The sequence below is a fragment of the Lepisma saccharinum genome, chromosome 22 (genome assembly GCF_977018435.1).
Source record: "Lepisma saccharinum chromosome 22, izLepSacc3.1, whole genome shotgun sequence".
Classification (NCBI taxonomy): Eukaryota; Metazoa; Arthropoda; class Insecta; order Zygentoma; family Lepismatidae; genus Lepisma; species Lepisma saccharinum.
In genome coordinates, this window is record NC_139250.1 from 32,823,666 (window position 1) to 32,967,844 (window position 144,179).

A 144,179-nucleotide genomic window follows, 5' to 3' on the forward strand; every position below is an offset into this window, starting at 1 on the left:
TGAAACTCGAGAGAAGCATGTTGTCCATGAGAAAAATATGAACTCACATGGACTGACCTCAAACTGTATACGCTCGACTTTTCGATTTCCGCCTGGATAAAGTAAAGATCTAAAAGCTAGAGCAGTGGTTCTCGACCTTTGCAAGACTGTGGTCCGGTAAATTATTTTTTAAAAAGTCAATGACCAGATTCCAAGACTTTTCCTCATAAATATCTTTCCAGCATTAAAAATTATATACATGAATTAACATGTACACTCACCTCACTTGGAACTCCTGCAGTTTGTTTCTGTATACAGCATATTTGCAGAAGATGCAATTTAACCAACAAGTGTATCAAAATATGCTGTATAAAACACACCTTGTTACTAACTTCGTTGCCCGTACCCTTGAAATTAAATATTGATAAATTCTGGCATAATCATAAAAAGTAATAGTTCGGGCTTCTTGACAAAAATAAAAATATGGATGGTGTAGTTTGTTTGAGTCGGTGTTTTAAGTTCACTTTATGCACAGTAAAGCTAATCGGGACTGGACCCACAGTTTAAATTGGGATCGGAACCACTATGAGCCTCCACTGGGTATCAAACCCGGGACCCCTTGATAGGATGGCGTAGTGGTAACGTCATCGTACTGTAATCAAAGAGTCCTGGGTTTGATAACTGGTTGAGACACACAGTAATGTGAATCCCACTTTAAATTGTAGGTCCAGTGTTGATTAGTCTATTTGTTGAAAAACAAAAACGCAAATATAAATTAGGATTAGGTTTATTTCTCAACCACTTTAAACAGAACCTCTCGCTGCCCAGTAAATTGATACCATGGCCTTGAACCAGGCCATGGTTTGGTGGAAAAGCATTGTACACCAAACAGCAAAAGAAACAGTAGACAAATTATCCATCACCATTTTCATTCGCTCTGTATTACACAATGTGATGATAATGAATTGAAATAAAGATGACATTAAGCAGAGAGTAATACCTGCTTCGAACCAACATAATTTCACGCCTTAAAACAACACAGTATGTAGAATAAAAAAGTACTGAAAATAACGGACAATTTGCCTACCATTATTTTTGCCGTTGACTGTCCAAGTGTACCCCCATCACGTTGACTCATGAGATTGATTTGCCTCCAAGCGCTAGCTGTTTCAAACAAAAGCAGTCATGTTCTAAATGGCCCAAAGATGACCTCTTTACATGATGTTGAAGGCAACTGACAATTGCACCAACAAACTTGACAAAGCCAAAAGAACTTTGTGTTTAAATCTTGAAACATTGTACCTACTTATCCTTTATTATATAAACAAATTAAGGACTGTGGCGGTCTAGTCACAAGGGTGTTTGACTGACACATGGGAGACCAAGATTCAATTCCTGGGGTGGGTAATCTTAGGTTGGAATTTTTCAGGCCTTGTCCCTGTATAAAATGGCTCCGGGGTTTACTCATCCTCAAATCAATTAGTAACTTGGGGCAACCCTGGGGGGTAAAGGCAGCTGGAGCATGGTACTGATCACATCACCTCCTAACTGCCCCATCACCTAAATGTGCCTTTGTGGCAGGGTGCTATATGCACGGGAAACTTTACCTTATTAACAAATTACAGGTTAAAAAATGTTCTAATGCTGCCGGTTGGGCTCTCTTCTAGTTTATACAAATACAGCTTGTTGGGGTGAAGCACCACTGTGGGTGGAAACTAATACAGTAGTCAAAATTACTGATTTGACAAAAAAAAAAAGTGACAAATTTTATTTACAGCATATAAATAAATCATCATCCTAAATGTAAAAGAGGTATTTCATTTGTTAAAAATTATTCTCTGCACTTCTTCAGCATCCATGGTTGTCATGTTATCATCTTTGCTTTCTTCATGTTGAATCCAACCACATCTTGTTCCTCATCAGCCTTCTTCACTTAGCATTGTTGAAGCAATAGACCTCTTCTCATTGTCATCTCAGCTTCTCCAGTTTTGCTTCCATACATTGTATACTTTTCCTTTCATTGTCTACCTTCATCAGTGGTACACCCTGTACTGCATTTTGCAGACTAAGGAGGCTCTGGCATCTGTGTTTTGTCCTTGTGAGCTGTGTGCCCATTTACAGCTTCAGCTTTTAACCGAAGTCGGTGTTTTAATATTTTAGTTAACAACATTACAGTTAATTTAGGTACGGTAAGGGGCTGGACCCCATATAACACGATGGGTGCAAAAGTGCCCTCAAGTGTTGACGCACCCAAAAATTCAAATTCTACCTTCATCAGCCTTTTCCCTTGTATTCAATTCTTCCTTAAGCTGTTCTCACCAGTTGTAAGAGCACCTGTGTGATATTAACAAGGTATACCTTGATTTCTTACACATGATAGAAAATGTGTCCTTCAGGCAGTAATAATAGAACAGTTCGGGCAATGAAGAAATGATACAAAATATGTCTTTCCTTTAGTCTAAATGCCCCGCAACCATGACTTTGCGGACTAAGGTGTCCTATCTTGAGCTCTGGCTACGGGACGTATGCAGGATCGAGTCTCCTGGGGGAAGCGTAACAACCTTTCTCCTGAGATTTCGGCATGTGTATGGGACCGGTGGCCACCCATTATTGTGAGAAAATTGGGGAGCTACAAATGAATACCGTCAATCATGAAAACCTACGACCACTGGGGAAAGGGGGGTGGGTTGTTGTTGTTGTTGTGCTGATCATGCGGGAGTGAGGCCGTAAGTTGGTAGTTGGCCAGTGCCCTCAATGGGTCGATCGATCGATTTGGTGTTTTAAGTCCACTTTATGCACAGCAAGGCTAATCGAGACTGGACCTACAGTTTAAAGTGGGATCCGAACCACTATGTGCCTCCACCGGCCCTCAATGGGCTGTTGCACCACAGGTTATTATATTTAGTCAAATTGAAAAAAAAAACAAAAAAAAAAACACTGGGATGATGTAATGGAATAGGAAACAAAAAAAATCTGACTATACTGACCATTTTTTAAAAATACTGACTCTGCCCTCTTAATAATTTAAAAGTAATGATGTATATCTCACCTTAAGAGACACGAGTATCTGTTGAACAAACAAAATGTACACCAAAACAGTTCCGAGTTTTAAAAACTTTCAACTGCAAATTATATCAATATCTTTTTGTATGTCTCTGTGAGAGAGGAAAAGAGAGCGCATACAGGTAAACTCAACCCTGTTTATGTGTGTTATAACACACTGTGTAGGCAGGGCAGCACATTCCGTGTTTGTTACATTACTTGTTGCAGAAGTAGATATCTTCAACTGTGTATGCAAAATGGTTGACAATGAACAAATTCTGTAATTGTGTGTTCTTTACGTCTTGTATTTTAAGGCTCGGTGGACCTATGGCATGCAAATGGGCGAGAATTATTTCAAATTTTCCTCTATTCGAAAAACCTCTTGGATATTTCAAAATATGAAAAATTACATACGCTTAGAATTCCTTCTAGAGCATTGACGTAAATTTTTGTGTAGTTTGCTTTCAACTGTTGTCTAGATATTATCAATAGTTTCGTGATTATGTAAATCTATTAAACTATTGATAATATCTAGGCAACAGTGAAAGAAAACTACATGAAAATTCACTTCAATGCTCTAGAAGGAATTCTAAGCGTATGTAATTTTTCAGATTTTGAAATATCCAAGAGGTTTTTCGAATGGAGAGGAAAATTTGAAAAAAATTCGTCCATTCGAATGTCAAAGGTCAAGCCAAGCTTTAATACTGTCCTGTATAAATTTTACCTCTCTTATATTTTTGAGTTCTTACATGCTATCTTTGAATGTATGGAAAGTACATGTAGAATGAAATCGGAAGAGTTCTTGCAGCTAAATTCCATTCTTCATGGGCGAGCAGTCCAGGCCAGTGGAATCTACAAAATTTTTGCACATTTCATTTCATTACTGCATTTCCTTAAGGTTCAGCTGGATCTTGGCTGATACCAGGGAAGCCATTTCTTCTCCTTTAAAAAAAAACACAATATTTCAAATTCCGAAAATTACTTTTAGAGTAGTGGTTCTCAACCTTAGTGACTCCGCAGACCGGTAAATTCGTTTCTTAAAAGTCGATGTCCCAATCCCAACAATTTTACTCATAAATATCTTTCTATTTTTTAAAAACTTTAGATATATGTTAATTAATATGTACCGTTGAAATTTAATTTTAATAAATAAATTATGGCAAAATCGCACATCATTAGTTCAATGTGTCAAGACTTGTTACCAAATTATAAAATTTAGTTTAAATTAGTTGATAATTACTGACTCTAATGAAATCAGTTTCCTTTGATAAATATCATTAAATTCATTTGGTAAGTGTAGATTTTCTTTGATATGTTCCATTTCAGACACTGAAAAATTCAAATTAATCAGAATATTTCCACTTCAATATATTTGTTAATGAAAATCGTTGCGCAAACTGAATAGACCGCAGTGCCCATCCGTCAACGTTTCCATTTGGAGGCAGGAAGCAAAGCACCTCCGATTAGATAGTTTCATCGCTCACACCTCCACTGTCGCAAAAGCATTTCCTGTTATCGCAGTTGAACTTGAAACCAGAATGAAAGGCCATCTTTGCAGGGGGTTGCCAGGTAAGGTTGCAAGTAGCTTCACCCTTCTGGACCTAACTCAAGAATGGCTCCATTGTTGGAATTCAAGTTTGGAGGCTGCGCAGGTGACAGTCCCCTCTCAGTAGTTTTTATTTCTCACAGCACTGGCGAGAAAGAATTTCCTCGTAGCATCGGTGAACCCCAAACAAAAGACCATCTTTCTAGACTGATCACGGCCCAACTGGTGGCTGACGTAGCTCCATCGTCTTCAGGGGTGTGGCTCAATGAGTATCAACAACCTCAGTTGTGAAGTAAAGCTGTAGGAGCAACATCACTCTCCCGTTACATTGGCAAGCGTATGTCAGTTGTTTTTATTATCTTGTTTGTAGTGTTTGGGTGTTTTTGTACTACTTGTCCATGATTTGTGTACAATTTTTATCCATGTAACGGCACTGAACTCCTCCCCCCCCCCTTTTTACAATACATTTGGCAACATGTTGTGCATCCAGCATTCATTTGTTTTGTCCAGCCAGAAACTGATAGACTCGAAAATGCGAGCAGAATAGATGGTTGCCAGCTCAGGCTGCAAGTCACAAACGTCAGTAGAACCTCTCATGGGTCAGTACCAGGCTGCTGTTGAGAAACACTGTTTTACATCATACACATGAATCTTTGTGGGGTTAGCGTTTGCTAATGTTTAGATATCTGCAATAGTTTAACATGTTTACGTAACTATCAGGGGCGGCGCCAGAAATTTTCGACCGGGTGGGCAGAAGGTGTATATTAATAGATTTGGGTGGGCAGTTATAAATGTAAGGCCATATACGTGTATGTGTGTGTGTATATATATACACATAAGACATATATGTACGACATACATGCATATGTATACCCTTCTCTCTTACATTCCCGATTTCCCTTCACTTCTTTTGCCTTTGATTTTCATCTTTTCTGTTTTACTCACTAATGCCTTCTTATATCTTTCTTTCTCAGCTTGTTACCTCTTTCTCCATTTCAGTTTCTCTCGTTCCATTCCCCAAATGTTTCTCTTAACTGCCATGCACACACACATGTATGTGTGCGTGTGTTTGGTGTCTTCCCTCTTTTTCTAATCTATTCTCGCATCTTGTTCCACTACTTTGTCTCCTTCAAGGAAGTGTTTGTGCGTGCGCAGCCATACATTCTAATCACATTCTTTCCTTCACGTCAATGTAGTGAAATAAATTTGAATTGATTGCATCTCATTTTGTCCTTCAAGTGCAAAAATACAAAGCACATACCTACTACACTTTATATATTAGGACCGCGACAGTGATAGAAATTGTGATGGTAGACAATGGTGAAGGATTAAATTACTTTTTCGTAATTTAAAAGCATGTTCCTGATCATATTACTTTCATCATATGAGTTTTTTGACTGAAACTTGGCTTACAAAGTTATTGCAACTGACAAATGTATCTGAATGCAGTAACGGCTATCGGGTGCCAAAACTTGGGGGAAAGGACAGTTTACTTTTTTTGGTAGAAAAGTCTTAGCATTAAGAGGCCAGTGCGGGTACAAAAAGTGACAAAATGTGGTGGGAGGGGGGGAACTCCCCCCACGCTCCTCCTAATCGCTGCCACTGAATATTTGGGTTAAAATTAATGTCTTATTGGGAATGTACACACATACATGGAAAAACCAATTCTTTGTTCATTATGCTTAAAGTATCCCCAGGCTTATGAAAGGCTATCTTGACAAAATATTGCCCAAAAGTAATAATCAAGTAACAATGAAAAATCTGTCAGCTAAGTTGTTATTCGTTTTCTGAAGTAAGTATTCGTTACTCATGCAGGAGAAGTGACACACGTATGGTTAGATGAACACTTGCACTTAGGTAACAAATAGTTTGCATTTGGTAGAATGTGATTTTGGACACAAGGAATTCATCGAAATTGATCACTATACCCGGTAATTCATCTCTTTTTCACAGATGACTTGGGTTGTATGGCGTGAACTTTTTGAAAGCGCTCAAATGTAAACCTCTATCCTGCGCAGTATACCCTGGAAACTTTAATCCTACAGGCGAACGAGTCTCTGGCGCCTGGAACTACAGTTAAAATAATAATTTGGGGGGGTTGTATTTTCAATGTCTGTGTGTATTTGTCCCCCCCCCCTTTCGTCACTTTCATCTAATCAACATTGAACCTCATTGTCGCCATTATAGCAGAAAAGTGATTTCACATAGAACAAATCAGTCGAATCAGCAACAACTTACTCTTTCAAAAGTGGAGTTTCATTAGTTCATACCACTCCGAAAGTTGAGGTGGTGCTTTCAATTTCACAGTGTTTCATTGTCGGTTCAAGACAGTTAACTCCGTGAACAATAACGTTGTTTTCCGAAAGTCTCAAATATTTATCTCTGGCAATACACCCTCTTAAACGAACGCATCTTTTATGGTGATAATATAACGCGTTCCCTGTGAGTTCTTTCTGTATTTTTTTTTCTCAAATGGCATAACGTTGTCGCCTTATAATGGAGAGGTTCTGGTTTCTACTGCCCCCTCCCCTGGTGGAAGCATTTGCATATTGCACACTGGTTCGGACTACACATTAAACTGTAGGTTTAGTCCCGATTAGCCTATCGGAGCATATTATTCGACTTAAAAACAAACAAACAAAATTTTCTAATGGATACTTCGTGACATACCTTTTCTTCTTTACTTCATCTGCATCTACAGATTCTGTTGACCTTTTCGGCTAAACCTCTGATGCTTCTAAAGTTTAAACCATTCTCAAAACAAAGCTTTCCTTCCAACCGCTTCTTCTAATTCTACATAAGTTAATCACATAAAAATCGCATGATTACGTAACTGATAGGCAAAATTTATGTCTGGAACCAGGATTTCTAAATAGAATTAGCCACCCATTATCAATTCAATAATTCTGTTGCTTTTTCCAAACCCACGTAACTGTTACATCAAAATTAATATAACTCTGTATTGTAGTGGTTATTGTGACTGCTTCTTATTAGTATTTATTAGTAGAACGAATACAAAGTTGTTATTTTGTATACCATGTAGATATTTGAAAATGACAGGCTAATGTAAAATATAAATATAAAAACTGTAATGAAATAAAGAAACACTTCTGGAATTTCAATGTAAACCCAGTGGCGGCGATCAGGGGCAGTTGCCCAACACTTTTCGCCACTTTTGCCCCCGCTCTCTGCTAAGCTTTATCTACAAAGGGAAATATACTGTCTTTACCCTCCTGGTTTTGGAACCCATTCGCCGCTACTGTGTAGACCTAATTAAAAAGTCGAAATAATTTATTGTGTTGCTAGAGGAAGCAACGCTGAGGTTTTTATTTGTTTATTTAAATATTATTTTAATCATACGCAGGCCGGGATTTCTATATGTGAAGACCCGGAGCTTACATCACCAAGACCCCCCCCCCATCCCTTCCACACTTTCAGTTATAACTTTTCGCCAAGCTACATGAGGTGGTTAGTTATACGTATTTCTACATATTTTTCATCGCATCCGAAGTACCTAATTTTTTCTGTATGTGGTACTTTTCAAAGCAGTTTTTCCCCCAGTGAAGGCCCGGAGCTGCAGTTCTCAAGTTCACCCTAAACCCCGATCTCATTTTGACCATACCCTGCATAATTTTGCCTCCTAAGCCCACTAGCTTCTTCTAATCATAGAAGTATTCAATTGGTCCCAGTTGTCTTGTTTCAAGATCTCTAGTAATTCATTTTGCTTTCTAATGACAAAGTTAAATCAGCTTTTTATGGGATGATGATATGTGAACATTTCTAGTATAGATAATATTCATTAGTAAAATATACATGTAATGAACACCAGAATACACTTATTTATTGGAACATTCACATATCTCTAAGTATATGTACTTAGTGAATTTGTTAGGGTGGGCAATCGGGTGGGCACAGAAATTTTTGGGTGGGCGCTTGCCCACCCGTGCCCACCCCTGTCGCCATCCCTGGTAGCTATGGTATTATTTTCCTGTAGTTTATGGTTATTACAAGCATAAGAAAACAGTTTTTAGTTTTGACATTTCAGGTGAACACACGCTCCCTGCATCAGACATTTATTTTCATTTTGACTAAAGATACAGTTATAACAATGGTTAGCAATTTTTTAAACAAAAAGAATCCGTTATATAAAGGATGTTGTCAATGTTACATTGTTGTAATATAGCAACTTAACTGTGAAAAGATGCAGTATGTTTTATTTTTATTTCAGATAAAAAAATTTGAACACATTTTTTTTTTATTTAAAATTATGAATCCCAAATATCATCAGGTAATTCAAATTCATCATTGTTTTCACAAAGTCTCTTGATCTTTTCTGTTACATTAAATTTTAAAGACGATGGCTTACTCCATTTGTGAAAAAGAAAACTCCATATTGGATCTATGTTACCATTTTCATTATTTAATTTATTCCAGTGTTCTTCTGCAATGAAGGAAGCTTCCCAGACCTTCAACTCTATGTTTCCCGTCAATCTTTTTAAAACCCTTCTCTTTTTAATCAAATGCTTCTCTTCGATGATGTGAGCGGACAAACCTGTTCTTGGGTTTAGATTTATAATGTCCAAATCGTGTTCGTGCCATCTTATTACCATTTTCCTTGCTGTTTGTCCTACATAATCCTTTGAACATGAACAACTTATATTATATATTCCTGTGGTTTCGACATCTGGTAGAGTTTCTCATTTTGAATTCATTAAATGTACATTCCAAACTTCTTGCTGATCTAAAAACAATTTTGAAATTAAAACTTCTAAAAATATTTGCAATTTTATGTGAGAATTCCTTGTGGAATGGAATGCACACAAATTTCTTTTAAACAGATTTTTCATCTTTGTCTGTATTTCTCTTTTCCTTTAGTTTTCTTGCGACTTGTTTTTTGATTTGAAAAACTGTTTTCTTATGCTTGTAATAACCGTAAACTACAGGAAAATAATTCTACAATGCAAGCAATGCATACATACCAGAAAAAGTAGCTATGCTAGTCGACGAAAAGTACTGTCAAGTTGAGGACTTGTACTTAAGCTGTAAATGGAAATTCTCAGCTGCCAAATTACATGTTGTGACTTTTAGACTATTTTCGTTACACGTAGCATGAAATACTATAACTTTTTTAGGACATAGTAACTACCAAAAGGTAAAGGTAAAGTGTTCCCCTGTGCATACCACCACGCAATGAAGGCGTATAGGGGGTATGGGGGTAACGCCCCACACTTTCTTGATCCGGTCGTGAGTGGGGGTGATGTGATCAGCATCACGCCCCTGACCGCCTTTACCCCCCAGGGTTTCCCCCAGGTACCCATGTTATTCGACGCTGGGTGGGCGCCGGGGCCGCTTCCACCGTTAGAAAAGTTCCCGGATTTGAACCGGCCGGGGATCGAACCCGGGACCTTGAGCATGGTAGTCAGACGCGTTACCGACGAGCCACCGAACTACCATTCTTCATATTTCTCTTAGACAAACCTCTGGGAAACACAAGTTAACAGGAAGTGATAATCGATGTTCAATGAATAAAAAAGATGAAAGAAAGGTATTAATAAATAATCTTAAACCTTAAATTCACTACATACTATTACAATTTAAAATTCAAAAGATAAAAAGTTCTTTCAAGCCTGCCTATTGTAGAAAGAATTTCATCAAAGACCCAAGAGAGATGATCTTATTAGGCACTGACAAGGGAAACTATAATTTAGAATACAGTCCTACATGATGTTATTTACATACACATGTACTAGGATATGTTTTCACTGGTATCACCAGCACTTCAAAACAAGATAAACAACCATGAACAAATAAAAATAATGTGTTCTATAAAAGCCATATGCTTTATATTTCACGCATTAATAATTACTACAAACTTACTGCTGTACATTGGTCACATATAATCATACATACCAAACTGGTATGATTACCAATGTTATGAATCTTTATGATATTTACACCAACATGTTCATACAAAAATTCATCTTAATGGTGCTATGTTATGTTCGAGACATCCCCCCAATGAAACGTTTCTTGAAAGAAATGGATGAGAAAAAGATTCTTCCGAAGCAATCAAAATTTGCTAGTCTTGAAATAGAATGCTGTCAAATCAACAAATCAAAATCAAGGACAGCAATGAACAATAAATTCCTTTTCATTCGATTGGTTCCTGTTTCCTCCTGGAAATAGTTAAAAAATACAATTCAAATTTATATATGCAATTACAACGAAAGACTCTGGTCTATTTACAATTTAGGGTCAGTTATATATATATATATATATTCACGTATTTACAGAAAATGTAATAACAGCATCAAAATACACATACCTTCACCAGTTCTATCATCACACACTTTCACAACTTGTAATTAAAGATTTGACTCACACTTTTTTTTGTTGATAAAAACACAATAAATTCCTTGCATTCAACCTGGACAGTTTATTTTTTTTTAATAAGTGAAAAGTATCTCCACTACAATGTACATTTATTAATAGCACGACATGCCACCACAAAATCATTTTCCAAATCTCTCTATATGAACAGTTGATCAAAAAAGTCATCTTTCACTGGACACTGATCACTAAGTACAAAAGCAGAAAGCACATGGTGAAGAATTACCCACAATACCTTGCACTTCCTTCCTTCATTAAGGCAAAAGTTCATTTATTGAAGATGACTCTCATGAAATTACAACATTCACTGAGTTACTACGGCCGCAGATGACTCACCATCACTGCCATATCTCGGGGGGAAAGTTGTTCACCTCTTTTTGATCTTGGAATGTCGCTCCGCTGCTACTGTACGAGACTCGTATTCGCATCCTGAGGGGGGTCTGCAACAAATAAAACATTTTATACTTTGTGTTTAGTCACAGGGTGGGACACGAGGACTACATTTTTGATATTAAAGTAACTATTCTACTGACAGTTAAGCAGCATTTTTTTTAGTTTCTGTGCAATGAAATATGAAACTTAACACTATTGATTAAACGTAACTACCCCTAAAAATACTTTTACGGATTTGTAGCTGTAAGTGAATAATTTTGGGTCACGGGTGGGACAGACGAAACACTGCCTCTTCACTTCATAAGAAATTTATTTAAATTTCTGTGAATTGTCAAATGATGAAAAACAAATTATTTATGACGAAGAGAGAAGGTAATTGACAGTTGAATATTCTACTGGAGTTGAGGGGGAAATGTAATAAATTGTTTTTTGGGGTCATGGGTGGGACACAGTAGAAAATTAGGGATGGGCCGATATCTAAATTATCAGATATTTATAGATATATCGAATCGGTAATTTTACCAATATGCCTATATCGGCTGATACCGATAGAGTACCAATTAATCGGTCCCATTCCTATAGAAAACACAAGTGAATCAAAAAGTTAAAAGAAAAGAATAATATGTAAAACACCTTCTACTTTCTAAATCAGTGGTTTCCAACTTCAAAAGGTCTGAGGGCCAAAATTATATCCAGCATTTGATTGGCAGGCCGCATTTTTTGGGGGGGGGGGGGAGGGGGATTAAAAATTACAAATATTGTAAGTTGAAAATGTAGTACTTTCGCATGACCTAAATTTCTTAAATGAGGCAATAAAAACAATGGATTCACAAATCAAAATTGTATAATTACAATTTATTTCACAAAAACGCAATACTTATGGTTGAATTGAAAGAAATGAAAAACACACCATACAATAAGAATCCTTCATAGTAAGTGTTCAATGTAAAAATTGAGGCCGATCTGCTTCTTTTATCAAAGTTGGAATATTCACTTCAATTTCTGTATTTGAAAGTCTCAGAAGGTGAAGCAGTGAAGAATCTGCCAGTCGGCTTCTGTAGCTGTTCTTGAACTTCATTGAAGAAAAAAAACACTTCCACACGTGTATGTGCTACCGAACATCGATGCCATTATTTGCCCAAAACTACAAAGATTTGGAAAGCGTTCCTTTGAAAGGTATTTGGAAAACTCTGGCCCCTTTTCTTGCCTAGTTTGAAGGAACACATCGCCTTGCAAATCACACAATTCAAGTTGAAGAGAAGCTTCTTGTTCTTCGATGTTAACTCCAAGAGGATTGCTAAATAGCTGGATGCTGCTCATTTCGATATTTGCACAAACTTTAACAATCAGACACAGTACAATCCTAGTTGGAACACTGGAATTCTCTTGGTACTTCGTGCATAGTAAAACAGATATTTAGTGCGCCGCTCTGCAGTTTGTTTCTAAAGACATAGTGAAGCCAGAAGCAGGCGAGTTCATTCTGCATAGCAAAGGGGTGGAATGCATGGTGTGAAGAGAAAGTTACGTCACTTTAGATTCTTCTGATGATTATTGACTGCAAAATCAAATCTACCTTTCTTCACAGAGATTCCGTTCCTTCAGTATAATAGAACGTATTTTAATAAAAATACGTAAAATTAATGTATTTTACAAACCGGCTTTGCGGGCCGCAAAAAAAGGTGAGCCGCCAGTTGGAAACCCCTGTTCTAAATTATGCATAATACTTGCATTATCCAAAAGACAATTTTAGATTGTTAACTCACAATAAAGCTACAGCATTGCATTTAATTTTAAAAATTGAGGTTCAGGAGCATTTCCACACGGAATCCACCATTTTCTTTCTTTTCTGTTTTGAGATGTTCACAAATTTACATAGGGTGTCTCCTGAACTTTGACCAAACATTCAATTATCGTGAGTGAGAAGGATTTGCATGGTATTCATGTGGTGTGGTAGGGCAGTAATGAGATTATTTGTGCAACGTATATATCTGACTACACTGTGGACATACCTCAATCAGTTGCCATTGTAACTCCAAACTCCCATGCATTACAATATTAAATACTTGGAATAAGATGTAGTATACAACATGATGAGGAAGTGCGTATTACTCACTATTGAATACAAAATAAATATGTAAAATAGTATTAAAACTTTTCAAACTTACGTGAGTGAGTATATGTTAATCCGGACGACGTTTCGGAGGTAATACTTCCTCCTTCTTCAGGTCTAACTAGAAATCTAGACACCGGACATGGTGTCACGTGAAATAGTGTAAAATAGGAATATGGATGAAGGAATCGGTAAAAAACACTTAAAAAATCCTGGATAAGGCGAGTGGGTTTAAAGAATGGGTATACAACCTTGGAGATGGATAGGATTGCAAGTAATGCGAGGAGAATTGTAGGGAAGGAACTGGTTAATATTGCCGATAGTGACGCCAAAAAGGAGGAACAGGATAGGGGGACATGCTTTGTCAGGATTCCCTACCATAAAGGAATTTCTGAAAGAATAGAAAAAACAATGAAAGGATAGGGTGTGAAATGTGGAATGAAAGCCACCCGTAGCATTGAAAAATGTTTTACGGAATATAAGAAACGTGGAAGGGGGAACAAAGAAGATCCTGAAGAACAGAAAGGTGTCTACAAAATTGTATGCGAATGTGGGAGGGAATATGTACGACAAACGGGAAGGAGCATGCAAATCTGATGGGGTGAGCATGATAAAGATATCACAGAAGGGGTTCCGAAAACCGGCCTCGAGGAACACATTATTGACAGCAAGCATAAAATTATAAAAAGGGAAGTTATTAGAAAAAGTAGTAATAAATTGGACCGGAACATATATGAAGCAGCATATATATGCACAGGAAGTAGCAATAAGCTCAATAGGGATGACAGTAACTTGGAAGAGGGGTGGATACATTTCCTTAGAAAATGGGATAATGTCTGTAAAAATTATGCTAAGTTGGGTTTTCATGTCACCGCGTGAAGTTTTGAGAGTTGTAGGGGAAAAACGCGAATTCTCATTGGATTGGTGACGTTGTGGTTGAGGGGAATCAGTCCCGTGGGGGAGGAGGTAATCTCCAACTCTGTGCATGTAAATCATTACCCACATGCTTCACTTTACTGTTGGATGGGAGTTCCTCGGCTGCCATGCGGGCACCTGGTTTTTAGTCTTGAATATAAGTATTCTTTAGAATGTTTCACCTGGATAGGGATTTTTACGATTTTAATAACCAGGATTTTTAAGTGTTTTTTTACCGATTCTTTTAACCATATTCCTATTTTACACTATTTCACGTGACACCATGTCCGGTGTAGAATTCTAGTTAGACCTGAAGAAGGAGGAAGTATTTACCTCCGAAACGTCATCCGGATTAACATATACTCACTCACGTAAGTTTGAAAAGTTTTTTACATATTTATTTTGTATTAACTCTTTCGCTGCGGAATTCTCTGGCACACAATATCCCTTGGCTGCGTAATTAAATTTGAAAAAATATTTTTTTTATAAACAAATAGTTTTCACAATTACATTGCGTTATATATGAGAGAGAACTTACAAAATTCATTCCTTGCACTGGAAAACCATTCTGTAGTCCCTGGTGGTATGATATTTTGAAAAATTTTGAAATTTTGAAAAAATAATTTTAGAAAGAATAATTTTAAAAAATTACATTGCAAAATATGTTATAGAGAAATTACAAAAGTCATTCCTTGCACTGGCAAACCATTCTGTAGTCCCTGATGGTATGGTATTTCTCAAAACACGGGATGACGCAGAGTGGTGGAGCGGCGTAAAAATTCGTAAGTAGTATCAAGATACTGGATGGGGAAAACTTCAGTTTGTTCTGCTGTGTGTTCAAATACTGAGCGGGGGAAATATTTGATAAAACAAGAAAATGGTGTGCTAAATACTGTACTGTCACCAAGTAACTTAGCACTTGCCTGTGTCGAACTTCCCGCACCTAGATCAATGCTGGTTTGCACTCTGCTCCATGATGTTATAACCGATGTGCCAATTACAATTTCCATCTCCCCCAAGATCTCAATTTTCTGCTCTCTGAGAAGAGACGGCTGTTATGTCTCAAGGAACCAGCGTTCTTTCCCATGAAGCCCCGCATATATCACCGCCCCTACTCCGAGGTGAAGGAACCAGTGTGCCTCGCAATAAACTCCCATATCTGTCCCGTCCAAATTCATCCGAATTCAGCTGATGTCAACATAAATTCAAGCCGAGAAGGAGCTAATCACCTGGAACTTCAGGCATTTAAAATTTAAAACCCCCAAGAAGACTTTCTCCTTCGTTTTAAACAAGGACCCTCTGTTCTCGTGAGAGTTTGCAGGTGGCCAGGCTCAGAATCGAGACAATTGCTCTACACATGGTGGTCTCCACGAGATGCATAACTTCCACGATCACCGCCAGCCCATCTGGCTCAGTGACAGCTCAGTGACAAGAGTGATTAGTACAGAATCTTTAACTCCAACCCTTCCAGAACATTTCTCTTCGTATCTCTTCGCTTCAGTGGGATTTTGGCAGCCAAGGAAGGCATAACTTTTAACGAAGTGTCCCAGTTGCGAGCAATAAAAATTGAGTTGTTAGCGATAAAAATTAATTAGAACAAAGATACTTTTCTTTCTCGAGATCAGCTCTCAAACAAGGTGCTATTGTGTTTTTGTGTTAGACGATTATCGCCCCTCGTGTGTACAGATTCTCGCCCTTACATGCAGAAGTGACCACGTGTGGGCGGAGTTAAAAGTTCAATGGCCAATACAGAAGAGGAACAATTCTTCCGGGCAGGAGGAACTCTAAGGAAAAAGAGGAAGTAAGGACTTAACAGACACAGTTGGAATAGACAGTTCGATAGACACACTTCGATTTAGCAGTTCGATATTCACAGCTTAGAGACAGTTTTTGGAACATTCATTCACAATTAAAACTTTCAGATAGAGACTTTCATTTCAGCACCTTTGTAGGTCAGAGAGAAACTGTTTTCTCTTCTCTGGATTAAGTTTAGACTCCTAGCTTTGTGATTTCAAACTTCTTTAACTTAACTGGTTAGGCAATGGTGCTTGAAATACAGCGTTTATGTAAAACATCGACCATCAGCGGTCTGCGCTGCTAACTTGTTTTGACCCGGTGCATCGCAGGTCAGTGAGAGTGTGTTGTTTTTAATGGTGCTTCAGTAGGCGAGAGAAGTTGTAAGTATTTCTACAGTGATGTATTAAACTTTATGTCGTAACATATTTCAGTGTCCAGTGTTATGATTTCTAATTTTTGATTTCTGATTCCTACTTATGTAAAGCAACATTTGGCTAGTAAATGAAGACCGATGTAAAAGGAATTTCATCGTCCTTTTCCATCGGCCGAATTTTGGACCGTTCACATGATGAATAATAATACCGTGTCTAATTCTAATGGTACATTTTAATTTCTCATTACATGAACGAACATACATGCTTAATGATTAACGTAACATAGGTTTGAACCCCTAAATGCCCACCTATTATTTTTAATCTTTGTTATAATGTTACAGACGGCGGTACAAATTCTTCGTCAGACACTTCACAATCACTGTCACCACTTGAAGTCTCACAAAAACTGTCACTATTATCGTCACAATTTAATTCACCTTCTGATTCAACAGTTGAGTAACATCATTATCAGACAAGTGTTGACGACTTGACGAAGCCATGTTGTTTACATTCGAACATGCATTTGAAACTGACATATCAGAGCACTCAACGCTCGTATTCTAAATGGAGGCGTAATTAGCGACATCATACAGATATAAACAAAACTACAAGTTCAAATAGTTCCAAATAGTATCAACAGATGTCTGAAGGCTACTAAAAGTGACGTACTGCGGAAATGCGACACCCGCAGCGAGTGGAAGTATGAACTCGCAATAATGCGACTTCCGCGGAGCAAGGCACCTGGCGTGCTGTGCATAAATGCAACGACCGCAGCGAAAGAGTTAAGATGTAGTATATAAGTCAGGGGTTGAAATGGACTGAAGTGGCATTCCGGTTCATGAAAATCTGAAACCTTTCCTTTCCGTCTCGGCAGACAGGGCAATGACCATCCCGGTTCATTAAATTTTTTTGACATTTTACTAGATTTTCCTTTTCAGTGTGACCTAAATTGTCAATACTACATATCAGATATAGCATTCTACATGAATGCTTTGTTTCCGTGAGCAAGCTTAGCAGAGTATAATGGCCTTATCTTTTTTGTGCCTTGTGGTTTTAGTTTTAATTTTATTATTATTATTATTGTTCGTGTCTTGTGGGTTCAATTGTTCCGACAGATTAACTCAACAGTCAAGTTTGAAGTCAGTCAAACAATAAATCCAATCCCGGATCATACACAAAATAACAATATGGAAATATCTTTCACTTGCATTTGCACAAGAGTACTGAGGATATGTACATTTAATTTTTTAAAAAAATTCCTAGCTGGGTGAGATTTCCATTGCTTAAATTTTAAAAAGGGAAGAAAATTCCAAAAGAATCGTTTCAAATTTATTTGATACTCTTTTATGCATATGTAAACTACTATAATTATTTTTAATTGTAATACAGCGCATAACACCTTATCTCATCCCTCTGGTAACCAGAGAATAACAAAGAAGAAAAAAAAGACAAAACATCTCCATTTCAAGCCCTGGTATAAGTTATGGTACATTCAAGGTGATCATATTTTAATTTCTGTAGAATGTGCAACATTAAGGTGTGTACAATTAAGTGTAATACAGTGGAATCTCAATTTTACATTTTCCTATGTTATATATACACATTAAATCCTCATGATCCTAACATAAAAAAAAATTATAATATTCTGCATTTTAATTTTTTACACCTTGGTCTCCTGAAAAACTTAAAAGGTTTTACTGGAATTGTGTATGTTGATTACCATGCATGTAATTGTACTTTCTGTAATAGGATAAATTTTTCTCTGTACAAGGCAAAAAATAAATTACTTAGTGTCAGTCTACAATGATTGATATCAGTGTGTGTGTGCATGTACTACTGATGTGCAACGGAAATGAAGGAAAGGAATCGTGAACAACCTTGTGCGATCAAATTTTGAATAAAGGTTGGTGAAAACACATTCTAAATGTGCCACAAATTGACACACAAGCTCCAGGGAAGTGTGGAAACAGATTACACTCTCAAAGACATAGGATGGCAAAAACAGAAGCAAATATCGAAAAGTGAGAACTTTCATACTTTCAGTACAGTACAAATGATCAGTAATAAATTGAATTTCAAACAGTTTTACATTTCATGAGATTTTGACTGAGGATGTATGCAAAAAATGTACGCAAAGATGATTTAAAAGACCTCACCATGGAGCAAAAGGAGAACAGAATGAACTTGTACCTGGATCCTTTAATTGCATCCAAAATGACAAAAAACAAAATAAGTAAATAAATGTGATAACAAGTGAAGTGTCAAGGATTTTTCAGTATGGCCCAAAATTAATTGCCAAACTGAGTAGGGTGACCATTAGGGTGATGACTTTTTCATTTTTTTTCTCAAAAATTATTTCCTGTAGCACAAATGGATGAACTTTTGCCTATTAATGACTAAAATGAGGTATATTCCATTGAAATATTGAAAAAGGTCACGCACAAACTATTTTTAAATTTTATGTATGCCATTTTACCATTTCATAAAATTGTATTAACAATATTTATATATAATATAATTCAGCAAACGGAGGTGTGCAATAATTTATTCACCAGAGAATTGAATGGAATATTCCAGAAAATCATAGAACGCCGTGCGCCATCCGGCCGGACTGAGACGTCACGGTGACATAATTACTCGGGAAGCTTCTGTACAGTACTAAAATTTTCTTCAGCTGTTTCGCAGTGTGGTATAAACTGCTATATAAGCAAGGTGTTCAAAGCGGGTAGTTGAGTTTTAATTAGATTAATTTGGTGTCAACATTATTATTGCCTTATTATAACTATTGCACAATGCGCAATTGCGCATTATCCAGAGTATATTATAAAGAAATCCTTGTATTATTTGGTGAGCTACATTGAATTATCTCGCTAATTATAATTGAGCATCTAATATATTATTAGTGTCTGTCTTTTTTTTATTTTCTATAATTCTTTTTTGTTTGTTTTTAAATAAAATATATGGAAACTCAACAACAGTTTCTTTAATTTGTTACGTATTTAATATTTACGTTAGGGCCTTTTCTACATAAGTTGCTGAGTAGAGACAACATGTCGTTCAAGAAGAGCTCTTCTAACATGGAGAAGAACAAGGAAACCTGGACAAAGAACTTAGTCCAGTTTCAAGCGCCATCAAGAAGAGGCAACGTGGCAATTTATGAAGCACCCTTGAGTGAACAGAGTCGCATGCCCCTGAAAAGCCACGTCATTGGACGCTTCAAATTTCTTGAATCCACTGCCAAAGAACGGAGAGAGAGGATCCGTCTAATTGCTGTGTAGCTTAAAGCCCTATGGAGCAAAACATTAAACTTCCCGCATGTGTCTGATCAAGTCATTTGTGCAAAACTAGCAAACCTTCTGAAAGACTATGAGCGATGCAGAAAGAAACAAAACTTTGATTCATTGAATGAACTGTTTGACGTGACCAAGGTGAAAGGCGAATGGATGTGCAAAGAGGAGGAGAACCTCTACAAACTGCAAATTGAGAGCAAGGGCCGGGTTGGTTATTCCAGTTGCAAACGTGCTAGTGCAAAGACCATCCACCCATCCAAGCAAAAGAAGGCAATGGAAGCGACTGTGTCAACCCTTACCAGCTCAGCGCCACCTGATTGTCCCGACAGTTACACAGCAGAGACAGTCCTTGGGAGGATGAAAATGAAGCATCAACGAGCACAAGGAAGCATAACCCAACAGACGTTGCAAGACGCCTTGTTACAAGCTCAAAGCTGTCGTCCAACGGAGCAGCAAAGGTGTGCCGTCAGCTTTCTGGTGAGGGCATTGAAATCCCAACCCCCATGTCAGTCAGTAATTCACAAGGCTATCTACACGAGAGCTGCTCAGATGAAGAAGCACTTGGTGAGTACGCTTCATCTGGAGAAGTGGAGCATACACTTTGACGGCAAACACTTTTGATGGCTTTGAATATCAGGCCGTGGTCTTCAAGAATAAAGCAAAGGAAATTAAGTTGTCTGTACTGAAATTGAAAGATGGGAAAGCTCAAACAATCGCAGAAGGACTCCAGGATGTGTTAGAGGAGTTCAACCTGTGGTGATCAACTGCAGCAAATGTTCGAAGAGAAAGGTCACCCCAAACCCAAGTTCATCAGTTGCCAGCACCATGTGCTGGATCGCGTTCTTCGCGTTGTCATGGACGATGAGCTCCATGGTTCGACTAAATCACCAAACATAGAATACTGCTTTGTGCAGGATTTGATGAGCAATTATGATAAATTGAAAGCAGCCTTCAGCAACGGTAAAACTGAGATTAAGGAAACAGGCGGCTAGAGAGACGACATGAAGTTTCTCTACCACCTCACTCGTGTCTTCCGTCACTTCACTTACAGGAATGAGATCCCCTTCGTGAAGTTTCAACAGATCCCAAACATCAGCAATGCACGATGGAACTCTCGTGCCATTCTAGCCCTTCTTGCGTTTATTCTGATGCCTGAAACCCGGAACAGGCTGCGTAAAATTTGTTCATTCATTTCCTACTCATGGACTGACCATTCGTTCAGCAGTCAATTGTTCCACGCTGAAGATTTTGATGAACTATCTGCAGTTCTGAATGACTACCCAACAGGTCTCAAATGCTTGAAAACCCACTGGAAAACAGATGAATATCCAATCAACATTGCCCGAAGCAATCAGTGCTGTGAGCATGCGATCAAAGTTATGCTAGATTTGCACGACTCCTGCCGCAACAAGGACAACCTCCCACTGAGATTCATCCAGTCCTATGACATTATCGTGAATAATTGACTTCCTTGTGTGTTTGATGACCCTATAATATATGTGACTAAAGCTTGTGTTCGATTTTATATCTGCTTACAGTGACTTCAAAAAATGGGCAAAAATACTCATAAATAAAATTTTTAAAATCATTTTGTGCGTGAGGTTTTTTTATCTAATCACCTTGAAAGTAAGATTTTATCTAATATTTAATGAAAGCTCATCAAATTATGGTACAGGGAAATGAGGTTGTAAAAAAGTCATCACCCTAGTGACCATATGTCTAGTTTCAGAATCGTGTCCCGGTCATCCTGTCGATATTATTAAAGCTACTATTTGTCCCGTTTTATAAAAGTCTAGGAGTTAGCTTGAAAACCAAGTATAAATTTGAGACATTTCAAGCTAAAAATAAAAGTTGTATTGTTTTGTGTGTTCTGTTATTTTTGGAGCAGTGAATAAGCATGACCAAGAAGCGTACATGCAGTTTCAATATGGACTTGCAACAAGGATGTCAATCCTGCATATTGACACAAACTTCAAAGACAAATCTCACATTGTATCTTATCAGATATGTGGGGTTAATTTTTCGGAGAGTTTTATGAATGGCTAATGAAGTATATGGCTGTTCTCATTCACTGCTCCTCTCGGACATTCCCCAACTTCAACATAGCACAAACATCAAATGCTGTTCAGAAGGGACCAGTTACACAGTGATAATAATAGTCCCTATTGACAATGAGAGATCATATTTCGTTTTATTGTATGTATCATTTATGAGATCCATACTTTAATAAATAATAATACGTTAATGATAACAATAATTTGATAATTAGGCCTAACTATGGGTAAACTGGCCTCCGTGGGATGTCCCAGTTTGGGGATAAAATATTATGGTTACCCTAAAACTGAGGAAACAACATTCAAAAAGTTATCATGGACTCAATGAATGACATCCAACACATTTAAACACACTTTTTGATGCAATGTTTTGGGTGAACATACACTCCCTTCATCAGACATTTATTTTAAGTTTGAATAATGTTAGTTATTAATCAATAAATGCTTATAAGAACTGTAAACTACAAGAGAAATAAAAATAACTCTTATTTCTACCTTATGATACTTTACCTTGTTCGAATTTACAATCTTCACTATTTGGGTGATTTTATCAGCAGGCTGAATGACAGTTCCCGACGGAGACATCATTTGCAACTGGAATGTCTACAAAGAAAAAAGAAACGCACATAAAAAACCTTATGTAAAGTTATTGTCATTGCAAACCCTTCTGCTTGGCATTCTCCTTGCCTGATTATTATTTTGACAATTTTTATGGTCAGGTTATGATGGAAACTAGTTTCTTATTTTGCATTCCTTTTCAACCACTTCAATGGCCAGGAAGATAATCCTCGGATGAAAACAAAAGGACAAATGCAAAGGAACATGTGACTGTTCTCTATTACAGCACTTGTTCATTTTTCTTTCTTATATTCATTTTTAAGTTGATGCTCAATAACGTTTGTTTACTATCTATGTTAAATTGCATAACGTTTGTGCACTTTGCAACATTGACGTCGCCATAGTAACAGAAATAAGTTGTCAGGGTGGCTACAAACAAGCAGAAATGAAATTCCCTGACTTTTCCAGGTTTTCCAGGACAAAATTTACATTTTCCCCTGACAATTACAACCTAAATTAAATCGATGTTTTTGCAAATGGAAATAATAAACTCATACAGATCCACGTATGGTTCTGTTAAGTACCAATATTATCTTCTATGAAATTGACTTAATTTCTCTATTCTCTACGATTTGAATTCAAACTTCAAAATAGTGAATTTGTAAAATTATTACAATTCACAAGCTAGGGAAGGATTACGGAATTTTGTCATACGCAGTAAGTTTAAAATAAAATACTTGATTATTTTTAAAGTTACGACTAAATGAGATATGAGTGAAGAGTGACTGATTAAGAAATACAATTTGTAATTTATCAATCTCCTTATACATTCTCGGTATTATATGTTGATATTTCCACTGAGGTTTGGAACTCTCTGCTTGCAAGAACCATGAGTGCGGACTCATTTTTCAATGCATAAAGCTACTTCTCTCTTCTCTGTAAAGCAAACAACCTAACTCTTGCATATAAGTAAAACAATTGAATCGAACAAAATAAAGTGTCATAGTTCCTTACATTATCAATGGGATTTCTGCTTCAGTACAGTATATCCAAATGAAGTACTGTGAAACTGACAACATGCAGTTATACCATTAATGCTGACAAAAATGGTATGTAAATATTAGAAATTTAACGCAAGGAATTTATAGAATTGCATTGTATAGGTACCTGATTTAGCTAACCACACATTAAAACAGGAACACTCTAATAATAAAAGCTTCTGAAAGTTCATATACGAGGGGCATCCTGAAAAAAGCTCCAATGGTATGCAGCACTAGTGGTCGGAGAGCGACACACACACATGCAGGCAGGAAGAAGTGCCATGTAGCTGTAATCTGGTACAGTTGCAATGCAGCCGTTTTAGGACAGTTCTAGTTTAAAGATTGCAGCTCTCACACAGTCTCCCACCGACTGCGATGTAGCCTACATTGCACGCTCAGAATTTGGCACAGAGCCACCAGCAATCGTGTGAGGTGTGCAGACCGGACGTCGCGAGTGATAGTATGATCAGACGATGGTGCAGACAATTCACGGATGGCCAATCGAATGTGCACAAACCCATACAGCTGAGTACACACGGGCCCTTTGCATCACTTCAGGTGAGAGATCTTGGACTACTCCCTGTACAGCCCTGGCCTTGAATGTACCGACTTTCATATCTTTAACTGAAGAGGTTTCTGGCAGGGCAAGGATTTGACCGCTACACTGCGGTAGAGATACTTCCAGTCTTTGCTGTCAGACACATATACCATGGGCATACAAAATTTAGTGCCATGCTACGACAAATGCCAGAACAACGGTGGTGATTATGCCAAACATTAGGTTAGGACTCTCTATTACTAATGCAACAAATTACATCTGATATTCTTGTTTTATTTATGCCTAATCAGTAGGGACCTCGATATTTTGTTATTTTTTTTCAAATTGGTGTATTTTCTTATTTTTTATTTTTTACTATACTGTGTCATTTTCCCCAAAATTCACAATTTCATTTTAGCGCATTTTCTGGCAAATATCTGAAATTATACCTTCATGGTGTTTTTAAACTACTGTTTCAAATTGTAAGTCACATGGCTTACGCCTCTTCGTGAGAGTTTGATATCTTGAAAGTTATTTTGGGAAAGTTATTTTCCATAACAATTTTTTAATTTTAAGGTAAGGATTTTAGATAATGGAATTTTCCTCGTATATACTGAAGGGTGCATAATGACCATAAGTGGCGACGCACCCAAAAAATTTAAATCAATCAATCTCACGTGACAGATACTGATATATTATGGCACCAAAAATTGGCATTATCTTTTACTTTTTTATCCTTACTCAGATATGACAATCTCTCACGAGTTTAAACAGACAGGACAGAGAGTGGCGTTAATTTCATTGCAATACTAGTGTTGCAGTAAATTTGAGGTTGGGAGCATGCACTTGCCAATTTTTATAACGTTCACCAATGCAATTTATGTTTCACTTTTTCGTGATAGTATTGAATATATATCCCGTTTGGTTGGATTCTTCTTGATATCTAAGAATAGTGCAATTTCATTGTAAACGTATGTTAACTTGTGCGAAACAAGTAATACATCAGGATGATGAAAGAAAACCTTTGTGAGCACTGCACATTAAATAAGGTGAAGTGAGCCAGAAGAGTAATAAATTACCAGCAGAATATTTGCAGTCTAAAGCTCTTCTTGTTTATGCATTCGATTTTTGTTGGATGTTGCAGTCCATGCAATTTCTGTCGCATGTTGTAGTGAGATACTTTGTCGGGTGGCGATATTCGACAAAAATCGTATGCATCAATGGAACCTATTTGTTTCCATGTTCCTTCAGTTTGTCCAACAAAATGCCTTACTATGACGTCTGACAACTATCGGACGGCGCAATCCGCTTTTATCCCCTCCATCTGTTGACAAGTCCCCTTACTACTCCCATATGGATAAGAAAAAATGATAATTCAATGCATTTTCCACTTAATATTTAGAGGCTTAACCTTTACTCCCCCCTGATGATACCATATGGTATTATCAGAGTACGGTCGTACTGGCCCGATGATACCATATAGTATCATGGAGCTGATTACAAAATGAATGTGCTTTTCGGACCTTTATACTCTTATGTTTGGGTGGAAACTCTGACACAGATCTGGAGCAAGCCTGGGAAATTCATATTGATGACCAACCTCCCCCCCTCTCAGCAATCTATGGCACATTTCCGAACAGAGTTTCACATTTTCGTTCATTATTCAACTTGTATGGCACCCACGAACATGAAACATGTTTCAATCTCTTTGGAAACGTCCATTCCTTGAAGAGAATACTAAGGTTTGAGCCTTCTCCCCAAAATAGTGGGAGAAGAGGGGGCAAACTCCAGATTTTTATGTTGTTTCCTTTCATTGAAATTTGGTGGTCGCTCCCCCAAACCCCCCTTCCTCGGTTCGGCTTTCTGAATTGTACACGTATGCATGCTCTGATGTTCTAGCTGCAAAACAAAAATTATCCGAAGTAGATTGCTCCCATAGTGCCAGAGTTATAACTATTTTCCTCCAAAAATGCAAATTAACTATTTTTCGTTAAAAAAAATCACATTTTGGCTTATTATTCAACTTGTATGGCACCCAAAAACATGAAACATTTTTCATTCTCTTTGGAAACGTCCATTCTTTGAAGGAAATACTAAGGTTTGCAAATTCTCCACAAAGTAGCAGGAGAAGAGGGGGCAAACTCCAGATTTTTGTTTTTTCTTTCATTGAAATTCGGGGGTGCACCCCCAAGCCCCTCTTCCTCGCTCCGGCGTTCTGAACTGTACACGGTTGCATGCTCTGATGTTCTAGCTGCAAAACGAAACTTATCCGAAGTAGATTGCTTCATAGTGCCCGAGTTATAACAATTTACCTCCAAAAATGCAAATCACAGATTTTTCGTAAAAAAAATCACATTTTGGCTTATTATTCAACTTGTATGGCACACAAGAACATGAAACATGTTTCATTCTCTTGAGAAATGTCCATTCTTTAAAAAGAATACTAAAGTTTGCGCCTTCTCCCAAAATAGTGGCAGAAGAGGGGACAAACTCCAGATTTTTATGTTCCTTTCCATTGAAATTCATGGGTCGCGCCCCCAAAAACCCTCTTCCTCGGTTCGGCGTTCTGAATTGTACACGGTTGCATGCTCTGATGCTCTAGCTGCAAAAGAAAACTTATCCGAAGTAGATTGCTCCCATAGTGCCAGAGTTTTAACAATTTTCTGAGCAATATGCAAATTACCTATTTTTCGTAAAAAACAGGACAGAGTTTGACATTTTGGCTTATTATTCAACTTGTATGGCACACAAGAACATGAAACATATTTCATTCTCTTGAGAAATGTCCATTCTTTGAAAAGAATACTAAAGTTCGCGCCTTCTCCCCAACATAGCGGGAGAAGAGGGGGCAAACTCCAGAGTTTTATGTTTTTTCCATTGAAATTCGGGGGACTTGTCCCCAAGCCCCCCCTTCCTCGGTCCGGTGTTCTAAATTGTACACGGTTGCATGCGCTGATATTTTAGCTGCAAAACAAAAGTTATCCGAAGTAAATTGCTTCCATAGTGCTCGAGTTATAACAATATTCTTCCCAAGAGTGTTTGAATTTAAAATTCCCGCTGAGAAGCCCGGGCGAGAGAAATCTCTCCCTCTCTCCTCCTCCTGCCATACTGGTTTCTGGTGGCGTGGTTGTGTTGCGCATAAAAGGGGCCTAAAAGTTGAGGCCGAAACTTACGAACGAGATTTCCTGTTCCCGTGCAGAGTTCCATAAAGATATCTTTAAATAAATAAATAATAAAAAAAGAAAAATTCAATGAAGACGAAATTCCCTGACATTTCCCTGACTTTTTTTGACACCTCAAATTCCCTGACTTTTCCCGGTTTTCCAGGTTTTCCAGGTCTGTCGCCACCCTGGTTGTGGAAGATTGTAATAAAGTTTCTCTCAAAACAAGATTTGCTACGTTTTCTTTTCTTAAAATATCCACGTACAGTAACTTTAAATGTAGGTACTGTGTATCATTAGCCCAATGAAGTTTAGCTTCAACTTTGCAAACCTGAAAATTATTCTCGAGTCATAACAGTACATGCACGTAACAGTAATCATGGATGTTACAGCACAAACACTCATGGTCATGAGACTGAGAGCCAACCAATACTCCAAATGTAACAGAAGTCACTTAGTGCCATGACCTAGCTGTACAGTGCGTATGATGTAATAGCCTGCAGAAATCTTTGACGAGAGCCTTCACAAGCTTGTTTCACAGTACTGCAAGTATTTTTAACAACAACCCCAACTTACATAAACTCGCAGTTACGTAATAAATCTCGAAAATTACAACTACTAGTGCGTATGAACATGTTTGCGGCTTTGACATCCATTGCAGTATGCAACTACATAGTGCAATGGATGTTAGTTTGGTGTGTATATTCTCTCATATATTTGTCATACTTTTATAGTTCATATCTGAGTAAATACTGTTGCATGATGTTTCATTTATAAAATAATACTGTGTAAATAATGTACATACATATAATAATAATAATAATAATAAATATTGCAGTTTCTTACGAAGTTACACTTAAGCAAAATATACAAATTCGACTTAAGTAAAGGTTTACAGAATGCATTACTTGTGTAACACGGGCAGTTACTGTAGTTGCATATGGAGCAAGGGTTATGACCGTAACAAATTTGTAAAGATGTGTGTGCCTTTTACTTTCTTTAAGTCTAAGGGAATATACTTTCTGAACAGCTTGATGCACAAACTGACATACAGCCACCTTTTGGGACATTTGATGGGGAATTCTGCATGAGTTTGTTAAAAATTGTACGTACGTTGGGCATTATAACAACACTAATAACTAGGAAACGCCTTTAAAGGTGAAGCATCTTTCCAAAAATATAGCTGTTTCATACCGATCGTTTGAGATATGTATTTTAGGACATGAAATCAAGTAAAACGAACACACTTTGTTGCAGATTTTCAGGACATTAGCACATTTATCCACTCTTTTATGCTTCTGCACCTTCCTTTTCTTTCATGTTTTATTAAAAAATTACACACAAGAATAAATGATTTTCATTGTCTTCAGTAGCTACATAAAATCCTATAGTCTCATTTTGTAGAGTAGAACGAGGGCTATAAAATGGTATAATGCGATGCCCCAATAGTTCTAAAGATAATGTTCATTCAGTTCCACCAGGCTTCCAGACACTATACAGGCTGCATTCTAGCAGCAAAATAACCAAATTAAGGTACTGTATTTCTTACGGAAAATTAAAATGTTCACTACTCATTGTTATCCGATTCCTGTGAATTACACAGTCATATTACGGAGGACGTTGCAAGATTTGAAATTTCCTAAAACTCCCTTAGCCTGTATTAAGGTTAGTAGTGGCAGGGGAAATAAAAGACCTACAACAGAAGTAGTTTGTTTGACACAGGCTCCATGAAACAAAATATCTGACACAGTACAGTATCATACAAAAAATCTGTTTTTAGTGCACTCTTAATTTACTGTACTGTGCTTAAGGCACACTGTTTCAATGAACATATATGTTTTTATAAGCACTGTACCATACCTATGATGCTAGCAATGATAATTTTACATGAACATTTCATTTTTTAGGTCCACGAAAACTGAAGTTGCAGTTTCACCATAAACAAAATGTGTAATCTATTCGGGCCTGAACTAGTGATTTAAGTACACTATAGCTGAATGTTGACTACACCCTATGTTCACTGTTCATCCATACGAACCCATGTACAATTCGAAATTCCATTTGACACTACACTAACATGATTTCCCTCTTCTCTTGTTCCTCCTATTTGTTGAAAAAAACTGTCCTCGGTCCTTTAGACATCTCCAAAAATTATAATGCAAGAAAGAACTTAACAATAACCTGTAAGCTCTAAAAAGTACCTAAAATTCACAATAAAAATAATGTTTTCTGTTTCTATCTACGGTTAAACACACTACAGGGTGTACATAAAGTCCCGGTGCCATTACAAAAAAAAAATACTACGACATGCTTGAACAGTACCTCCTTCCTCAGTTGGAGAAATACCAGCCAACAATAATTTTTCAACAAGATTGGTACAAGGATGTTCGAGGTCTCTTGATAGCCTGGCAGGTGGATAAGCCTTCCCTGGCCACGACGCTCTCCTGATATCACACCCTTGGATTGTGTCTATCGCACTCCTGTTCCAGATGTTGCTACTCTTTGAAGAAGAATAACGGAGAGTACCTTACTGTTACTAGTGATGCTGGGGCGTGTATGGGCAGAAGTGTACTACTGCCTTGATGTTCTGAGAGCAACAGGAGGGGCGTACATTGAGGTGTATGGCATATAAACGTGGACAGTTGTAGCTCATTTTGCAATCAACAGCATTGTCCTATTGCATGTAGTTTCCGAGTTATGGTTTTTTTGCAATGGTACCAAGACTTTATGAACACACTGTATATAATTTAGCTTCATCTTCAGGCCATCATCTTGCACAACTTCTAAATCTCCTTATGACAATTACTATAAAAATTATCATTCTCTCTTTTACCATCAATTTTGCGAAACAGTGAATACAATCCAAGAATCACACTAATTAAATGCAAAGTACTTACTTTAGGCACAGCAGCTTGAAACAAAAACTCAGTCATTGGCACAACAGTTTCATTTAAAGCTGTCACTGTAATCATTACAGTGTTAGGGTTATCCAGAGGCCGGTCAAAGGAGAAGCTAATTCTCAGTCCATTCTTTTCATATGCAGTTAGATTTGGTAGATCTGTGATTAAAGAAATGAAAAAGAAACTGTATGTACATACTCAAAATGTTAATATATAATAATGTGCAGTCATGTCGAATTATTACAAATAATAAAATGAGATTGCATTTAAAATTTTTTTTTTCCTTAATAGTAGGGATGGGACCAATTTAATAAGTTCTCTATCGGTATCGGCATATTGGTGTATTGGTTTATCGGTACAATTACTGATTATTTTACCGATCCGATCTATCGATTATTATCTGATAATTTAGTGCAAAATTCTGCCATTTTCTTGTAATTTTTATGGATAATTTCCATGCTCTACTTTCTAAAAAAGTAAATGTCTAAATACGCAAATTCTTTTTCACTGCAGTCACCTTGAAACACACATTTATTACGGAGGTCAATGAACCTTTCAGGTTCTTCAAGGATCATTTCTAATTTTATATCGGATCGGTAGAATATCAGTTATCGGTAAATTTTATATTGTTACTTTATCGGTATCGGATAAAATTTCATATTGGCCCATGCCTACTTAGTACTGACATTTTATTGCACTTTCCTGGGATTTTCTGAAACCAGAAAAAAATCAGGGTGTACACATACACAAAGTAATACATTGCTAGTTAATACGAACTAAAAATAATAATCTATACACTTTTGCTTAGTCTAGGGGTTCCCAAACTTTTTCGTTTCATGGTGCCCTTAGTGTATCACTAACACTTGTAATGCTCAATTAGTGTGGTTAGGTTGATTGCCTTAAGTTAAAAAACAAACACATATTTGGATTGATACGATTATCCGGCATCCCTGTAAGCCAGCCATGGTGCTTCAGAGTGCCACGGTGTATACTTTGGGAACCACTGGCTTAGTCCAACTTTATTTAAGCTATTTTACATCATTTTTCTACATCTTGGGTTGATTCGCGGTGATCAGGATGAATAATTAACATATCACTTGAATGATGGGAAAAATACAACAAAACTATCCATGCTTTGGCCAGGATTCAAACCTGGGACTTCTAGGATGTTACACTTACAACTTTCCCTACAGGCAAGCAGTTTTTGCTTCGTGTAATCTGCAATGACAACTCCAATCTAGAAAATGAGTACCAGACCAGAAAGTGACCAGAGTTCTGAGTGGATGATAATGCCTTTCTACACACAACCACGATAAATACTACGGATACCAATAAAGTACCGATATAAAATTTACCGATACCGATATTAAATTCCAAATGGTCCTTGAAGAACCTGAATGGATCATTGACCTCGTTAATAGATGTGGGTTACCAAGTGACTGCAATGCAGAAGAAGCAGCATATTTAGACATTTACTTTTAACAAAAGTAGGGAATGGAGGCCGTATATATATCCATAAAAATTATAACAAAATGGCAGAATATTGCATTAAATTAGAAGGTATTGATAGACATATTAGATCGGTAAAATAATCTGTAATCTTACCTATAAAACAATATGTCTATATTGCCCGATACTGATTAATCTGACCCATCCTTACCACATAGTCCTCTGCCAGGAACAGCCTGACAAGCAGCTTTTTATTGAGTTCACACACAGTCAGTATGTATGTCACGTTGAATCACTGCTATTTTTTGGCTTTTGAGACTGAATTCAGCTACTTTTTATTTTCAGTAGATCCCCACTCTCCTCACCAAAATTTTGGGGTTTACAACAGGATTTGAACCTGGGACCCTCTGCACCAAAGGCAAGACTATACATGAGCCCACTCGCACCAAGACTACAATTCAGAAACTGGCACGGAGCCTTCTTTCCCATCCTTCATATAGTCTGGAGCTTGCTCTAAACAAACCATGCTGAAGGAGTTCAAAAAGTGATATGACTTGTTCAGAAATGGGTATGTACTACTGCCAAAGGATTGGAATCTTCATACTTCCAGATGAATGGTACAGGTGCGCTGCCAAACCAGGGGATTATTTTGAGCAGTAAGAATGTCAATTTTGGTGGGTGCATCACAATTTTTAATATTGTACTTCCAAATCATAATTAATATTTGTACAAACCTTATATTAGTCAACAGAAAATTATTTATTATCCCTACAGAAGCAGAAACTTCTCATCAGTGGGTGTATACATGATTAAATCATGGATCTGATTATACAACTTCCACTATGGCCGTGAATAGTGTGTAAAGTCTTACATCCTTCATGTGTCTTGTTGGCATGATGCACTACATTTTGTTACACCAAAGACTCCTTTATCCAAATTTGATGGGATGAAATCCATTTTGGATGAAGGAAATTTAAGATAATCCAGAACAGAACAATCGCATCCATTGCATGTACCGTCATGACAGGAGCATGACAACTCTGTAATACAGTTATGGCCACCAGAGAAGATCATTTGGCCAACACACAGTAGCCACTAAAACTGGTAATATTAAAGTTATAATGTAGTTTACTATTGTACAGATATAACAATTTTTAAACATCTCCAATACTGATGTGCCATACTGAATACTGTTATTCATAGAATTACAGTGCATATATTACGTGTACAACATTGTACAATTGCTTGTGTATATTATACTTCGTTAAAGTGAGCCATGGCAGCTCAGTCATCAGGGCATCTGACTACCATGCGAGAGACCCAAGTTCAATCCCTTGCGGGGGAGCCTGTTCAAGCGGTTTCAGTGCCAACCCAGCATCGTATAAAGTGGGTACCTGGAGGAAACTCTGAGGGGTAAAGACAGCCAGGAGCATGGTGCTGATCACATCACCCCCAACTTCGGCCGTGATCAAGCAAGTGTGGGGCCCTAAATCCAAATCCCCTTCATGCATGGTCCAAAGCACAGGGGAGCACATTACTTTTTTTTTACTTTTATACTTAGTTTAAAGTGATTTGGTGTATTTTTAAAATTTGCTACAAATCAGAAAAACTGTATTTAGAGATAAAAAAGTTTGTGTAGTAAATTTTAAGTGAAAAAAAATATATACTTACTGTTTTCTACCAACTGATTATCAAGTAAACCATCCATAAAATCTGAGGTTTGATTAGAAGTGAATATGTTGTTGTTTTGGACCTGTACGGGATATTGACTTGTAGTGTTTAAATCTGTACCACCTGAAAAAAATACATAGTATTAATATATTGATCATTAAGTTCATAGAGGTATGCACATTTAGATTTTAACGGAAACATGAAATGTGAAATAACATGCTGTAATGTTAATTTAATTTTTAACATTTCTGAAAAGTGTGAGGTGCATTTTCCTATCTTGTTTTGTCATGAAATGATGCGAAATAAACTCTCAAACATGAAATTTAGAGTAATTTATCAACATGACACCTTCTGTCTGGATTATCCTGTAAGTTATGCAATTCACGGAAAATTGTAAATTCTGCTGTAAATATTTGAGAAGTAAAAATGGATGGTTTTATACATGAAAAACTGAATATTTACTGCTTTTGAACCCAAAATTGACTCTGTTCTTGTACCGCAATTTTGCTTTTTATTTACCAAAAATATGTGCCTCTATTAACCTTTTGCCACCCAAGGCCTTTTTCACAAATAAGCCTCTATTGCCCGAGCCGATTTTGAGTAAAATGCAGAGTTTCAATTAAATGAGTGTAGATCGGAGGCTAATTGCCCTAGAGAGATGAGTGATATACCGTTGTATGCGGAATGAACCAGAGATTCAGACTATATGAAATTTTTGAAAATTTGGCGTATATGTGGTGGAAGGGAGGGGGCTAACTCTCAAAATTTCGGAAAAAAAAATTTGGTTCCCCCACCCTCCCCCCAAGAAAAAAGTACATGACAGTGTCGACATGCACATGGAAATGATCGCTGACATGTAAGGAACACAAAAATATTTGCATTATCATCATATGACCAATGTAACTTGAGTTGTACACCCAAAAGGAATGGTCGGCACGCCACTGATTCAAGCTTCAAAATGCAGCGGTACCTTGAAATGACTATAGCTCAGAAACTAAATGCCCTAGAGATATGAAAGATATACCGTTGTACGCAGAATGAATCACAGATTTAGACGATATATAATTTATGCACATTCGGCGTATATATGGAGGGGGAAAGGGGGGAAATCCCCTGAAAATACTTTTTTTTTTTAAAAAATGGGGTTTTGCCCTCCCCACCCCCTGCAAAAAAGGATATGAAAAGTTCAAAATGCACATAGAAATTATCGGTGGCATGTAAGAAACAGAAAAATATTTGCATCATTGTCGTATGACCAATGTAACTTGAGTTGTACCCCCAAAAGGAATGGTCGGCACGCCACTGATTCAAGCTTCAAAATGCAGCGGTACCTTGAAATGACTATAGCTCAGAAACTAAATGCCCTAGAGATATGAAAGATATACCGTTGTAAGCAGAATGAATCACAGATTCAGACGATATATAATTTATGCACATTCGGCGTACATATGGAGGGGGAAAGGGGGAAATCCCCTCAAAAATTCTTTTCTTAAAAAATGGTGTTTCCCCCACCCCGAAAAAATGTCAAAATGCACAAAATGCAAAATTTAGGCAAATTTGGTGTATATATGGAGGGGGAAGGGAGAAAACCCCCAAAAATTATTTTAATAAATTGTCACTTCACCCAAAAAATGTCTTCGCACTTGGGCACAAAACGACACCTACGCACAACATTCACGGACGAAAAGCTAGAACGTAGTGACAAATGAGCGCCAATTCTTGCAGCTGCTTGAAATTCTATATTTAGACAATGCTGGGTAACCCCTGTTGCCACTTGTGCTAAAAAAAAACAAAGGTTTCCTTCAGCGTGCTTCGAAATTCCATTATCACAACGCAGATTCAACAACCAGTCTTCCTCCCCCCCCCTGCTTGCGCCCTCATGGAAAACTTTCATTTTGACATCGGATACTGATAAACAAGCTTCCTTCGAATGCACTTAGCAGGAGGGAGTGAAAAGCATTGCTTTAGAACAACAAAGCCGGTCTTTCTTTGTCGGCAAAAAATTGACCTTGAAAAGAGACGCAAAAGAGAAGTCTCTTTTCCCGCCTTTCCCCCTCCATTTTCATGAAGACAAAAAAAATGCAAAAAACCATTTCTGTTAAATACATGTGTTAGGAACAATATAAAAAAATAAAATCGAAATTCTAACCAAAATTAGAAAAGTTATAACGTAAAAACTACGACCTTGACACAGCATCTCGATCGAGACGCTTGGTCCCCTGAGGGTTACTTTTGGGTATCTCGTTCGAGATACTTGGGCAGCAAAAGGTTAATTCATAACTAAATTGACTGTGGGTTTCCATAAATTAATGACTGCTTTGTTTTCCATTACACAAGATGCTGTGTTTGAGAGATTTCATGCCAAAGTGATAAAGAGCCATAAGTCTAGACAGAGAGAACCAATCAATGACAAGGTTTCACATCATAGCAGCACAACAGGCCATACACAAGCATGTACCAGACTGGTGATGTGATAGAAAGTACATCTTATCAACACAAACAGGAATATTATTCTTAGTTGCGAGTCACATATTTTCAAGTCTTAACACATTAACCCTTCGTGGATTGTGTGAAAAAAGTTAAGTCGATGGTTGAGCATGGTCTGAGAGACTGGGATTTAAAAATATGCCAAGTTAATGGTCTGAAATGGCAAATCTTCAATTATTATGATTAGATCTTTTCTTTCAACAATTGAAAGTCTATAAAACTATAAAAATTGAAATTCTATAAAATTATAAAAAGGTACTCTTCGTTAACCGGGCATGGACCGGCATATCAGATTTTCAGTAAAAACTAGGTACGTCTATAGTCAAGCATGGACTCAACAAGGGGCTTCAACGAACGCTACCTAGTGGCTCGAAAATTTTACTTACACAGAAAACAAAATCGTGGAGTAAAAGAGGAAGTTAGAGACTCAGCTAGACAGAGGGAGGGTGTTGACAAAACAATTATTGATAAATAACAGCATTAAAATCACACACCCAGAACGAGAGACTGTGAGCGACAAACGCAGGGTTAAACATGCCTTTTTAGGGTAACGTATATCCAAACCCCATTAAAAATCTTAAGTAATTCCTCACCGCCATTCCAGACCAGCAGTGAGTAATTTACTCTTATATTGTTGTGACCACTTCAGTTGCAAAATTTAAATAAATGCAGTTATGTGTAACATAAGTACTCACCTAACAAATCCAGAAGATCTTGATTGTTACTAGTGACTGGCTTACTTTGATTTATTGATTGACTTATGGGACTTTCGCTCACATCGGATCCTCCTAGGAGAACAAGTAGTGCATTCTGTGGGAAGAAGGAAAGAAGATATGAACAAGGAATTCCAGTCATGTACTTACCACACAATAGTGCAGCGGAACCGATACGGATACCACTGCCAATATTCTTAGTGTTACTGATACCTGAAAACTGTAACAATTCAAAGAAGTTCAGAATATGAATTTTCATTTGGAACTAAATCATTATTCGGTGTGCGTTTATTTCAATATACAAGGTGCATTCAATAAATAACCAGAAAAGTAGTATAAAAAAATCTAAAATACGACCGTGATTGTTATATGTTCGTTTGTTATTTTGTGAAGGCATCTGTAAGCTATTCATAGCTGGAGCTGGCACGCCTTCCTTGAGCACCGGACACTAGGAAACAGTTTCACAAACTGGCGACACCCTTACAGGAGTGCTCCAAGCTTAAGCAGCTAAGTGTCGTGAGATTTTTGTTGAGTGAAGGTGTGAAACCGATAGAAATTCATCCCCACATGACAATTCAGTACTGTGACAACTGTATGAGTTGATCACAGGTGTTCGAGTGGGCTGAGAAATTCAAGCAGTGTTGAAGATTCTCCACGTCCAGGTCGCTCTGCACTGCGTGCCGAACAGAATACCGGAAAGGTCACGTTAACTTTGTTTTGGGACCATTGAACATTACATGCCCAGAGGTTATGATGTAAACAGTGCCACCTTTTGCGCGAAAAACTGAAACCAGCCATTCTGCAGACGATGGGGGTCTGGTGTCCACTGGTGTGCTTTTGCTCCATGACAATGCGAGACCACACACTGCCAATGTCACATTGTCTACCATTGAGGACCTAAAGTTTGAGTGCTTACCCCACCCTCCATATTCGCCTGATCTCACACCTTTCAATTTCCATACCTCTGGCCCACTGAAAGATGCACTAAGTGGACAGAGGTTCCAGAATGACGAAGAAGTCCGGTCGGCAGTGCATGAGTGGTTACGCATGCATCCAAAAGAATTTTTTCCTGTGGAATCAGTGGTCTTATCAAGCACTGGAGTAGGTGCATTGAACTAGGGTGCACTATGTTGAAACATAGCACTGTAGTCTTTTGGTGCTTGTAACATATTTCCGTTTACAGCATATTTCCAGTTATATATTGAATGAGCCTTGTAATTGGAATGGACAATGCTACTGAAAAAACAAATCCCCATTGTAGAAGACAGTATGATGTTCCACATACTTCAAGTGAAAATGGTTTATCAAGTCTATTATAAGCTACATAAGATCGTTTAAAAAATATGATGAGTAAGCATTTACAGAACACCATGTATTCCTTATGGAGATGCAAATTCAAGTTATGGCTCATCAAGTGGAAATTTTGACTATTTACATCACAAACTAAATCATCAACTTGTCCTCTTTCCATTCAAGGGTCTTTCTACAACATTGGCCAAGAGAGCAAGTAAAATAACACTCCCATGAGCGCAATTTCAAGTTTCTAACCCTCGTACAACCATCTAGTGTACACACTTCTTCTCCAGCTTGCGCACAGAAAGCTTGCTGAGCGAGGGGCACTTTAGGGTCTTTCTAGAAATACTGGACACTAAAACTGTTTCTCGTGGCCTTAAAATATTCACAACTGCACATGAGATAATCACAAAATTTATTTCCTCACAAAATGGTGTTAAAAATAATGAAACCGAATATTTACATTCATCGAAAGTGTAGTGTGACATTTTTGCAGACAGCAAGATGCTTGGAGAATGGAACAGTATCGACCGGTGTCTGTTAATTAAATTTATACATTGGTATCTGTATAGGCTAAGCCCTATTATATACAGCGTGTGCTTGGAGGTTGCAAATATTAAAAATGTTTGTAGACATGGATTTCGTTAGGGAAGACATAACACATATACAGCAGTCAACAGGAAGAACTATTGAACAAAAATGGGTTGAGAAAAGTATACAGGGTGATTGGTAATTCGACCTATTCCTGGAAAGGGGTAATACTAAAGCACATTTGCAACAAATCTGATCCTATGCACCGGGGGTCGGAAATCAATGGGTTTCGAATTATTGCAGTTTGTAGTCTTTCGTGACAATTCCGACTTGCGACCAAAAAACTACTAATTGTGAAAAAACTACTACATCCTGGGCACTTAATTGACACGTTGCTAACAGCTGACGAACGAGTGACTACTGGGAAAAAAATTCATGCCCAAAATTCCCATACCCATAGAAAGAAACAGTCACTGGAGTACACATCAAGAAGAAATTTGGAAATTATTGTTTAAATCGAAGAGGATTACTAAAAAAAAAAATGGTAACACAACGTAAAAATTACGGAAAAAACTTGAATAAAAAGCACAGAGCTAGTAGCGGATTTTAGTTTCTTTTCATTTCCGTGAGTCTTCGGGAATCTGCAGGAATATTTGGGGATACAACCCAGGTGCACTCTCTCCCTTCGGACGTCTCGTTGTTAAGTAAACGCTCACAACAGCTTGTAATGACCTGGACATTACATTGTAATTCTTTCTTATTTAGTTAAAATATTGTAAATACGGAGAAACTAGTACTCACTTTTATCCGCGAAGCTGTTTTTTCTTCTTTTTCGATTAATTTCAGTGGCCACTGCCACCATCCTCGTTGGAACTTGCTGTGCAGTTTCTCCGTATTTATATACTACCGCGTCTCTCTTTTCCCAATCATGAAAAAATATTGTATTTGTGCATTTTCAATTTGGCAAAGACTTATGATGTCACAGACAACTAGTGTCAGACAGAAAATAAACTAACCTTGATGTGCCAGGACCTGGCAACATTTAAGAAACTGATAGATTTATCAACAAGCTAGAAATACCATAGCAACTAGGAAAGATAGTGGAAAAGATGTCTTGAAAATTTGCAATATGTGATTTAAAGTTTAATAAATTGATGTTTAGTGCGTGTTTCCAAGAATAAACCTGGTATAAAGGTGAAACAGTAAGTTTTGTTTTCCACGCCTTGTAATTGATAAGAGTCTTGTGACGACATGCGGAGTGAAGGGTAAATTCCTGAACTTAGTGAAAGGTACGTAACAAGCTTCCGTGTCAAATGGCTGCTTTCGAAAATGCAGAATACGGGGATATCGTGTGTTGTTACGGGTTTTGTGATGGTGACGCTGCTGCAGCACGAAGAGACTACCACAGGCATTTCCCTAACCGTCATTTACCTGACGTGAGCGTGTTTGGTACGACATATCGGCATATTCGAGAAATGAGATTGGTTCAACGATGCCAAGGTGATGCTGGCAGAGCCCGAGTTCATGATCCTGTCAAAGAGGAGGAAATCGTGCAGTGTTTTCGAGCAGGCGGCACTGCTTCAACAATAACTGTGCCGAGGCGACTTGGCTTGACTCGATGGAAAGTCTGGTTCACTGTGCATACAGCACAACTGTATCCATACCATTACATGACATTGAAAGCTATTGAGGAGGGAGATCCTGTCAGAAGGATGGATTTTTGTCGATTTTTACTACATACCGACTGAAGACCCCCATCATCTGACAAGAATTCTGTGGACGGACGAATCCAAATTTGACCGCGATGGTATTACGAATTTTCATAATGTGCAATTTTGGGCCCCTAAGGGTCATAACCCAAGAAAATCTAAAGAAAAGGCTCGCGAGAGAAAATTCTCACTAAAAGTGTGGATGGGAATCATCCACAATCATGTGATCGGGCCATTCTATCTGCCACAAAACCTCAACGGCATTACCTACAAAAACTTCCTAAGGGAAGGATTGATGACGCTGCTGGAGGATGTGCCGCTCGCCACATGAAGGGGTATGATTTACCAACATGATGGCTGCTCAGCCCACTATTTCCGGGTGTGCGACAGTGGCTGGATGACAATTATCCCATACGATGGATTGGTCGAGGTGGCCCGACACCCTGGCCGGCGAGGAGTCTGGATTTCACGCCATGCAACTTTTACATTTGGTTAGTCTACAGTACACCAGTGAATTCCCAAGAAGAGTCGAGAGAGAGAATTGTGGCAGCCGCCCAATACATAAGAGACAGAGTGTCAACGCGAGTGACTGTGTCTGAAGTATGCCGCAGGCTGCCTGCTTGGATACGTAACCGGGGGAGGCAATTTGAACAGGATTTGTAGTTTTTGTAACAGTTTTTTCTGACAACCTGGAATCATGAGAATGGTAAATAACATTATTACTTCACTCATTTTCGTTCCTGTATTTCTCACAACCGACAACTTCTTTTCACTTTACAAAGAGGTCTCAGAACGTGCCTTCTCCGCTTTTTATTCCAATTTTTTCCCCAAGCCGTGTGCCAGTTGACAACATTTGCATCTTTTTGGAGAGCGTATGAAACGAGCAAGTTTTTTCCATAATTTTTACGCTAAGTGTGTTACCATTTTTTTGAGTAATCCTCTTCGATTTAAACAATAATTTCCAAATTTCTTCATGACGTGTGCTCCAATGAGTGTTTCTTTCTGTGGGTATGGGAATTTTGGGCATTAATTTTTTTCCCAGTAGTCACTCATACATCAGCTGTTAGCAAAGTGTCAATTAAGTGCCCAGGGTGTAGTAGTTTTTTCACAATTAGTAGATTTTTGGTCGCGAGTTGGAATATGTCCCGAAAATCTACAAACTGCAGTAACTCGAAACCCATTGATTTCCGATCCAAGGTGCAATGGGGCAAATTTGTTGCATATGTGCTCTAGCATTACCCCTTTCCAGGAATAGGTCGAATTACCAATCACACTGTATATTTAAGGGATGCCTAAGTGAATGTTGTTACATCGAAAAACAAATTAGGAAACATAATAATCATTAGATAGAACATGGCTGAGCACAGTGTGGTGTTCACCACATCACCTCCACCAATGTTACCTATTCAAATCCTTACATGTCCCAATAGCATGGTGAAATGCATAGGGCAGAGTTTTATCTCTTATGCTTTCACCATGAGCATTAATGTTCATGTAGTTTTAAAAAATATATACAACTGGCTACTTAAACATGTCAACTTACAGAATCACTTTCATCCACTGAATTAACAATCTTAGTATTGTCTAGTGCAGGACTGTCTTCGATATCGTTGACCAGGTCCAATTCATTCAGTTCTCCATTCTCGATGGAATCTCCTCCGCTGCTGCGGGGCTCCATTGATGGCATTCGCTCCAACAAAGCCGATCGGAGATGGTCGTACTTCCTGAACAGCTGAGAGAACTCCACTCCTCTCTGCTGCAGCTCAATGTGCAAGTGACTGCCAAATGTATCAATGATCTGCCTGATCTTACTGAAAGATCAAATATACAAATTATTTAAATTCACACTGTTAAAATTTACTTCTTACACAAATTGTATAACCTTGCAGATGGACTGATGTGTAGTCAGTCGTTCAGACAATGATAAAGTCCCTGGTGTAAAATTTACAGACATTGCTAACCAATACTGTACCAATCTGATATAAAGTTGCAAGTTTGACCTTTGATTTCAAGTGCACTTTAGGTTAATTGGGACTGGACCTACAGTTGCAAGAGGAATTGAAAAATAATTGTCCCATATATTTTTTTCCAGAATCATCTGTAAATATGACCCCTGTTAAGCCCAAACTTAGCATTCTTGTTAATATTTATAGAAGAAGAAAAATTGTATGATAAATACTCAGTGGATCTCTGACTATACATTTTCTCCTTTATACATGTACCACAATATCAAAATGCTATAAAATTTTCCATGATTTATTCATTTTTCTGAATTTTAAATATTGTAGCCACAATCTCCTGAAGAAAAAAAATGTATAATAAAGGATCTATTGTTAGAGGCATGCATATTTTGTTTTGACAAAAACACAAAATTTGAAATAACATGCTGTAATGTTCATTTTTCATGTTTCTGAAAGGTGTGGGGCAGGGGCAATTAACTCCTTGTAGGAAGTGAGGAACTTCCTACAGTTCACTTATACTTGCTTCCAGTTTTCTACTTTTTAGGAATTTAATAGTAATGCACGTTATAGAATTATGTTACTCACTCCAGCTGCAGTCCAAAGACGATGGACACATAGGCTTTGCTGCCTTGCCTGAGGAACCTCGCAGGGAGCACTACAAACAGATGGGTGAGAAGTAGAAAAGGGGCAGGCAGGGGGATAGTTGCCGTTTTAAAGCATCCAGCGAGGAAGCATCGAGCGTTTCCTCAACCAGTGATGCAAACCCCAGTAAAATGGCACTAAACCTAGCACAGTTTGATCTTCGTTGTCACCTAGCACCTTGCTTTTGGCATAATAGTAAAATATAGCATAATCTGCAAACGTGAGTCTCTGGGACAGGGAAATGTAATTCAAAGGAATATGTTTTCAGGAAATAAAAAGTAAAATTAGGTCCAAATCTTATTTTTACTTCACCAACAGAAATGTTTCAAGGGAGTATGCCAACACAGCAACAAGCTTTTTATAACTATGCCACAACACATCTTCTATCCTGCCAGATTTTGTTCGTGAGGAAATATTATGGCAGGAAATCTGTAGAAGGTTGGCTGTTTTGTCACGAAATAATGCAAAATGAAGTGCAAAATGTGAAATAAAACTCTTTAACATGAAATTTTAGTTTATTTACCAATGCAACACTTTCTGAAGTTTGAGTTATCCTGTGAGTTATGCAACTCATGGAAAATTGATTAATTCTGCTGTAAATATTTGAGAAGCAAAAATTGACCCCCTTTATACAGGAATAAACTTAATACTCTGGTAAGTACATAAATGTGCTATTAGAAGGGATATGTTTATTTTGTGTAATAAGTGCAGTTTATAAATCAAATTTATGATTACAATCACAATTTTAAAACCAAATTGTCATTTTACATACTGCTTTTGAGCCCAGTATTGCCTCTGTTTATTTATCATTAAAAAAACAAGTTAGGCAGCATTCAGACCAAGGTAACAAGCAACACATGACATGGACAATGTAAAAAAGTATTTTCCACACATGAGTGACCAACATATTGAGGAAACATGGTGCAGTTTGTGTCACTTTTGTGTGAAAAGTTAAATGCATTTATAACAGTTTGTTTAAAATTAACACGTGTTGCTTGTTGCCTGTTGTTTGTCATTTCAATCTGAAAGCTGCCTTAAAAGTAAAGACTTACTCAGTTCCTGAATGGAAGCGAGTGCTGAGCTTAGTCAAGGAGAGCAGTGCATATTGTTTTGTGATAATACTATTCTGGGGAGACCAGAGGAGCCTCTGGTAGACATCAATCACATCCTCTTCCGAGACCTGCAAAAGAAGAAAAAAAGAGCTAGGTGACACCACCATCTACACTCGTGTATACATTGGTGATTTGGTAATAATTAATTTCACTTTTATTTTTCAACATAATGCCCGTTAAATTCAACACACTTTTCCCGACAATGTTCTAATGGAATTAAACCAATTTATACAAGAACATTTTGTCCTCCAAGCCATTTCCTGATATTTGGAAATAGATGGTAGTCACATTGGTCTTGACAAGTAGGCTTGTTAAGAGTTTGGTATTTAAGTCCACTTTATGCACAGATAGGCTAATTAGGACTTATGATTTCATGATGGATGCAGTAAACGCAAAGATTACTTACGTGAAATTTAGAAATTTTGCACTTCCGCATTGCACAATTTATGGTTAAATCCTATTAATTTCGAAGATCCACTGTCTTCATTCACAAAAGGGTACGGACTAGACGTACAGTTTAAAGTGGGATCCAAACCAATGTGTAATGTGCCTTCACCAGGAATTGAACACCTAAGACCCCTTGATTACAAGGTGATGCTGTTACCACTATGCCCTTGGGAAGGCATGCTTCTACAATTCCAACTTTAGTTCATGTAAACTGTTAATGTGTGGGTACGTGATTTACTCTAGTGAAAGAACTTTCTTATTGGCTAAATGCAGTTGGTCTTACTTAATTTTGTCACTCAAACTGTGCAACAAATCAAGTCTACTTGCCAGTAATTGTTTTTTCTTTTCCCAGGTAGTCAATAAAAATTATACCCCATGCATACCACAATACCCTGGCCATGATCTTTCCTGAAGATATGTGTGGATTGTGCTCTCTCAAGAGGAAGAGAGAAGGACTCTGAAACAATGGGATATGTAAAGGTAAAGTTTAAGTTTCCCTCCCGTGCATATAGCACCGTGCCATGAAGGCACATTTAGGAGATGTGGGGGTAGGAGCCACACATTTTTGATCTTGGCCATTTTGGATGTGATGTGATCAACACCATGCTCCAGCCACATTTACCTACAGGGTTGCCCCGCCAGGTACTCATTGATTTGAAGCTGAGTGCATCCCGGAGCTGCTTTATGCAGGTGCCAGGTCGGAAAAATTCTGACCGTTAAAAGCTTACACAGTTCAAAATGAATCAACCACCACTGACAATGCCAGCAGATGTCTTGCGAACAAGACCTTCCATTTGCAACTTACCACGACAGAGTTTTCATCAGAATTGCCACTTAGCAGAAGATCGCCATACTCCCCAATGCACCATGTTGCAATCTGCGTCAAGGGCTGCCTGTCTGCTGTGTCTCGCTCCAAGGCACACCACAGTTGTTCCACGATGTAGGCTTGCTGTGCTGTCGATTCAGACACCAACTGAATAGTACAGGACACAACATCGTCTCTCACATAATTGCCAGCCTGGAGAGAGAAAAACAATACAAAAGATGTGAACTCGATCTTTAATCTCACAAATAGTAATTTATATGCATAGTAACAGAATTTGAGTACAACGGTAATTGACTAAAGCAGGAGTTCTTACTGTATGGTCTGCGAACCTTCAAACCTCACTTTCCTAACCCTCGAGGTTAATCATGATGATGAATGATAACATGAAATTGATGAACTACTTTCTGATGACCGCTAATGTTTACTTATTGAAACCACGACTACACCATAAATTTTAAATCTAGTTTGTTTTGCAAATCAACTCCACACTTATTTTTTCTCATGTCTTCAGTGCTGCTTTGTGAACCTGAGTACAGGCTAACAACACTTTACACTACAAATTTTCATTAATGTAATTTTCGCAATAACAGACAAAATTTATCTACTAAATATATATGTTACATTACATTAATTAGCTACAACCTAAAAACATATTTACAAGTATCTGAACTGACTTTAAATTTTTGAACATTAGTTTATTACTTTTATAATTCAATCATTCTTAGTATTAAAAATCTTCAATATCTGCAATCAAAAATATTTAATTCTGCATTGTATAATCTGGAAAAATTGCTCAATATAGCAGTCATTCACAATGCAGAACTGAAAACATATAGTCACAGGCCAATGGTATGTTAGTTTACTGATGGCTACTCACTTCTTAGGGATGGCCCAATGTGAAATTTTGGCCGATACAGATATAACATTTAATGAAACTGATAATCGATATTCTACTGATCCGATATAAAAATCCAAATTGAACTTGAAGAGCCTCAATGGTTCATTGACCTCCTTAATAAATGTTTGTTTCTAAGTGACTGCAGTGCAAAAGAAGTTGCATATTTTTTTTAAAAGTAAAGCTTGGAGATTTGCCATTAAAATTATAACAAAAAAGGAGAATTTTGCACTAAATAATAAGATATTTATCGATATATCGGATCGATAAAATTATGACTATATCGGCCAATACAGATAGAGTACCAATTAATGTGTCCCATACCTAAATTTCACATTGTAACTCTGTAAAAATCAGTCAATATACGAGTCATTCACAATGCAGAACAGAAAACATATATTTACGGGCCAATGATATATGTTACTTTACTGCTGGGTCACTAACTGCATATAAAGATACTTTTGATTTTGATTTGGTTTATTTTACTTCCCTTTTCTGCTATTTTTGACTAATCGGGAAGATGAGGATGAGTGATGATGCAATGATATTGATGTTGTTGTTGTTGAGTTGGTGTTTTAAGTCCACTTTATGCACAGTAAGGCTAATCGGGACTGGACCTACAGTTTAAAGTGGGATCTGAACCACTTGTGCCTCCACCAGATATCGAACCCGGGACCCCTTGATTACAAGTCGACGACGACATCACTGCGCCATCGGGGAGGCCACAATGATATTGATGAAAGGACAATCACAAGCATGGGCCAGATTCGAACATGGGACCCCTGGCATCGTAGCATGCTGTGCTAACCACTTCACACACACATATATATACACTGTGGTGCCTGGTTCTAATACACTGAGCACGGCGGCTCATACGTTATTCAAACATGGTGGGCTGTTAAACAGGTTATGTAACAATTCTATTTTCCACATTTCAAGACTACTTACAGCTACAAGCACTTTAAGTAAGGTATCCAGGTGCCACCTCTTATTGGGTGAGTACCGCTCTGCAGCCAAGACAATGTTGGATGAACACTGGGCCTTGAATTCCGGGTCAGCCTTCTCCAGGAAGGACAGCAGCTCCTTCATCACTGTGCGGATGTTGTCACTGTTCACCAAAGCGAAGCTTAGCTCCATTGCTCGCCGACGGATGGAAACGTCAGGGTCCTGGAAAATGAAGAGTAAAACTCACACTGTGAAGACAGAATAAAACAGATCATTCTACCACTTTATTTGATAAACTCGTGTGTCCCCTCCCCTTTTGTACTCGTTTGTCCCCTCCCCTTTTGTACATGTAAATTGGTAGTTCGTAACACTTCATGTGTTATAGCTAGAACCACATATTTATGGTGAATAAAAGATCAAGATCTCAGTACAAAAAATTGACATATTTTGGGATCAAAAGCGGTATATAATTTGGCATTTCGGTTTTAAAATGGTGAATAAAAAACTATATTTAATTTAAAAACTATACTTATTACAAAAAATTAACATTTCACTTCTAATAACACATTTATACAGTTATCATAGTATGAAGTTTATTACTGCGTAAAGGAGTCCATTTTTGCTTCTCAAATATTTACAGCAGAATAAATAAATTTTCTGTAATTTGCATAACTCACAGGATGAGACCTCAGAAGGTGTCATGTATGTAAATAAACCCTATATTTCATGTTTAAGAGTTTATTTCGCATTTTGCAGTTCATTACGCATCATTTCATGACAAAACATGGTAGCAAAATGAACCTCTCACCTTTCAAACACATAGAAAATTAACACTACAATATGTTATTCCACATTCCTTGTTTTCGTCGAAACAAAAATATACAAGTCCCTAGTTATAGCACATTGGTCATTGAAGATGGCCGTTCTACTAGCCACATAAAACAAATACAAACAATAATTTATAATTTAAGATGACAGTCTTAACTGTCAGAATATAAGTTTCAATTCTTGTTTAAGTCCACTTTATGCACCAATAGGCTAACCATGAATGGACCTAGTTTAAAGGAGGATCCAAACTACTTTGTGCTTCCACTGGATTTTGAACCTCGGACACCTATATTACAATGTGACAACATTACCACTACACACTATTGCCCACAGAAGTTTTAACTTGACAATGCTGGTGTGAAGTCAATGAAATGTCTGAAATTGCAGATCCTTCCTCATGTTCCTGCTCTAACAGGTAAGATGAATGTGCTTTGTTCAGCATGTGGTGTTTAAATCTATTTGGGTGAACTAAATAAATATTCATGTCAGGTGAAAACTATTTCAAAATGGCTGAAGAGGACAAATAGCTGGAAAAATTAACTTGTTCCAGCAATATTAATTAGTAAAAGTTTTCTTTCAACTTTACAAGTTATTTGATACCTCTCTCATAGTTATGAATAAAGAGCACTTTAAAGTAATATAGATAGTACGTAAACATACCTTCAGGCATTCTAATATTGTGCTCCTGTGCCTCTGGACTGCAGTTGTATCTACAAAAACTGTTTTCAATAGTGTATTTAAGGCTACATAGCGGATATTTTTATCATTATTTAACAAGAATCTTCCAAGAATGTTAACTGCTAATACCTGAAAAATATCAAAGGACGAAACAGAGATTAGTATTATTATATTAGGCAGTGGAAGCATTACTACTACAAATTTTGCACAAGACACTGTTCACACTGAACATGTAACTAATTTATGGCTTCATATATTTTCTCAGCTTTCCAGTTAAGTTATTTCAAGATGTCATACTTATGAACTCATAGAATACCCATGCCCAGTATAGCAGTTTCGCTTTCTTATTTCTATTTCAGTTAAGAACACGGTTAATGACCCTTTTTATGGCCTAGCTATTGCCTACCGTAAAGCAGATAAAGGATAGCTAAAAACTACATATTTCCAGTAAGACAGTTTATCCAGTAAGACAGTTTATTTAAAGTAAGGTTAAGCATATTTTTCAACATCAATAAAAATTTCATTTCTCTGATGCATTAAATGATTTCAACAAGTTACATATGATTATACATAATTACTTAAAATAGGTTAATTTTTTTTAAAATAAGATGCCATTTGCTCATAAAAATTGGAACTACTTGCTTTAATGACAGCAAACAAAGAAAAATACTCTGCAGGGCTACACCAGGCAGGGATTCAAACCTGCAAACTTTGGTGGCAAGGCCATGAGTTGATCACTCCAATCCCCAAACTCAATGCAAATGAAGACACTGAAAAACTAACAAGTAACGTAAGGCAATCAGCAAGGTCCCACTCTTTTTATTTCCTCTCGGACGTCTAAAAAGACAATCTCGCCCTTGCCTCCTTGACATCTGAATTTAAGCAATCACCTCACCTGAGTCATGTAACGACATGTTAATGACAATTAAAAAAGACAATCACTCTCCTCTTTGTAAAATACAATTAACTGATTATCCGTGAGACATTCAATTAATAAGAAATCATTCATTACGGTCGAGTAAATACTGATTACGCTGAAGTTAGAAGACTTAAGTTCACTTTGAATTTAATATGCACGTTTTTCATGTCTGTGAAGAAAATTCACATGGAATTCCCAGTGCCAAAAATTTACAGTGGAACCTAGATTTTACGTTTTTCAAGGGAAAAAATTTATAGCTTTTGGGACCATGCACATTGAATGTAAAATCTGGGTTCCAATGCATTCATAATTCCTGAAATTGAAGAAATATGCGCTCAGTAGATACCCAGACACGCAGTCAATACGACTAAAACTTTGTGAAACAAGCCTCCGTAACATGACTCAAAAACTGATTTGGTCTAGGAATTAATTCATGCGCCTGGACAAGAGATGGTGTAACGAGCATATCGTCCCACAGTTCAGTGTATCCACACATGCGTTGAAAACTCCTGTCAGCGCGCATCGTTCGTAGTATAGGGCAGTTGATTGACGCGTCAACAACAGCATTTTGTAGTCAACTGAACATGGCGCAGTTCGTGCCAGATAAAGTGTTTTTGCGGGGTGTTCTGCTTCATTACTTTAACATGCAGAAAAGTGCTACCGAAAGTCATCGTATTTTGGTGGAAGTGTATGGTGACCATGCGCTAGCTGAGCGAACGTGTCAGAAGTGGTTTGCACGGTTTAGAAGTGGTGATTTCGGCCTGGAAGACCAAGAGCGACCTGGACAGCCAAAAAAATTTGAAGACTAAGAATTGAGAGCATTGCTCGATCAGGATTCATGTCAAACGCAGGAAGAACTTGCAGAAGCATTAGGCGTTGATCAAACAACAGTTTCCAAACGCCTCAAAGCCATGGGAATGATTCAAAAGATGTCACATTGGATTCCACATGAATTGAAAGACAGAGACGTTGAAAGACGAAAAACCATTTGCGAATTGCTGCTTCAAAGACAGAAAAGAAAGGGATTTTGCATCGCGATGAGAAGTGAATCCATTACGAGAACCCAAAATGAAAAAAGGCCTGGGTGAAGCCAGGTGAACCAGGTCCATCACAACCGAAACAAGATATTCACTGTGCAAAGGTTATGCTGTGCATATGGTGGGATATGAAAGGTGTGGTGTACTATGAGCTGCTGGTGAAACTATTAATGGAGAACGTTATCAACGACAATTAATGTGTTTGAAGCAAGCTCTGGCCAGGAAACGACCAGAATGGGAGAACAGACATAAACTTATTTGTCAACATGATAACACTCGCCCACATGTTGCAAAACCGGTCAAAACCTATTTAGAAAATGTCGGATGGGAAGTTTTACCCCACCCGCCGTATTCACCAGACGTTGCTCCTTCGGACTACTACTTGTTCGATTGCATAAATAACGATTTGATTGGACAGCGGTTCACTTCTTCAGAAGATATCGAAAAATGGGTCTCTGACTGGATCGCTTCAAAGGATGAGGACTTCTTTCGCCACGGAATCCGTAACTTGCCTGACAGATGGGCGAAAGCGGTGGCTCGCGATGGACAATATTTTTCTTAAGGTATTTATATATTTTGTGCTTGAACTACAGCTTCAATGTGTGCGTAACAACCGCACGAATTAATTCCTAGACCAAATACTAAGGCCCACCACATGCCGGATCTGACACAACGCGATGCGACGAGTCATTTTTGTTGGAAACCGACTCTGGGAACGTTTAACATGGGGCTCTTATGAGTCGCTGCACACCGGACGAAACATTTGACTTGAGTCACGTTGCAATGGATTGTGACAAAACAGTGAAGGTCCCGGGAATTTGTTCTCGCAGGAGCACGATGCAACAAAACGTTCTGCGGATGTGCGAATCCTTTCTTCTCAGTGCACCACCTGCATGTGACTCATCACTGTATCATTTGACAGCACATATTAAATGCAGGTTTCACGGTGCGGTCAAGGTTTAAAATAGAGCTACATCCAGAGAAGCTAATAGTGCTTGTGGAAGTGAGGCCTCCGCTGTACGATTATTCATCGACTGTGCACCATAATGACAAAATTGATGCGCTATGGAGTGAAGTGGCACAGGAGATGAATTACATTACAATTACATTACGTGGAAAAAATAGGCTTATTACAAATTATCTTATGTACAAAACATTTCATAAATTGTAGAAGAAAAACAATCTTCAGGAAAGTTTGATATTATTGCTCGAATAACTATGTGGTTGTAGTACGTGAATTAAACTTTTCCTTTTTTGGAGCCGGAATACAGTGGAACTCCATTCTGGCAAATCTCTGTTCCTGCTGCGACATGGCACATCCATTTTATTTATTTCATGCATCATACAAAAGTCCATTCTTTGTTACATTAATTCTTGTAAAGAATAGATGAAATGGATAAAAGAAGGTTCTTGTAATAAATTTGTCTCCTGTCGGTGGGTGGACCGGAAATGTAGAAAAAAAATAATATATTGCAGTGAGTGCTATTCGATTAAGATGCAAATGAGACCCCAATTTCCTGGAATGACAGATGTTGCGTTTATACATTTACTTTGGATGCAATAATAATAAAAATCAGTGTTTTTTTCAGGCAGTATGCAACAGCACGCTGTACAGTATATGTATGTATGCATGTATATCTGTGTGTGTGTGTACTTACATGTATGCATGATCATTTATATACCACAATATATAAAGCAGTTCTTGTAGGGTACAGGAAACTTTCTTTCCAGAAAAAAAAGCATTGATAACAACAACAAATATTTATTTTGTTTTGTCGGAAGCAAAGTGACTTGTCGTGTCATATCTCTTTGTGTCCCATCATGTTGCATTGCATCGTGACTCATCATATCTCATTGTGTAAGATCCGGTGTGCGACTGGCCTAAGTGGCAACATGTACATAAGTGGTGCTTTTCTGGTTTTCGTTCACACCTCCACGACTAGCAGACATTTACCTCATTTCTGATTGGCAGAAGAATCCCCGAGCTGTAACTCGCATGATAAGGATAACAGGTTGAAACAATTGTGGTTAAAAAAATACTTCCCCCATAGTGTCTTAATACCAGTAGTCATATGGGGAAGTGCATCTTTCTTTCACGACGGTACATTGATATGATGCTTTGGGTGCTATATTGGCAGGCATTTCATTTCGCTGGACAACCCCTGTACATAGTATTAGAAGAATTACACATGATAATCTGTAATTTTTAGACTAAAAATCATTACTACTTACTCTCAAACCACTTTCAGACTTTATATCCATTATAGATAGTACAGTCTCATACAAAATGGTGTTTCCTACATTTTTACTAGTTTCAGTATTTGTTGCTACTTGAGCTAGGATATCATTCATTGCTTCAGAAGCCTCTGTATCATTTTTGCCTAGTCTTCGTAGTAGGCGTAGTATTTTGACCTAAAAATAAAATAGCAATTAGTGAAATCATGAAAATAATTAATGTGTCCATGCTACTTGGAACACAAGAGGAAATACTGCACACATAACAAACATTGCATCAATATTCAATTAACAAGAATTCTTATAAATATCACATTAACATTTAGATAAATAACCATTAATTACAACCTGGTCTTGGCCTGTAGTTTTGTGTTCTCTCCGTGTACATGTTAAGTGGTTGTAGCACAAACCCAATTCTTTACTTTATCGGAAGTCCATCATTGGCCATAGAGTGTGTAAGCTATGGAATTTATAAAAAATAACTGGCCCATTTTTAAGTAGTTATTATTAACGTATTATGGCAAATAAGCTCACTAACGTGCATTAGATAGGCTAATGCTCTTGTTTATTTTCATAGTTTAATTATAATACTTAACTGCTATGGATGTTTCCCCAAGTGCATGTCGCTTTGCTACCAGAGACCAAGTTGTCAAGCAGACTTTCTTGCTCGGACACGAGGCCCGAGATTATATAGCGTGTGGCATCAGAATATGTGATCAGAGTGCTGTCAAGTTGTAGAGTTGTAGCTATGAAATGGGGTACTGATAAGCATGCCCCATCTACTATGTTGATCGAGAGAAGAATAACTTTCACCTATTGCCAAAGTCGACCAAGAATTCCCCTTACTTAGGTCAGCACTGGATAAAAGCTCTTTGTAAAGGAAAAGATTAGCGGATAAATTATCCGTGTCTTCAGAATAATCATTCCCGATATGCTGGGGTGGACAAGCTTATGCATATGGTGATGATTTCAGCTGTGCACCAAGATTGATGGTCAACATAGCAAGACGTTTGACAATTTAGAGCTGTCCTGACATTATTTCACTCTTTAATGTATCTTGTTTGGTTAAGAGTGTTTGCACTGATTTCTAATTTTCTTTCAAAATAATATCAATATCTGATCAAGAATTTAGGATCACCATTCCTCATTAGGTAAAAGCAGCTCTTTTACTCAGTTAAACTAGATAATGGCTTTTACAGAGCTTCAGCACTGCTAAACTGTTAGCTCCCTCACTGTAGGTTTATGTGATCTTAGGTGGGAACTCCAAAATTTCTGTGTTGGTCCAGCATCGGGAAAACAATTGGGGATCTACTTGAAGGCAACAGGGCTGCAGCGTAGCCAGTTAGTTAGCGCTCTCGCATTTGGTGCGAGAGGTCCTTGGTTCGATTCCTGGTGGGAGGTCCCAAAATTCCGGCATTAACCCAGCATTGTGAGGACACTTGGGGAGCTACTTGAAAATAAGAAGTAGCGGTCTCGTCTCAAAAGACAGAATAAAAACCAGCAATGGGACTCAATGTGCTTACCACAAATAATCCAATTACAAATCTGCTCTGGTAGGCCTTGGCATGGTTGTTGAGCATGGAGTTTATTCAGCTCTTCACACATGCACTACTTTTGGCGTATTCACAGTAAAATTTTGCGTAATGAACAGAGATAGTAAAATATAAAATAAATCAGATTGTGGTTCCTTACCTGCAAAAATGGATCACTAACACCTGACACGTCATGCTCAGGGGAGTAGCCAGCAAGAATTAAATTCTTCAGTATTCGCACTAGATTCGAAACAATCTGTAATAAAGCAATGAGAATTACTACACTACAGCTCGAAAACCTGATACAGGAAAATATAAAATCTAGGACCTTATACAGATTAATAAGTGCTGGTTTAAAAAGGCGCATCTTTGTATTTTGTAAAATTCCTGATGTTTCAATTGTTTTTTGTAGGTGTATTGGACCGAATTCTTTGCTCTTTGGGCTCAGGCTATGGGACGCATGCAGGTTTCAGTCTCTTGACATGAAATATGACAACTTTTCTCCTGAGACAGTGGCCACTCTAGGACTACGATACAATTAAAGTATAATTCCTGGTTTTCAAAGCAAACTTTCTACAAATTCAATGGTAAAAGCAGATATTTTCTCTATTTCAACCTTACGTATTACCCAGTGGCATGTACTGAGTCCAAGATCTGAGCTATCTCACAATGTCACGTGGTCGTAGGCTAGGAATAGAAATAAATTTACCAACTCCTAAGAAATCAGGTTGGGAACTCGTAAGAAATCAGGTTGCCAACTCATAAGAAATCAGGTTGCCAACTCGTAAGAAATCAGGTTGCCAACTCGTAAGAAATCAGGTTGCCAACTCGTAAGAAATCAGGTTGCCAACTCGTAAGAAATCAGGTTGCCAACTCATAAGAAATCAGATTAACAACTCATAGGAAATCAGGTTGCCAACTCCAGAATCAGCATCATCATCACACTGATATGAATAATATTATTTACAATTTCTGATCTATTTTTTTCCCATATTTTATTCTCTAGACTTCAGGCTTCGTAGATAGCCTATCTAGCCTAGAATATACGCTCCTGATATTACCGCTTCTTACCACCCACATACTTACGCACACACAAATATATTAACACTACAAAGGGTCTGCCTTTATGTGTACAATTTATCCAAAAATTTCTAATTCAATTCAATGGTGTGTATATATATTTAATTTAAAGCGCGGAGTTTACATTTGCCACTTCACATATTCAGGCTAGAAATACACCTACAAAGACAAATCACGGGATATAGTAATCTACGAAAAATTGTTAATTGTAAAATTTATCTAATCAACTTCAAGATATCTTGCAATAATCTTCGGCCTGTAGATAGATTGTTCTGCAAGGACCACTAACAAAGTAAACAGGTTGAGAAAATTCTGTTCCATTTTTATTTTCTATGAAGCTTTCTTTTCCTGAAATGTGAAAAAACCTGCCTCGTGACATAAATAAATATGTATAAGTTCAATAATATTTGGATTAATAAAAGGTGCAATTTTTCACGTCTACGGAGAAAATTCAAGCATAATTCCCGGAGCCAAGGAATTCCTGGTAAGTAGCCACCCTGTTTTGGCCAGCGTGGGGGATCAGTGGGCTATTTCGTTACTTTTTATGTATATAAACATCAAATATATATGCCATGATTTCGTAAATATCTGTTATCCAAAAATGCAATTTTCTTTAACCCATTATAGTCACCTGGTCACACACATTAAACAAGATGGTGCAGGAACCATTGATGTTCCTCAAGCAATTTTAGCAATTGGACATCAGATCACTAGAATATTAGTACAGTCAACTCTCGATTCAACGACCTTTCACAGTTCCCGGAAAAAGGGTCGTTATTTCGAAGGGGTCGTTATTGGAATTTGCACCAATTTTCAGCTTAAAGGGAGCTCAAACGGACACAAAGATGCCTAGGAGATGGTAACACCATTTATCCTGGTAGTTATTCAACCTGTTATGCACAGGATGCATGTTGTGAGAAGGAAAATAGAACATGAAAAAGTTTTCACAAAAGATAATTTAAAATAATGTTACTTTGTTGGCTCAGTCGGTAACGCGTCTGACTACCATGCTAAAGGTCCCGGGTTCGATTCCCGGCCGGTTCAAATCCGGGAACTTTTCTAACGGTGGAAGCGGCCCCGGCGCCTACCCAGCGTCGAATAACATGGGTACCTGGGGGAAACCCTGGGGGGTAAAGGCGGCCAGGGGCGTGATGCTGATCACATCACCCCCACTCACGACCGGATCAAGAAAGTGTGGGGCGTTACCCCCACACCCCCTATACGCCTTCATGGCGTGGTGCTATGCACAGGGGAACACTTTACCTTTTTTTTTTTTTTTACCTTTTGTTACTTTGTTTCAATTGTGCACAGTCGTTGCTTTTCCAGGAAATTCTTACAATTCTAGTTAATGAGAAACCCGTTTCCACTGAGACCTATGGAAAGGAAAACAATCTCTCGCTTATTGCAAGCGAAACTCGAAGAATCTTGACACCAGTCAGACTGGTGCCAGCAAAAGTCTTGAGATAATCGGGCAGAATGAATGTTGGATTTTATACGGGTTTACTGGAGCATTGTCTGTTACAAGATTAACTGGTAAGATTAGATCTCTCGGGAGAAACAACACAACCTCTCTAGGTACCAGACAAAAAAATAAAGGCAGGCCTGTAATTTTCATTCTGGTTCGGCTGTGTAAAATACATCGTAAAAAAAAGTCACTTTTCTTTGCTTCAACCAACTTCATTCACCCTCCTTCCCCATTCAAGGGAGCAGTCCAAACTCCTTCCTTGACTTGCATTGTAATCCAGCGTGAAAAAGGAAATGCGCAACTTGCGATCTATTTTCACCCAAAGCATATTGTAGGACAGGTCATTAAACAAGGTGGCAGTTGATAATCATTCGGGTTTGGAATTGAATTTCACTTTTAAACTGTATATTTAGTCCCGATTAGCCCATCAGCATAAAATGAACTGAAAACAAGCTTTATGAAACTGCGCATTTTCACATATCAAAATGGTAGATCGTTATTTACTCTCACAAAACAATAACTTTTTTCTTCGCCCTGGATGAGTCATCGCTGTTATCTGCAAGCAAGAGCTTAGCAGACGCTAGACAAAACACTGGTGTCGTAAAAACAAAGAGACCGGCTGGAAGTTCGAGCAACAGGTGGCGGAAGAGAAAAGTCCCAGCATTTTAAAGATAACGCAACTGTCGAAGACGGAACTTTTAACAGCAGTGTAAAGAAGAAAGAAATGACCCTTGCTTTACCACGCAACAGACAATAATACGGGCAATATTTCCTATGCAGACAACAGCATTAAAAAAAAATATATAATAAATAAATTTTAAAAAACAACTGAATTCTGCAATTATCAACATTGCCGTGCACACCAGTGGCGGAGAATGAGCTGGGGAAAGGGGGGTCCCTTTTTGTTTTACTTGTTCTATGGTTTTTGTTCGTTTTCAAGAATATATTCAGAACTGGTTGCCCCATTTTAGACGTCAATGGAAAGGAAGAGGGATGGGTCCTTTTCCACCCTCGCCTGTAATTAGCCCGCATCAGCAAGAAAATCGTGGCTGAAACAATCTGCATCGCACCCCCTCCCCCCCACTACGTTTCCTGACAGGAAAAGAGGGAGAAGTCAGTAAGCCAACGGAACACTTTTTTAGCAGATATTACGACATCGACACAATTAGGAAAACATATGAAGTGGGAAACGGGAGTTATGATGCACGTAAGATCGAAGTAAACTTTTGTGGAAACCTGGATGACAACGCATTAAGTGGGTTGACGATCTTTAGTTCACCTATGTGGTTTTGATTATCTCTAACAGTTTCGCTTTTTTATGAAGTGTTGCAGGGAACAAAGAACACATTTTGAATGAAAGCGGTTACCGGAAGTTGTCGGCTACAAGGCCGAGAGTTGCTCACTCACGGGAACCTGCTGAACTGGACAGATGGGCCAGACTTCCAGGCGCCACACATCTGTATTTTCGAACATTTCTGCGATCTTATCTCTCAAGGTGGTGTATTTATCGATGAAAGAGCTTGACCTGCCATACACATTGGCAAAGACTGCAAGTCCAGCAGTCATTTCGGGCTGCTCCCACCCTCCCCCGCGAGTTTTCAGCAGCTCTTAGGACAAGGAAACAAGTCAAGTCGATTTAAAATAACATCCAAGCACATTCGATCTTCTCTTCTCGTGTATCCAAGAGAAAGCGTGGCAAAACAAGCCTGGCGCCTTGGGTAGCGGCCGTCGGGTGCAGGGTAACATTGGTGCGCTTGAGGGAGGGGAGGGCAGAGGTCAAGTGCTATTGGATATCACTCAAGCATGGTGTGGTGGTGTCTATTTTTAGTTCAGACCCAATTGTGAGCGGTAGAGCGCTCGTGAAGGAAATGAGTGGGGGAAAAAACAACGCATTTTTCGGCCGATTTCCTTCAATTTTTCAACTTTTTTTTCTTCAAATTTTTCTATCTTTTTCTAAATTTTTCACGGTTCCCGGGAAAAGGGTCGTTACTTCGAGAGGGTCGTTATACCCGGGGTCGTAGAATCGAGAGTTGACTGTATCAGGAAATTTTATATTGGTACTTTATTAGTATTGTGTCGAGTGTGCTCTGTGGTGGAGTGTGCTACAATGGCAGGAGTCCCACATTCGAATCCCTGCATGGGATTGGTGGTCTCTGTAAGTGTGCCTTCATCAATTTCATTGTATCATCAGTCATCCTTATCTTCATGATTAGCCAAAAGTGGTAGAAAAGCAAAGTAAAATAAACTAAATCAATCACTCAATTTATTAGTATTCAAAAAAGATTCATATTGGTCAGTCCATAAAACTATATGTTTTTGAGGTAATGTAGTCTGTTACCCATAACTTCATTACGAACAGTAAGAATACGTATGATGTGAAACGTTAGCTGCTCAAGTTTACTTGGGATAGCATAAAAAGTGTGCTTGGGATCGACACAACTCAGGGTAATTGGGGAAGACATTAATGAAGTGTTTGCCATATTATGTTGGATAGGGAGAATATTTGTATTGCTATATAAACATTTTATATCAGTCAATTGATACTACTTACTGAAAAAACAAAAAAAAGGAAACTCACCTTCTTGAAATGCTGCAACATGTCAGGACTATGTTCACACATTTCTGTTATTAAAGTTACACCAGTTATCAATACACCTACAACAGAAAAAAAATATGAGTTACATAATTAAACAATACCTAGTCTGGCCATAAATACTGTTACAAAGTTCCAGAGGCTGCAACACTGTCCGTTGTGAGGCGAATGAACGAACCTGGTGGTGGAATGTGCAATGCGCAATGACTCATTGTGAGTGCTGCTGTAGAAAGGTGGACACGTAACCCATACAGGCAGAATGGAATGGGTAGCAGTGATAGCGCTACGCAGAGTTGGAAAACCAGCGAGTGAAATTTAAAAAACTGAAAATTAGTCGCATGTTTGTGTATCGCACAATCCAGTGGTTCCTTGATACCAGAAGCTGTGAAAAGAGTGGCGGCAAGTGTGAGGAGAAATCCCGTATGGAAACAGGCAGTGATAGCCCGTGATATGAACTTCTCCATGCGAACGATGCCCAGGATACTCAGGGATGATCTTGGTCTTAGCTTACCGACGGTCAACGGGACACTTTCTGACGTTGCATCTGAAGGCGCAAAGGAAGAATAAATGTGCACGCCTGCTTCAGTGGTACGTGAACAATGAGCACAGATAGATTCTCTTCACCGATGAGAAACTGTTCACCATCGAAGAGAGTTTCCATCAGCAAAATGATAATGTGCATATATTATCAGTACTTTATAAAATATTTAAAAGTACTTACGTTGGTGAGTATGTGGTTTCCGTAAAACTACGTTTCGGGATATAACTAATCCCTTCATCAGGTGGACATACTATGCCAATATGCGTCAGACTACTATTACGTTAAAATCCTGATGGATGTATCCATAAAAACACTAAAACAATTATACTCGGAACATGTTAAAAACCACTTTTTCAGGAGTGGCTCGGTAGACGCTGTACAGTACACTGAAGAAGCCTCTCATGGAATGTCAGAAGTTGTACGGTGCATTTCCCCTCTTACTTCCCTTGGGTTACGTCATATCTAACTCGAAATCTATTATTTCGTGAGACACGTTAACCACAGCCGAGGTGACCTGGAAGCCAATTTTTTAACACAACAATGGGAAAAAATCGACTTCCAGGTCACCTCGGCCGTGGTTAACGCAACGCGCCTTGCGAAATAATAGATTTCGAGTTAGATATGACATAACCCAAAATAACTTAAGGGGAGGGAAAAGAAGTAAGAGGAGGAAATGCACCGTACAACTTCTGACATTCCATGAGAGGCCTCTTCAGTCTACTGTACAGCATCTACCGAGCCACTCCTGAAAGTGTTTTTATGGATACATCCATCAGGATTTTAATGTAATGGTAGGAATAAGGCACTTTTACACATTCAGCAGCCTTAAGTCATTTTTTAACCTTTTACCTATTTTTACCATACCTCTAGATCCACACCGTATCTGAAGCAGCCAATGTCATAATTAAATTGGCATAGTATGTCAACCTGATGAAGGGATTAGTTATATCCCGAAATGTAGTTTTACGGAAACCACATACTCACCAACATAAGTACTTTTAAGTATTTTATAAAAACTTTTTTATATTGTACTGATAATTTGTACTACGTGAGTAAGTCGCACCTGCATCAACATGAAGATAAGGTGTATGTCTCATCATCTCGGGAAGCTAGGGACAAGGTTCCGAAAATCCTGAGAGGCCATCATCCCGCATCAGTCATTGTGTGGTGGGGAGTCAGCAATCCTGGCACCACACGTCTTCATTCTTGTGAGAAAGGCATGAAAACCGGTGCTCGGGTGTACCAAAACACTGTGCTGGAGCCTATAGTGAAGGACTTGACCACCACCCCGTTCAGAATGCCTAAATGGACTTTCCAGCAAGATTATGCTCCTGCCCACAAAGCGAAATCAACCCAGGAGTGGCTGGAGCACAATGTGCCTGACTTCACATCCACTGCTGACTGACCCTCTCTAGCAGCCCTGACCTTCCTGACCTTAATCCCCTTGATTACAAACTGTGGGCAGTGCTTGAGGGTACTGCCTGCAGGAAGAGTCACCCCACAGTTGCAGTTTGAAGCGCTCTTTATTGGCTGCAGTGGGGACATTTCCTTTGGAGACTGTGTGTGCTGCAATAGACGAGTGGCATGCCAGACTCCGAGCCTGTGTGCATGCTAACGGCAGACATTTTGAAATATGATTGGTGCAAACTGTTGTAGGACCATGTATGCTTCACATTATTTATGCATATTAAATTACCTTTCACCATATTGCTGGTTTTCACTTTTTCCTTTGTAACAGTATTTCTGGCCAGACTAGGTAGATACTTTTACATTATGCAAATATACCATATTTACTCATGTATAATGCGCACTTTTTCCAAAATGTTTGCCCCCAAAAACTGTGGTGCGAATCATGCACGGAATAATTCAGACAGCCAACATGAAACCGTACGGGGTCTTTCCATGATTTTGTGACACTTGCATTGATTTTTCATGTTTACGGAACTCTATCATGTTATATATCGTTGTAAAGCTTGAATCCTACAGTTTCTGAATATGGAAACAGTATTCCATACAAGATAACGACACTAATGTGAAATGTGGTTGAAATAAGTTCATCAAAACATGAAGAAACGTTCTCATTTTTATGGTACTTTGGATGAAAGAAAAAGATAATAAAAATTAAAATGTATTACTGGCCAAATAATATGGCGTACATGGAGTGGGTAAATTTCTTAATGGAAGAAATCTTGTGCTTCTAACTGCTATTTGGAAGGTTCTGAATGTGCCTCGTATAAATGTTACATTAGTCATGGAAACAAAAAGTATATATTTTGAAAAAGAAGGAATGAGCAATTGAATAGGTATGTATGACATCATTCACTCTTGATCAGCATAGCAACAGCTTTACGACCTACAACTATGAAAGCCATTTGTTGAAACTGGATTGTACTGTGCATTATATACGAGATATAAATTTTTGTCACTTTTACCCATCAAAACCCAGGGTGCGCATTATACATGCATGCGCACTATACACGTGTAAATACGGTATAATGCATTACAGCACCAAGATGGCCACAAACATTTACTTTTCTCAGCTAAATTAGAAAGACAAGTTCATACATGTTGTAAGTAAATGTATCTTCTATTCTTACGTTTCTAGAAAAAAAAACCTACTAATTTCAAGAAATTTCAGACACTCGCATTGCAGAAGGAGATTTAAACTTCTGTCTTAAAATTTATAATTACTCTGAATTACTTTGATTTGTTACAATTTTCAAGTACCAGTATTGATATAGGTGGAAATCTAAATTGATATCTACAGTGTCGGAAAAAAGTTTAAGGACATCCCTAAAAAAAATCAATGGTGTCCTGTCCTTGCACTTTCTATCGAAGTGGCAATATTAGCACTGGATATGAGTAAGCATGACAACAGTGCGCTATTGCTACAAGAAGCAGGAATGGTGCGGTGTGAACTGACATATAGATTTGCAATGAGAGGGTCAAAATCGGACATTTTTGAACAAGAAACTGGGAACCACAAGTAAACGAAATGCATTACATGTTGACCTGGTTGCACAGTGTAGCAATGGGCTATGAAAGCAAACATTGTATGACAATGTAGAAACAATGCATTAGGCACCTGAGGGCACTGTCAACTATTGCAACTGTGCATGCAAATGGGAGGTAATCTTCAAAGATAATGCCAGTGGTGGTCTCGTTTGCACCACGTTGAAACTAAAACGTCAGTATGCATTGCAATGGCAACACTGGAACCATTCTGGGTGCCCTCTGTTCAGCTGTTTCCTCTCTAGCATGCCTGGAAGAGGACAAAGGCTTGTTGTGAACTGGTAACAATGGTGTCATCAACATGAAAAAGAAGTACCAGGGTTGCTACTATTTTTTGATTATGAAATTCCCTGGCATTTCCAGTACAAAAATGAAATTTTTCCAGACATGTTTATTATCATGATTTTTGCTTTTGAACCTCATGTTTTTTAATTAAATATATATATATAATCTGTTAATTATTATGAATAATCACTTTCACAACTTTTTTTTTTAAGCAAATTTCATTCTACACACACACACGAACATGTGATAATTCGAAGAGTAAAATGTAAAATTACAATCGGCATCAAATGTATTGGGTGCTACAATCACGTGCCTCTAGCCTTCAGGCTAAGGTAACAGATGTACATTATTTCACCATAAGAGATCTCCACAATATTAAAACAGAAATATTTCATAAACCATACACAATTTTTCATTTTCTGGCGGATTTATAATGTCGTAGAAAATGCTGCCTTTTTGCTTACATTTATAAGTACACAGCATCTGGAGAAATTTTTGTTGTATATAAGAATTCTATAGGAAATGCCAACAAGATTAAGATCTATAAAATTACGATAACCTCATCTTTACCAACCTTTTCGATAATTATGATCACATTGTCAGTGTACTTTAATTATGAATCAGATATCTGGACTGCAAGTTTTACTTTGATATTCTTTCTAATATCTAGTATTATAAAAGTGAAATTTGAAGGAATCATAATTTTGCACAAGACAGAGAATCTTAAGAACGAAAGAAACAAGTTTCTAAACTGAATCTTTTTGGGAGTGGAATCACAAGAACCGAATCCAGAAGTGGAAGTGAACTGCTTGTTCATTCTGCAACTCTTTCTCTTGCAGCCTCCAAAATGCATGTAAATTCTAGACGATCTGCAAAATTCCCTGACATTTCCCTGACAAGCCAAATTCCATTTTCCAGGTTTTCCAGATGCGTAGCAACCACGAGTACAGCCTTTTAACAAAACTGAGAACCTGTGGAATGGAATGTGCTCGAGGTTTTCCGAAATGAAGATGACAAATGTTGCCAAATTAGGGCTTGCTATTACCACACTTTGACAACAGATAACAGTGGAGAAATGTTGCAGGTTGATAAAATTCCATGCCAGACCTTATCAAGATGGGCTTTCAGCACTCTTGATTACTGAACCATGTTTGCAACTTTGCTTTTTGGACATGATTAAATGGCAACAACGTATGTGTGCAGGGTGGCTACTCTAGGACCATGATAAAATTCAAGTATAATTCCCAGTTCTCAAAAATTCAATGCCAAAAACACATGTAGCTATTTAAAATATACAATTTAAGGTGCAGAGTTTACATTTGCCATTTCACATACTCAGATTCAAAATACATCTATAAACACAAGTCTCAAACGTTACGGGATAAACTAATTTACAAAAAAAATGTTAACTGTATAAGAATTTCAGACTCAAATTTACCTAATGAATTTCAAGATATCTTAGTTTGCAATAATTTTTCAGTCGGTTAGATAGATTGTTCTGCAAAGGACACTAACAACGTGTAATTTTTCACGTCTATGGCGAAAAATTCACGCAGACTTCATGCATAATTTCTGGAGCCAATATAATTTATGCATAATTCCTGGAATTCCCGGTGGGTAGCCACCCTGGTGTGGTATTTTTCCTTGTTATCCCTAAACTTTTTGCCAACACTGTATATAGGGTTCAAAGCAGTATCCACTCCGCCATACAATGTATCTAACTGCATTAGCTATGTGTTAGTACCAATACAATTAAAATATCCGTTAAAAAAAAAAATATAATAATAATAAAAAAAAATCCACCCTGGCAGGAAAAAATGCATTATAGAAAGATTATGCACAATATGCAACAAACCTCAAAATGCATATAAAAATGAAGACTTCCCAATGGCATAGTGGTAAGGTCATCACATTGTAATCAAAATGTCCCAGGTTCGATACTTTGGACACACATTACACACTGGTTTGGATCCCACTTTAAACTGTAGGTCTAATCCCAATTAACCTATTTGTGCATAAAGTGGACTTAAACCCCAACTGAAACAAATTAACAAATAAAATGCATTGTCTGGCTCAAAACAACAGGAAATACATTTTAAAACATTAAATCCATGTTTTCATTACAAAGGAATAAAAAAGACAAACACCTGTACTCTAGTAACAAATCATACTAACCATGATTCTTTTCAGACAATAGGGACCTCGTGGCTGGAAGAAATATTTCCATCAGTTCAGGAACTTTACGAATTATTCTAAATGCACATAGAGCTGCTTTTTTCCTTATGTAGGCATTCGGAGATTTCATTAACCTCTCCACCTCTGCAGCCAGGTCTCGAGACATCTCAGGAGAGGCAATAGCTCCTAGCGTGCACAGCGCAAGCCCTACCACAAACTGTGTCGAACTGTTCAGGTCACTGGAAAGAGGCAAAATACAACATGTTTTGCAAGACGTGTAATAGAGACCCAACATGCATCTTCACCTGTAAAAAGTAGAAATGATTGCAAGTGCCAACAGAAACTGTGAAACACACATAAAATAAGGCACCAGAATTATAAAAACAAAGAATAATTTAAACAAAAATCAATTTATAAAACCTTTACTTTACCTTGGTACAGACATGGACACTTCTGGACTGTAACGATCCCATTAAGAGTCAATGGGGCTGTTACAACCCAGAACTGTCCGTGACTGTACCAATAACAAAATACAGTATAATAAAGACTTAACGAACAGTGATTTCAAATTGACATAATAACAGAAGGCTTGGTAACTGCAAGGGAGCTTTCAGACCAAAACAGCCAATCTTCGTGGTAGAGTGGTTAGCACGTGTGCTACAACACCAGGGGTTCCATGGTTCGAATACTGGCCCGAGCATGGGTGTTCTTTCAGTTCACTAATTTCATCACACATCCCACACTGTATATGTAAAACTAACAGAAGCAAACCATTGCATGTTACTGACAAAATAACATGACATGCAAGCAACAATTGACATGAGTTTGTCATTCCAGTATGAGTGTTGCATTTATTTCTTAAGGTTTGATTTCAAGTGGCAAGTATTGTTTGTCACCTACGGTCTGAAAGCTCCATAAGATTATGTGTTTTGTCAACAACCAGCAATGAATAATACTGGAACCAATGCAACAAAATTAATATACATCGTAGGTTCTTTTTTCCCTCAACTCCATTGGGATTGATGATGCAAATGAGGAATGTAACCCAATACAATAACAATGTGTGGGTTATAAAAATATAGTGACTAACAATACCATGAAAAGATTACATCACACCATATTGATAGGTATGGGGACACAATGAGAATAAGACCACGAAACATTGATGTGGATAAAATAATAGCACATACATCTTTTATGAATAGTGAAAGGATTCTTTTATGTAACTTTTAGTGGTTCTTACAAATTTACCATGAGTGCAGTATGCTTCAACATAGTATGCTCGAGGGTGGGGACTCTGGCAGTTACGAGCAAGGGAAAAGTCTAGGGATGTGCCAAAGCCGATTACAGACGTATGAAAATCGGCCGAAATTGACATATCGGCATCTGTATCGAAATCGGCAAAAATCTGATATTTAAACCGGTACAGTTTATACTAGAGTTTTACCTTCTAATAAGTTTTATATTCTAGTTTTGTAAGATTTATTGAAAATTTGGTTATGATTCGTCATTATTGTAGAGTTTTTGTAATAAAATTATTGCGAACTCTCATTCAAAGGATCAACCTAACTATAAATCGGAAATAAAACAGTACATTGCTGAACCAGGATCTGCTGTTGTATTGGAAATTCAAAAATGAGTATTCAATCCTGAACCAAGTGCTGACAAAATACTTGGGCATACTTGCTGCATCAGTATTCAGTGATTGAGTGTTCGGAGTTGCTGAACAGATTTGAGATAAGAGAAGAAGTAGGTTACTTCCTGAAGTGCTTCCAAATCTCGTGTTTCTGAAGTTGAATCTGGCAGAACAGGAATTCATTTTGCATTTCAAAGAACTGCTTGTGTACTAATGTTAAATGTCTTGAGAATCCGTTCTTCTTGAAGGTTCACATAACATTTTGTAGATGCAAATGTACATTCGCACTCTTGAGAATATATATGTGTATACATATGATATGCAATAGAAATGTACATAGCAAATTTATTTTTGTCATGCTGAAAATAACATCCCATTTCTGTTTAATAATCTTATGTATCGGAATCGGTTAAATATCGGCATCGGTATGGGTTCCAAAAATTATCGGGGAGTACATCGGCATCGCTAAATTTTCAGCTTCGTCACATCCCTAGAAAAGTCCAATGCAGGACATTACACTGGGAATCCTGTAACTATAGTATTTTATTTTAAAGTATAACAACACACACACAAAAGAAGAACTGTTAAAGACTTACTTCTTCAGGCAATTTGTAATAAGCAGATGGACATCCTGCCTCTCATCCAGCAGCAACATGGCTCCCAGGTAGCCAATCCGCTTATCTGTGAACCTCGGGGAGGCAATGAGCTTCAGGCATTCCAACTGACCAAAGTGGGCAGGATACCTGAAATGTGCGCGCAGAAAAAATTATAAATTTCTTGTGTGAAAAAGTTTGCATGGGTACGAATTATGGGTGACCTGGTACCACTGTTAATTCTCTTACTGATTTACACTAAATACAGATGAGTATACTTTAAAAACTGTAACAATTCAAAGTAGTTTAGAATATTTACATGTAAGTTTTCCATTGGAACTATATTACAGCAATTTTTGCTTTACAATATTCATAATGTCACAGGAGATAATCATTTAATTGCAAAATCCACTTCTCCACACAACACTGTTGAGAAAATATTGAAAATTATGTATTTTGTATCATGTTCATATTGTTGTAATCCCATCTTACCAGGGATCTGAGGTCACAGGGATGCTTCAATAACACATTTAGGTAGAGCTTAATTATACTTGTGAGTTGAACCTGCTCCGACCAAGAGGAATGAGATATGGAAGGTTGAGTTTAAAGGTTATTTACGCTTGTTCATACCTGGTAGGTGAATGATGTTCTTGTCCAGATGCTTCTTGCAGACCGAATTATGACTGATGTCAAGGTTCGATACTGTGACCCTTGACTCACTATACCGAGCAATCCCGTGCGAATGGCTGCATGCTTATGCAGGCACAAACTTCGTACACCGTCGTCGTAGTTTAGTTCGTTGTAATGTGTACTAGTAATATAAGAGTAATGAGAGCCAGCTTCAGGCTGAGCTTGCTTTTATAATCTATTGCTTCGAAAGGTTATTACACCTTTCGAACACGCTGGATCATGTTAGATCCACGTATTTGCCTCTCAGTCATTGCTTCGAGGAAGTTACGAAGTTTGCGCATTCTTGAGATTGCTCGCTGGTCGGACAATTCCAGTGAATAAACACGCATAAAATAATCTCTTGACGAGGTTTTCTCATATTTTTAATCACCATATCTCTACAATATATTTAGAAACTACGAGGGTCGTTCAAGGAAAAAGTTTCCCTATGTTGCAAAACATTTTATTTCTTACGTTACAGATAAAAATCAAGTTGCACCAAGTATCATGGAACTTTCTCACTTTTCAACATAATTTCCAAGGCAGCACAAGCATTTGTCCCATTGTTGCACAAGTTTTTGAAAGCCATCTGCAAAAAATTCGGGGTCCAGGGAACGAAGAACACTTTTCTCACGGCTGTTTCCATTCCATCGACGTCCGTTTGAATTCTGGAGTGTAGTGATGAACGAAGCTCTCATCCTGAGTCACAAAACGGCAGAGAAAGTTGTTCCCTTCATTGTGGTACCAGTCAGAGAATCCAGGCAACATGTCATACGTGTCATGAGATGTTCTGCAGTGAGTTGTCATGGGACCCAACACGATGAAACCTTCACGTATCCCACATTTTCGTGGATGATTTTGTGTGCAGTCTTGACGGAAATGTTCAAATCAGCGGCTGCTTCACGAACCTTGATTCGACTGTTGGCCAAAACCAGTGCATTCACTTTGTCAACCAATGTTGCGTCACTGACTATAGACGGGCCACCGGGCCAATCTTCATCGAATATGCTTGTTCGTTATTCAGAAAACGATTTGCACCACCTTCGCACCATTTGCAATGACATTACAGAGTCTTCATAAACAACAACAAGCTTCCTGTGGATGTCGATAGGAGCAAGACCATTTGCCCACTCATACCGGATCACAGAACAAATCTCTTCTTTACTCCACACCGCCAAAATATGTTGTTCCGCCATGACTCGATACTCCTTATGGCCAGGGCAAATTTCTCACTGCATGACTCACGCTAATCACATGCCGCGCATGCGAGGTAGACCGCACAAACATTGCATTGTGTGTAAATATAGAAGAAAGAACACATTGCTAGTTTCATTTAATTTATTGGGCTCCAACTTTCTCAAAAAAACTTTTTCCTTGAACGGCCCTCGTATAAAAGTATAGGTGATTCAATTTCAAAATACACTTTCCGAAACTGACACACTTGGAATTGGACATTGTCTCAGTCTTCATGCTAGTACGAGGGCCACTATTTATATTTTGAGCCTTGGCAACACTGATTGAAGTTAGGCGCGATTTGACGTTTGCACGGAATCATGTGGCATTATTGACCATAACGTACTTCAAATGTTTTGTCAATAGCTTGATTTGTGTTGTTTATGTTGCCTTGGAGATTGCGCGACAACAATAAAATGGAATTAACTCGTGAACATTTTCGTGCGATGATTTTTTACGATTTTCGACGTGGATTATCAAGACAAGAGTGCATCGATCAACTTTCTTCCACATTTGGCGATGAAGCCCCATCCTTTGCCACTGTGAAACGCTGGTATAACGAATTTAATCGTGGCCGCCATTCGCTCACCGACGAGATTCGCAAAGGTCGTCCAAAATCAGTTGTTGTTCAAGAAAACATTGATGCTGTGCAAAACCTAATACTGCAAGATCGTCATGTCACATACTGTGAGATTGAGGCAACCATAGGCATTAGTTCCACCGGCATATATAAAATATTACATGATCATTTAGCTGTGAGAAAGGTATGTTCTCGTTGGATCCCACACAATTTGACAAAAACTCAAAAAGACGCTCGCGTCAATTGGTGCAAACAAATGCTCAATAAATACAATCGAGGTGCTTCAAAAGACTTATATAAGATTGTAACAGGTGACGAATCGTGGAAATATGCATATGAGCCGTAACGTAAACAGCAGTCGACTGACTGTATGGGTGTTTCAAGATGAACCCAATCCAACAAAAGTTGTTCGTGCTCGAAGCACATCGAAACAAATGGTCGCCTGTTTTTTCGGGAAAACTGGTCATGTGGCAACTGTGCCTTTAGAGGAACGTAGAACGGTCAACTCTGAATGGTACACAACAATTTGTTTGCCAGAGGTCTTCGGTCAAATACGGAAAACAAACAAACGCCGTCGGATCATTCTTCATCAAGACAATGCCAGCTATCACACATCTCGTCTAACAACCGACTTTATGAACAGTCAAAAAATCGAATTGATGGGTCATCCGCCGTACAGTCCTGATTTGGCACCCAATGACTTCTTCTTGTTCCTGAATGTCAAGAATAAATTGCGTGGACAACGATTTTCGTCGGCGGAAGCGTTCAAAAACCATATTATGGAGGTGTCTCAAGAAGATTGGAAAAAGTGCTTTGACAAATTGTTCGAACGAATTCAAAAGTGTATTGACCATAAAGGAGAATACTTCGAAAAACAATAAAGCAGTTTTCAATGCCAAATTCCTGTTTTTTCATTGTTAGGCTCAAAATATAAATAGTGACCCTCGTAATTAAGTAATTTATAGTTCATCCAACTCTTATTTCATTTTTACTTCACTCATTACATTACATTATCTATTCAAAATAAGTTAATTTATACAGTAAAACCTCATTAATCCGGACCCTGACAAGTCGGATTTAGCTTAATCTGGACAGGCATAAGGGGAAAAAAAAAGTAGAATGCAAGGTTTTAAATGTGGCTAGAAGTCAACAATCACTTTAGTATTATTTTCAAAGAATGGACATTTCTCAAGAGAATGAAACATGTTTCATGTTCTTAGGTGCCATACAAGTTGAATAATAAGCCAAAATGTGATTTTTTTTTTATGAAAAATAGGTAATTTGAATTTTTGGAGGAAAATTGTTATAACTCTGGCACTATGGGAGCAATCTACTTCGGATAAGTTTTGTTTTGCAGCTAAAACATCAGAGCATGCAACCGTGTACAATTCAGAATGTCGAAACCAAGGAAGGAGGGTTTGGGGGACGCGACCCACAAATTTCAAGGGAAAACAAACTAAAAATCTGTAGTTTGTCCCCTCTTCTCCTGCTATTTTGGGGAGAAGGTGCAAACCTTAGTATTCTTTTCAAAGAATGGACGTTTCCAAAGAAAATGAAACATGTTTCATGTTCCTGGGTGCCATACAAAATGCAAAATGAGCCAAAATGTGAAACTCTGTTCGGAAATGTGGCATAGATATGTTGCGGGGGAGGGGGGAGAGGGAGGGAGGTTGGTCATCAACGTGAATTTCCCAGGCTTGCTCGAGACCTGTGTCAGAGTTTCCACCCAAACATAAGAGTATGAAGGTCCAAAAAGCACATTCATTTCGTAATTAGCACCATGATACCATATGGTATCATCAGGGCAGTACGACCTTACTCTGATGATACCATGTGGTATCATCGGGAGAGTAAAGGTTAAGCTAACACACAATTTTTTGAAGTCTAACAACATTCAGCAACAAGACTGTAAAAAACACAGCCCCGAGAAAATGTCCTTTGTGCATTGCATATGCCGCCATTGTTAGAATAGACAACTTGTTTACTGCACGGACAACAATCCATTCTTTCCTTAGGGCTATGCCCTTTAAAACACCATAATAAACATGTTTTGTTGCTATAAACTGAGTTTTAATGCACTTTCTACTGTTCTTTTAGGCTATTTAACTTAATCCAGACTTTCGTTAAACCGGCCAACTTATCCCCCCATTAGTCCAGATTAACGAGGTTTTTACTGTATAAATCAATAAAATTACTAAAATCGTGCAAGTGTATGGATTCATGGTGCTTACTCAATACAATTGCAAGTTTCCAAAGTGAATTTAAAAAAAAACCTGGAGGTAAAAAATTAAGAATTGTTAAAATAAATATTTGCACTAAATATTTATAAATACTTCCTCATACATCTTACTAAGTAATTTATAGTCTCCATAGATGTTGAAAACTAACAATTAATGTAAGAGTAAATGTCTTGGATCTTTGAAAAAGACAATCTTCCCCATAACCCATTGACATCCAAAATTAAGCAATCACCTCACCTAAGTCACATAAAATTAACAAACAATGGTCAATTACCCCTGATACTGCAACAGCATCTGTTGCATTTGAAACACGAAGATAGGCTGCTATATAGAGAGTCCACACAGGTAAAAGAGGAAGAGAAATATTATGCAAAACCAAGGCAGGCTCAGTACAACAGTTGGTAGAGCAATGCCACAGTACGTCAGACATGGGTTTCAGTTTTAGTCAAGCCTGAATTATTTACTTAAACTTCTGTAATAAAAAGGAGAGTTGCTGTATTGCAGATGAAAGAAATTACTTTTACTGATATTACTCTTCCTTTCCATTTATGTAAATTTGGTTACAAATAATTCCAAATTCAATATCTTACCCAAGCATGTGAATGTAAAGTAGTTTCGCCACGTTTCTGCATCTCCACACACTGTCCTCCTCTCGAAATGTGGATCGGATATATGCACACTCTTTATTGATAACAGCTCGCTCTTCGGCAGCTGTGCGTGCTGCACGGATCTGGCGTATTAAATCTCTCAGCCGCATAGGGGTTGGCATCTTAACTGCAAAATAAATTACACAAATTAACACACACACACTCACTGCAGCACATACTTTCTATACTGTATTCTGGGCCATTAAACCAACTTTTTTAATGATCTCTCGGTGGCATCAGCTGACACTCTCTTGCCTTGCTTTCTTGTTGCATTTATTCAGGGTCCAACAAGGTGCAGTGGAGGGAACTCAAACCAATATACAGGATGTACACAAATGAAGTATACAATTTCGGATTGTAATAGAAATTACACTACAATAAAGAACTCAGAAATTACGAGGGAGATAGCGGCCATCCTAGCCGAAACCCTGCACAAAACTATGCTGAACATGACTGTTAGAGCCAAAGAATGTTCTTGTCAAGGTGGTGTCCATCTCAGGGATGTAATCTTCAAACACTGAACACAGTGCAAAACTCCCGTCCTTTGGCAGTGTTTTCCATATATTTGGTAATAAATGTTGCTTCCTACATGCTCCACATATGCATTTGAAATGTGTCCCATCAATATGGCCCACCCTGTACATATGACACATTTACTGACTATGACACATGCATCCATCATTATACCGGGAACTTTACATTACGTTACAGTATATCACTTGCCCTGTGCATTGCTGTTTGTGTACCTATAGACATCACGAGCCATTTCTCAACATTGTAACCAGGCACATAGACAGGGGGAGGGCTAAGGGGCTATCCTACAAATATCTAATTTAAATGTTATTTTTATTGTTAATAACAGAAAAAGATATAACCACAGTAAAAACTGCATTACATCAAAAAAAAAAAGTTTAGTGTATAATAGAGGAGCCAGGTTATATTTTCATATTCCACCATTAATCCAAAGAATGAATGGATCCACAGCTTCCAAAGCTTAGTTTTCTTTGTGAGGTGTCACAGAATATAAATTTCATGAGTAAAATTTACCACTAACTGTTAATGACTTTTTTTTGAACGATTGTGTAAAAGTGATTAACAACTATCATTTTCAGTACACTAACTACAAAATATTGGATGGATCGAGTAGCAAACTCTCTCCATATATGTAATAACAATAAATCTGGATTGAAATTTGTATATTTTAATAACTTATAACAGTTTTTATTGTAAAATAACAATAATTATTATGTACTAATCAAGTTTCATCCACGGCCTGACCATCCCACCCAAATAAAATTCTGGCTCACATTTGTAATGGCACAATATTTGACACACAAATTCAAGCAGGCATTCCATGTGACCTTCAAAGCAAGGGTGCCAACCATGAAAACGAAATCATTCCCAAACAACCTAATACTGGCCAATTTTCATGGTACATGCAAGTAGGGGAATGGGGACTTCTTGGACACACTGTACAGTATATATGATACAGATAACTGTACACTAATTACTAAAAGGTTGTATTTCATCTCATGTGTCATCAACATATTCAAAATGAGATAAAATCACATGTACCTTGTTTTTGCCTTCCAAATTTACAGACAGACCTTGACCCTCCTTCAGAGATGGGAAGAAACAATTTGTGATAAATAGTTAAAATGGATTTAAAAGTATAAACACATGGTGTTGAAGCTGTCAGGTACCACGAAAAGATTTTAAGTCATCCACAACACAATCTTTTCTCCCATCCCTGAAGAAGGATCAAGGTTGGTTTTAATACAAACAAATTAATTGGTGTTTTAAGTCCAACTTATGCACAGTACAGGTCCTACAGTTTAAAGTAGGATCCGAACCACTATGTACATCCACCGGGTATTGAGCCTTGGATTCCTTGATTACAAGGTGACGAAGCTACCACTGCACCACTGGGGAGACCAGAAAAAATAATTAAGAAGGAGACAGAATTCGTCTGACACACACGAGTACAGTCGAGCCAGGGATGGCAAAACTAGCTGGAAAGGTCTATTCCAAATGCAAATGGGGAAGCAGGTAGAAGCAACAGCCAAACTACGCTGTGATATTTTGTTTATATAGATTTGCTTGTTTTTAGTTTCATTCTGAATCCTTCCATAATTTGAAACGTATCTCTAATTACTTCACTGATGTTTCCACAGCAAACAATTTTCAAGGAACTCTTACCATCCCAAATTGTCATTGCTGCCACAGACCTCCAGGTACCAGACCAGAAACGTGAACCTTTTTATGTGTGTCAACTTTAAGCTAAAAATTTCATAGAGAGGGAAACACTATCATGGTGGCAAGCATACATTCATATTTCTACTTGTAAGAACTATTTTGAAGTTTGTGAGTCATTGCATCACACAAGATTGTAATTTTTAAGTTTACTGAGAAGTATATAACTCTACATATTACACTCCACAAGTGAGAACAAATAATTTCTTCACAAAAATGAAAACTTAAAAAGCTCTAATGTGCATCTCCACCATATTTAAAATCCCAGAGCTTTGCACGGCTTCAAACAAAAGCTCATCGTTTTCAGGCAGTAGTTAGAGGTCTGTGATTCCTGCCGTCACCCCTATTTTGACACTGAACAAGTCCAGTTGGCGCATGCGCACTTCTGTTCATGGTTTCGGCTAAGGCAGCCGGACCAAAAAAAAAAAAAATCTCAGTCCAAGAATACAGCATGTTCAACAAGCATTGACCACTTTTTCTTTTACTTGAAAAATAAAAAAAAGTAGCAACTCCATAAACATCGGTGAAGTATTTACCGAAAAAATATAAAAGAAAACATACACAGAAATGAATCCATTTTGGGGTCTCACTAACAACACAGTGTTCACAACAGTTTAACTCACTACTATTTCTTTGAGCTGTGGATGAGTGATTGATCATAGTGATTGATGGCTGATAATGGCATATCAGCAATTTACTAAGTTTTACAACATAAGATTCCTACAAGGAACCAGTAACGTTGTCATAAAAAGTTTAAAATAAGTTTCTGTAGGCTATGAAATAAGATTATACATTTTTGATTACATTTCATTTTTGATTTGCATCACATCTGCTTTATTATTCACTACTATTGGCAGTCACTAGGGCTCTATTGTGATGTAGTCATATTATTATCCAGGTCCAGTTTCCAAGGACTAAGTTAAACAAATTTATAGCTTGTGTGAACACAATAATGCTGTCTTTATTATCATGCAAATGCATATTTTTTGCTTTAGGCCATATCTGGCCAAAATATGGTACAAAAAGATATTTCTGATCACAAAAGCTGCAATTAAGATTTCACCACTTATTGTCATATCACGCTTGTGCAGGTAACTTAAAGGAATTTTGTTACCATTTTCTTTTATTAAATACTTCTTATAAACAGGAAGATAATTGTTGTGCAAGGTTTGTTTTTTCCAATATTTCACCAAAATGTATAAATTTTATCTCCTTACATGGTCAACAATATGTTGCACAGACTTTACTGCAAAAGACAATGATTTTGCAAACTGGCTAAAAAAGGTTTATTTTGTTGAAGTTTTAGGGGATGAATGAATAACTAAAAGGTTTAGTTCAGAGAAATTCCAGCAGTAGTGATCACTCGACAAATTTAAAATGTGGCTATAAAATATAATGAATAAAATCAATGAAAGTTACTCTATGTAGTATCCAGATCTATGTCACAATAATCATGGCTCTGTACATTCATGTGGTATACATTCCTAATGCATTTCAATTTATGTTATTTTATGTCACTCTTCTACTTCTACAAGGATGTGTATGAATGATGAAGTGTTCATAATCCCAAAAATTATATATGAATCAGGGGTGGCGCCAGAAATTTTTCACCAGGTGGGTAGAAACTGTATATTGATAGATTAGGGTGGGCAGGTATAAATGCAAGGCCATATATATGTATGACGTATATGTACTATGTATATGTATCCCCTCCTCTCTTACACTCCCAATTTCCCTACACTTCTTTTCCCTTTACTTTTCATCTTTTCTGTTTTACTCTTTAATGCCTTCTTATATCTTTCTATCTCAGCTTGTTACCTCTTTCTCCCTTTCACTTTCTCTCTTTCCATTCTTCAAATGTTGGTGTCTTTCATCTTTCTCTTCTAATCTTTTCTCGCATCTTGTTCCACTTCTCTGTCTCAGAGGGACACAAGTATTTCAAGGAATTGTTTGTGTGTGCGCAGCCATACGTTCTAATCACATTCTTTCATTCACGCGCAAAAAATACAAGGCACATATTCAATTTTCTATATCCGACGACAGTGATAGAAAGTGTGAAGGCAGACAATGGTGAAGAATTAAATTACTTTCTCGTAATTTAAATGCATGTTCCTGATCATTTTATTTTCATCATATGAGTTTTTTTACTGAAACTTGGTTATTCATGATCACTTTTCTTGGCTTACAAGGTTATTGCAACTGACATATGTATCTGAATGTATGTCTGCAGTAACGGCGATCAGGTGCCAAAACTTGGCGGCAAGGACAGTTTACTTTTTTGGTAGAAAAGTCTTAGCATTAAGAGGCCATAGTGCAGGTGCAACAAGTGGCAAAATGTAGTGGGGGGGACTTTCCTCTCTCGCTCCTCCTAATTGCCGCCACTGAATATTTGGATTAAAATTAATGTCTTATTGGGAATGTGCACGCGCACGTGGAAAAAAGCAATTCTTTCTTCATTCTGCATAAAGTATCCCAAAGCTTATGAAAGGCTATTTTGACAAAACATCCATCACCCAAAAGTAATAATCAAGTAACGTTGAAAAATCTGTTGATAATTGAAGAGATTATTTACTAAGTTACTATTAGTTTTCTGAAGTTAGTCTTCGTTACTCATGCGGGAGAAGTAACACACGTATGGTTAGATGAACACATGCCCTGAGGTAAACAAATAGTTTACATTTTGTAGAATGTGATTTTGGATACAAGGAATTCATCGAAATTGATCACCATACCCGGTAATTCATCTCTTTTTCACAGATAACTTGGGTTGTATAGCGCGACCTTTTAGAAAGCGCTAAAATGTTACCTCTATCCTGCCCAGTATACCCTGGAAACTTTAATCTTGCAGGTGAACGAAACTGGAACCACATTCAAAATAATAATTTGTGGGGGTTGTATTTTCAGTGTCTGCGTGTATTTGTTTTCGCCCTTAGTCTCTTTCACCTAATCACCACTGAACCTCATCGTTGCCATTAGTCAAATTAGCAGAAAACTTACTTCACATAGAACAAATCAGTCGAATCAGCAACAACTTGCTCCTCCAAAAGTGGACTTTCATTAGTTCATACCCCTTCGTAAGTTGAGGTGGTAGTTTCAATTTCACATTGTTTCATTCTTGGATCAAGCCAGCTAACTCCGTGAACAATAACGTTGTTTTCTGAAAGTCTCAAATATTTGTCTCTGGCAATACACCCTCTTAAATGAACGAATCCTCTGTGGTGATAAAATGACACGTTTCCTGCGAGTTCTTCTGTATATTTTTCTCTCCAATGGCATAAAGTTGTCGCCTTATAATTAAGAGGTTCTGGCTTCTGCTGCCTCCTCCCCTGGTGGAAGCACAATGCACACTGGTTCGGACTACACTTTAAACTGAAGGTTTAGTCTCAATTAGCCTGTCTGAGCTTAAAAATGGATTTAAAACAAACAAACAAAATTTTCTAATGGATACTTCATGACACCTTTTTTCTTTACTTCATCTGCATCTACAGATTCTGTTGACCTTTTCGGCTGAACCTCTGATGCTTCTAAAGTTTAAACCATTCTCATTGTGACTGATTAGTTCTCTGACAGCCTTAAAACAAAACTTTCCTACCAATCCCTTTCTTCTTTTAATTCTATGTAAGTTAATCACAAGAAAAAGCGCATGATTACGTAACTGATAGGCTATTATCAATTCAATAATTCTGTCGCTTTTTCCAAACCCACATAGCTGTTACATCAAAATTTATACACCTCGGTATTGTAGTGATTATTGTGATTACTTCTTATAGTATTTATCAGTAGAACAAATACAAAGTTGTTGTTTGTATACCACGTAGATATTTGAAGATGAGATGTATGAGTCATTCCATGCCAAATCAACACAGATATGTGCAATTTTCAACCTGACCATCTCCGATTTTCATGAAATTTGGGGAGTTGAAACTATGCATGGAACTTAGTAACTATGGAAATTTTTAGTTTCGTTTGTCTTGTAATTGTTAAATTATTCAAGGTCAAAGTTCGCATAAATTGCTCTTTTTGAGCCCGCTTAGCTGTACTAAATGTGCTTTAACTCCGCCCCTATTTTGCCTAGGAAGCTCAAATAAAGCTTATTGTACAAGGAATTGAACAAGCTTTCCAGTGATATATAACAAGCCTACCTTTGGATAAAAGTATAATTTTGTCACGTGATCTTGGCCTTTGACCTTGAATATCACAAAACATGTCATCACCAAAAATCATGAAAAAAATATATTTGGTCCCTCATGCAATACTCTAAAACATATCAAAATATGATTCTGGGACTGCAATGGGATCAGAAGATACAAAATAATATGTGTAACTATGTGACTGAAAAAACCCTCATTACATGAACTATGACGACTCAAATTTCCCTTAACACCCCCTTACAAAATGTAAGGGAGTTATCCTGGGTATAATTGGTCATGAAAGAAATAGGTTAGGCACAGGGAGATCCCTAGCCGTGTGTGTCAAGCGCAAGTCCGGCATATTGTTGACCGCCATATTGAATTCAACGCAAAAATTTCAAAGGAAAGGGGGTGATGTGATATATAAAATCAGGCTACAAGTAGAATTTCACGAGAAATGAAGTGACGAAGATATTTCCAACATATATTTAACCAGCAAAAAGTTATACGCATATCTTTGACTTACGATATATGCACATTATAATGTTGTCAATGTTCCTGTGAGCACACTCTTTGACGTCTCTCACACTCACATAGAACATTTGGCAATGTAGAAGGTGCAACAAACATCATCGCAAGCAGCAACTATGCCTTCTCTCAGATGGTCAATATCACGGACTTTTAGTGCATGCACCATTCTCTTCAAATGTTTCTGAAGGTAAATGTCCTAAGATGTTAGATCTGGGGAATGTGCAGGCCATTTAATAGATCCCCGTCTACTCATCAATCTACCTAGAAATTTACCATGAAGAAATTGCCACAATGTCCACATAGTGTGATCACACTCTGTCCTGTTTCAAAACTCTGGAAAAGTGCCATATCCCGTAAGCAAGGATGAAAAACCTGTTCACTTAACAAATCCAAGAAGCCCTCACCATTTAAGATTCCGTTGTTGAATATGGACCAACCATTCCCGTTGTCCATACACTATACCACATCATTAGCTTACCATCAACAACCATTCAGCTGGGATCTGTCTACTGTAGATTATCAAATCATAGGTATTGCATATTATTTTTATTAACTTCACCGTCAACATAAAAATTAGCCTCGTCACTGAAGATTTTTTCTTTCCAAAAGAAGTGCTTGTTTGAGATGCTTTTCCCAATATTCTTCACTATTCAACTATTTGGTGAATGTCGCTGATTAAAATCATATGCAATGTTGGTTATACTTCTTTCTCTCCCGAGATGTCAGCGTGATCTCGATGAGTTCCTAACATGTTAGGAGCATTTTAATGCTTTGTTTTTAACACCTCGAAAAGGAAAAAAATGGTTACAAGCATGCAGTAATAACTTTTTGCTGGTTAAATATATGTTGGAAATATCTTCGTCACTTCATTTCTCGTGAAATTCTAGCCTGATTTTATATATCACATCACCCCCTTTCCTTTGAAATTTTTGCGTTGAATTCAATATGGCGGTCAACAATATGCCGGACTTGCGCTTGACACACACGGCTAGGGATCTCCCTGTGCCTAACCTATTTCTTTCATGACCAATTATACCCAGGATAACTCCCTTACATTTTGTAGGGGGGTGTTAAGGGAAATTTGACTCGTCATAGTTCATGTAATGAGGGTTTTTTCAGTCACATAGTTACACATTATTTTGTATCTTCTGATCCCATTGCAGTCCCAGAATCATATTTTGATATGTTTTAGAGTATGGCATGAGGGACCAAATATATTTTTTTCATGATTTTTGGTGATGACATGTTTTGAGATATTCAAGGTCAAAGGCCAAGATCACGTGACAAAATTATACTTTTATCCAAAGGTAGGCTTGTTATATATCACTGGAAAGCTTGTTCAATTCCCTGTACAATAAGCTTTATTTGAGCTTCCTAGGCGAAATAGGGGCGGAGTTACAGCACATTTAGTACAGCTAAGCGGGCTCAAAAAGAGCAATTTATGCGAACTTTGACCTTGAATAATTTAACAATTACAAGACAAACGAAACTAAAAATTTCCATAGTTACTAAGTTCCATGCATAGTTTCAACTCCCCAAATTTCATGAAAATCGGTGATGGTCAGGTTGAGGGCTGTGTTGATTTCGCATGGAATGACTCGTATGTAAAAACTGCAATGAAAAGAAAGAGACACTTCTGGAATTTCAATGAAGACCTAATTAGAAATAATTTATTGTGTTGCTGGAGGAAGCAACGCTAGATGGGATTTTGTTTATTTAGAGATTATTTTATCATGCACAGGCCGAGATTTATATATGTGAAGGCACAAGACCCCATCCCAATCCCCTCCACAGTTTCAGTTATAACTTTTTATTAAGCTACATGAGGTGGTTAGTTATACGTATTTCTACATTTTTTCATCACATCCCAAGTACCTCCTTTTTTCATTATGCAGTACTTTTCCAAGCAGTTTTCCCCAGTGAAAGCCCAGAGCTGCAGCCCTCAATGTCACCCTAAATCCTGATCTCATCTTGACCATTGTACGGCCTTAACTCCGCCACTTAAAACAAGACAAGACAAACAAGACCATACCCTGCATAATTTTGCACCTCCTAAGCCTACTAACTGCTTCTAATTATAGAAGTATTCAATTGATGACAGTTTATTTTCTTTCCAGTTCTCGAGTAATTATTTTTGCTTTCTAATGACAAAATTAAGACAGCTTTTTATGGGATGATGATATGTGTACATTTCTAGTATGGATAATATTCATGAGTAAAATATGCATGCAATGAATACCAATATACAATTATTTATAAAAAAATTTCACATATCCCCAAGTATATGTACTTAGTGAATTTGATTGGGTAGGCAGTCGGGTGGGCACAGGATTTTTTGGATGGGTGCTTGCCCACCCATGCCCACCCCTGCTATGGATTTATATGGCTAATGGTTTATAAAAATTACATATTCTGTTAGAAAGAGTGAAAACTTCACTTTGGCTTTCGATCAGAACAGTAAGCTCTGACATGGTTTAGTCCATATGGGTAGAATACACATATTTGTTCTGAAGATCAGAGTAATGACATCTAAACATGCACATGCGCACATCTGTAATCCCTATACCCTAGCATTCAAAAGTGTGTTTCTTTTTTATCACTGAGCATTAGAGTTCTTCAACTGTTTGTTTGTGGATCTAAAGAACATTCTTTTGTCAAAACACACAGAAAAAATGCTGATGCAGATGGCAATATTCTTGTGCCACCTAGGGATCTGAAGAATGTTCTTTTGTTACTCCCGTCTTGACATGTGGGACGAAGAGTGCAATGATGCTACCAGGGAACAAGCTTCTAGCCCAACATTGGTGCATGAAATTCCTCGTACCGTCCCTCTCATTCAGACGATGCAATTTTAACTTGCCTTCGAATTGGACCCAGCCATCTCACACATCATATTTGCTGCAAGGGCTGAACCTTCTGCTGTGCCATGTCAGTAATGCGTTATACACGTTCGGCACATCATTCATGAATGTGCAGATTTTTATTAGGAGTATTAACCTTCTCAGAGATACTGAAAGATGGTGACAGTGTTATGTGTTATATGTTATTATGTTTTTAACTTTTTGAGAAGAGCAGCTCTTTTCCAATTTCTGAGAAGTTTTTTTTTTTGTCGTTACCTTTTTAATGTGTTATGTATGTCCTGTGCAGGTTGCTTAAGGGTCTTTTTACACTCCCTTTGTAACTCACAGGTAAGGATTTTAGATAAAGGAATTTTCCCCTATATACTCAAGGGTGCAAAATGACCGTATGTGTTGACGCATGCAAAAATTAACTCATTGATTCATATAAGGGTTGCCCAAATGAAACTTAAGACTTTTGTCGTAGTATCGTAGCTTAACTACGCAGAGCTTTGTGTTTGGTCTGGAAGGTGGCATTGTATGTAAGAAAGCATACATATTCGTATGCATACCTGGTGTGGTCTGATGGCGCAGTGTGTTGTTTACATGTGCAGAAGCACGTTCACGACATGGATTCGTCTAAACGGGCATTGGACAGGTGTGCTGTGATCTGTTGCGGCGTTTCTGCTGGGAGTCCTCAAACATCCTCCCCGATCTCTCGCCCTGCGACTACCACATCTACAGGCCACTAAAAAAACATCTGAAGGACCGCCGGTTCGCCAACGATGCTGAGGTCCGTGATGCTGTTGAAGGGTGGTTCCGCAGTCAACCATGGACGATCTTCGCTCAGGGTATCCATACCCTTGTGATGCACTGGGACACTTGCTTGAACAGACAAGGTGACTATGTGTAGAGGATTTGTCACCCATGGATGACTTTTACTTCCTGTATGTTCATATATTCCAACCAATAAATCATTACAGAAAAAAAAACAAGAGTCTCACTTTCATTTGGGCAACCCTTATACATGTTCTAATGAAGTATGTGACAGTTAATGAAAGTTTCAAACTTCCCCCTCAATTTCAGGTAGCACTCTTTTTTACTTTCTTTGTTAATTATTTAAATAATCACTACAGATAAGCAATAACAGAGGAAGAATTGTCCAAATACTTCTAAACAGTATCAAGAAGGGGAAAATACCATTTCAGTGTATTTTCCAAGTAAATATATTTTCAGTGCATCAATAGCAATAAGTGTCTGTTTCTAAAATTTGGTTAAGGCAGGTTTGCAGGTCACCATCTATTGCCAAAATGCTCAAAAGCATACAGCAGTTATAACGAAGCTCTAGTTTAAAAATTGGAGATTTGATCGTCATTAGGTAGCATGTTCCACCTCAACCAAATAATACATTTACAGGTTTTATAGTCAAATTGAATATAAATATGATAAAAATTATAATCTTAACTTTTTTACATTTTAAATATTCAATTTCTTCCCCATTCTATGACTTGTTTCAAAGGACAATTTTCCTAGTGGAAACCAAGGGCTGCAGGCTCCCTTGAATCAAGGCCTATTAATACTGTGTACCTTTATTTCCACAACTTGTAAAAGTACTTCAGATTCACAATTAACTTTAAGGACATGTGAAGCTTGGAAATAAGTTGGAAATATATACAAGATGCATTTAAAATATAAGGGCCGATTGACTATATCAAAGAAGGAAAGAAATGTAGCAACACTGTATTAGTGGTAAACATGTACATATCCATTTCATTGCTCAACATAGTTATTAATTTCCAAGCAATTTTGGTTCCGTGGTACAAGCTTTTTTATACCTTTTGCGTAGAAGTTCACCACCTGGGTATTCAGACAATACAACACTGTCATTTTCAACACCTCTGTTTCTTCAAATCGTTGAGATGCAAGCCACTTTTTGAGATGCAGGAAGACGTGATAGTCACTTGGTGCAAGGTCAGGACTATATGGGGAGTGATCAAAAAGTTCCCATTCGAACCTGTCAATCGTCTGGAGACAGGGCAACATTGTGTTGTCTAGCATTGTCATGGATAAGAACATCTTCTGAGTGCAGTATTCCACGTCACCGGTTTTGTATGACACACCTAACTTTTGATACGGTTTCACAGGATGACTGCGATGTGAGTGTTTTCCCCGGCTCTATGAAAACCACCAAAAACACACTTTGTTGGTCGCAGAACACACTCACCACGACTTTTCGTGCAGATAAGAGTTTGTTTAAACTTTTTCGCCTTCGTGAATTAAAACACCATTGCCGTACTTTTCCTTCACTCATTACACTCGGATCATACACTTCACACAATTCTCGGTGAATTTTGGCACAATCATGACCTTTGGCATTCAGAAATCGAATCATAGACAGTATTTCTCAACAGGCAGGATTGTGTAATCTCGCAGCCATTTTAACATACTCTAACACACAGAATAACAGCTGATTAGCGAAAATATGATTGCTGGGTCACCAATGAACTAGTTGATGTTACTGCGCAGGCAAGATTCGATCACTGTAGGCAGTCAGTTTTTATAAATCATAGGATCCTTCTTTTGAAATGAGCCTCATATACAGAAACAATGAAAAAAAATGTTGTAAAATATAAATTTGCGAAGTATTTAAGGGGTAGCATATTGTAATGACTTAGCATGTGAATGCATTTTTCTTACACAAAATTTTGTGTTATGCATATGTTTGCGAGTGCCTAAACCAAGACAAATAATGTTTTAATTTTTTTTTTTAAAATCACAAAAAATATAGTACATATGTACATATTTATTAGCAACAGGTCACTTTAATATCAACAATTCTTATCAATTTTTTGACTCCCATCAAGCAGGCCAGACTAGCAAATCAATCAGCACATTGCACTTCCTTCAATCCACGATATTTCCCATCTGTAGTTATTCTACAGAGGTTGTTTCCGATCTATGGTGACGAAATTGCACACCTTGCAGCACCACCGAGCGGGAAGAGAACGAAGCTGCCAGTCATGCGGGCACGTTGGACCGTTGACTGTGCATGACAGGTGTGGTCATTGCGTATCGGGAAGAATGCCGCCGAAAATCAGTGCATATTGGGAGGGTTACATAACTGCACTTTCAGACGTATACTACAGTTCATTATAAAACTGTGCAAGGATGTGTCCAAAAATGGCATATCACGGGTATTGAAAGGGGCAGGTAAGGCAAGGCGTGGGATGATTCCTGTGGGGCAGAAACAGGCAAACCCCCGGCCTGCCACAATTCGGGATGTCAGGGTGCTGGTCACTAGGGAGAATCCAGCCACACAAAGAAGTATCGCAAACCGGCTACAAAAATCACTGAAGACAGTGCACACCTTCATTCACAGCGATTTGGGTTTGGAAAAGCGATGCAAGGGCAAGGGGCATGTTCATAAGCTCTTGCCAAAACACATCCAGGAACGTCGCACCAACTGTCGAAAGCTTATGAGTGACACCTGTCAGGTGAAAAGTGGAAGTTCATTGTTACATTGGACGAGGCATATGTTTATCTTGATGACCGTCACAAGCCACGTGCAATTTTTTATCGATCGACAGGTGCGAGTGACTTTCAAAGATGGTTCACTGAATGTAAAGATAGTTTTGGCACAGGTTTCATGATCATTGCTGGATACTCGTACAACAGCAAGCTGACCATACATCTTGTTGTCAAAAATTAGAAGGTTAATTCCGATTATTATCAGGCTAACGTCCTGACACCCATTTATCACCATGACATTCCCCATCTCTATGGGAGGGATCAGAATCGTGTGTGGGTGCATCAAAACAAGGCGTCAAGTCACACATCTCGCTCAACCCGCCTCTTCCTCCAACAAATGGCAGAAGAGACTGGAATTCGTGCCATTCCAGTGAAGTCAGCTGATACCTCACTGATGGACTTTTGCACCTTCGCCCTACTGAAACAAGCCTTGTCTCACAGGACACCCCACACTATTGAAGGAGAAGTGCTTGAGGCTGGACATGAGTACACTTCGTGCCAGTCTCCTACAGTGGAAACTTCGCTGTAGGGCAATTGTCAAGATCCACAGCCACCAAATAGAGCACTTTTGATGGTGGCGACATGGTTTCTCTTAAGGTAGGTGCAGTTAGAAATTATCACCATAGATCGGAAACAACCTCTGTACTTTGCAAGCTATGAAGAGGTATTGAATGATTTGATAGCTGACTCTAGTAGACCAATGAATGATCCAATCGAGAATATTTTATTGATGTAAGTTATTACATGATATATTTTTTGTAACATTAAATGAATGGTTCTCAACCCTCATGAGCACACGACTACATAAATTCGTTTTTCAAAAGTTGATGTCCCGATTCTAACACTTTTACTCGTAAATAACTTTCTAATTTTTGAAACTTTATACATTAATTAACCTGAACCCTTGAAATGTAATATTAATAAGTAAATTGTGGCATAATCATACATAGTATCAGTTCCATCTGTCTAGACTTGTTGACAAATATAAAACTTGGGTTTTAAATAAGTTGGCACTGGACCTTATGGATTCTTTTTGTTTCCTCTGGCCAATATCCTTAAATTTATTTGATAAGGGCTGATTTTCATTAGCATGTACCATTCCAGACACCAAAATATTCCAATTAATCAGAATATTTCCACTTCAATATAATTGTATAGGGTGTCCCAACAAAAACGACGGATATAATATGCTTAATAGAACACTTTTTTTAAAGAATGACAAATATTTTTACATCAATACGACAGGTAAATGTTCCTATTTAAGGATGCCAAGTTTGATTTACACAACATGTTCTAACAAGTACCTTTATCAGTGATTGTTGCAATTTAGTTGACATGGAGGATTACACAAAGGAACATCGAGTTTTGATAGTAAAAACTCATTACAAGAATGGCGAGTGTTATACAGAGACTGTAAGGAAGCTTTGTGCAATCCTTGGACGTGAATGTGCACCTAATGAGAGTACAGTTCGCAAGTTGATAAAGAAATTTGAAGAAACAGGTCCGACAGCAGACATTAAAACACCTCGCTCTCGATCTAGCTGGTCTGTTGAGAACATCGTTATTGTGTGTGACAGTGTCATTGTGGGTGCAAAGAAATCTTTTTCTTAAATTGGAACATTTACCCATTGAAATGATGTAAAAATATTTGCAAGTTTGTAAATATGAAGTATTTTCTCAAGGATATTAAATCAGTCGCTTTTATTGGGACACCCTTTATAATTAATTGTTAATGAAAACTTAGTGCCGTGTCCACCCGTCAAACCTCCAAATCTGGCTGCGAGAAGCAACACATCCCCAGTTAGATCACTCACCCCCTGCCGTGAAAGCATTTTCCGTTATCCCAGTCGATTGCCAAGTTGGGCTGCAAGCTGCTTCACCCTTCCGGCCCCGACTTGAGAACGGACAAAAGATTGTAACTCAAATTTTGAGGCTGCATGGGGTGCAGTCGTCTCTAAGTGGCTTTGATTTCTCAGCAGCAGCAGCGAGAAACAATTTCCTCTTATCACTGGTGAACCCTGAATGAAAGTGCAAGTGCAAGTGCAAGTGCAGGCTGCAAGTTGCAAACTTCAGGAGAACCTTTTGTGCCCAGGTGGTTGAGAAACATTGTGTGTTTGCATCTTTGATTCTGAGATTTTGAAGATTCAAAACTTATCAACCGTTTGGTACTATAATCAGGCAGGTACATCAACCAAGAATGTTTAGTGTTGCAGTAAGATAGTACTGGATAGACCTTTCAGCATTCCAACCATTAGCTGAAGGAGCCTCACACAAGGGTAAACCCCCTCTGGATTAGACCTTTTCAACTTAGCATGAAGAAGAAAAAAAATTGTAGCTTGAGAATTAATTATCACAGAGAGATGAATCAGTTTTCTTTTCTTTGGAATGGTCTAGATTTTAGGTACAATTTTAACATTGTGCCTCACAATAATTAGTGTTAAAGGAAGGAAAAAAAAATGAAATTTTCAAAATAAAATGGGATGCAGTATGCCCATTTGGCCACCACAATAGACCAAAGTGAATTAAAAAATGTAGTTTGAAGCAGCAACACATTCCCACCGCTATGCAAAGTGTTGATTAAAACAGACCGAACTTCTCGAGGAAAAATTAATAACACTGTATAAAAAAAGGTAAAGTGTTCCCCTGTGCATAGCACAACGCCATGAAGGCGTATAGGGGGTGTGGGGGTAACGCCCCACACTTTCTTGATCCGGTCGTGAGTGGGGGTGATGTGATCAGCATCACGCCCCTGACCGCCTTTACCCCCCAGGGTTTCCCCCAGGTACCCATGTTATTCGACGCTGGGTAGGCGCCGGGGCCGCTTCCACCGTTAGAAAAGTTCCCGGATTTGAACCGGCCGGGGATCGAACCCGGAACCTTTAGCATGGTAGACAGACGCGTTACCGACTGAGCCACCGCGGCCACTGTATAAGAGTGACATTGTTGCCAGCTTACAGAAAGAATTTCCGGAATTTCACTTTGGCCCTATGGATGCTGGATGGACCAAATTTGGAGGGAAGCATGACAAAAAGTCCAATCTTTGAAAATATGTAATGTTTAATTATTTGAGAATAATAAAAAACAGAAATTATGCACCATTTTCGAATGCTGTAATTACAGATGTCAACTTCGACCGTAAGACCAGAAAAATGGTTTATTGTGAAGAGGTTATTAATTCGCCAAAGTAAAAACTCTGTTGGCAACATTTGCAAAAATACCCACAATTAAATGATGAATATGTACTAAAAACATATTACATGCATATTTTTCAACATGGAAATTACTCGGGAGGCAGTCTCACAGCAATGTTAAAAATTTTATGCTGGCAGTTATGATAATGGATAGCAATTCAAATGGTTCAAGTTTTAGGAAAGCAATATACAAGTTAAAATGAAATGCATCCGGATTTTACTCATAATCTCTCACCATTAACATGTAATTACTCTCTCCAGAGAAGACTTCCTAGATTCTTGGAAAGAAGCAACGGTAACTCCCATGCCTAAAATCAGAGCCCGGCCTTGATGAATGATTTTACCAGCCTAAAAGTGCATTCAAAAATCATTCTAAATGATCAAATTCCCCAGCAGCAGCCTTGCTTTCGCCCTCACAACAACACGCATACTTTACTAGATATAAAATATAACAATTGACATTTTTACCAAAAAAAGGTTACACATGCAGAGAGCATGTAAAGGCAGATGTGAGAGCTGGGATCCCTCAGGACTCAATCTTTGGCACATTTTTATCCATGCTCTTGGCTTTCAGGGTATCTGGAATTTTGTAAAACCAAAATTCCTGGACTTTCCAGGTATTCCAGACCAAGGACCAAAATTTTAGGACAATTTATGTATCAAACTTCTTTGTAAGAAGGTCACTACATTTTAGCTAAATATTACACTTAGAAACCAACTTAATCCAGTTTTTAGTATTCAATACACGTGTTAAAGTAAAAATTACAAGAGCCCTGGAAAGGCCATGACCTATCTCTCGATGCCAGTCTCCCTCCCACAATCCTACCTAGAGGTGTGGAGATATTCAACTGGTAATGGGGTGATGTAGGGTCAGCACCTCGAACCCTCAGCTGTATAGAAAATTTCCCAGACTGGTTACGCTAGTCACTCATAGCTCCCCAATTTCCTCACGATGGTTGGTTGCCACCGGTCCTATACACAGGCCGAAAACCCAGAGACTGAACACAGGTGGACTCAAACCCATGCAGTCCCGCAGTCGGAGTCCAAAGCACAGCTCCTTAGACTGCACAGCCATGGAGAAGGATAACGAGATGAGAAACTGAACAGAAATTGACCTTTCTATAAGGGCATCAGGGAGAGCTTGTTCATAATACTACGTAAAAGGTAAAGTGCTCCCCTGTGCTTAGCACCATGCCATGAAGGCGTATAGGGGGTGTGGGGATAATGCCCCACACTTTCTTGATTCGGTCTTGAGTGGGGGTGATGTGATCAGCATCACGCCCCTGACCACCTTTACCCCCCAGGGTTTCCCCCAGGTACCCAAGTCATTCGACGCTGGGTGGGCACCGGAGCCGCTTCCAATGTTAGAAAAGTTCCCAGATTTGAACCGGCCGGGGATCGAACCTGGGAGCTTGAGCATGGTAGTCAGGCGCATTACCGACTGAGCCACCGCGGCCACATACTAACTAATATTAAACAAAAAAATATTTTTTATTTTATAAAATCATAATAATTACAGCATAATTAATACATAATTAGAGTAAAATTTAGTAATATATGTATTAATCCTAATATCAACCAAATACAACCCAAAAATTGCAACAAGAAACTGCTAACTCCCTATAGCAAATTTCTACTGTAACTACCAGAAATACTCATTATATCAAACTGAAGTATACTTTGTCTACAACAAATTGAAAATTTCTTGCTTGTCCCTTTTCTATTGTTGAAAAATGTACTTGTAGTGCACTACTATAAAAAATTTCTTTTTTGGAGAAACATAGCAACTTTCAGACTTTTACAGAAAAAGTAAATTCCATTACTTTTCCAGGATTTCCACATATTGCCAGACTGGTAGACAGCCTGATATTGATTTACACAGATCTGTGGTAAAATGCAACATTCACTGTTATGCTGACACAACCGTATATATCCAGAAATATTTCAAAATTACATGATTCAATCACACTTTTGAACCAATATCTTAAGTCTGCATTGCCATTATTGAAACCAGCAGTCTCTTCAAACAAACTGCCCCTAGCGAATGTAAGATTCATAGATGGAACATTAAATCTTCTCAAACAATAAAAAAATTAGGATTGACTAAGAACCAGCAGCTTGATTGGTCTGAGCATGTGACAACTGTGTGGAAAGGTGTATTCAATATTAAAGTGATTAATTGATTGATTTGCTTTATTTTACTTCGCTTTTTGTGCCACTGTTGGCTAATTTGCGAAGATGGGGATGAGTGATGACATGATGAATGGACCCTCACAAATATCCATGCCTGGGCCAGGATTCGAACCCGGGACCGCTGGCGTGATAAATCCACACATGAATTATCAAAAAATCTCAGAGTTGCCAGGCATTTTCTAAATTACTACTATCATTGTTTGTATTGTGTTGAATTTGTTTGAAATTTTTAATTTGATCATTATACACTCCTCTTCACATTAAGTGGCACATCTTATAAGGTTGGACACTTGGTTGAAGTGTGTGCAATATTATCTGAACAGGAGTGTACTTTTGAGGGTTGCTTGCACAAGGCCAAGATTGTAAACATGTGAGGCTCTAGACCTGTTCTTACAACTCATTCCATTGAGCGGAGGGTAGTTTTAACTCTTTTGGCATGGAAGATGTATTGTGAACAAATCACGGATAACGTAAATATATGTTCATAGTTATTGAGTGCTTATGGAAATGTCTCGGTGTTTCTACGGTATTTGCTGGGTGTTTTACTGCAAACATTAGATATTTCAGTTCATAACTTGCCTGCTTGAAGCCAGAGCAAGTAATATTTCTTGCGTTTTTCTCTTCTTGTGGCGTGTGTGTTGTGTATTTGCTTATTTGACACAATGGCCGAGATAAGCATCAATTTCTTGGTACTTCTCTTTATATTGCAATTGATTTGGTTTTCAATTGTAACTCGGAATACATATAAATGTTGCCTCAATATCCATGACTTACTGAATATTTAGTAAAATAAAGAATAAATATCAGAAATATAATTTTTGTAAGATATATTGTAAACTGCATTATTTTGCATTTGTACACAAATTTTAAGGTTCATCAAGTAATAGTAAACGTAACATTAATCTTCAGAAAATTGTCAAAAATGTTTTGTTGGCTGTGATACTTTCATTTCTGTTTAAGGGTCAACTTCATTAGTGTCATGTGATCTTGATACAAATATGTCACAGCCATTTGTAAAAGGGTTATACATGACTGATCAGAAATAGACCAGCCAGCCTATATAAAGTTCAAACTACAACTTCTCCATTACTATATGACTCCCATGTCCAACCAGGCATTTTAGTTATACTCTGTCCCAGCTAACTGTGGAGCAGGTGAATGAAATCAAGCCTCTGCGGAATTAGTAACGAAAGACGGCTCCACCGATGAACATGAGAGGGATAGAATTGCATGAAAGGGGGGGGGGGGAAGTGACTGCAGTTCGAGCAGCATGTACTGCTTCGCTCTCGCCACTCTCTTCTCTGATGCTATGCGCAACCTTGCTCCACAGTTAGCTAGGACAGGGTATAGGTTTTTCCACTGCCAGGCGTACACGGTAGTCAGGTACCTTAATTCAGTGTAGTTCTTTTACCTTCAAGAAAGAAACAAAGAAAAAAAAACATTCTCAATGCTTACCCCTTTCAACGGCTTCATTAATAGCCTGTTTAATGGCTGCCATGTTGAAGGCAGGATTAAACCTGAAAAAACACACAAATACCATGCTGTTAGGTTTTGTGAAAACACACAAGGCATGCAGAATTATTTATTCTTAGGTAAACACTTCATTACATTTGCAATTACACAGTAGTACACTATGTGGAAGAAAGTCATTGACACCCCATTTTCAACTCTGAAACAAACTTCTCATGGAAAAAAAAAGGGTACGGACGGGTACATATATACGCCAGCAGGAGGCTTCTTAGATCATTCTCTGATAAAATGACGGACAGGAAAGAGTTCAGCATGTTTGAAAGAGGGATCATAGTAGGCTACTCCATAGGAGGCATGAGTATACATAGCAAGCTGATGCTCGACAGGTCCCTAAATCAACTGTAGTCTTTGTCATCAAGAAGTGGAAGGAAAAGGGACACTGCAGCAATGCACCACGAAATTGGACGACCGGGGCAGAAGAGTGCTGAAGAAGAGGAGATTCAGAAAAACAGGACCCATCCGATTGCAGAAGAGTTTCAAAGTGTGACCAATTTGACATTTTCGACCAAGACACTTCACAAAGAAGCCCCTGCGCTCGGTTATCATGGTTGAACCGCTGCCCACAAACGCCTGATAACAAAAAACAATAAACGGCAGAGACTACGCTGATGTAAAGAGTGGAGAAACTGGATGGTGGAGCAATGGCGGAAGGTCCTATGTAGCGATGAATCACGCTTCACACTGTTTCGATCAGATGGGTGAGTGTGGGTATGGCGATAACCCGGAGAACATCTGTTATCCGAGTGTGTAATGCCCACAGTGAAATATGGTGGTTTCGGCATCATGTTCTGGGGTTGTTTCAGCTGATATGGCATGGGTCCACTGGTACCGGTGTATGGTCACATGACGTCTGCATCCATGATGCTCCCCAAGTTATGGCTTTTCTATGGAAATGAAGAATGTGTGTTCCAGGACAATAATGCGACTTGTCATGTTTCCAGGGCTACCATGGAGTGGTATGCAGAAAATAATGTCACCCAACTGGAGTGGCCTGCTCAAGGCCCTGACCTCAACCCTATCGAACATCTATGGGACGAACCGGAGTGCCGATTGAGGTGTCTGTACTGCAGAAGGAATGGCGGAATATCCCACTCGGTATACTACATGACCTTGTGGCCAGTTTACCACGACGAGTGGCTGCTGTTATCGCTGCCAAAGGCGGACCGACCTCCTATTGATTGCAAGAAAACTGATGGTATCCACAGACATGTGGTGTCCAATGACTTTCTTCCACATAGTGTATTTAAGGGGGTATGTTTAAAGCTGAACTTAAGAGCTATTATCTTGTTAAAGAGAAATTGTTAGTATGAAGCATTATTAATTTCCCTCTAATCAGTGATGTTCCAAGTTCAGACTTTTATACTTTAAACGTTATCTTACTGTTTCTTACATACACGATACTATGTAGAAATTTCAGCATGTACCGAACAGTACGGTAAGATACTCTCTAAAGGGGGAAACAAAGCAAAGTCAACAGTGCATCAAAGGCAATAGATCCCCTAGCATTAGCACTGACAGAGAATTTCGCATAGGCAAAACAGCATGTGAAAATCAGGTGAATTCGGGGCTGGTTCAGTTGGTAGAGCAATAGCACAGTATGCCAGAGATCTGGATTTGAGTCCTGGTCGAGCCTGGATTTTTTTGCTGAAATTTCTAAGTTTATAATTGACGCTTTTACCTTCCCACTTCAAAAGTTGCAAAATTGTGCTGCTACTTTCAAACTAAGGTGTCCTGGGAAGAAGCTTACTTCACAGTGTTCATGATTGATTGGGTTTATTTTACTTTACTTATTTTTGCCACTTAGGCTAATCACGAAGATGAGGATAAGTGATGATACAATGAAAACGATCAAGCGATACTCACAAAAACCCAGGCCAGGATTCTAACCTGGGACCCCTGGTATCGTAGCATGCTGTGCTAACCACTCTGTCATCAGAGACCGGCACACAGTGGTTTATATCTGACTTAAAACTGTAAAATCAGTCCCATTTAGTTTCTACATCGCGCTGCGACGCCAAGGGTCCCGGGTTCGAATCCCGCTCGGGCTTGGTTGTCTGTGAATGTCCATCAATTTCATCATTTCATCACTCATCCCCATCTTTGCAAATTAGCAAAGAGGCACAAAATGAAAAGTAAAATAAACTAAATCAATCAATCAACCATTTAGTTTCTCAGAACATATAATGGGTCTTTAGTTTTGAGACAAGAAAATAATTTTGATTGAATTGCTGTTTTAAGCAATTAAGCTGTGCTTTAAGCACAGTCAGGCTAATCGGGACTGGACCTACAGTTTAAAGTGGGATCCGAACCACTATGAGCCTCCACCGGGACCCCTTGATTACAAGGCACCGACTTTACCACTATGTGGAGAGGCCCCACAAGAAACGAAAATGTAAAGTTTTACAAACAGGATATAAAAAAATATGAAAAATAGGTATAAAGTGCCACACACTTTTAGATTTCTCCATAATTTGGCTTGAAAATACCCTGTTGCTGGAAAATATGCCTGCTGGAACATCACAAACTCAATATCATTCTGGGCAAGTTAAAATAGATATTAATATATATATACTTAAAAAACCAGAAACCTCCAAAGCATTTTCTCTCCATCTGTATAAGATAGTGGAAAACTGTTGCACAATGAGAGTTTCAATTTAGACCACTTAGCACTGGGTGTTCCAATTAGGGATGAACAAATTCAAACATTTTATTCATAGATCAAACCAATTTTTATCTGGATTTCAGATAATTGCCACATATGTTTCAATTAATTCAATCATCATTAACCCTGCCAATTGTGATGGTGCAGAATATCTCCCACTAACTTATTGATTGGTTAGTTCAAAAACTTTGCACAAATTCACAGCATGCAGTGTTAGTAACTGAATACCTGTTTTTCTCCAATGTAGTAGTTTTGTTTAGCGTTCATCTGCTGGAGAACGAATGTGCTGAAAATAATACTTATACTATTCTCGATACTTGAACTGAATGCATGAAAAAAAAGGACACCTCTAAAGTCACACTCAAAGATACTCTTTATGCCACTTAACTTGAATATTTTTTTTAGGTATCCCTCAATGATTTATGTTCTTACTTCGTCAGATCAAAGAATGCTGAAAATATCTGTGTTCATCAACTACTGCAAGAGCATTTTTCAAAGTCTTGTATGCTTAAAGTTTGGCACTTTGCAGAGTCAAATGGGTTCAGTGGGAGATAACTACAGGCATACACATTTAGTTTTTGACGAAAACATGAAATAATATGCTGTAATGTTCATATTTCATGTTTCTGAAAGGTGTGAGGTTCATTTTCCTACCCTGTTTTGTCATGAAATAATGTGAGATGAACTACAAAATAGATTCTTAAATACGAAATTTAAAGTTTATTTACACTTTCCGAAATTTCAATTATCCTGTGAGTTATGCAATTCACAGAATATTCACTAACTCTGCTTTAACTATTTCAGAAGCAAAAATGGACCCCTTTATACAAGAATAAACTGAATACTCTGATACATATATGTGCTATTAGAAGGGATATGGTTATTTTTGTAAGAAGTGCAGTTTTTAAGGATTATATTCACAATTTTAAAACCAAAATGTAATTTTATATACTTGATTTTGATCAGATTTCTCACCGCTATAACACTGAAATTTTATTTTATTGACCTCTTTTGACTTCAAAATTGATTGTTTTTGTACCTAGATTTTGCTTTATTTACCAATAATATGTGCCACTAGAGATAAGTCATTCTACTATCTACAGTATTGGCCAAATTATTGCTCATTAGTTGAAAAAATTAAGCACAGTTAAACTCACTTTATGTAGAGAAAATTGATATTTAATGCTTTGTGATACACATTGCATTGATATACACACTGCAAGTGCTGTCAGAACTTCTTGTGACCATCTTTGCCTTTCCGAGCTTCTGTACAATTCCTTTATCACCCTTATTTCTAAACTTCAAACCACATGGTTTATGAAATTGAATTATTACAGGGTGGCTACAAACAAGCAGAAATGAAATTCCCTGACTTTTCCAGGTTTTCCAGGACAAAATTTACATTTTTCCCTGACAATTACAAACTAAATAAATCGATCCTTTTGCAAATAGAAATAATAAACTCACACAGGTCCACGTATGGTTTTGTTAAGTACCAATATTATCTTCTATGAAATTGACGTAATTTCTCTATTCTCTATGATTTGAATTCAAACTGCAAAATAGTGAATTTTGAAAATTGTTACAATTCACAAGCAAGGGAAGGATTACGGAATTTTGTCATACGCAGTAAGTTTAAAATAAAATACTTGATTATTTTTAAAGTTACGACTAAATGAGATAAGAGTGAAGAGTGAATGATTAAGAAATACAATTTGTAATTTATCAGTCTCCTTATACATTCTCGCTATTATATGTTGATATTTCCACTGAGGTTTGGAACCCTCTGCTTGCAAGAACCATGAGTGCAGACTCATTTTTTAATGCATAAAGCTACTTCTCTCTTCCCTGTAAAGCAAACAACTTAACTCTTGCATATAAGTGAAACAATTGAATCGAACAAAATAAAGTGTCATATTTCCTTACATTATCAATGGGATTCTGCTTCAATACAGTATATCCAAGTGAAGTACTGTGAAACTGACAACATGCAGTTATACCATTAATGCTGATGAAAAGGGTACGTAGGTATAAGAAATTAAATGCAAGGAATTTATAGAATTGCATTGTATAGGTACCTGATTTAGCTAACCACACATTAAAACAGGAAAACACTAATAATGAAAGCTTCTGAAAGTTCATATACGAGGGGCATCCTGAAAAAAGCTCCAATGGTGTCTATACGCAGCAATAGTGGTCGGAGAGGACACACACACACATGCAGGCAGGAAGAAGTGGCGTGTAGCTGTAATCTGGTACAGTTGCAATGCAGCCGTTTTAGGACAGTTCTAGGTTAAAGATTGCAGCTCTCATACAGTCTCCCACCGACTGCGATGTAGCCTACATTGCACGCTCAGAATCTGGCACAGAGCCACCAGCAATCTTGTGAGGTGTGCAGACCGGATGTTGTGAGTGATAGTATGGTCAGACGATGGTGCAGACAATTCACGGAAGGCCAATCGAATGTGCACAACCCCATACAGCTGAGTACACACGGGCCCTTTGCATCACTTCAGGTGAGTTTTCTTGGACAACTCCCTGTACAGCCATGGTCTTGCATGTACCGACTTTCATCTCTCTGTTTAACTGAAGAGGTTTCTGGCAGGGCAAGGATTTGACAGATACACTGCGGTAGAGATAGTTCCAGTCTTTGCTGTCAGACACATATGCCATGGGTATACAAAATTTAGTGTCATGCTAGGACAAATGCCAGAACAACGGTGGTGATTATGCCGAAAATTAGGTTAGGACTCATTGTTACTAATGCAATAAATTAGAACTGATATTCTTATTTTATTTATGCCTAATCAGTAGGGACCTTGATATTTTGTTATTTTTTTTTAAATTGGTGTATTTTCTTCTTATTTTTTTTTTAGTATAGTGTTATTTTTCCCAAAATTCACATTTTCAGTTTAGCGCATTTTCTGGCAAATATCTGAAATTATACCTTCATGGTGTTTTTAAACTACTGTTTCAAATTGAAAATTACATGGCTTACGCCTCTTCGTGAGAGTTTGATATGTTGAAAGTTATTTTGGGAAAGTTACTTTCCATACAACTTTTTTTAATTTTAAGGTAAGGATTTTAGCTAATGGAATTTTCCCATTATTAACTGAAGAATGCATAATGACCATAAGTGGCGACGCACCCAAAAAAATTAAATCAATCAATCTCACGTGACAGATACGGATATATTATGGCACCAAAAATTGGCATTATCTTTTTTTTGACTTCTTTGTGTTACGTTTCCCAAAATTCGCGTTTTTGTTTTAGAACATTTATCTGACAAATATACCGAAATGTAATACTCCATTGTGGTTTTAAACTATTATTTTAAATTGTAGGTCACATGGTCTACGTATTTTCGTCACAGTTTGATATGTTGGAACAGATTTTTGAGGAAGTAAAAGTAAAGTGCTCCCCTGCACTTTTCCATGAAGGTGTATAGGGATGTGGAGTTAGGGCCCCACACTTTCTTGATCACAGCTGAAGGCAGGGGTGATGTGATCAGCACCACGCTCCTGGCTACCTTTATCCCTCAAAGTTTCCTCAAGGTACCAGCTTCATATGATGCTGGGTGGGCGCCGGAGCAGTTTGAATAGGTGGAAAACATCCCGGTTCTCCCCCGCAGGGATCGACCCTGGGTCTCTCGCATAGTAGTTAGACGCCCTAACGACTGAGCTCCATTATTACTTGCTCGACAAATGCCGATGGTGCACACTTAGCTTGGTAATTCAAAACATATCTCGCATGACAAATACTGTAGATGTGGCTCCTGTGTGACGGTAGATACGCACTCGATCTCCTGTTAGAACCCTGCCACTTTGCTCTGTGATGCAAATGGTTTTGATAGAAGTTGAAAAAATCGTGGGAAATACATGATTTAATGTGGCTGTCGGAATTAGTCTATGTACGTAGCACGTATCCTAGGTGGAGATCAAGTGGGTTGCCCACCCCCCTTCCCAGGTAAATGTTTCAGTATACACTATAGTTTACTCTTGAGTAAAATGTTGGAAAACTTGCATGTTCTATGTACACAAACATGGCCTAGAAAAGACAAGAATGGATTTCATGGAATTTTTCGTTGTTTTAGGACATTTCCTTTTAAAAAATCGCTAAAAACGCCAACAATTCGCATTTTATGCCAAATTCCCATTATTTCGATATTTCGAAAGGGCGAAAAATGTGTCCAGACATCACTGAACATTCCTAACTTCGCAGCAATTACCATTTTTCACGGTTTTCGCGTTTGAGAAAAATGAATGTCCCTACTAATGGGAAATTACTTTCTGGCCACCCCTCGTATAAATCAGTAGATGGAAAGTGAAAATTTAGCAGGGCTGGCAGAGAAAAGTCAATTCTTGAAGAAAGTGATTTGCTTTTATGATTGAATGATTCGAGAAAATATGATATTAAAATATTTACGTATTTATTATTAGTATTTTATTTCATAATATTGGACATTAACCTTACTCAGTGAGAGATTAATGACCATCTCTCACGAGTTTAAACAGACAGGACAGAGAGTTTTGTTAATTTTATTGCAATACTAGTGTTGCAGTAAATTTGAGGTTGGGAGCCAATTTTTATAACGTTCACCAATGCAGATTTATGTTTCATTTTTTTCCTGATAGTATTCAATATATATCCCATTTGTTTGGATTCTTCTTGATATCTAAGAATAGTGCAATGTCATTGCAAACGTATGTTAACTTGTGCGAAACCAGTAATACGTCAGGATGATGAAAGTAAACCTTCGTAAGCACTGCTACATTAAATAAGGTGAAGTGAGCCAGAAGAGTAATAAAATTTCAGCAGCATATTTGCAGTCTAAAGCTCTTCTTGTTTATGCATGCGATTTTTGTTGGATGTTGCAGTCCATTATATTTCTGTCGCATGTTGTAGTGATATACTCTGTCGGGTGGCGATATTCGACAAAAATCGTATGTATCAATGGAACCTAGTTGTTTCCATGTACCTTCAGTTAGCCCAACAAAATGCCTTACTACGACGTCAGACAACTATCGGACGGCCCCACCCGCTCGTATCCCCTCCATCTGTTGACAAGTCCCCTTACTACTCCAATACGGACAAGAAAAAATGATAATTCAATGCATTTTCCACGTAATATTTAGAAGCTTAACCTTTACTCCCCCGATGATACCATATGATATCATCAGAGTAAGGTCGTACTCGCCCGATGATACCATATGGTATCATGGTGCTGATTACGAAATGGATGTGCTTTTTGGACCTTCATACTCTTATGTTTGGGTGGAAACTCTGACACAGGTCTGGAGCAAGCCTAGGAAATTCATATTGATGACCACCCTCCCCCCTCCGCAACATATCCATGCCAGATTTCCGAACAGAGTTTCACATTTTGGCTCATTATTCAACTTTTATGGCACCCAGGAACATGAAACATGTTTCAATCTCTTTGGAAACGTCCATTCTTTGAAGAGAATACTAACGTTTGCGACAAACTCCAGATTTTTATGTTTTTTTTTCATTGAAATTCAGTGATCACGCCCCCAAATCCCCCTTCCCCGGCGTTCTGAATTGTACACGGTTTCGTGCTATGATACTTTAGCTCCACAACAAAACTTATCCGAAGTAGTTTGCTCCCATAGTGGCAGAGTTATAACAATTTTCCTCAAAAAATGCAAATTACAAACAAAATCACTTTTTGGCTTATTATTCAACTTGTATTGCACCCAAGAACATGAAACATGTTACGTTCTCTTGAGAAATGTCCATTCTTTGAAAATAATACTAAAGTTCGCGCCTTCTTCCCAAATAGCGGGAGAAGAAGGGGCAAACTCCAGATTTTTATGGTTTTTTCATTGAAATTCGGGGATCGCGCCCCCAAACCCCCTTCCTCGGTTCGGCGTTCTGAGTTGTACACGGTTGCATGCTCCTATGTTTTAGCTGCAAAACAAAACTTATCCGAAGTAGATTGCTCCCATAGTGCCCGAGTTATAACAATTTTCTGAGCAATATGCAAATTACCTATTTTTCGTAAAAAACAGAGTTTCACATTTTGGCTTATTATTCAACTTGTATGGCACCCATGAACATGAAACATGTTACGTTCTCTTGAGAAATGTCCATTCTTTGAAAATAATACTAAAGTTCGTGCCTTCTTCCCAAATAGAGGGAGACGAGGGGACAAACTCCAGATTTTTAAGTTTTTTTCATTGAAATTCAGTGGTCACGCCCCCAAATCCCCCTTCCCCGGCGTTCTGAATTGTACACTGTTTCATGCTCTGATGTTTTAGCTGCAAAACAAAACTTATCCGAAGTAGATTGCTCCCATAGTGCCCGAGTTATAACAATTTTCTGAGCAATATGCAAATTACCTATTTTTCGTAAAAAACAGAGTTTCACATTTTGGCTTATTATTCAACTTGTATGGCACCCAAGAACATGAAACATGTTTCATTCTCTTGAGAAATGTCCATTCTTAGAAAAGAATACTAAAGTTCGCGCCTTCTCCCCAAAATGGCGGGAGAATAGGGGACATACTCCAGATTTTTATGTTTTTTCCATTGAAATTCGGGGGCCGTGCCCCCCCCCCCCCCAAGCCCTCTTCCTCGGTCCGGTGTTCTGAATTGTACACGGTTACATGCGCTGATGTTTTAGCTGCAAAACAAAAGTTATCGGAAGTAGATTGCTCCCATAGTGCCTGAGTTATAACAATTTTCCTCCAAAGAGTGTTCGAATTTAAAATTCCCGCCGAGAAGCCCGGGCAAGAGAAATTTAACTCTCCCCCCCCCCTCCTGCCATCACTGGTTTCTGGCGCCGTGGTTGTGTTGCGCATAAAAGGGGCCTAAAAGTTGAGGCCGAAACTTACGAACGAGATTTCCTTTTCCCGTGCACAGTTCCATAACGATATCTTTAAATAAATAAATAATATAAAAAAAAGTCAATGAAGACGAAATTCCCTGACATTTCCCTGACTTTTTTTGACACCTCAAATTCCCTGACTTTTCCCGGTTTTCCAGGTTTTCCAGGTCTGTCGCCACCCTGTATTAATATATCTTTGTTATAACCGAACAAATAGCATATGTACGTATTGTGCCAGGCATTTTTGCGAATGTGCAAAGAATCCCGTTGCCACCTATTCTTGGGACACAGTAAAATAAAGGATTGTGGGAAACAAGATTATATCGAAGCAGACAAACAGTTTAATCCCATAACAATCGTCAAATATATTTAGTTAGAACACTTTCAAAACAAGGTAATGTGCTTCTTTTTCACAATTTGGCCAATACTGTAGTTGCTTTATCAATTTCACCACAAAAGCTCTAAATTTGTTGCACTTATGAAGATCACAGTATTGGTAACTTGTTGACCCCTCAACAATCAAAAACAGAAAATTTGAGTAAAAAACATAACCGAAATTATCCCCCAAAACTGCTGAGATTCTTAAATATTTCAATCTATGAAAATGGAAGATTACTAATATAAGCAATAACAATTCTTGAAGCTTTCTTGGTGGCAAACAAGCAAGAGATTCTACCGGAAAATCAGCCAGGTTAGTTCTCGATATGCTCCTGAGCTTTCGTGAGCTAACGTCACTTTCATCTTTAGGGATCCCTGACATGGCTGACATCTGGAGAAAATCTGTTCTTGAACACAGCTGAGACTGCTTTATATATAAAACTCAGTTCTGTGTAATTGTTTTATACGTAAAATATTGTAGATCCCAGCAAAATATTATTTAAAAATGTGTTAATTAAACATTACTTTCACGTAATGCATTTATATGTAATTCGGTGTTATATGTACTAACTTTCCAAGCTACAAAATGTGACAGAGGTATACATTTCTTGTCATTACAAAAACACAAGGTGAGTTTCAAATATGAAACAGGATAGGCAAGCATGGCAGCGGATATTCTCGAGTTGCAAGAAAGTGTGACACGGCGGTATCACAGAGAAGGCAAGGAGAGGTGGCATGAAATCAGGAGAATTTTTTTTCGCAGTAGATCAGAACATAAGATGCATTTTCATTTGTAACGTATGGTGAAAAAAAATTGCACAAAGTTTGCAACCCTGCGGAACTGGCAATATTGAACACTGACACACCATTTGAGCAGTGTTGGATTGTACGTCTACCAGTTATGTAGTGTGAAGAGCAAGAGAAGGTTGGTGTAAAAACAAGTCAGTATGGAGCTGAAAGAAGACGACCGTCGGAAAATGATCGTGCAATATTGGACAGAGAATCGTGATGTTGGAAAGTCCGAGCTTGTGAAACATTTTCAACGTGTAGGATTTTCCCGTTGTACGGTTTATAATATTGTGTCACAATTTTGGAAGGGAATCAATGTGGAAAGAAAGCCGAGCAGTGGACGGAAGTCGAAGTTAAATGAACCCAGAGTGTTGCAACAACTGCGACGTGTTACTGCAGGTAAGGTGGCAAAATCCTACCGTGAGCTTGGTAGGAGGTTTCAGTGTGATAAAAACACAGTGCAGAAAGCATTACAGAAGATGGGGATACGGAGATATAAACGAAAAACTATGCCAAAAGTGACGGAGCAACAAGTTGTTGTCCAGAAACAGCGTGTACGAACCCTTGCGACAAAAACGTTCACTGCAACAAATGACGTGATTTGTATCATGGACGATGAGACTTATTTCACCCTAGATGGCAAGGAGTGGCAGCCGAAAACCTACTATGATCCTGGAACTGCTGCCGTGCCCGATCCAGTGCGTTTTGCTGCCAGAACCAAATTCCCACAGAAGGAGTCGCTATGGCTTGCCATGAGTGAGAAAGGACTGTCGAAACCTCAGTTTTTCAAGGCTGGCCTTGCACTCAACGCCGACCGGTATGTAAAGTTCTGTTTGCCTAAAGTGAAGCAGTTTATCAATGAATACCATCGTGGGGACAATGTTGTTTTTTGGCCACATTTAGCCAGCTGCCATTACGCTGCACAAAGTCTTGTGGCCATGGAGCACTTAGGTATCCCTTACATATCTAAAGAACAGAATCCCCCTAATGTTCCCCAACTGCGGCCCATTGAAGATTTCTGGGCAAATTTAAAGCGGATGGTGTATGCCAATAATTATCAACCATGAACCGTTGCAACCTATAACCCCTCGATCACATAATCTTGTTTTTTTAATTTGTGTAAGTGTGCGATTATGAAGAAAAGGCTTGGCAACAGTGAATGTACGTCAACAGTGATGTCATTGAAGGGCGCTGATTGGTGGAAGAGTGGAGGAGTACGTGCAGGACGATAACTGCTCTTGTCTATCGGCAGCCCCAGTCTAGTTTTCAGTTAAGTATTATTGGTTTGATCTTTATTTCTTTGTGCGTGCATAAGTGTATAAATTGGTAATTGATTAAGTGATCATTCCAAAAGAAGTTTAATTTGATTTAACTTTCATATTACCATTTTGAAGAAACGAACTACTGTCTCTCTCTCATGCACGCTCCCACTGAATATGTGACCATGTGAAATAGTATATTCAGTAACTAAACCAACAATATGTAACTAAGCCACCGATTAATCTGAATAAATGTGTAGTTATCTTGAATTGTGTGTTACTCAAATTTTGACTACTGCAAATCTGGTTACTGTTCGACCGAGTATTGAGGACCTCTTATGGGCCCAGTTCTGGTAGGAGTTCAGCCCCGAAAGGCGGTTGTAAACCCTCATCCAATGGATCCGCAGATGCTTGCGCGATGTTGATCCATCAACATTTGCTCCATCTATGCAGAAAGTGCCCCAAAATTGTCGCAAGGCCAGCAGACTCGGTGTGAATGTGTTTGTTCATTGATGTTCAGATACCACCCTTGTATACCAACCAGCACCCGAAATACATCTGTGCGTTTTTGCCCTTGACCACAGCGTTTTCTTTTTGTGCAATTTTTTTTCACCATACGTTATGTAATCCTGATACGAAAGTACACACGTTAAAACCTGATGTCTGCCATGTTCCATAATAGAAACAGAACATCAGTTTCTTCAGTGAACATTTTCAGTTGCTACTGGTTAGGCACAAAGAGGAAAAGTTTCACGTTTGGACAGAAACTAAAATTTATACGATAAGTGGACGCTAATCCACATACAACTTAAGAATCAAACTTTCAGATTCATTAATTTACCACTTTATGACAGAAATAAAGAGTATTACGAATGACTTGTTCCTCAAATAGATACAATTACAGTATTTTAATAATGATACGACATGGTATCTAAATCTGATTTGTAAGTAATTCTTAGTTAAACATATTATTTTCTCTTCACCTTGATATATGTATAACTCAGGAGGTTCAACTGTATAACTAGAATCTGATATTCTTAAAATATAAGATTCTTTTTGGTCCAGCTTGATATGTCTTGACCAACTTTTATTGTAATTTGCTCTAATAGCCATGTGTGATGTAAATCGTCCCTTCATCAATTTCATTTAATCATTATTCATCTTCATCTTTGCACATTAGCCAAAAGTGACATAAGGGAAGTAAAATAAAGCAAATCAATCAAACGACAGTATGATCAAAAGCTATCCATTCTGTTTCCATCTTTTCTGAATAATACAATTTCTCTTGTTCAAGAACTTAATAGTGAAATTGTAGCAACTACAAGCAATAATTATCTGGGAAATTGCCATAGGGACTGGACCTACAGTTAAAAGTGAGATCCAAACAACTGTGCAATATGCCTTAACTGGGGGCTGAACCTGAGACCACTCAATTACATGGTGACAAGTGGAGGAGGCCCCACAAACAAATGTCAATCAAAATTTGATGTAATTAATGTCCATATATATTGACTAGTGCATTCAACAAGTTCCCATGCAAGACTGAACACAATATATCCTGATTCACAATCAGATGTTGAGCTGGTATATCTACTAACATTTTTTTTATATTTGACACAACCTGGAAAACAATCATTAATCTAAAACTTCAAAAAATAAAGTTTATATCTAAGTCACATTTAGAAAAGCCAATTTCAAATAATTGTGAACTTTTACAACCATGCGGCAATTATACACCAATATCAGTACAGAATACACAACCATCACCAACCAGAAATCAAACCAAAATCATTACACCAAGCCAATAACATCTACACCATGCTGCTACAGAATGGATCTGTAAAACCACCACCAGCATCAACCATCACCAACAGGCCAGATGCAACAGAAGAATGAAAATGCATCACAAGCCAGATGTAACAACAACAAAAATCATATACCCATGATCTGCTGGGTTCATGGTTCCTCTTCAGAAGCACTTGAGAGACCACGTGATATTTGGAACGTAAGATCACACTCTGTGGAATGGCGGAAGGCTCAAATTTGCCTAAATGTAAAAAAAATATATAATTTAACCTGGTGTTTCTAATAAAAAATTGTAATTTTTACACACTGTTTGAAGGGAAAAATTAAACAATGTTAACCCTGTAAAAAATAAAGAGTAAAAAAATAATTCAAATTAACTTGCTGTCAACAATGTTGAAAAGTTACAAAAATTATATTTAAATAATAACACTGATGATCATAGCAATGCCAAATCTCCCATCATTGCACTTAAAAAATAAACCACTTTCTGCACACGTCTAAATTTAGTATAATGGCAAATGCACTGGCACGATAATTCCTGTAGAGAATGCAGAATCTGAACAAAGTACCAACTTATGTGAAGCTATATTAATACCAACTTATGTGAAGCTATATTAATTCCAACTTATGTGAAGCTATATTAATACAAGAAAAAGTTTCTACGTTGTTAAAATATGAATGATAGGAATCAATGAGGCACCACCTACCACACAATGAAGTACCTAAAATTCACAGCGTAAAGTGTAGCATGTAGCTGTTAATGTCTTTTATGCATGTGTTTCGTGACTACTTCATGATAAATTCTTGTGTTGGTAGGGGGGGGGGCATGGGAATAAAAAACACATATATGCCCAGAATAAAAAAATCGACATTGAAACTAAGATAAAAACAACATTAATAATCACACCTCACATTCCCATGGATCTCAACAGAAACTGAATCACAAGTACTTTCACAACATTAATAACATGTTTACCAGTAATGAAGTGGAATGTTTAATTATTCTTGCAAGCTTCTTAGGAATATTAGAACGTATTTTAGAATACCGGAAATGATTGTGGAAGTACGTTAGAAGGTACTACTTCTGTATAGTGGAAACACCTAGAAATCATTTCTTTTGCACTTTTTTACATTGCTAATGTACAATTCTACATTGCAGAACATTTCTTTAGGTGTAATAATGAATTTCTAACGAAAATAATGTCCATTTTCTTAAAATTTATGAGTACTCACTATTTTTCCTTCTGTAACACACAATGTGGTCATAGCGTACTGGTTCATCGCACGTTGTGGCAGTGTTTTGTCGATTTAGAGTGTGTATGCAGTGTTTCCAACCTTCTTCACCGAAAAATACCTAATTTTGTGGCCGGATTTGAAATTATGCTAATACCTTGTTAGCCTCACAAACCATCGACTTTAGCCCCACGAACCATTGATGTTAGCCCCACAAACCATTTCCGGTAAAATTACACTGCGAAAGAAAACACATTGAGGAGCTTCAACGATGGTACAGAAAGTGATTTCCGTAAGTAGTTTCTTCTGTAAAAATGAAGAAATCCGTTTCCACTATACGGAAGTGTTACCTGTTTGAGCTTAGAGAAACTAATTAGGAAAGTAAAAAAGCTTCACTGAGCATTATTTGCCAGATTATAATATGAAAAGCAGATTACATGAGCATATGTTCTTCCCAGTGAACAGCCATTCTCGGTAAAGGCCACCAAAACCGACAGGTTTTCATAGGCTCAAGCCAGATATTTTGTGATCACGTGTCAGAAGCATGTACGGGCATTTTTATTAATGCTAAGAGCTCTAAATCTGATCCACCCAACTTAACAATGAAAGCATTTAGCAACATTGTACCCTTCACACCTAACGTCAATTAATGTAGTAGCAGCAGAAGTTCAAGATGACCGAATGGCAGCTAGCAAACACACACATAGGAATACATACATAAGTGAAAACCCATTCTTCAGAAAGCACTGAGTAACTAATCACTAAGCCTCTGAAGTATGTGTTAACGTACAAAAAAAAAAAAAAAAAAAAAAAAAAAAAAAAAAAAAAAAAAAAAAAGGTACCATGACTAGTTTGTAAAGAAACAATCAAAATTTGGGACCATCTACCAGTGTAATTTACCCCCTTTACACAAAACTCCGACAAGAATGGCATACTACTTTACAAACATCTATACAGGAACAGAATCGATTCCAAAAACTTCATTTCACAACCAACAAAATTTACCAAACAATAAATACAGAACAAAAATACCGGGTTAAACTTTACTGCCGTGTATCCACCGGAAGTTGTGGTTTGTATGTGGTAAGTCAGCGAGCGTATGTTTATTTTAGTAAGTTGATGGTAGGTGGCTCTGGTGATGTTCAATTAGCTAGTGCTTGGTGTGTAGTCACAGATTGTGTAGTAGTTTGTTATCAGTTGCCGGTCGAGCGTATTTTACTGGTGGGTCATGTTGGTATGGCCTCGGCTTCTACGCCCGCGGACGTTGAATTTGGTGAAACTGCTGTAAATTTTCACCAGTTTATGTTCCAGCTAATTGTGATTAGTAAGGTAAGTTTGATTTCTTTTTATTTTGGAGTAGGTAATTTGTGGTTGTAATGTAAATTTTTTAGTTTTCGTTTAGTTTTAAATTCGGGTACTCATAGAAATTTAGATTTAGTGATTTTGATTTGGATTGGTTCGGGGGTTTGGGGGCGGAGCCCCCAACAGTAGTATAAATGAAGATTTTTTAATTGCAAGTTTTTATTGGAGTGGTTTATTCTTGTGTTTAGTCGTTCCCCCTTGGGTTTACTGGTGTCGTTCCCCTTTGTGTTTACTGGTGTCGTTCCCCCTTGTGTTTACTGGTGTGGTTCCATTTTCATTTTTAAGGCGAATTTCTTCCTTGTGTTTATTGGCGTGTTTCCTCCTCGTGTTTACTGGTGTGGTTCCAATTTGATTTTACTGTGTGTTGAAAGGGGTAAATCATTGATTTTTTTGTCGTTCCCCCTTGTGTTTACTGGTGTCGTTCCCCCTTGTGTTTACTGGTGTGGTTCCATTTTCATTTTTAAGGCGAATTTCTTCCTTGTGTTTATTGGCGTGTTTCCTCCTCGTGTTTACTGGTGTGGTTCCAATTTGATTTTACTGTGTGTTAAAAGGCGTAAATCGTTTTTGTGTTCGGAAATTGTTAACTTTGTATTTTTAATATGGCAGTTTGTTTTTGATTGGTTATGATGCGAGTTTGGAATGATGACGTGATTTTCAAAATGGCGGCAGGTACTTCCGGTGGAGTTACTACTGTAAATTTTCACCAAATACCGTAATAATATGGCTGAACAGTGAGAATTAATTTAATACCTTTGATTTCAAAATGTTCTAAATAATGCAATTACCCACAAGAGAATGTGCGGTAACAGTTAGTTATATCGGAGGCACATTAAAATCAGATATTTTGGGTTTCTCATGGTTCGTACTTACGAATTGTGTATTGTGGAACATAGTTCAAGGTGCCATTATGCTTTTTACACAAAAACAAACACAATTTTTCACATAGAGGGCAGTTTTTGTTATTCCAGTAAATGTTTACTATCCTTCGGACACCTGTGGGGCTATGCGAGAATGGTGTGTGGGGCTACGAATATTTTTTTCGAAACCAATTTTTAACTATTGTAACCTATGCGTGGCCCTACCTAACCTAACCTTACCGGAAATGGTTCGTGGGGCTATGTACGAAATCTGTCCGAAGGATAGTAAACAAGTACCGTTATTCCTTTTTTCGGTTCCCTAACACACAATATAGCCGGCACACGTTGACTATTGTTGTCGGTATGCAGTATTTCCAACCTTCTTCACAAAAAAAAACCTACTATTGTGTCAGTCACGTGTGCAAATTGCACATTATGCACGGGTAGCTGACCGATAGCCCCACGAACCATTCACGGATAGCACCATGAACCATTTCTTATAAGGTTAGTTTAGGCAAGCATAGCTAAAAAAGGAGGGGTTGGAAACACTGACAGGGGGTTACGTCATCAAACATATGAAGCATCCGGTTCACGTAGGAAAGCAGTGGCAATTGTGCGTCGGTGAGATATTTCTCTTGCAAAATACATGATTTCCCGGTCAAATAGATTCCACGATGAAAGAAAATACCTCGACGAACGTTAGAAACCTTAGAGAAAATCATTTCCGTAAGTAGTTTCTTGTGTAAAAATGAAGAAATGTGTCTCCGATATAACAAACTGTTACCGAATGTGCCAAGGATCGCACTGATTAAATCCAATCTACAGACAATTTATTGTTAACTTTGGACGCGATATGACTGAAGATGACCGGACCCCTCTCAGATTTTTTTCATATTTGGCATACTTACTAATTGAGGCCTGCTAATGAAGAATCTGAAGTTGTCGGAAACTTCTAGAAATTTCAAAATAATTGCGAATCTTTGACGCTAGCCCCAGGAACCATTGACGTGTAGTTAGGTTAGGCAAACATTGTTAAAATTTCGTGTCGTGGTAGTATCAGGATCTAGAAATTGCAAAATAATTGCGAACCATTGACATGTGGTTAGGTTAGGCAAACATAGTTAAAATTTGGTGTCGTGATAGTATCAGGAATATATATATTTGCTTGTGAAACAAAAAATTTTGCGAAAATAGACTGTTTCCATTCCGAAAACTAATGCCTTATTTTCGCTTATTTTGCAATTTCTAGACGTTTCCGACAACTTTTAACTTCAGATTCGTGATTAGGAGGCCTCAATTAGTGAGTATGCCAAATATGAAGAAAATCGGAGGGGGGTCCGGTCATCTTCTGTCGTTCCTTGCATGCTTGTGTTTTACTGTCATTCACAATGTAGATGGGTATATATTAGAAACCACACACAGTACCAAAAAACAAACAAACAAAAAAACTTGACACTGACGTATAAAGCATTCCAAAGAAGCAAGTAGAAGACAATTTAATTTTGTGTATGTATAATAGATAAACACGTAAATTTTTGGACGTATGCACATGTACACAGTCACAAAATGGATTCACTTACGTTACATTCCCGACAAGTAAACACAACAGTTTTTTGAGTGGAAATCCTTTCTGAAATTATGATTATTGGACTTTGTGCGTATCAATTAAAAAGCCTAAGGTAAAAAATACCGGTATTAACTTAAGGTGTAACCTGTTTCATTCCTAAATGGGCCAGTACCTTTTTGGCGAGACAAATCAATATTTTCTAATTGAACTAAATGTGATATGCTTACCTTTAACCTAATATTCAGGACACACAAGTCACTGCTAAACATCACACAACTAAAATTCCATTATGTTAAAAGGAGATAACCGAATTGAAGAAATAATTGCATTACATTTCTTTCCTTAGATTTTCGCTATGATCCAACATGGCAGCTCGACTGACGTAAACTAATGAGTGACACAGTTGCCAAGACCTAATGTACATTTATCGGTAGTTACCTTTGGATTCTTCTTATCTGCGACTACGGGAGTTTCGTCAAACAAGTCAACCGGAAAATGTGCTATGAAGAACACTGAAACAGAATGAAATGACAGAAAGAAAGATAGATGATGATAGAAAGAAAGAAATAGAGAAATGGAGAAACAGAGAAAAAGAAACTGGGTGGGGGCCCTTGGTTGCTAAGAGTCTCTTCCTTCCGTTATTTCTTCTTCTCTTCTTCTCTTGTCTCTCCCTTCCCTCCAGTTTCTTCCTCTTCCCCCACCCAGTTTCTTTTTCTCTGTTTCTCCTTCGAACTCAAATCACCCGAACCAAATTCACTGGCGATTTCACCCATACAATGATTTCACCACATGTATCAATCGTTGAGAAAGTTTTGTTATTGTGAAAAGTTTGTTAATTGATTGATTTGCTTTATTTTACTTCGCCTTCTGTGCCACTTTTGGCTAGATGGGAATGAGTGATGACATGATGAAATTGATAAGTGGGCACTCACAAACATCCATACTCAGACGGGGATTCGAACCCGGGACCCCTGGCGCCATAGCGCGAAGTGCTAATCACTCCGCCACGGGGGCCGGCGTGAAAAGTTTGTTGAGAGAGATCCCAGTGTAGGGGCTCAATTTTCGGCCATTTTGGCTCTAAATTTAACCTAAAAAATAATAACACTTGGCGGAACAGCCCGTGGGGGCCAGGGCCTACCGACTACCGACCTCACTTACACCTGCCGAGGTAGGAGATCATCCAACTAGTTACGGAGTTACGTGTGGTCAGCACGACGAACCCCCAGTCATTGTAGGTTTCCATGACCGGGTTATGCTACTCATCGTAGCTCCCCAATTTCCTCACGAAGATGGGTGGGTACCGGTCAGAAAAATCAGAAATTTGTAATATGATAGTCGCGAACAGACGTACATCTATTCATTTTAATGCAGGGTGGGATTTCAAAGGGGGATAGGGTAATTTCCCCACCCTCTGTCTTGAACCATTCCAACCTCTGGTTATGGGTTTGATCGAGTTTGTGTTTTAAGTCCACTTTATGCACAGTAAGGCTAATCGGGACTGGACCTACAGTTTAAAGTGGGATCCGAACCACTTGTACCTCCACCGGGTATCGAAACCGAGAGACCCTTGGTTACACGACAGCAACGTTTCCACTACGCCAGCGGGGAGGCCCTCAACTTCTGCTCATGAATGACACATCTCAGATAGGGATAAATTATTTCGCACTCACTTCATATGTAAAATATATAATTATATACTTGTATAGTTCCAGTCAGTTCAGTTATTTTAGAGCCCCATAGATATAATTCTTACCTTAAAATATCGTTATGATACTTATGGCAAATGTGTATCTCACCACACCTGTTCTCTATTACATGCCATGTATTCGGTAGAATAGTTTACAGTTAGTTGAATTCTCTTGAGATGGAAGATAATGTTTGCAAACAATATAAACATTTTGCCGGCCCCTGTGGCGGAGTGGTTAGCACATCGAGCTACGACGCCAGGGGTCTCGGGTTGAAATCCCGGCCTGGGCATGGATGTTTGTGAGTGTCCATTCATCAATTTCGTCACTCATCCTAATCTTCGCAAATTAGCCAAAAGTGGCACAAAAGCGAAGTAAAATAAAGCAAATTAATCAATCAATCAATATACACATTTTGTAAGAAAATATATCCTTTAAAAACCAGCACCTTGTGTCGGTCAGTTTATTTTAGGGGGCTACAAGGGGTACAACCTGGATTACGAATTTAGGGGGTACTGTACCCCCCCCCCCGTTCCTGCACCACTGGAGATAATGCTGAATTGTGGCAAGAAAATTACGAAGGATGCATGAGTCTGCTTAGTTCATTTTTCGATATAAGTTAAGATTATACGATCAGCGAAGTAAAGTTTTAAATTGTACTTTATAAATAAAGCATATTTTCTTTCGAAGAGTCATGAGGCGTATTGCCCAGTAGATCCAGATAAATAATGCATTATGTATAAAATTTATCCGACCCCATGGTGGAGTGGTTAGCATACGGCTCCAGGGGTCCCGGGTTCGAGTCCCGGCCTGGCCATGGGTGTTTGTTGTTGTTGTGCGATGAAAACACATATGTTAACAAGATTAACTGCATTTATTACACAAACTCACAAACAACGTAATACTTTACATTATAACGAAACTACGTTCACCATTCCAGGTCCTGTTTGCACAGACTCTTGTCTCGCAACAGTAGCTTGTTTCTTCTTCCTCTAGGAGGCAGCACTACATTCCTCCCAGAGTTACAAAAAAAAAAAATTAACAAGGGTACCCGTATCTGTCAGGGGGTACCTTAATCCTGGTCGATCTTCTAGGCACATGACTAGCGGATCTTGGTCGTGGAGCAGCGTCAATGTCTTGGGGTTGATGGTCATCAACGTCTGGTTGAGGTGGGGTAATTTTGGAATCTGAATTTTGGTTGTCCGCCGCGCCTTCTGGTTCGGGTGGACTATCATCATCCCAGGATTCTGGATTGTTTTGTTGTCTGTGTGTCCTGTGACGAATCCAACGTGAATGTACCACTGTTTGAGATCCATCTGTAAAGCGCACTTTGTAAAGGTGAGTGCCACCCAACCTTTCTACAATATCTGCCTCGTTGAAGTTAGGTGACAAGTGCTTCGGTGATTGAATCCATACGGTTTCAGTAGGTGAAAATGTCCTGTATGGTTTGTTGTGGTTGATCCTAGGTTCCAAGAAATGATGAGCTTCTGTCCTCTCGGCATCTCTATTATGATCACCACGTATACAGTTCCACCATGTTCTTGGACTGAAGGTGAGGACTAAGGCTGCAGGAAGACTACGTTCCTCTCCCAACCGGGAATTTCTCAAAAACAGCAGGTACTCCGCTAACTTTGCATCGAACTGTAAAGAAGTCAGATGTGGATGTTCGTGCAACACCTTCAACATGCCAGTCTTCACCGTGCGTACGTACCTCTCAGCAAGCCCGTTGCTAGGACTGTGGTACGGTGGTATTATGATGTGTTCAATCCCGAACTGTTGACAAAAGGAAAGGAACTTTAGGCTGATAAATGCCGGACCATTATCCGAAACTATTGTTTGTGGAATTCCGAGAGTCGAGCATGACTGAAGAATCCAGCGTATGGTCTCCGGTGTATCTAAGGAAGATACTGGCCAGACATCTATCCAGTGACTATAAGCATCCACAAGTAATAGGAACTTTCTCCCAGCCAAGAAGAAATGGTCGACGTGGAGTCTTTGTCCTACGGATCTAGCTTCCGGCCCCCTATTACCTGAACCTTTCTTGACTTTCGGACTTGAGGATTGACAAGTTTCCTCTTCAACTAATCCTTCCTTGTTAAAAGACCTTCCGCTATCCGATGTAGGTGTAGCATCTTCACTTAACGGTACGTGTATGGTGTTGGACATCGGCTTCATTACGACTACACCAGCGTTAGAAGAAATGACTGGATCTGAATTCGACTGCGAGTGTTGAAGTTGCTCAATCTCTGTAGATATCACTACCATAGAACTTGCCGGCTCTGAGCGTAACAGTAGCGTTCTCCAATCCGGAGTAACGATATCTAACCAGGTACGACCTATGAGTGGATAATTTAGATGTTCCTTGCACAAAATAACAGGAAGTGAGTAAGTCGATCCTGAGTGTGTTAGTTCCAGTTCAGCCTGTCCTTGCACTGAAAGAGCATGTTTCCCAACGCCATATATTTTTATAGAGGAATGGTTAATATTAGTCATTGGAAACCAATTTCTGAATGAATCCGCTTGGAACAGAGTTACGGCAGATCCTGTATCGAGCTCACATTGAATAAACTTGCCGTTAATAAGTAAATCCTTTAACATTGGATTCCTTGATAAAGAATAATTGGACGTAGGTGACCCGATGATGTGTGAGTCACAACTGTATGAGACGACACTAGGTAACCATGTTGTTTGCTCATCAAGTGAACTTTGAGATGTTGACATCTGTAAATTTGTGTGTTCAGTAGTTTGCCCTACGTTATTACTATTAGGTTTCCGTTTAAACTTCTCTCTCTTCCTACACCGCTTTTGCCAGTGACCACGTTTCCTACAGAATGAACAAACAGAATCCTTCGCTGGACAGTTGTCTTTAGAATCATGTTTGTACGTACAGTTAGGACAGCTGTAATCAGTATATTTCATTCCGTGAATCGTTGGATTAGGCGAACTATAAGTATGTTGTTTTGTATGTTTGTCCCCTTGCACTGTTCTTTTTGGAAATTGGGTTGAGGTGCGTGAAACTGCTGACTCTTGCTTTACACTTTCTGATCGTATTAACAATCGGGTTTCTTTCTCTAACATTTCATTTTGTAATGTCAGTTCCTGACATTGCTGAAAGGTTAATGACTGTACTGAAAGCAACTTTCTTCTAGTAACTTCAGATCGTATGCCCAATACTATCTGTTCAACTAAAGCTTCGTCCAGATAATTGCCGTAGTTACATTTTGTAGCTTGTTGCTTCAGCCTTATGACATAATCAGAAACGGTTTCACCTTCCTCTTGTACACAACGTCGAAACTTATATCGTTCAACAAACTTATTAGTCACAGGTTTGTAGTGTGACAAAAGACTATCCTTTAGACGAGAATACGACAGATTCTGTACAAGGTCTGGTGCGACTACATTTTTCAAGACTTTAAATGCCTTTGCACCTATAAAGGCGATGAGTATAGGAACTCTCTGATCATCGCTGAACTTTTGAATGATACACAACTGTTCGAAACGTAAGAGATAATCTTCAATGTCCTCTGAATCTTCGTCGAAAGCGTTAAATGTCAAGTTTGTGTACATATTTATGACTGTAAATCCAAACGTTTAACCTAACAACTATGAAAAGTGAGTTTTCACTTATAATTATACTTGATCTGCATCGGATCACAATGTATCTATGAACGTGACAAAGCCTTTGTACGTTTCATGATTATTACTTGTTTCCACATTAGAAGGAATCTTGATATATATATTTACACCACACTATTTTTTTATAAGACTTAGACGGTTTATGCTTACCGCGTTATGACAAATTGCGTCAAACCGACACGTTTATGATTGTTAAAAGAGTTTGTTGTACGAATGAGGACAGTCAGTCCGAGATGAAAAAAAAAACTTACGGAAATGTAAGGTTCTTGCAAATCCTGCAATCCATGAAGAGTAAAGTTCTCTTATACCGACTGCGCCATAATGTTGTGCGATGGAAACACATATGTTAACAAGATTAACTGCATTTATTACACAAACTCACAAACAACGTAATACTTTACATTATAACGAAACTACGTTCACCATTCCAGGTCCTGTTTGCACAGACTCTTGTCTCGCAACAGTAGCTTGTTTCTTCTTCCTCTAGGAGGCAGCACTACAGTTGTCAGTGTTCCTTCATCACTTTCATCATATCATCACTCATCCTCATAGTCACAATTAGCCAAAAGTGGCAGAAATGCGACGCTAAATAACAAAAATCAAATCAAATGAAATGTATGAAATTTGGAACAAATGAAAGTCGATTAACTGCATATGAGATGAAAAGAGTAAGAGAATGAATCTCTCTATATACAAAAATGGATGTATGTGTGTATATGAGTACCGTATATGTGTATATGTGTATACGTGTGTGTTTGTTTGTTCAGCAATAACTCTCGAACACCTGGAGCGATTTCAACCAAACTTGGTACACGTATCACTTGCAATCTCGAAAGAAATACTGTGGGGGTAAGACACCCCTAGGGGTCGGGGTGGGAAGGGTACAGTCACGGACACTTCTGGGTTGTAACGACCCTATTGAAGAAGCACTGAAGCAAACCATCCATGTCTGACCACCAAGCGCCTTGTGACTAGACAACCCAACCAGCATTGAAATTCTGCGGCTTGTATACCAGTCACGGGTATACATCTCTGTAAATTGAGTAGTGATGCCAAAGAGAAATACGAGATGAAGATTTTCGATCGTAAAGTCTCGTGTTCTCGACATGGATTAATACTCGGTCCACGTTACGTTCCATTATTTAATGTTGTTTGGGAACGAACCTGACGGACGGCGTTTATATTTTCACTGCTTGGATTATAGTAAATTTCATAGTTTACAATTATATTAATGCTTTGAACGAAAATAATACCTAGAAAAACATCGAACATACAATTACGTGCACACCACTCTTCTCACACACATGCACGCGAAAACAAACACACAAAGCTAAGTTTTAACTTCCAAGTGAATGTCCAAATAACAGTAAATGGAGAAGCACGATGTGCGAAACATGGGATTTTTCACAGAGAGAATGCGTCTATTTTTGACATACGTGGTTTCTATTAATAAGCAATGAAACAATTATTGAGAGAAATTAATATGCATTTTCGTGTTCAGGTGTTGAGGAAGGAAACAGACTGACTGGACAAAACAATTGTGGTGTTATTGATAGAGTGTTGGTTAGCGTACAGAGCTTTCATCAGTGAGGCCTAGGTTCGATCCCCACCAAGGACAATTTTTTTATTCTTTTCTATTAGTGAAGAAGTATGTAATATTGTTTTCTAGGCATTTTGACGAAAGGATACACATCAAATTTGTTAGTTTAATCTGTATTTTCATTCTTCTAATAAGTTCTCTATCACAAGGGGATATAGAGATTTTCTATCTAGGCGATGGATATATTTTCAATGGTTCCGTAGCTACGATTCTCCAGTCCCTTCCACCCATTTGTCTTATTTATTTACTTTATTCATATCAACTCACGAAATACCATGAATCTAACGAAAACACACAGATATAGTTAGAACAAGAAACACACCTCGCGTCGAAGGTTCCAGACTCGAGTTGTGGCTTTTTTTTTGCGAGGGTGATTATTCCTGTGTGTATGTTTATCATCTTTGTCTAAAAAATATTCCTCATTATTGCCGTGATTAACCTAGGGAGAGACCAAAGCGACTGAAATAACAAAAGTACAGAAAATGCAAGACACATCTGCCTAGGCATATTATACCTTGGGAATTAGCAATCTGAACATTAACTTGTTTCAGTCGACTACTTGCGAAAGAGTTACGTGTTGTCTCGTTTGGATTGTTGGTTATCGTGTCGGACTAGCATGCGGCAACCCGAGTTCGAGCCCAGCGTAAGGAAAGTTTTTTTTTTCTTTTTGTCTAATTTCATCTAACCTTATTCATAAAACTGAGGTTTTTCTGCAAAACCTTTTGAATTGCATGCCACTTCGTATGTTGGTAATCTGAAAGCAGCAAAGATGAATATTTGATGTTCCGAAGCGACGATGTATTTGTGTATGTGTTGAAAAAACGCAGTTATTTATTAGCGAAAAACATGCAGCCACGTGATCATTGAGAACGCTTCCTAGTTGTCAGTGCTAATATGGCAGTAGCTACATTCTGTCAACACACACCAACTTTCACGTTCCCCGTAAAATAATTGCCTTTCCACGTTTCAAAATCATGAGTACTGTCTAAAGCAATACTTTGATACTTGCGTTTGCATGTTCGAAGCTAAAGTAATACGAAACTTTTTCCCCCAGCAAATGACATTGAAACCATTAATAACTGTTTGCAATGTGATATTGATATCATATATGGAAAGAATAAAAGTGGAGAATTTCGCTTAAAACAACTTATAAATATATTAGATTATGTGGATACCTGATGTGAAACGTACGATGCACGATCAGAGAGCCTGAATGTTGCATTGAAAACTGCAGAGAACAATGACTGACTAGTGAAAGGTTTTTCTATGTTCCAATGAGGATTTTATTAGTAACTTTAAAATAAACAAGGGAGAAGGACACAGGTTGGTATGATGAACTAAATTGTAACCTAAAAGTTTTAATTGAAGAAACAAAACACGTTCACGGTTAAAAATAGGGCATTCAATATCAGGCACATTACACTAACTGAAAGACTATTTTCAAAAGTAATAATATTTGGATAACTGGCAAATTCAAATTTGATGTTAACCATGTAATGCACTTGATAATCACTGAAACATAATTTTTCTTGAGCATGCCCTTTATTTTGTGTCTTGATTGTTGAAATAATACGTTGAAACGAACAGTAGTATGTTTTTAGTGTGTGTTTAGAATCTCTTGTGTACTGCATGGGAATACTGAAGTCATTTTTAGTTTACTAATCAAATAACAATTATTCAGTGTAATCTTTATACAGGAAATACTTTGTTTCTTTGCAGCTGTTCATGACAGAAATTCAATTGCACGAAAATTTACCAAATTAGCAATGCTTCTCTTACATATTTGTGTTATGTGCTCGTCTGCCTTATACCGGATGAGGAAGGAAGCAGATATAAAATATAGAAAATTACTGTTCTTGGGTAGCTCGTCCTGCTTTTGTCAGAAAACCTGATCAGCATACTGAACCAAGCCATCACATGAGATACGACTTCAATAATGTAATTCGTTTCTGTGGTCAAATAACTACAAAAAAGGCAATAAAATTGTCAGTGTGAGGAGACGGAGAAATAATTTCCTTTTATCTTACATTAAACTCTGTCTGTATGCCTAGTGTGGTTTGGCTTTCCCAAAGCTGAAGACAAACCTCTGTCTGTTGTAAACCGTGGCATGTTTTGTTCCAGCTTACAAATCACGTAAAACACCTTCGTTCACCTTAGTGTGCTGGTTCTGCAGGCACAAGGTCATGTCGACTGATAAGCAATATCACGTGACTCCGGGGCCAACTGTCAGCACCGCAGAGAAGCTTCGGTAACTTTTGCGGGGTTTCTTCTAGTCCTTGACAGAGGGCATGCTCCGTAATTATGTGCAGAAAACCCATGTTTTCTGTGTACGAAATTTACGTATGTTTAGATTGTGTGCTCAAATGATGCAGTAAACATAACTCCGTGACTCACAACAACAATTACAAGCGCTTCAAAGATTAGAAACTTAGCAAGCGTTACTCACAAGACGATTATATTGTTCGACTGACAGAAGACCAGGTGGTGGGGTGGCAGCGTGTTAGTTTGACACGCAGGAGATACTGGGTTCGATTCCGGTTTGATTGCCTCCAATTTTTTTCTTAACTCGAGCGACTATATATTTCAATTTATTTATTGCGAACATTCTTATTTTATTTGCTGTGCGAATTGTTGAATTTTGAATTGAATTTTGTTTTCCAAAGGATTAACGATTATTTCTTGTGAATAATATTATATGTATTTCTGGATCATTTTCTCAAAAGAAATGTATACTTCTCGCCAGGCATAACATTTTGTTGAGTATGTTTGTAAAATAATGAGAAATGTGAAAAAACTATCGTAAAAAATAATTTTCACAAATAAAATTTAAAACGGTAAAGTAAAGATTTGTCCTCCTTCGTAGTCGAGCGGGTTAAGGCGTTCACTCGTCTCGAGATCGTTCGCTGCGGGACGGCGTAGGTTCGAATCCGTCGGAATTTATTCGGCCTACGTATAGGGCCGGTGGCAACCCACCATCGTGAGGAAATTGGGAAGCTCCGAGTGAGTGAGCGTAACCCGTTCGACAACGGCTGGGGGTTCGTCGGGCTGATCACCCGTCACCCCAATACTGGACTGAGACCTCCACGCTATAACAGGTGACGGAGGAACAGTGTGGGAGGGAGACCAGCAGTCGGTAGGTAAGCCAAGGCCCTTCAAGGACTTTAGCGCTGTGGGTTATGTTAAAGTAAAGATTTCCACCCAAAAATAAAATAAAAATGTATTTAACCTTTACTCCAATAAATTATTAATTAAAATGCAATAATTAGTTGCTAGAGTTATTTAAAAAATAGGGCAATAGAACGTGAATCGAACCCAAAGCCTTCTTTACGTGAAACTTATCCGCTACCACGTGGCCACTTGACCACTTGAAAATCATGTAATAGCTTCGCCTCATCAAGGCACTTGGAACTCATCGAAACCTTCAAGCGCTTTTCCTCGATTTTTTTCTTCTTTTTAAGTCCACTTTATGTGTTTTGTTTCTTCAATTAAAACTTTTAGATTACAATTTAGTTCATCATACCAACCTGTGTCCTTCTCCCTTGTTTATTTATAGTTACTAATAAAATCCCCATTGGAACATAGAAAAACCTTGCACTAGTCAGTCATTGTTCTCTGCAGTTTTCAATGCAACATTCAGGCTCTCTGATCGTGCATTGTACGTTTCACATCAGGTATCCACATAATCTAATATATTTATAAGTTGTTTTAAGCGAAATTCTCCACTTTTATTCTTTCCATATATGATATCAATATCACATTGCAAACAGTTATTAATGGTTTCAATGTCATTTGCTGGGGGAAAAAGTTTCGTATTACTTTAGCTTCGAACATGCAAACGCAAGTATCAAAGTATTGCTTTAGACAGTACTCATGATTTTGAAACGTGGAAAGGCAATTATTTTACGGGGAACGTGAAAGTTGGTGTGTGTTGACAGAATGTAGCTACTGCCATATTAGCACTGACAACTAGGAAGCGTTCTCAATGATCACGTGGCTGCATGTTTTTCGCTAATAAATAACTGCGTTTTTTCAACACATACACAAATACATCGTCGCTTCGGAACATCAAATATTCATCTTTGCTGCTTTCAGATTACCAACATACGAAGTGGCATGCAATTCAAAAGGTTTTGCAGAAAAACCTCAGTTTTATGAATAAGGTTAGATGAAATTAGACAAAAAGAAAAAAAAAACTTTCCTTACGCTGGGCTCGAACTCGGGTTGCCGCATGCTAGTCCGACACGATAACCAACAATCCAAACGAGACAACACGTAACTCTTTCGCAAGTAGTCGACTGAAACGAGTTAATGTTCAGATTGCTAATTCCCAAGGTATAATATGCCTAGGCAGATGTGTCTTGCATTTTCTGTACTTTTGTTATTTCAGTCGCTTTGGTCTCTCCCTAGGTTAATCACGGCAATAATGAGGAATATTTTTTAGACAAAGATGATAAACATACACACAGGAATAATCACCCTCGCAAAAAAAAGCCACAACTCGAGTCTGGAACCTTCGACGCGAGGTGTGTTTCTTGTTCTAACTACAGGGTGTTTCGTAAGTTCGTTTACAACGCTTGGGAGGTGATTGTACGAGTGAAAATAAGGTGGAAAGTTCATGGAACGAAATTCCGGAAACGGAATTCCGACGACTTCTCTCCACCCGTTTTGCCATTATTCACTTCGGAAAATCATTTTCCCACGTTTTCAAACGTCAATGACTCGGCAACAGATTAAACGAACAAATTTGATGTGTATCCTTTCGTCAAAATGCCTAGAAAACAATATTACATACTTCTTCACTAATAGAAAAGAATAAAAAAAATTGTCCTTGGTGGGGATCGAACCTAGGCCTCACTGATGAAAGCTCTGTACGCTAACCAACACTCTATCAATAACACCACAATTGTTTTGTCCAGTCAGTCTGTTTCCTTCCTCAACACCTGAACACGAAAATGCATATTAATTTCTCTCAATAATAGTTTCATTGCTTATTAATAGAAACCACGTATGTCAAAAATAGACGCATTCTTTCTGTGAAAAATCCCATGTTTCGCACATCGTGCTTCTCCATTTACTGTTATTTGGACATTCACTTGGAAGTTAAAACTTAGCTTTGTGTGTTTGTTTTCGCGTGCATGTGTGTGAGAAGAGTGGTGTGCACGTAATTGTATGTTCGATGTTTTTCTAGGTATTATTTTCGTTCAAAGCATTAATATAATTGTAAACTATGAAATTTACTATAATCCAAGCAGTGAAAATATAAACGCCGTCCGTCAGGTTCGTTCCCAAACAACATTAAATAATGGAACGTAACGTGGACCGAGTATTATTCCATGTCGAGAACACGAGACTTTACGATCGACAATCTTCATCTCGTATTTCTCTTTGGCATCACTACTCAATTTACAGAGATGTATACCCGTGACTGGTATACAAGCCGCAGAATTTCAATGCTGGTTGGGTTGTCTAGTCACAAGGCGCTTGGTGGTCAGACATGGATGGTTTGCTTCAGTGCTTCTTCAATAGGGTCGTTACAACCCAGAAGTGTCCGTCACTGTACATAAAATATCATTCTGTTGCGTGGCATTTTCGGGTCATATCCTGCAAGTTATGCTTCCTGCATCACAGCACGGCGAAGTTGGTTGCCTACACAGAAGGTGCGATATTGCTATCCTCGAGCAATTACAACACATACTCTATGTGATCAGAAGTATCCGGACACACACCTGAAAATAAAGTACAAGTTTAGGCAACCCTCCATCGGGAACACTGGCAGTCAATACAGTGTTGGCCCACCATTAGCCTTGATGACAGCGTTCACTCTCACAGGCATACTCTCAGGTGCCGGAATGTTTCCTGAGGAATGGCAGCCCATTCCTCGCAGACCGCCAAAATGAGAAGAGGTATTGATGTGCATCGGTGTGGTCAAGCACGAAGTCGGCATTCCAAAACATCCCAGAGGTGTTCTATGGGATTCAAATCAGGACTCTGCGCAGGCCAGTCCATTAGTAGGACGTTGTTGTCGTCAAACCACTCCCCCACAAGCACCAAAATATGGACGGGTGCTCGGTCGTGTTAAAAGACGCAATGGTCATCCCCGAACTGGTCTTCGACGGTAGGCAGCATGAAAGCTGTTAAAATGTCAACGTAAGCTTGTGCCGTGACATTGCCATGTAAAGCAACAAGGGGGCCAAGCCCCCTCCAGGAGAAACATGACCACACTGTAACCCCGCCACCTCCGAATTTCACTGTCTGCACTATACAGGCTGGTAGATGTCGTTCACCAGGCATTCGCCACACCCACACTATACCATCGGATCGCCACATTGTGTACTGTGATTCATCAACCTACACAACGGTTTTCTACTGTTCTATGGTCGAGTTTCGACGCTTATTGCACCACACGAGGCGGCGTTTGGCATTTGTCTGTGTGATGTTTGACTTATGGTAGGCTGCTCGGCCATGGAAACCAAGTTGCCGCACCTTGCGCCAAACAGTAATCGTGCTTGGAGTAGATTTTGATTCAGTTCGGAATTCCTGTGTGATGGTGGCGATGGATGATTGACGATAATGCTGTACTACCTCTCTTCAACACTCGATGGTCTCTGGAGGTCAACATGGGAGGTTGGCCTGCACGTTTTTGGGTTGTACACATCCCTTCACTATAACATCGGAAACAGTGGACAGAGGGATGTTTAGGAGGGTGGAAATATCATACACAGACTTCCTACACAAGTGGCACCCAACCAACTGACCACGTTGAAAATCTGAGTTCCTCAGACCATCCCATACTGCTGTCTCACACTGTTTGCTGACTACTGAGTTCGCTGACTATGTGTTCCACTGTGTCGCCTTCTATGATAAACACACGTTTCGCAGTGTGTCCGGATACTTTTGATCAGATAGAGTATCACTTACAATCTGGAAAGAAATACTGTGGGGGTATGACACCCCTAGGGGTGGGGGTGGGAAGGGGTGACATGTAAAAATAATCGAAAATGACCGATAGTAGTGTGGAACCCAAAGTTTTCGGAGTCACTAAGATGAATAGTGACACTCCCAATGCATTTCAACTCGAAGTTCATTTTACACTATAGTTACAATTCTTTATTTTCCTGTGTAATAGAAAATTGGGATAAATAAATACCCGGGCAATCAGCTTGTTATTAATAAAAAGAATACTAATTAATATAAAGTATAAAAGAAATAATATAAAGTAAAAAAAATTAGAGCGCTTAACAGTGCACGATGTGTACATGCCACTTGTCACGACTTATTTAAAAACATAAGAACGGCAACGATATGTTTGCATTTTCTTTCCTGCCCTACCTTTGCAATACATGTAAAAAAGTAAAAAAGTAAAGTGCTCCCCTGTGCTTAGCACCACGCCATGAAGGCGTATAGGGGGTGTGGAGGTAACGCCCCACACATGTAAGTTGTTTATTTTCGAATGTTCTCCCAATTGCCCAGTTTGCAAGACAGTTGTGCGAAAGGGATAATCGCCATAAAACAATAAAAACACAAAACAAGACATGAAAGAAAGACCACAATAACAATATAAGAAGGCAGGGCAAAACTTCCAAAAATGCAAAACAGCCAAGATCGGAAGGATTGAAAGAGTAACCGAATAATTGAGGTAGCATCAATGAAATGCCAACAATAGTTGCGTTGTTGCTAAGCTCTTTAGGCGTGCTAGTATTATTTAAATGAAAGTGATATTTTGTAAGAATAGTTACAGAGACTTAGTTCCAAATTAATAGTTATGTAATTAATCTGTGGATCCAACCAATAGAAGCGAACCCTCATCTCATTCATCCTAGAAGGCTGCGGACACTCAAACCTGTGAGAAGGTACATTAGAATAGTGTTCGAATTTGGCAGTTGAGGAATAGTAATTGCTAGCCTTTGGGGAAAGCAGCAATTTTTGCCTGCACGTATGCAACCTGGCAGTCCAGATTAAAGGTTTCAGCTGTGTTTTTACTTTGGTCGGAAATAACACTAAAAGAAGCCATGGTAATAGCACCATTCTAGAGGGGTGGCCAGGGTAGTATTTATGAAATTTCCAGTGGGAGTGAAATTTTACAGACTGTCTAGAGACAACATGAATTAATGTTTTTGCTTTATATATATATATATATATATATATATATATATATATATATATATATATATATATATATATATACTATATATACACAGTGCTCGAAAACTTTTCTTCAAAGTTAGGCGCCAGGAAACCACCTACTAGCAATTGTGCATACTGCAGTATGTTTCGAAAGTCGCGCAATCGAAACTTTGAAAATGTTTATCATGAAAATCGTAAGAGATATTTACATCGGGTTTTATGCACTAAACTAATCCTGTAGGCTATCACTGGGTTCATAAATTTATGTTAGCATCTATCTAAATAAAATCAATTACATTATTTTCAAATACATTGTTAATTTGCTGAAAACATCTGAGAACTGATTTTCAACAATAAATACCAAGTCTTAAACAATTTGTGAGATCATTTGTTGGTGTTTGACTGGTTGTAAAACCGTTGCTTTGTGCGGTACAGTAGAAGCAGGGCATTTTTATTGCACATGAGTGTAAGAATAAGTAGTAAAATACTCTTCAGCAATGCACACGCACTGCTCCAATGAATACGCCATGCTGAATCAATTTCCCCTTGTGAAATGCAATGGAGTTCTGACCCTCACAACCTCCAATGATGCCCGATATTCACTCACATGGTATATCTTCTAATATACAATAATAATAATAATTACAGTAAATTAAAATTATAGTTGATTATTAGTTTGTAATAAAAATTACTTTCGATATTTTTACTGTTCAATGTTATTAATATCAATAGCCCCAAATATTTTTTCTGCTAAATCTCCATAATCTTAAAACGGAAACACGTTGAACCAAAATATGGGAAAATTGAAGCTCGGAAAGGGAATTTCTCTTCATCCGTAAGGGAAATTTCAATTGAGTCCAGGAACAACACTGACGGTGTTTGTGTATGAACGAGCAAATGGGAACTGTAAGGACGCACAAAGGTTGTATCGGACCACGTATCCAAGACACAGACATCCAGCGCACACCATGTTTCCCAGACTTTTCCAACGATTATTGTAAACGGGGCAAGTGGAACCTCAATTCCACGAACAAGGAGGAGAAAGAACTGCAAGGACACCCGACCTTGAAGAATAAGTGCTGGATCGGGTGGAAGGACAACCATCTATTAGTACACGGGCTTTGGCACGTGAAATTGGTGTCACGGTGCACCATAGTACTGTTTGGAAAATTCTGAGGGAGCAGCAGCTGCATGCACCCTTACGATCCACAGCATGTCCATGCTTATTTCGCACCCAGCGTCGGTTTAGTGAATGGTTACTGCAGCGCTGTGTGGTCGACCCCCAGTTCCATGCATGTGTGCTTTTCACCGATGAGGCATGTTTCACGAGAGACGGGATGCTGAATAGTTGCAATAGCCATGTATGGGCCGATGAAAATTCCCGTGTAACAATTGAGGGGTCTAGTGAGAGAGGGAGCTATGCCACAAATCTTGAAAATTTTATTTTTTGCCATTTTCAGTTTTCTCCTACCATCTGTCATCTATCATGTGAACTACAACCATGTGGCATAGATCCCGCTTGTTCTGCAGCAGATTTTCTGAGTTCTTGAATACGTCCTCATCAGCATTTTGAGTGAGAGAAGGAGCTATGCCACTTACTGATGGTGTCTGTGATAGGAGTGGCAGATGTTGTGTTGCAGTAACCGGTGCTAACATTAGATTTAATATCAGCCCTGAAGTTAAAAGATCTCATGGCAATAATGCCTTATATTCCTTCAGTTCTTCATGGCGTTTACCAAAAACTAAAATCCACAGACACAATGGACAGTGAAGATCCTCCAGAAGACATATGAAGTTGTCTTTATGTATATCATATGTAACCCTGTGAACATGATTTACACTGAGGCAAAAGTATTTAAGCTTTGTTCAAAGTATTTGATGTGCTAGATTGATTTTTCCACATGGGTATACTACAACAATATACCACACATGTTCATAATAAATGGTATTTATATTGAAATTCATATTTTTCCTTTTGATTAATTTACTTAACAATATGTTCAGAAAAAAATTACCCTTTGTTATACAAATTATGATTCAATGCAATGCTTTACAAAACTCAATTTATTTCCATTTCTTGTCAAAGTGGCATAGCTCCCTCTCTCACTAGACCCCTCAATTGTGAAGGGCCATCAAGACAGATTTGCTGTAAACATCTGGTCGGGCAATGTCGGCGAACATTCAATAGGTCCGTACCTTGTACCGCCACGATTAACTGAGACATCCTCCTCAGGTTATTGGAACATGTCCCACTTCTCGTTCGTCAACGCATGTGGTTTCAGCATGATGGGACCCCAGCCCACTTCGTAGCTGGCGCTCGTTATTATTCTGAGGCAGACCTTCCCTCAGCGGTGGATAGGGAGAGGCGGACCTATTGCTTGGCCTGCCCGTTCACCTGATCTGTCCCCATTTAATTTTTTTGTTAATTTTTTTTTATTATGGGGTCATGTCAAAAGTGTTGGCTACGAGACACCTGTGATTAATGTAGAGGAACTCTTGGCAGCCTGTGATCTGGTTCGAATGACTCCTGGGATGATAGAGCGGATGCGACAGTTTATTCTGACGCTGTTATGCCTGTATCGAGACAGGGTAGCATCAATTTGAAAAACTGCTGTAATAATGGCTGCAGTTACTACTCATTAAAGCCACTGCAGTGATTCTTCTGTTTGTTTTCCACTTCTCCAGACATCTTTTATGGTTCCCCTCGCCGTTGTGCGTGGTTGCCTACCCTTCGAGGGTTTTGGCTTGTAACTTTTTACTTGGGTATCTCACTTTGTTGCGTTTGTTCCCTTCCCTTATCCTTGCAAGTGTGTAACACGGTCACAGAAACATCTCTGTATGTATATACGGCGATGGTAATGCCTCCAAGCTCTTCTATATAGCATTAAATAAACCTTGTGTTGAGCGCACCGTGTCAATCCATTCTATATTAGGTCTTATCAACCTGATGTGTACACGTGGACTTTATTCAACGGTTTTATCTCTTTGTGAACACAAGATGGACGAAGACCTCGTGTCAGTACGTAAGTGAAACAAAGGAACGGTTACCTAAATACAAAAGATTGATTCATTGCTTGATGGAATTAGTGTTTTAAGTCCACTTTATGCACAGTAAGGCCCAACAGTTTAAATTGGGATCCGAACCACTATGACCTCTTGATTACAAGGCGAAGACGCTACCACTGCGCCATCGGGGAGGCCCTCTAAATACAAAGGAGAAATCTCCTCTCTCGATTTTTCCCCTAATCGAGAACGAGGAGAAGACAAGACCTAGAAGATAAAATTACCTTTTTCAAGAGTACCTAAGCTCGAAATGAGGCTGTGAAATGTTGTGTGAAGCGAGACAGACATTTGCAACTGTCTCTTCTGTTATCGACAACGTCCACATTTTTAACAAGTCATTACAGATGCCGTTGCTTTGTCTTGTGTTTGCTTATTTAGTCACTTTTCTACCTTTTTACGTTAATCGCAACGATGATGAGTGAATGATGATGAGGTGAAATGGGCATACCGTAGGCAGAAATCTACGAGCAATAAAAATGCTCGGCCTCTAAGGTGACAAACATGCGCATATTTAACGGTGTGCAAGACGGGCACTTGCCTCCACCCCCTAGAAAACGAGTGGTGAACAAATTTATTTGGTTGATTATAATTTTTACTTTGGAAAGTAAAATAGTGTAATGCTCCTCTCAAATAATAAAAAATAAATCATTTTGGCACTTTTGAAGTATATATTCCTTGCGGTGATATTTACCCCCCTGGAAAAAAAAGTATTTTTGTTCTCCCCCTTGGAAATATTATGAGTGCTCGCTCATAATGGCAAAAGTCTTCGCCATGACAAAAACTCCTAACTTGTTAAGGTTTCACCAGTAAACGCGTTACTTCTCAAGAATCAGTCTTTGGAAAGTTCAGTTAGATACGGTTTTAATCCAAAGTAACGAAAACGTTTTGGTTTAAGATTTAATTTGATTGCTGCGATTCACAATTTTGAGCTCCTTCTCGCAAGTCTTATTTCTTTTTCATTATCTTTATGCCAAAGGCGTAATTTTAGGAGGGGAGCAAGAAGGGCACTCGTGTTTCCCAATTTTCAAGTTTATTGAAGTTACGAATATTTTTGTTAATCTCCTTGAACCCAAGGTTCATGTTCTGCCTCCCTTAATTTAGCCCACAAGTTACGCTGCTTTTTATAGTTACCGTAACTCCTCGATGAATGATACAGAGGCTGTAGAGCACAGGTTAGAAATAGGCTGTCCGAAAAGTACAAAGTAAAGACTTGAAGTATCTCTTGACGGAAGTGACGTCATCTAGTACAGTTCGAAAGCGCCAAGAACAGAAGCACGCAAGTGCACAGCTCGCAGTACAGATGGTTGCTGACTATGTCACGTGATTTTCGCACTCGTTCATTTGTTTAAAATAACGTAGGTAGAAAGCCAGCAACGCAGGTTAAATATACGTTATGGATCAGCAAGTTGTTAGCTAAAGTTCTTCTAATGTGTGGAAATGTATGTGTGCGAACATTTGAAAATGCGGTGATTTCTATGGTGAAAAACAAGTGTTTAAAACTAGGGGAAACAAAGAGCACTCAGTTTTATCTACTGATCGCATTTGGCACTGCAGTCGAGGTGCAATACGAAAGACTTTCACTTCCAGTCCACGACTTGAAGACCGCACTCCAAGACTTTACTCGGAGGATGCTCGCTTCAAGTACGGTCTTGCACCTTTCTGACACGGCCTCAGCGAACAACTTCCCCCACAATTCATTGTGTGGAATCACGCCCTCCGCCATTTTTTAGGCAAACAGATCATATTTTGTGTTGAAAACCTGCAGGGTAATGGTCTTTGCCGAAGTAATTCAACGTATTTTTATCATGATGATATGAGAAATGTGGACTTTTTTATCTTTTCTACCTTTGCGTAGGTGAGGATAGATTTACACGTACACAGAATTCGCAAACATAGTTTTTTAGGTGGCAATGGTCACGTACAATCTGATCCATTAGTAATACCGTGCAAATTGTCCATCACCATGCTCGTGCACTTTATTTGATCCAATAAGAGCTTAAAGAATTTAAAAAAAGACTCAAAACAAGCTGTTGACAACTTCTGCACCAGCATCCTTAAAATTTAATCGCTTAAAAACATATAGGATGCAAGAGAAAAATTAATGAAAATACAGTAAAACCTCGTTAATCCGGACAAATGGAGGGATAAGTTCATCGGTTTAACGAAAGTCCGGATTAACTGAAATATCCTAAAAGAACAGTAGAAAGTGCATTAAAACTGGGTTTATAGCAACAAACACGTTTATTATGGTGTATTTAAAGGGCACAAGCCTAAATACACTATACTTTACAGTACAGTATAACATCTGGGGGAAACCGATTTCATCAGTGGTTGACTGCCTTTTCTTTGGGAGGTTCTCTTGTTAACTTCTGGCCACATTTAAAACCTTGCATTCTGTTTTTTCTTTTTTTTCTTCCCTGCCCGGATTAAGCGAAGTCCTGCTTATCGGGGTCTGAATTAACGAGGTTTTACTGCAGTCACGGACAATTTGCCGAGCAATACTAGTGGATCACTGTACGCCTGAAAATACAGATCCTATACCAGTTTGGCATTCAAGTGAACAGGAAGTGATTTTCATTCACTTTAGGTAATGTTATTTCATTTTACTGGTATAATATATTATAACATTCGGAGTATTGTTTTAAGTCGCGCTGCCAATTCGTTTCGCGCATGCAGGAAAATGATAAGAAGCTAATGTTGAAATTATGTCCCAAATACATCTATCGATTTAGTATTAAGGTGAACTGTGACTACTTGTATAGTTCTATTAGTTATAATACACTTTTGTATGAAGAATTAGTTTCTTTTCTTCACTTTGCCAGAGTTCATCACGCGTATTCAACTGTTTCTTCCCAAAGTGCTCTGCGTGATGGCGTCAAGTTGAATATCATCCTTTGTCCTCACGGTGTGTTGTGTACACACCGAAATTTTGGGGGCATCCACCAGGAACAAATCGGGATCGCTGGCTTCAAATGCAAATGCGAAATCGCAAACCAATTTGCTATACTAATCTATTCATACATTGCGCGTTGAAGTAGTTACGGCAACACTGGTTACAGCCAGGCCCGTAGCCAGGCAGGGGCCGGGGGGGGGGGGCTCAGCCCTTCCTGGAACTGCCGTCAACCCCCCTTTACATTAGGTAAACTATTTTGCATAATTTGTTTGCAGTGAATAGTGAAAATGTAGACAACTCACAACTTTAAGTATAAATCCACAGAATATGAACAGTATCTATTACATTCGCTCATTTTGTTTATGAGCAGAAGTAGCTGCAAGTATTTAGAATATTCTCTAGACTTCAGAAAGTTCTTTCATAGGGGAGCTTCTTTATCTGTACCTTCACTGTCCCTGTTTCAATCTCCCGTTTAGACAGAAATCTATGACTTTGATGTCATCATGCAAGTTCCCTCAGCATCTGCGTCAAAGGTCAACAACAGCTCCCAAGTTTTGGGAAGGAAGGCGAGTTTAATTGCTTCGGCCGGGGGTTGAATATACTTGTAGGCACTGTGATTAAATATTGTGCGTTTTTTGTGTGTGATATACATATCTGTATCATCTAAAATAGTATGTGGTGTGTAAGGGATAATTTCAGTATCAGTCAATTAACACTTCTAGAGATGTTTTAAAAGATGTAGAAAAATGTAGTATTTGTGTAGTATATGATATTTATAAATGAATGAGCGCCCCCCACACATAATTTACCTTCATTTAATATTTTTTTTAAAAAATGGACTTGGTTTACAAACCCTCCCCCCTGATAACCTGTGAGCCCCCCTGGAGATAAATTCTAGCTACGGGCCTGGTTACAGCTACAGTTATTCATGTTAAAAAGTAACTTGTTACAGTTACTAGAAAAAATAACTATTTTTGTTATTTCCAAAGACTGTCAATACTAGGTAGCAAGAAGAGCAGCATTAATTTGAAAAATAACGGGTACTTACGGAGCAAATTAATGTGTGTGAGAGAGAGATTGTATCCAACATTACCAAGGCGAGTACGAACAAACAACAGTGCGTTTATCTTGAGGGAAAAGAAAACAGATCTTCAATTGACCCGAAGCCCGGAATCAAACGAAGTCAATCACCAGGAATTCACTTGTTCAAAGTACAAAGAGCTTACTTGATTCTCTGACATCGTACGTAACACATGTGAATGGTACAGAGATGAAACTTGGCAGTTGTAAATGTCTGTCTCGATTTGTAAACATACGTCTCGTTCTCGTCTCGAAATATAAGTACAGGGTGAGCCTAAAAGAAATAGACAGTTTCAAAGTTTTACAGAAACAAGAGTTTTAATAACATGGCTGAAATACTTACATGATTGGAAGAGTACGTCCTGATGTTTCCATTGCTAAGTTACACATGTTCTATGTGTGAGCCTTTTGGAACAGGACAGATATCAATGAAATATTCCAGTTCTCTCCAAACACGTCTCAGCATGTCGACCATATTGCTCGACTACGTCAAGGGCGCTCACGTGATGCTGACATCACGAAAGCAAACGAAAAGTGGATATCGTAAACTTGAAGACTTTCTCTATAAAACAGTACTAAATGCTTTTTGATAAAACAAACAGTTTTAGATTTATAAAGAGTTTAATCTATTTATTTTAGGCTCACCGTGTATAAGTAGTATTAACATAAGCAATACAGTAGCTATACTCTGTCCTGAGAATCTTTGGAGCAAGGCTGCCCAGAAAAGGGGAGAACGCGAATGTGTGGAGTGGATTAGTACGCGCTAATGCTAACAGCTGGTCACTGCAGCCTCATTTTCCTCTAAATGCAAGGACGTATTTCGGGGGGTTCAGGGGGTCCGGACCCCTGCGAAAGAATTATCAAGAACTAAAATTAAATAATGAAAACATTATTATTTTAGCCGTTGATATATAAATTCGTCTGAACTTATTGTAAGACAAGGATTATATTGGGATCAGACGGCTTTGAAGGACACGAAGGACGTATTTCGGGGGTCTGGACCCCCACCCCCACCCGATAGACTTATTAAGTACGAAAAATAAATAATGAAAATATACTCTTTTAGCCTTTGTTGTATAATTTCCTTTGAACTTTTTGGAAGACAAGAATTATACTAGGCTTTGATGGACAGGAAGGACGTATTTAGGGGGTCCGGACCCGGCCCCCCACACAAAACCGAAAGACTTATTAAGTACGAAAATTAAATAATGAAAATATACTCTTTTAGCCTTTGTTGTATAATTTCCTTTGAACTTTTTGGAAGACAAGAATTATACTAGGCTTTGAAGGACAGGAAGGACGTATTTAGGGGGTCCGGACCCGCCCCCCCACACAAAACCGAAAGACTTATTAAGTACGAAAATTAAATAATGAAAATATACTCGTTTAGCATTTGTTGTATATATTTTTTTGAACTTATTGGAAGACAAGGATTATATTGAGATGATACGGCTTTGAAGGACAGGAAGGACGTATTTAGGGGGGGTCCAGGGGTCCGGACTCCCCGAAAGACTTACAAGTACTAAAATTAAGTAATGAAAATATAAGCATTTGTTGCATAATCTATGTTTTTTATTTCCTCTGAACTTTTTAGAAGGCAAGGATTATATTGGGATCGCATGACTTTGAATGACATTAGAAAGAAGATTTATGTACACTACTACTAAAAATAATATGCATAAAATTTTAATCAGAAACTTACTTTTCTTCAACTACATGTAACATAATGTTTGTTATTCGATAAATATTCAATTATTCATCTTTTTGACATTAATTTCATTGCCAGGGCACTTGTTTTTATGTAAGTTATTCCGATCTTAACTACAGAAACTACGTAATGAATATGCCCTGTTATATCTCTATTCTTATACAGTCTTTTTACCTAATCGTGTGATAATATAGTTTTCATTTATATATTGTAATTAGTATTAATTTGATTTATTATAATTATTTTAATTTAAACATTATTATTTGTTTATTATTTTTACTATTACTATTCCTGAGACACTTGGTTTGGACCATCCCCCGAAATATATTTCTATATACGTGCCTGTCTTAATGCACTCATTTACCCTCTCAGGCGTTTATTGGTCGAGCCCTGTAGAGTCACTAGTTGCGCAGAAACTTGTCTCCGTTTGCGTGCTCCAGAGACTACCGGTAATAGAGTATATACGAGGTGTCGCCCAGTGGCGAAGATATAATGTGAGCAGTGAAAGCACTGCTTGCACTATTAAATTATTATTTACTTAATGTTCTTTTGCCTTATTTAGTGTCTATCAAACTGTATATCGCGAAATTTTGCGGCGCAAAGTACTTCAGTAGCAAGTAGGGGAAGAGAGGGTAACGTGGCCACTCTAAGGTTTGATGAATTCTTATCATACCTCTTTAATCAGCAAAGTTATAGAAACATAGACCAATAGTAAGTGTAATAACTTAACTTCCAATTTCTATTTTTTTTAAAAAAATCTTGTTGTTTAGAAATGTACACGTTACTTTTTTTTAAAAAAAGTACGAAGTGGCCACTTTGGCCGCCTAGGTTGGGTAATGTGGCCAGCCCCATCCCATTTTACCTGCATAGGTAAATGAACAAATCACATTGATTCAGAGTGTGTATTTAATGAACACAAGCTGAAGTAATACACATTAAGAATAAGTATTATGTTTTTTAAGTAATATCTTAAGTATGAAATCTTTACAAGATAAAGTAAATAGTAATTCGTAATCAATAGTATATCAATAAAAGATTAGGCGTAGGCCTATTTGCAAAATTCGCACTGAAACTCTTCATCTTCTTGTCACAACCGGCGCACTCTTCATGTGCCCACTAATTACATTTTAAACATCTAATCCATCCTTCATTGCCTTTCGAGTCTGTCTGTTTCGTGGCCACTTTGCTCGGAATGACGCCATTACAAAAACTGTGGTCTAACGTCTAACTTACATGACTTAACGTTTTCAAACAAACATAATTTAAAAAATTATTTCACGCTGATCAAACAGCACAAGATCATATAATTATAAATGTTCAGGCACTGAAAAGTATTAAAAATGGCAGGCAAAAAGGCAACGAAAAATTGAAAAAAAAGGCAGTCAAGTTTCAGAAAGAGGCAGTGAAAATTGAAGAAGAGGCATTAAAAATTGAAGAGAAGGACTTAAATTCTTCTTAAATCTTCAAAATGTATTTACAAATAATAATTTGAATAACAAGGGTTATTGAAAGACGAAATCAAATAGAAGAAGAGAAATATAATTTTAGAAAAATGCCTTGTCGGAATGACAAAAGAGGTAAAAATGTTTGAAAAAGGCAACGTAAGGTAAAATAGGCAAAAATGTTTGAAAAAGGCAGCGTAAGGTGAAATAGGCAACATAAAATATTATTCAGAATGTTAAGAACCTTCCGATCGGTGTACTTTTGTATTCAATTTTTGTCTACCAGTGTCGGAAACGAATGGGCTTTTTGCCTAAAATCCGAGCTCTAATTATAACACTTACTATTAATTAGCTATAGCTAATCAACAATTTGTACCACTTAGCTAAAATCAGACTTGCGAAAAAAACAATAAAATGAGTTCACATCTACAAAAGTGCAGCCTCCCACTTCAAAGTCACAGACAACACTGACAGCATCCGGGGCGACTGTTTCGCCCGGCTCCCGCGTGGCGGAAGCGCTATACAGCGAAGAAAACTCACATGGCCACTTTGCCCGCACTGGCCACTTTACCTTTCCTTCCCCTACCACCCACTTTTCTCTACACCGTTTTACGGGAAATCAACGCACCAGAATTATCACATGATGAAGAGTGGAATTTGGGTGGAGATATGGTCCTCAATCCTTTAAGAAAAACGTGGTGTAGCGTTTCGTCCGAATTCCAGGAACAGGCAGCTTATGGTTACCTGACCGAGCAGCGTTTCGTCCGAGGGCTACCATCCTAATAGTGTTTAATGAAGCTTTAAAACCTATTGATCATTGATTAGGTTTACAGTGCGATAAGGTCCATTGTTAGCACCAGCCAGGACTGCGTGCCCTCTTTAATTGGCACCTACCTCTATGAGAATAGAGATGGGCCTACCGTATAGCCTCGCACTCGGCATGCACGACAGGGGGTCATAAGTGACCCACGGACGCCTAGGACCCGCACGGATAATCCATGGATGTTTGATATTTCTTTCCCTCTGAAACTTGCAAATATTAATAACCTCTCACCTTCACAGTCGTCAGCTAGTAAGAAAGTGTTGCCATCTGCCATGACTAAAATTTCTGGATCCAAGTTCACTTCCTGTCGACGATTTGGCTCAGTCTGCACTCCCTGTGCTACATTCCGCTGTCTATGCATGTAGTTTTAAAAGTTGTAAACTGAGGTATCCTAGTCACCAATTCCACCGCTGCCACCGGTTAGTCAAGTTGTGACTCATCATCAGCCAGGCTCGGACGAAACGCAACTCATTAAACCGTCGCGGATGAACTGTAGCATTTTCCTACGAATTTCGCTTTCGGACGAACTGCAACTCGGACGAAACGCTACTCAACCCAAGAAAAGCAGCGCTTGCTAGTGCTTTCGAACTTCTCGATAATAACTTTACCCAGCAGAAAGAAATTATATTGTCCGCATACAAGTGTTAACACGATCTCGAATATGAAGACTGAATTATTGAAATAAATTATCATAATTGATCTATATTCCATGCAGACAAACTTAAGCGATTACTTAAGTTTCACGATTTGTAAAATGTGTCAATAATGTCTGCCATAAAGCAGATGCATATATGTAGCTCTGTCATACTTCCCTTTGTACTCTGTGCCTTTTTTTGTTTGTTTATAAATAAATTGATTTAATACTCAGCAACTTTTTGAGACATAACAAGCATATCTTATTAAAACAGGTTAAATTTTCGCTTTCAGGAAAATGGAAAATTTTTAGAAATTGTATCGATGTATAGCTACAATGTTTACAGTTCAAATATTAGAGGTAATAATAACTGTTTTATGAGCTATTTTATATAACAGTGTGCCACAAAAAAAATGTGAAAAAGAAACAATCTCTTACTACAAAAATAAATCTTATCAAACATAAGTAAGTATATCTAAGTACTGATGGAACTTACTATAATTTCAGAAAATTCACGAGACAAAATGCTGACTCATTATATTGTCAGTTCTCTCACGTAAGACAAAAGTTCATTCAAAACCTTATTTCTACTCCTATCACAAATTTCGGAACATTTTGAATCAATAAAAAAATTATGAACTTTAAAACAAATACCCTTTAAAAAATTCATAACATTTAGACATTCTAAAAAAATATTTTTTTTCATGTGAAACATGAGTCGCAAAATATTACAATTTACATTAAATGAGACAAAATTATAAAAATGTGGTGGTGGGGCGTCCTCTTCATAGTCGCCAAGCAAATACATACATCTCATGGTGGTGGGGCGTCCTCTTCATAGTCGACAAGCAAATACCTATATCTCGTCGTGGAGGGTTCTTCTCTTCCTATGGAGAAGGGGCGTCCTGTTCATAGTTGCGAAGCAAATACCTATATCTCGTGGAAGAGGAGCGTCCTCTTCATAGTCTCCGAGCAGATACCTATATCTCGTGGGGGAGGGGCGTCCTCTCCATAGTTGCCAAGCAAATACCTATATCTCGTGGAAGAGGTGCGTCCTCTTCATAGTTGTCAAGCAAATACCTATATCTCGTGGAAGAGGGGCGTCCTCTTCATAGTTGTCAAGCAAATACCTATATCTCGTGGAAGAGGGGCGTCCTCTTCATAGTTTCCGAGCAAATACCTATGTCTCGTGGTGGAGGGTTGTTCTCTTCCTAGGATGAAGGGGCGTCCTTTTCACAGTTACCAAGCAAATAACTATGTATCGTGGAAGAGGGGCGTCCTCTTCATAGTCTCCGAGCAAATACCTATATCTCCTTGTGGAGGGACGTCCACTTTATAGTCGCCAAGCAAACACCTATATCTCGTGGAAGTGGTGCGTCCTCTTCATTGTCCCCAAGCAAGTACATATATATCTCGTGGCGGATGGTTGTCCTCTTCCTAGGGAGAAGGGGCATCCTCTTCATAGTTGACAAGCAAATACCTATATACAGGGAGTCCATAAAGTCCTGCAAAAAACTAAAACTCTATAACTTTTTAGCTGTTGCGTTTAACAATACACATTTTTTGGGTGAGAAGGGTGGAAATTTAAAGTTTTGTTCTGGCCACACTGTTCAGTGGCACTTGCACTGGTAATCACGTGATCATGTGACTTAAGATGGCGTCCATCCAGGAAAAGGCACAGTGTGTTCTGTTATTTGCAGAGTTAAAATCTTGTGTTTCAATGCAGAGAAAGTTCCAGACAACATATGGAAAACCACCCCCAGCAAATTCAAGTATCAAGAGATGGTATGAAAGTTCAATGCAACGGGAAGTGTGTCAGATTTGCCACGCAGTGGAAGGCCAGGATCGAGTGACAATGTGATTCAGTCAACGCAGGGCAGCGTGCATCGGAGTCCAATGAAATCGCTGAAACGAAAATCACTGGAACTGGGAATACTGAAGTCAACATTACACAAGAAGGTGAAGGCCCGGCCCTACAAGTTAAAATTTGTACACGATCTGAAAGACGAAGACTGTGACATGAGAATGTTGTTTTGTGGGTTAATGCTTACACGTTTATAAGGTGATGGTGACCTTCTGTCTCGTATTCTGTTCTCAGATGAGGCCACATTTCATGTGTCGGGAAAAGTGAACAGGCACAATTGCCGAATTTGAGGGGTTGAAAATCCACACGAGTTTGAAGTGCAAACTCGGGGTAGTCCAAATTGAATGCGTGGTGTGTGATTTCAGTGGCCATATCATTGGTCCATTTTTCTTCGAGGAAGACACGGTAAATGTCAACAACTATGTGAATATGCTACAGACATTCCTTGTGCCAGAACTTAATAGGTTAGGCATTATCAATGACGTCGACATGCAACAAGATGGGGCGCCGCCGCATTTTGCCCTTGAAGTTCGGCAGTTTCTTAACGAACAATTTCAAGGTAGATGGATTGGCCGAAGAGGGCCCACGCCTTGGCCTGCAAGATCACCAGACTTGACACCTTGCTATTATTGGTTGTGGGGACATGTAAAGACCGAGGTGTATTCACAGAAACCAGCTAATCTGGATGACCTAAAAGAAAAAATAAGTGATGTGATTCTGAATTTTCCAGGAGAGCACCGTCAGCACGCAATTCTCGGTTTCACAAAAAGACTGCAACAGTGTTTGGATGTGAATGGTGCACAATTGGAGGTTTGGCGATTAACCTAACAAGCAGGAAATAAACTTTGAACCTTGCTGTAAGTACACACAAAATATTTTGTTAAAAAACTTAATAGTTTTCAAGTTATAGAGTTCTAGTTTTTTGCAGGACTTTATGGACTCCCTGTATATCGTGGAAGAGGGGCGTCCTCTTCATAGTTGCCAAGAAAATACCTATATCTCGTGGGAGAGGAGCGTCCTCTTCATAGTCTCCGATCAAATACCGCCCGACCCTGTGGCCAAGTTGTTAGCACATCGCGCTGCGACGCCAAGGGTCCCGGGTTCGAATCCCGGTCGGGCTTGGTTGTTTGTGAATGTCCATTCATCAATTTCATCATTTCATCACTCATCCCCATCTTCGCAAATTAGCCAAGAGGCACAAAACGCGAAGTAAAATAAACTAAATCAAATCAAATCAAACCGATCGAATACCAATATCTCCTTGTGGAGGGACATCCTTTTTATAGTCGCAGAGCAAACACCTATATCTAGTGGAAGTGGTGCGTCCTCTTCATAGTCCCCAAGCAAGTACATATATCTCGTGGTGGAGGGTTGTGCTCTTCCTACGGAGAAAGGGCGTCCTGTTCGTAGTTTCCAAGCAAATACCTATATATATATATATATATATCGTGGAAGAGGGGCGTCCTCTTCATAGTCTCAGAGCAAGAACCTATATATCATGGTGGAGGGACCTCCTTTTTATAGTCGCCAAGCAAACACTTATATCTAGTAGAAGTGGTGCGTCCTCTTCATAGTCTCAAGCAAATACATATATGTGTGGTGGAGGTTTGTTCTCTTCCTATGGAAATTGGGCGTCCTCTTCATAGTTGCCAAGAAAATACCTACATCTCGTGGAAGTTGGGCGTCCTCTTAATAGTCTCAAGCAAATACATATATCTGTGGTGGAGGTTTGTTCTCATCCTATGGAGAAGGGGCGTACTCTTCATAGTTGCCAAGAAAATACCTACATCTCGTGGAAGTTGGGCGTCCTCTTAATAGTCTCAAGCAAATACATATATCTGTGGTGGAGGTAAGGGGCGTACTCTTCATAGTTGCCAAGCAAATACCTATATATTGTGGAAGAGGGGCGTCCTCTTCATAGTCTCCGAGCAAATATCTTATATCTCGTGTTGGAGAGGCATCCTCTTCATAGTCGACAAGCAAATATCTTATATCTCGTGTTCGAGAGGCATCCTCTTCATAGTCCGCAAGGAAATACCTGGTTCTCGTTGTAATTAAGTGCCAGTGGCGTAGCGGCCACACCCGCAACCCCTGGAATGCGACCCCCCGCAATGTTTTCTTTCAATCTGTTTTCCTGAATTGTGTATAATACCAGAAATTCAACAGATAGAGTCGCTTATTTTAAAGAAAAATGGATTTACGAAACAGAAATCTGGTTCCCACTAACATATCATGTGATGATCTCTCGGATAATGAACAGTGGAGTATTGTCTCAGCCAGAGAAGCCCGGGGAACTTGATATATGGGTCTCCTCCGAAATGGAGAATTAACTTACTTGCTTATAGATGACAATCGATATAAATATTCTCTCATCTCATAGCCTCCGTTTATGCTACGCAATTTGTCGTAAACGTACAATAGTGTAGTACAGTTATGAATCCAGTAGAAAGGTTAATTTGCTCAACCAGTCGATGCCTTATTGTTACACAATACCTAAACAAACAAACATTTAAGTTCATGACCTATTTTTTAAACAGTAATATTAGTTTTACACGTGATATTTAAAATGTAACTTCCCTCCAAATATTTTCAAGTGGGCCCCAAGCCTCAATATGATATTGAAATCAGATCGGAGATAAGTTTCCCACATTGTCCACACCCATGGACGTCCACAGGATTTTTTTCCAGGGAGGGGAAAGCAAGGTAATGTTTTTACAGGGGGCAAAGGAGGTATATTTCTCCCCATAATGGTGATGCCCCTTCAAAAAACACTATTTCAGTCTGAAATTATCATGTTCCTTCAACGGATTTATAATAATTAACAAATTATTTGGACTGAAATGAAATTGTGTGTGAAATATATAATTTTTAGGTGGAAATTCCTTTTTCACGGGTGGCCGTACCCCCTATTTTCGGACGTCTATGTCCATACCTGTTACGTTTTACTTCAAGGCGGCTCCCAAAACTCAAGAGGTGGAGCCCAGGGGCAATTATCCATTTACCTTTTGGTCCCGTAGCCCATATTCCGCCACGCAGGGTATACAGTGTATACAGTACTCGAAGTGAAAATTCCTAGCTGAGAATTTGCTTGTTCGAGTTAGGGGATAGAAGGAAGGATCCTTATGTGGATCAATGTGAAGACAATGCAGTAGGTGGAGAAGAATGCTTATGCAAATTATCCTAGCTGGGGGATAGCATCCCTTACACCCCCGCCTCTCACGTACAATCTTCGACCACTTATGGTCTATTAACAAAACGGTTCTTGTTTCATGAAAAGTATTTAAGAAATATCAGTGGTCTATCGAAAAGAAATGGCATTGTTAAGATTATGAACAATGATATTGAGGTCCATTAACACCAAAATTAAACACCAACACCGTGTCTTGCAACAACAGCCTTTTTTTAAGGGGGGGTTCAGTCCTTCCAATCGACAATTCATTGAGTAACATATTTTCTATCTCTCAAGACTGGAGTCCGCTGCTATTTCTTCGTGCAGATTGCAATTGACCTTATGATGTTAGGTCACCATTCAACAATCTAGAGGTCCAGTTCAACTCCCATAACTGAAATGATAAGTTTGCTTGAGTATATAACTCACTATTTTATTAGAAGCTTAATGTGAGTAGCTCTTACGTTGAATCTTGGACTGGCGCAGCCAGGAGAGGGCTTTTGAAGCTGAAGAGGCATCCACCTCAAAGTCCCAAAAAGGAGTGTTTACTATCCATTAAAGTGTAACGAGTGCACTCACGGTCCCCGAAATGACGTGTCATTCATACCCCGGCACGGGGCCAAACGTCGTTATGTGTACGGGAAACCGGTCGTGACTCTTACGGTCCATGTTTTCAAGTTCGGTACTGAGACGGTCGTTTATTGTCGTACTACTGCGAGGCGGAGATAAATACCTTGAAATGTTACACTGTTTTGTT

General features: G+C 38.4%; 1 protein-coding gene across 4 annotated transcripts; it reads right to left on the minus strand.

The window, feature by feature from the left end:
* Positions 1-10,388: 10,388 nt before the first annotated feature.
* Positions 10,389-112,078, minus strand: AP-1gamma (adaptor protein complex 1, gamma subunit). Of its 4 annotated transcripts, XM_083144153.1 has the most exons (19): positions 111,929-112,078; positions 106,817-106,923; positions 92,865-92,926; positions 72,690-72,873; positions 67,381-67,527; positions 65,149-65,387; positions 59,121-59,197; positions 54,158-54,253; positions 52,463-52,642; positions 48,257-48,403; positions 46,772-46,990; positions 44,908-45,120; positions 43,596-43,723; positions 41,484-41,751; positions 36,390-36,504; positions 33,208-33,330; positions 30,085-30,245; positions 22,401-22,493; positions 10,389-11,397 (listed from the first exon to the last, which is right to left on the minus strand). In XM_083144153.1, exons 2-19 carry the CDS (start codon positions 106,834-106,836, stop codon positions 11,296-11,298), a joined length of 2,574 nt encoding a protein of 857 aa, XP_083000279.1. In that variant the 5' UTR covers positions 106,837-106,923; positions 111,929-112,078; the 3' UTR covers positions 10,389-11,295. The 4 variants fall into 4 exon arrangements, with proteins under 4 accessions (XP_083000279.1, XP_083000280.1, XP_083000282.1 ...); XM_083144154.1 differs by lacking the exon at positions 106,817-106,923; XM_083144156.1 differs by lacking the exons at positions 92,865-92,926; positions 111,929-112,078.
* Between the last annotated feature and the right edge of the window lie 32,101 nt (positions 112,079-144,179).

Excerpts from the sequence above, each read along its gene's own strand:
- AP-1gamma (XM_083144153.1), bottom strand. The coding sequence starts at position 106,836 with ATGAACCCAGCAGATCATGG. Across the intron at positions 65,388-67,380 it reads ATTACAAATTGCCTGAAGAA|TGACCTGAACAGTTCGACAC; the intron begins GTAAGTCTTTAA and ends GCCTCTTTCCAG. Across the intron at positions 33,331-36,389 it reads AGATCTTCTGGATTTGTTAG|GTGGTACAGATTTAAACACT; the intron begins GTGAGTACTTAT and ends TATTTTTTTCAG.